The sequence below is a fragment of the Pristiophorus japonicus genome, chromosome 2 (assembly GCF_044704955.1).
Source record: "Pristiophorus japonicus isolate sPriJap1 chromosome 2, sPriJap1.hap1, whole genome shotgun sequence".
In the NCBI taxonomy this organism is placed as follows: domain Eukaryota; kingdom Metazoa; phylum Chordata; class Chondrichthyes; family Pristiophoridae; genus Pristiophorus; species Pristiophorus japonicus.
In genome coordinates this window covers 102,220,109-102,326,770 of record NC_091978.1, presented here as the reverse complement: position 1 = coordinate 102,326,770, position 106,662 = coordinate 102,220,109, and the positions used below count along the sequence as shown (strand labels likewise).

Here is a 106,662-nt window from a genome sequence, read left to right as displayed (position 1 = left end):
GCCACTAATTCAGCCACTTGAGCTGATTGACCCCCTTCTAACCGTCCTTCCCTTTTGACCTGTCTGCTGTTATCTACCATGGCCCATCCCGTCCGTGGTGTCCTGTTGATAAAGTGCCGAGACCCATTGACGTATAGATCCATGTCTGCTTCCTCAAGCATGACTACTTCCCTCATCTTCTCCTGTCGGGCTACACTGATGCTCCTTTCCCTGCGTAATGATCCATCCTGCAGGGTTGTTACAGTTGTCTTTTATTGTTACTGTCCCGTTGCGGGGGGTGGGGGGGTAAGAGCATTGCTTCCCACCCAGCCCTTCGCGCGTTGGATACTGGTTTTAGCCTTCCCGTGTTAAGCAATTCTACAAAGGTATGCTGGGTATGTGTCCCGACATTACTATGCCACTGGCCTATGCCTGTCCCCATGTAATGATCTTTACTGTGGTCGGTATAGATGTGGAAGGGCCTATTCTGATTGGGTAATCCCAGGGCTGGAGCACTTGTGTGAGCTTATTTTAACCTTACAACCACAATTTCCTGATCTCGGCATTTCTGCAGTAGTTGAATAGCCCGAGTACCTGCCTGACTCCTTTCACGGTTCCTGGCCTGGGCATTGATCGAATTGCTTCCTTTCTGTCCTTAGGTATCTGTCTCTTCCCTTTTGATATTATGTATCCCAGATATGTTACTTCGCTCCTTCCCACCTGCACCCGCCTAGGATTTATTTTTAATCCAGTGCTCTGTAGAGCTCCTCGTACTGTAGTTAAAGCTAGTACATATTGTTGTTCTGTGCTGGAGGCAATAAGGATATCATCCACATACTGAAAAAGGTTGCTCCTTTCTTTGCCTGTTGGGGGCCTCGCCTTCCTGCGCCTCCGCCCTTATTGCAGCTAAAACATATCAGGGGAGCTGCGCAGGGGTTGCCTACTCCCCCTTCGTCTCTGCAGCTATTTTTGCTATCCCGCGCTTGAGGAATTTTTTTCCTACGGCTGTGCACTGTACTATCTGTCTTTTATCTCTTCCAGCTTATTTATCCTTATTCTGACTATCCCACCATTTCCTCTGTCTGTCAGGTGAGTCTTCTGGCTGCCATCCTTGCTTTTTCATTTTTTTTATTATGAAATCGAAATTAATAATGTCCAGTATTAAAAAAGCTATCAATGGAAAGAATTAACTCCTTTACAGGTTTGTAAGAAGGCCTGATGTCATTCCGTGACTTCACATGAACATCCGATTTTTTTCCCCAAGTCTTTGTGCCTTCAAAACTTGCTTAGAAATTAGGAATCCATTAAAACAGCAGAAATCATTAGCAAAGCTGTTATTTTGTTTTTTAAAGGTCCCGTTCACTGAGCAAATCTTGTGTTTTATTTCAACATCCCATACTTGAGGAATTTTTGCATTTTTTTTTCCTACGGCTGAGTTTGCATAGCTTAGATCTTTTCCCCTCGTTATTTTCAAAACCCTCCTGCTTGTTTAGACTGTTCGGGACTTTTTCTTGATAAGCACCGTCCATTTTAAAAACATTTTCAAACTGCAGTGAAACTCTCTCGTAATTTAAAATCATTATCAACATAGAGTGTCTTTTATCTCTTTTCCAATATTCACACTTTGAAACAAAGCCGAGATTTCACTGTGGCCATTATAAAAATTCGGCTTTCATTAGTTAATTACCCTCCAATCAAACCAATATCTTTTTCACAGCCAATATCAACTAGTATTAAGTAAGTTACGCCTTTTTCCATTTAAATCTCCTTTGTTCAAATTAGTTTTGTATTTTACACAGAGAGCTTGTGGCTCCGTGAATTTGTTAATTTAAAATCATAAGACAATCGCAAACACTTTTTTTTCCCAAATTCGTTAGATTTGTTTTCCGTTTTAGCAGCTGTAGCTTTCAAGGTTGCATCTTTATATTTTGATAACAACAAGCTGTCTATTGTGATTTCAATGTTTTTTTCCAGCATTTTCACTTAAAGACACATTCACACCAAATACAGCTTATTCTATGTTTTTTAAGCAACTTCAAGGTTGTGTTTTTATCTTTTTTGTCTTTTCCCTGTTAGCATTTATACCAGGGACCCTTTTGGTCCATATTTCAGAGACCCCCTTAGTCTTCATTTTATCCTATTAGCCAGTTTTCCTAAATATCCTGGGGTCCCACCCCCCTTTTTAGGTTGTATTCCTTCTTTTTCAGGCAATACATCTATCTCCAATCTTGGTTTTCGTCCTTCCATGGTTCATTATAACTTTGTTCTACAGATTACTCCATTCTAGTTCTTTATACAGATTACCTCCTTCCCCATCAATGCTACAGCTGCAGGTGGTACAAAAACATATTCACTGCCATTGCTAGCTGTCACATCATGCAGATTGGAGGGTCTGTACCCTGCTCACAGCGCTAAGTGTAGGGATAAAAAGGAGGCTTCCCTCCCTCGGGGCGGACTACCTGATATAGATAATCAACAACTCGCCCTTCACCCTCTACATAACGACCACGGAAGTAAACAAACAAAACCTCAGGTTTACCGACTTTATTTCAAGCAATGCACGGGAAGGTTCAGTCGTGGAACCTCCGAAATACATGAGGTTTTAAGTATAATTTATACAGGCTTTGCAGAGGAGCTACCCTCCTACAAAATCATCGATAGGTCTATTGCTATCAGCGGAGTTACATTGATTTGTCAACTCTTATCAGACTGGCTCTGGGTGGTATATGCAACTGTCCATCTCCCATCATTTGCCTTCTGGCCCAGTCTGCACGTCGCCTAAAGTAACTGTTCCAAAATACTGGCTTTCTTATCTCTTCCTCAGAGACTTCTAATCAAAATTGTAACTGCTGACTTCGGCTGTTTAAGTGTTACTAAGGTTAAGGATACAGTTTTAATGCGTTATAAGTGTGCTATACCTACATAAGCAAGTGTTACTACATAGGCAATTTCTCAGATCTAATACTGATTTGTTCACCACCTTTCTGTCTGCTACAATTTATCCCTTACAGGGGATTAAAACACTGACCTTATTTTTTGAGGGTTTCGAATTCCCACAGGAATTGCATGTATAATTAGAATTGTTACAGTTCATCCCTTTTGAATTTCATTGACACAGTGACTGCTGAGCTAAATGCTATTTCAGCTTTTCTGAGCGTAGGTCCGGTGGAATAAATATCGTGAAACTAACTTACAAGAGATATGTGCTCACTAGCCTACATTGGTTTCCGGTTAAACAACGCATCAATTTCAAAATTCTCACCCTTGTTTTCAAATCCCTCCATGGCCTTGCTCCTCCCTATCTCTGCAATCAGAGATTACCGCTCAAAGTGGAGGAGAAGCATCCGGGAAAGCACCGAACACCTCGAGTCTCTTCGCCAGGAGCAAGCGGAACCCAAGCGCAAACAGCGGAAGGAGCACACAGCAACCCAAGCACCCCACCCACCCGTCCCTCCAACCACCATCTGCGCCACCTGTGACAGAGAATGTAGGTCCCGCATTGGACTTATCAGTCACCGAAGAAATCATATTAGTGTGGTAGCAAGTCATCCTCGACTCCAAGGGACTGCCTAAGGGAGGATCTTCTCCAGCCCCACAATCCCCCCGAGATGTCTGCGCTCCTCTAATTCTGCCCTTTTGAGCATTCCTGATTATAAACACTCAACCAATGTTGGCCGTGCCTTCTGTTGTCTAGACTCTAAGCTCTGGAATTCCCTGCCTAAACCTCTCCGCCTATCTACCACTCTTTCCTCCTTGAAGACGCTCCTTAAAATCAATCTCTTTAACCAAGCTTTTAGTTTCTTCTTATCTGGTTTGGTGCCAATTTTTTAATCTCATAATACTCCTGTGAAGTGTCTTGGCTCATTTCACTACGTTCAAGGTGCTATATAAATACAAGTTGTTGTTGTTACAATGAGCTGTAAACTTTAGTTGCTGTTTACTGTAAGTAACATTGTTAGTTGTTCCAGTAAAACTGATGTTGTTTACGTCAGTTAAGCAATACTTCCGTTAATTATAGCTCTGAGTTTTGTTAATCATCACAGTCTCTTACTCTAAATTATCATTCCCTAGGAGCTCCTTGCCTCCCTTAGTCTTTTCTTACTTCTACAATCTTCAAGCTATTAAATCCAACGCTTGGCATCACTGAATCACTCTTGATTTACCTTGTATTCCCCTACTCTTTATATGGTAATGTCTGCCATGGGTCTTCAACTGGTTTCTCAATTTAAAAAGTCCTACATGCTGAACCATCTGCACAATCCTTTTACTGCAACCTAAACTGCACAATGACTCCAGAGTATCAAAGACTGGTATTTTGCTGTAAAACAAGTTCCCATTTCTCTCTCTTTTTCTTTGGAATTTGCTGGTGGTTTGACCAAAATCCTGGGTCAAGCCTTGGCAGTTGGCCACATTCTGCTTCATGCCGATGCGGTAATCCATGTTCCTCACCAATCACATAGCATTCCAGTTCGAGTTGAGAAGGAATTTCTTCTCCCAGAGGGTTGTGAATCTGTGGAATTCTCTGCCCAGGGAAGCAGTTGAGGCTAGCTCATTGAATGTATTCAAATCACAGATAGATAGATTTTTAACCAATAAGGGAATTAAGGGTTACGGGGAGCGGGCGGGTAAGTGGAACTGAGTCCACGGCCAGATCAGCCATGATCTTGTTGAATGGCGGAGCAGGCTCGAGGGGCTAGATGGCCTAGTCCTGTTTCTAATTCTTATGTTCTTATGTTATGTTCTTATGTTCTTATGTAGTTGCTGCAGTTGGCAAGGATAACACGTGAGAGAAAAATTAGCAAGATTACTTATTCAACCCCTCCCTGTTTTTTTCCATGTTGTGTTTGAGCAAGTAAGGCTTGTTTCTATAGCAAGTTGAGTAAGGTACCACCATCAAACAAAATAGTTGCGGTTGTTTTAAGGTTAATCTGACTGCTGTGGTCCGTTGTATCTGCCCTGCCTCTTTATAAACAGACCAACTTGTATCATGGATGCACCTGGAACCTGGCCTGGGAGAACAGCTTCAGAAGAGAGTGATTATCCAATATAAAGGGGCCAAATATCTCAGCACATGTCACAGAAGGAAATTAATACCTGTTATGTCTCAAATAAAGCAACGTGACTGAGTACTGTAGACTTAAGTGAGTGTGACCTTAGTCTCTTATTCTGACTCCAGAGCGCCAGCACATCATGGGAGGCCTGCTTATATGCAATGCTCCCAAGGGATGCTGGGATCCCTTGGGACACCAACAGATGCACCCTCTGGTGGCGGTAGAATGCTGGTTACAAGGTGCTGTATACATAACATCACTCCCCCACCCTCCCCCCCCCCCCCCCCAAAGTCAATAGTACACTTATTTACAGGGTGAGACGATCTGGGGCTTTCCGCTCCCTAGTCGATCGTCTCGGTACAAACACAGGTGCAGGTGAGTTGGGTTAGGTCTTTGCTGGGTTGCTGCACAGCTGGCCTTGCTGGGCTGCTGAGGAAGATGAGTTCAGCTTCGTGGTCAACTGTGATGTCGGTTGCCACTTGTGTGTGTATCGGAGGGTTGAAGTTAGAGGTGTCCTCTTCAGGTTGCTCGTGACTGTCTGTGAATCGCAGTTTGGTTTGGTCCAAAACCTTTCTGCAAGTTAGTCCATTTGCAAGTTCGACCTGAAACACCCTACTCCCTTCTTTGGCTATGACAGTGCCAGCAAGCCATTTGGGACCATGTCCATAGTTGAGTACAAATACAGGGTCATTGACTTCTATATCACATGACAAATTTGCGCGATCATGGTACATGCTTTGTTGATGCCGTCTGCCCTCGACATGATCATGGAGATCAGGGTGGACTAGAGAGAGCCTTGTTTAGAGCGCCCGTTTCATGAGCAGTTCGGAAGGGGGAACCACGGAGAACGAGTGGGGTCTTGTGCGGTAGCTGAGCAGGACTTGGGACAGGCGGGTCTGCAGGGAGCCTTCCGACATGCGTTTCAAGCTTTTCTTGATGGTTTGGATTGCCCGATCTGCCTGGCCATTAGATGCGGGCTTGAACGGGGCAGATGTGAAGTGCTTGATCCCATTGTGGGTCATGATTTTCTTGAATTCAGCACTGGTGAAGCACAGCGCATTGTCGCTGACAAGGACATCAGGCAGGCCGTGTGTGGCAAACATGGCTCGTAGGCTTTCGATGGTGGCAGTAGACGTGCTTACAGACATTATTACACACTCAATCCATTTTGAATAAGCATCCACAACAACCAAAAACATTTTGCCTAGAAACGGGCCAGTGAAGTCAACGTGGATCCTAGACCACGGTTTCGAAGGCCATGACCACAAACTTAGCGGTGCCTCCCTGGATGCATTGCTCAGTTGAGAGCAAGTGTTGCATTGGCGCACAGAAGAGTCCAAATCTGAGTCGATGCCAGGCCACCACACATGGGATCTGGCTATAGCTTTCATCATTACTATGCCTGGTTGGGTGCGTGTAGGTCGCATATGAACGTTTCCCTGCCTTTCTTAGGCAAAACCACACGATTACCCCACAAAAGACATTCTGCCTATATGGACACTTCGTCTTTGCGCCGCTGGAACAGCTTGATCTCTTCATGCATCTCCGCTGGGACGCTGGACCAGCTCCCATGGAGGACACAGTTTTATACAAGGGACAGTAAAGGATCCTGGTTCGTCCAGGTCCTGATCTGGCGGGCCATAATGGCTGACTTTTCGTTTTCAAACGCATCCATCACCAAGAACAAGTCTGCAGGCTGTTCTCTGTGCCTGGCCTGTGGCGAAGTACATAATTATATTCAGACAGCGTGAGCGCCCATCTTTGGATGCGAGCAGAGGTATTGGTATTAATACCTTTGCTCTCTGAGAATAACGATATGAGCGGCTTATGGTTAGTTTCTAACTCGAATTTAAGCCCAAACAGATATTGGTGCATTTTTTTCCACCCCGTAAACACATGCCAGAGCTTCTTTTTCAATCATGCTGTAGGCCCTTTCGGCCTTGAACAAACTCCTGGATGCATAAGCGACCGGTTGCAATGTTCCCGATTCGTTTGCTTGTTGTAACACACACCCGACCCCATACGAAGACACATCGCAAGCTAGCACTAAACGTTTACATGGGTCATACAGAACAAGCAGTTTGTTGGAACATAACAAATTTCTGGCTTTCTCAAAAGCAGTCTCTTGTGATTTCCCCCATACCCAGCACATACCCAACATATGTAGAGGTTCTACCAAGGTGCTTAACCCAGGTAGGAAATTATCAAAATAATTGAGGAGTCCTAGGCAGCTCCGTCACATTTGTGGTCTCGGCGCATTCTTGATGGCCTCCGTCTTGGCGTTGGTGGGTCTAATGCCATCTGCTGGGAATCTTCTCCCTAAGAACTTGACCTCTGGTGCCAGGAAAACACACTTCAAGAGTTTCAAGCTGAGTCCCACACGATCTAGCCAACTTAGAATCCCTTCCAGGTTTTGCAAGTGTTCGATGGTGTCCCGACCTGTGATCAATATGTCGTCCTGGAAAACTACGGTGCGCGGAACCAACTTTAACTGACTCTCCATGTTCCTTTGAAAAATAATCGTGGCCAATCGAATCCCAAATGGGCATCTATTGTAGATGAGCAGACCTTTGTGCATGTTGATGCAGATGGGGCCTTTCGAAGATTCCGCCAGCTCCTGCATTATGTAGGCAGAGGTCATGTCCAACTTGGTGAACGTCTGCCCTCCTGCCAGTGTTGCAAATAGGTTGTCTGCCTTGGGTAGCGGGTACTAGTCCTGCAGTGAAATACAGTTAATCGTTACTTTATAAGTCCCCACAAATTCTGACCATGCCATCGCCCTTGAGAACCAGTACAATCGGACTGGCCCACTCATTGAACTCAACTGGCACAATGATGCCCTCTTGTTGCAGCATGTCCAGCTCGATCTCCACTTCCTCTCGCATCATGTATGGCACCGCATGTGCCTTGTGGTGGATGGGTTGTGTACCGGGAACCAAGTGGATCTGCACCTTTGCCCCAGAGAAATTTCCGATGCCTGGCTCAAACAACGAGGGGAACTTGCTCAAAACCTGAGCACATGAGGGGTCGTCGATGGACGAAAGCGCTCGGATGTCGTCCCAGTTCCAGCGGGTTTTTCCCAGCCAGCTTCTGCCGAACAGTCCTGGTACAATCCATAGTGGTAGTTTGTGCACCACTCCATCATAGGAGACTTTTACTGCTGCATTTCCAATTACAGGGATCAGCTCTTTAGTGTGAGTTCTCAGCTTGGTATGAATAGGGCTCAGGTTGGTCCTTTGTGCTTTGTTGCACCACAGCCTCTCGAAGGCCTTTTTGCTCATAAGAGACTGACTCGCACCCGTGTCCAATTCCATGGATATTGGAATTCCGTTCAGTTCAACTTTTAACATGATCGGTGGACATTTCATGGTGAAGGTGTGTACTCCGTACACTTCTGCCTCCTCGATTCGAGTCTCTAGTTCAGTTTGATCCACCATGGATCGGTCTTCCTCTGCAACATAGTGGTTTGCAGGGTATGCAGCTCGTCTGCACATTCGCTGGAGGTGTCCCATTGTTCCATGGCTTTTGCACGCATAGTGTTTGAAGCGGCATTGATGGGCTCGATGATCACCTCTGCAGCGCCAACAAGGTGTTAATTGCCTCACATTCACACTTGATGGCAGACTCTGAGTCATCTGAGGTTGTGCAGCTGCAGGTGTGTACGTTCTGCCATATGTATTCCTGCCTGAAACTGACGTTACTTTGTGTACAGTACTACCTGAAACCTCTTTATGCTGCAAAATTTGTTTGGTGTTCTCGCTGGTGGACATAAATGCCTGGGCTATCGTTATGGCTTTGCTCAGATTCGGTGTTTCAACATCATTAGTTTGAGAAGGATAACCTCATGGCCAATGCGAAGCACAAAATAATCTCTTAGCGTGTGCTCCAGAAATCCACCGAATTTGCAATGTCCTGCAAGGCACCTTAGTTCGGCGACATAGCTCGCCACTTCCTGGCCTTCAGACCGTTGACATGTATAAAATTGATACCTTGCCATCAGAACGCTCTCCTTCGGATTTAGGTGCTCCCGGACCAGCGTACACAGTTCTTCGTACGAATTGGTTGTTGGTTTCACCGGAGCAAGAAGATTCTTCATGAGGCCATAGGTTGTTGCCCCGCAGACGGTGAGGAGGATCGCCCTTCGTTTGGCAGCGTTCTCATTCCCTTCCAGCTCATTGGCCATGAAGTATTGGTTGAGTCGCTCCACGAAGGCTTCCCAATAATCACTTCTGAGAATTTCTCCAGGATACCAACAATTGTCTGCATTTTCACATGATGGTTCATTATCTACTACTCGTAGCCAGTTGTTATGTCTCAAATAAAGCAATGTGACTGACTACTGTAGACTTGAGTGAGTGTGACCTTAGTCTCTTTATTCTGACTCCAGAGTGCTGGCACAGCATGGGAGGCCTCCTTATATGCAGTGCTCCCAAGGGATGCTGGGATCCCTTGGGACTCCAACAGATACGCCCTCTGGTGGCGGTAGAATGCTGGTTACAAGGTGTTGCATACATAACAATACCCCCTTGTCACATTTGGGGATTTTGATCATTTTTTTTCCATCACAGAAAAGATTTTGGGATTGAGCTATGTGTAAGTTTAAAACAAAGTGAAGTCACACAGGTTGAAAAAGAAAGACCATAGGCTGCAGACATTGGAGTTTGTGCCATAACTAAATAAGCCAGATTGACCAGGAATGTTAAGCAATTTGTCATCCTCCCTCAGGTGACCCAAAACAAATATTCACAGCCACTGTGATGAGGACAACCCTATTCATGCAGGCGTGGCATGTGATATCTGCGGAGGATATACTCCGATGAGAAGGAGTTGTCTGTTTGGTTGACAGGCCTACTAGTGAATCCCTGTCTGGGAAGGTGCCAGGGTCACTGCCCCTCTGCTTCCTGAAGCCAGAATTAACAGAAAAATGGGACATGTGAACAGGCAAATTTTAAGCAAGAGACTGTGAGACATGGTTTTGGCCTGGAATTGATAGGCTAAAAATGTTGGAATTCGGTTTTTGCACTTCGAGGTAGTATGAAAGAAAGTTAATGCCATAAACAAGTAAGTCAGTCCATGACAGGAACAGGGTGCACAGTTTATTATTTTTTACCATATATTTAAATGTGATTGAGTTACGTATGTGGAATTTGCTTTGATTGTTACTCTGTATGTTCACTTGTTATCTGTGAAAAAAGCAGCTTAACAATTTGTATTTGGCCTCATTTCACCAAATGTTTCTCAATCCACCTTTGAAAAATTTTTCGAGCATTGTACGTGTTGTATATTGCTCTGGTACATTAAATGTATGATAAGTACAATGGTGCACCACAGAGGACGCTATGGTGGGAGACCTGAAAGTACCTGCATGAGGCAGTATAAAAGGCTGCCCACCACACCTGTGGGGCACTCTGGAGCTGTTCAATAAAGGACTAATGTCACAGCAGTTAGATCAACACCAGACCGTGTGGAGTCAGTGATTTATGTGCTACATACACCACATTGGCAACGAGGAAGCGGACGAGCTCCAAGCAACCATAACTGCTCTGGGCTCGCTAAAGGATTTTACCGTGGGAAATGATTGGGAGGCCTTTACGGAAAGGCTCGAGTACAACTTCACAGCAAACGACCTGACGGGGAGCACGGACGCAATGAGAGAAGCGTAAGGCGATATTACTTTCCAGTTGTGGCGATGAGGTTTACTGTCTCGTCAGGGATTTGCTGGCACCCGGGAACGCCAGGGACAAGTCATATGAGGAGCTGGTCGCACTCATTCGTGACCAGTTGAAACTGAAGGAGAGCATCCTCACGGCCAGATACAAATTTTACCATCACTGCAGACCTGAGGGCCATGATGTCACCAAATATGCTGCGGACCTCAGGAGACTCGCGGCGCCGTGTGATTTTGCCGCACACCTTGACGAGGCGTTGCAGGATGTTTTCATTATGGGGATTGGCCACGAGGGCCTCCTTCATAAGCTGCTGGCCACGGAACCCACAGTCACTCTGACAAAGGCCATCGCCATCAGCCGGGCATATATGACCTTGACTTGCAGCACCAAGCAAATGATCCACACAGTCTCGAACCCGGCAGGCACTGTCCACAGGATAGCGCCCACCACGGATAGAACTGTAGAACGTGGCTCTACCCGGGGCAGAGAGCACAGACCTCGGGGTCCTGGAACTCAGAGTCCGCTGAGGGGGGCCAATCAAGCAGCACCATGCTGGTGCTGCGGAGTAAGCCATGGGGCTCACCGGTGCAGGTTTGCGGAGTACACGTGCAATACCTGCCACGTTACAAGGCCACCTTCAGCGTATGTGTAAAAGAAATCTGACTCACCACGTGGCTGAGGAGATGGTGGATGGTCCACTGTTCAGCGAGGAACAGGCAGAAGAAGATGAGGGGTTGGGACTGTATACGTGCAGCGACGATTCGCCCCCAGTGATAATGGAAGTAAAAATTGACGGAGTCCCAGTGAGTATGGCAGTGGACACGGGATCGGGTCCGTCGTTGATGAGTCAGAGAACTTTTGATAAACTGTGGGGTAACCCGGCCGCACGACCCAAACTGGTCCCGGTCACGGCAAAGCTGCGTACCTACACCAAGGAACTGATACCTGTTCTCGGCAGAGCGGATGTGCAGGTATCTCACGGGGGTGAGACGCACGGTTTACCCTTATGGGTCATTGCAGGCGATGGGCCAACGCTCCTCGGCAGAAGATGGATGGGAAAAGTCCGTGGGAGCTGGGAAGACTTCAATCCTCCACAGACTGCTGCTCCCCGGGTTCCCAAAGAGCAGTGCCAACCGAGCTGGAGCTGCAGCCTAAATCCACATACAGGCGACAGCAGTCCAGAACTCCTGACCCCAAGCAATCCTGCAGCCTCAGCCTCCATAGATGAGCAGACCCTGGAAGAACAAAGTTGCAGGTCAGCCTCCACCCTGGAAGAACATGTATTGCTGAGGTGCAGGCCTATTGCTGGCGTGCGGGCCGGCGGGGCGCTGTGGGCGAGAAGCGGGAGGCCCATCAATGGCCAGCGGATTCGGGGGGCCCACACGAAACAGTCGGGCGGTGGCAGCGGCTACGATGGTGGCGGCCACGGCGGCCGCAGGAGAGGCGGCCACGGCGGGAGTGGAGGCTGCGGCGGCAGCGGGCGCGACTCGGAGGGACGTGAGGCAGAGCGGCGGATGTGGCAGCAAGCACGGAGCGACTCGCTGTGACTGATTGAGTCCAGGGAGCCACTGCTGCAAGAGGGATTGATCTGGGCCGTTCCACCGGTACGCTCGCGGCCTTTCACGAGAGGTGGGCGCCGGAGGGACTGGAGTGCATCACACCCCCGGCAACCAAATTTTAATTTGATTTTATGTTTTAAAGTTTAATTTGTTTTAATTGCTGGGGTTTTAGTGTCCCCCTCCACTTTTATAGGGGGCACTTGTAAAATATTGAATTTTAATGCCCTAAAAAAAACCACAAAAAAACCCCTACAAAAATACAAAAAAAACCAACAAAAAAAAGAGGGCAGCTATAAGTGTCTGGAGTGTCCCCCAGATCGGGGGCACTTGATTTCATGTTTATTTTGTCTCCCCCCCCCCCCCCTAAAAGAGTTGTAGAGCTGTAGGTATTCCAATATTTGATCTGGACCGTTTTGCTTTTTCCCTTTCCCTCCCTCTGTGTTCGCCAGCGAGTTCAAGATGGTGGGGAGTCTCGCGGCAATGGAGACAAAGGCCAGCAGAACACCTAAGATGGCGGCGCCCAAAGATGCCTCGTGGGAGCCACAAGTTGGCGTCTTAAAAGGGAAATGCTCCCGGGAGTCTTAAAAGGGCCTTACACCACTGTGGTCCCCACATAAAGACTTTTGGACTTTTGTAAGGCTAGAGCGAGTCTAAGTGTGCTATGTGAATGTAGGATGATGGATTTATGACAAGAATTAATATTTTAATGCTGGGTGGTCACTGTGTTTAAAATAATGGACATGAATTGCGAATTACGATAAGAGTTAATATCTCAATGCTGAATGGTCACTGTGTTTAAATTCAGGGACGTGGATCCGTGCCCAACACTACCAATGGGCTAATGCGTTTTTCGATTTGGGGGATTCAAGCAACGGCTTTTTGAACTGCGGGGGGAAGTGATGTTGTGTATTACTCTGGTACATTAAATGTATGATAAGTACAATGGTGCACCACAGAGGGCGCTGTGGTGGGAGACCTGAAAGTACCTGCATGAAGCAGTATAAAAGGCTGCCCACCACACCTGTGGAGCACTCTGAAGCTGTTCAATAAAGGACTAAGGTCACAGCAGTTAGATCAACACCAGACCGTGTGGAGTCAGTGATTTGTATGTTACATACACCACAGTACGTGAAGGCACGTGTATTAGCTAATTATTAGGCAGTCAGGCATGGCCCTGGATGCAAGATTCTCAGACCATTTATGGGGTGACCAGTGTCCCATGTTCCCAACAGAAATCTAAGGTAGACCCTAGACTTGTAACTGTCCTTTAGAGACAAGCATAAAGGAGGAAAAAACAAACAGTACATTGTCGTCAAACTCCTGGCAGTAAATAAGGTGCAAGCTTCTCCAACTAATCATGACAACTGATTACAAATTCATCACAATCTTTTCAACAGCGGAAGGATTGAAGATTCAATATTCTCACATAAATCCAGTATTTTCAATACTGCAAAGATTTAACAGCCTTTTGACCTTCACATAAAAGCATCTATTTTAAGATTGTATATTTTAGAGCAGTGATCCAGCACCACAGATTTCCAATTATACTGTGGAGCGGTTTTATGAACTGGGGGGATAAAAATATCACCCTTGCCTGTCCGCCTCTTACTTAAAAATAGTTATATTCTCACTTACAAGAACTTCTTCAATTCTTGCCATTGTTAAATTTAACAACGTGGAAAATTAGAACAAAACTGTATGTGTACCAGCATATTTTGCTTCAAGCAAAATGTTTCAATTCCCTTGAAAGTAACTTACTAATGTTATGCCTTAAAGTCATTTACCACATCATCATGTCCTTCAATCATCTCTGCTTGAAGACAAGCATGTCACCACCTTATGGGGCTCAATTATCCCCAGTTATCTGTGCCGTTTTTTTGGCGGCGCCGCTTTTTTTGGCCTAGATTAAAATATCCAAGTTTCCCCAAAGATTGTGCGCCAGCGTTACTCAGTCAGTTAAGTTTTTTTTAAGGTTAGTTTTTTTTTGCGTCATAGGGGGTGTAACCTTATGTCTGCGCCAGTTTTTCACATTTAAGCAAGTTTGGCCAACTTACATTTTTCCTCGGACGGCTTATGTAACTACTCCCAAAACACCTTCTGGGCACTCAACGGAAGCCGAACTGAAGGAATGAGAACCCTTACACTATGCAGCAGCATCAAAAGAAGCCTGGGGGAAGGTGGGTGTTTGCCGAGCCACTGGCGAGGGAGTGATTCTGCCGGACAACCCTCGAGCCTGGTGAGGAGACGTTCGGTCGGTAGTGGGCTGGTACTTTGAAAAAAATCTAAAATTAAAGAATTGCATTAGATTTCGTTGCCCCAAATGTCCTCATTTGAATGCCTAGCTTCCCGTTCTAAGCAAGCCTATTGTGCATGCACAGATCTGGGTGTGGTCCATACTAGGGCGTCGACCTTGGGGAGAGAGAGAACAAAGAAGTTTGTCCTGTTTTTTTGAGCTTCTTGCAAAGGTACGATTTAATCATGGGGCCAATACGGACAATGCCATATCTTGTGCAAGCCTTCTGCATGATGGTGCTGTGGAGGCGACGATGGATTCAACGTCATCACATGAGGAACCTCAGAGCACGTAGGATGATGGGCAGGAGGCCTTACCCATGTCAGGTACATCGAGACAGGTGTTCATACCTGCACCTGAGTGATGCAGACTGTGTCAGAAGGCTGCGTTTCCGCAAAGAAGTTGTAATCGAGATCTGTGAGTTAGTAAAAGCAGACCTGCAGCACCAGGAGGACTGCTTTGTCAGTTGAAGTGAAAGTTACAGCTGCACTTTCATTTTATGCATCTGGATCATTCCAGGCCACAACTGGGGATGTGTGCACCATTTCTCAACTTGCAACACATGCATTCGGCAGGTGACTGCTGCACTATATATCCGGAGGAATTAAGTTCCCCATGACTGCCCAGGCAATGCATGAAAGGGCTGTCGGCTTCTCCAGGATTGCTGGCTTCCCAAAGGTACAGGGTTGCATTGATTGTACCCACATCACCTTGCGAGCACTTTTGGAGGATTTAGAGATGTACAGGAACAGAAAAGGCTTCCACTCCACTAATGTGCAGCTCATGTGTGATGACATGCATCGCATCATGTCAGTTAATGCAAGATACCCTGGGAGCACCCATGATGCGGTCATCCTACGCGCGAGTGCTAGATCTGCCATGTTTCAGCAGCAGCCAAAAGGGTAGAGCTTGCTGCTGGGAGACAAAGGGTACGGCCTCACCACCTGACTCATGACGCCCCTACGCGTAACCCGGACGGAAGCTGACCAGGAATACATGTCGAATTTTGCGACATGCAGCAGAATAGAGAAGACCAATGACATCTTGAAGCAGCATTTCCGATGCCTGGACAATTCCGGAGGCTACTTGCAATACTCCGCTGAGATTGTCGGTCAGTTCATTGTTGTGTGCTGCATGCTGCACAACTTAGCCATCATGAGGCAGCAGCAGCTGGTAGTAGAAGACCCACCTGAGGTGAGAGTGGCTGATGATGAGGAGGAAGATGCAGATGACAAGGAGGAGGAGGACAAGGAAGCCATGCAACTACCGTTGTGCCCCTTTAACGATTGCTCGAGCCTTGCGCCAGCAGCTCATCCGTGAACACTTTGCTGCATGAAGGCTTAACGGCAACTAATCCAAATGGACCATGTTTACTGTTTGGACCTGTTCCGTAATGTGTTATGTTCATGGAACAAATAATGGAAATGATTCTTTTTTACTTCAAAATGTTGTGTGAATAATGGAACAAATAATAGAAGTTATTCAGTTATAATTTAAAATATATTTTATTCAAAAGTTTAACACTTGTTTGTACTTAACTTAATTTTAATAAAAATATTCTTGTATCAAATTTTAAAGTTTTCAGTTAAGACCACTTAAAAACTTTAAGATCACTTACAAACTCTAAGATCACTAAAAAATTTTAAGATCACTAACAAAATTTTAAACTTGTAAATTTACATAACTTACAAATAGCTTTTAATTTGAGAACAGTTACAACAGTAATAACAATAATAATAACAGCAGCAAAGAAAGGCTGCATCTATCTCTCCTTCACCTTATTCTAAGACCGCCCGCTGCGATTGGTCTTGTTGACTCCACCCCTGCCCGCAGGCTGTGGCGCAGCAATTCTCGGATTGGTACCAAGCTTAGTCTTTCAAACATCTCGGGTAATGCGCACTTTTTAATGGGGTGGGGGACAGATGGTAATGTGGAAGGCCCGACTTGAGCCTCTTCAGAGGCTAGTCTGGGGATTGGAGTGGGAGTAGCAGTTGATTCTGTCAATAGGCGCGGGGTCTGGGTGTGTTCCCTTATTGCAGCAGCTAACTCCGATATTTCCTCCCTCATGTGTCCTGACCATGTCTCAACTACCTGTGACATTCCCTCCCTCATGTTCACCAACAGTGTGTCAACTCCCTGCGACATTCCCTCCATCATGTGCCCGGACGTGTTCTCATTTCTTGTGAGAGTGTTGTTACTTCTCCCGACAGTCCCGATACCTCATCACCCACCCCACTGATGGAGTCCAGGAGTGATCGGGTAAGGTCAATGCTCTCCGCACTCATTGCCATCATCTGAACCACATCTGTTAGATCCTGTACCTCGGGAGAGCACTGTTGAGCTCAGTGAGTATGGCTCGCTGCATCCCACTGGGACCTGCAGCCTCGGATGGTGGGGCCCTGCATGTACCTCGCTGCACCTCACTGGAATCCCCAGTCTCGAACTGTGAGAAACCATGGAATGTCCCAACACTCGTACCACTCAGGAAAGGGCCTGCACCTCAATGGACGGCACCTGCACCTCCTCCAGTGTGAGTACAACAGGGTGAGCTTCATCCATCACCTCCCTCTCCCCCTCCCCTTCACCCCCATGCTCTTGGTCTGGAAGGTAGGATTGGAAGATGTTCTTCTCTTCGGGCTCATCCATGTCTGAATCTTCTTCTGCATCGGTTTCAGCCTCGTCAGAGTTGGCCTCAAGTTCTACAAAATATAACAGGACAGACAAATGGTTAGCAGCAGAGGAGGGGGCAGGGTGGCACAGTGCAGGCAGCAGGCTCATTTTAAGGACCACAATGAATGATAAGCACATTGCATCAACCGAAGCGTAGCTGACGGAGACATCCCCAGGAACCGAAGCATGGCTAGCCCATGCAGTACTTAACATTTAACAAAGCCAGATTGTAGAATTTGCAGGACTTACCCTCTCCCTCGAGTGTAGGCCCAGCTTGTGCAGTGGTGGTTGCGTTTCTCCAGGCAGGACCCATCAAAGCAGCGACCCTGTGTTCCAAGGGTGTCAGTGGGTGCAGATTTGCCGGGCCTCCTCCTGTTCAAGTTCTTTCCGTTTTGTTGTGTGCCACCGTCCTCTGCAAAGATAAAAATATAACTTTTTAGAGAGGGTATCTGTTATGTCTCAAATAAAGCAATGTGACTGGATACTGTAGACTTGAATAAGTGTGACCTTAGCCTCTTTATTCTGACTCCAGAGTGCTGGCACAGCATGGAAGGCCTGCTTATATGCAGTGCTCCCACGGGATGCTGGGATCTCTTGGGACTCCAACAGATGCACCCTCTGGTGGCGGTAGAATGCTGGTTACAAGGTGTTGCAAACATAACATCACTCCTCCCCAAAAGTCAATAGTACACTTATTTACAGGGTGAGATGATCTGGGGCTTTCCGCTCCCTAGTCGATCGTCTCGCTACAAACACAGGTGCAGGTGAGTTGGTTGGGCCTTCGCTGGGCTGCTGCACAGCTGGCCTTGCTGGGCTGCTGGGGATGATGAGTTCAGCTTCGTGGTCAACTGTGGATGTCGGTTGCCACTTGTGTGTGTATCGGAGGGTCAAAGTTAGAGGTATCCTCTTCAGGTTGCTCGTGGCTGTCTTGGAATCGTAGTTTGCTTTGGTCCAAATGCTTTCTGAAAGTTAGTCCATTTGCAAGTTTGACCTCAAACACCCTACTCCCTTCTTTGGCTACGACAGTGCCAGCAAGCCATTTGGGACCATGTCCATAATTGAGTACAAATACAGGGCCATTGACTTCAATATCACGTGACAAATTTGCGCGATCATGGTCCATGCTTTGTTGATGCCGCCTGCCCTCGACATGATCATGGAGATCAGGGTGGACTAGAGAGAGCCTTGTTTTGAGTGCCCTTTTCATTAGCAGTTCGGCAGGGGGAACACCTGTGAGCGAGTGGGGTCTTGTGCAGTAGCTGAGCATGACTCGGGACAGGCGGGTCTGCAGGGAGCCTTCCGATACGTGTTTTAAGCTTTGCTTGATAGTTTGGACTGCCCGTTCTGCCTGGCTGTTTGATGCGGGCTTGAATGGGGCAGATGTGACGTGCTTGATCCCATTGCGGGTCATGAATTCCTTGAATTCAGTGCTGGAGAAGCACGGCCCATTGTTGCTGACAAGGACATCAGACAGGCCATGCATAGCAAACATGGCTCATAGGCTTTCGATGGTGGCAGTGGACGTGCTTACAGACATTATTACACACTCAATCCATTTTGAATAAGCATCCACCAACCAAAAACATTTTGCCGAGAAATGGGCCAGTGAAGTCAACGTGGATCCTAGACCACGGTATCGAGGGCCATGACCACAAACTTAGCGGTGCCTCCCTGGGTGTATTGCTCAGTTGAGAGCAAGTGTTGCATTAGCACATGCAAGACTCCAAATCTGAGTCAATGCCAGGCCACCACACATGGGATCTGGCTATAGCTTTCATCATTACTATGCCTGAGTGGGTACTGTGTCGGTCGCGTATGAACGTTTCCCTCCCTTTCTTAGGTAAAACCATGTGATTACCCCACAAGACAGTCTGCCTTTATAGGCATTTCGTCTTTGCGCCACTGGAACAGCTTAATCTCTTCATGCATCTCCGCTGGGACGCTGGACCAGCTCCCATGGAGGACACAGTTTTTTACAAGGGACAGTAAAGGATCCTGGCTGGTCCAGGTCCTGATCTGGTGGGCCGTAACGGGTGACTTTTCATTTTCAAATGTATTCATTACCAAGAGCAAGTCTGCAGGCTGTGCCATTTCCAACCCGGTGGTGGGCAATGGTAACCGACTGAGAGCATCAGCGCAGTTCTCTGTGCCTGGCCTGTGGCGAATTACATACTTATATGCAGGCAGCATGAGCTCCCATCTTTGGATGTGAGCAGAGGCATTGGTATTAATACCTTTGCTCTCTGAGAATAGCGATATGACTGGCTTATGGTCAGTTTCTAACTTGAACTTAAGCCCAAACAGATACTGGTGCATTTTTTTTCACCCTGTAAACGCATGCCAGAGCTTCTTTTTCAATCATGCTGTAGGTCCTTTCAGCCTTGGACAAACTCCTGGACACATAAGCGACCGGTTGCAACACACACCCGACCCCGTACGAAGACGCATCGCAAGTTAGCACTAAACGTTTACATGGGTCATACAGAACAAGCAGTTTGTTGGAACATAACAGATTTCTGGCTTTCTCAAAAGCAATCTCTTGTGATTTCCCCTATACCCAGTACATACCCAACACATATAGAGGTTCTAGCAAGGTCCCGGGTAGGAAATTACCAAAATAATTGAGTCATCCCAGGAACGACCGCAGCTCCGTCATGTTCTGTGGTCTCGGCGCATTCTTGATGGCCTCTGTCTTGGCGTCGGTGCGTCTGATACCGTCTGCCGCGATTCTTCTCCTAAGAACTCGATCTCTGGCGCCAGGAAAACACACTTCGAGCATTTCAACCTAAGTCCCACACGATCTAGCCAACTTAGAACCTCTTCCAGGTTCTGCAAGTGTTCGATGGTGTCCCGACCTGTGATCACTATCTCGTCCTGGAAAACCACGATGTGCAGAACCAACTTTAGCAGACTCTCCATGTTCCTTTGAAAAATAGCCGCGGCCGATCAAATCCCAAACGGGCATCTTTTGTAGATGAACAGAGATTTACATGTGTTGATGCAGGTGAGGCCTTTCGAAGATTCCGCCTGCTCCTGCATCATATAGGCCGAGGTCAGGTCCAACTTGGTGAATGCCTTCCCTCCTGCCAGCATCGCAAATAGGTCATCTGCCTTAGGTAGCAGGTACTGGTCCTGCAGCGAAAAATGGTTAATCGTTACTTTATATTCCTCACAAATTCTGACTGTGCCATCGCCTTGAGAACCGGAATAATCGGACTGGCCCACTCATTGAACTCAACCGGCGCGTTGATGCCCTCTCATTGCAGCCTGTCCAGCTCGATCTCCACTTTCTCTCGCATCATGTATGGCACCGCACGTGTCTTGTGGTGGATGGGTCATGTACCAGGAACCAAGTGGATCTGCACCTTCGCCCCAGAGAAATTTCCGATGCCTGGCTCAAACCACGAGGGGAACTTGCTTAAAACCTGGGCACATGAGGGGTCGTCGATGGACGAAAGCGCACGGATGTTGTCCCAGTTCCAGCGGATTTTTCCCAGCCAGCTTCCACCGAACAGTGTGGGGCCATCTCCTGGTACAATCCATAGTGGTAGTCCGTGCACCGCTCCATCATAGGAGACTTTTACTGCTGCACTGCCAATTACAGGGATCAGCTCTTTAGTGTAAGTTCTCAGTTTGGTATGAATAGGGCTCAGCTTGGGCCTGTGTGCTTTGTTGCACCACAGCCTCTCGAAGGCCTTTTTGCTCATAAGAGACTGACTCGCACCTGTGTTCAATTCTATGAATACTGGAATTCCGTTCAGTTCAAATTTTAACATGATCGGTGGACATTTCATGGTGAAGGTGTGTACTCCGTACACTTCTGCCTCCTTGGTTCAAGTCTCTAGTTCAGTTTGATCCACCATCGATTGGTATTCCTTTGCAACATGGTGGTTTGCAGGGTTTGCAGCTCGTCTGCACATTCGCTGGAGGTGTCCCATTATTCCACAGCCTTTGCACGCATCGTGTTTGAAGCGGCATTGATGGGCTCGATGGTCATCTCAGCAGCGCCAACAAGGTTTTAATTGCCTCACATTCACACTTGATGGTGGACTCTGAGTCATCTGAGGTCGTGCAGCTGCAGGCGTGTACGTTCTGCCATATGCATTCCTGCCTGAAAATGATGTTACTTTGTGTACAGTACTTGCCGATGCATCTTTATACTGCAAAATTTGTTTGGTGTTATCGCTGGTGGACATAAATGCCTGGGCTATCATTATGGCTTTGCTCAAGTTCGGTGTTTCAACAATCAATAGTTTGCGAAGGATAACCTCATGGCCAATGTCAAGCACAAAAAAATCTCTTAGCGTTTGCTCCAGGAATCCACTGAATTCGCAATGTCCTGCAAGGCGCCTTAGTTCGGCGACATAGCTCGCCACTTTCTGGCCTTCAGACCGTAGACATGAATGAAATCACTACCTTGCCATCAGAAAGGTCTCCTTCTGATTTAGGTGCTCCCAGACCAGCATACATAGTTCTTCATACGATTTGGTTGTAGGTTTCACTGGAGCAAGAAGATTCTTCATGAGGCCATAGGTTGTTGCTCCACAGACGGTGAGGAGGATCGCCCTTTGTTTGGCAGCGTTCTTATTCCCTTCCAGGTCGTTGGCCATGAAGTATTGGTTGAGTCACTCCACAAAGGCTTCCCAATCATCACCTTCTGAGAATTTCTCCAGGATACCAACAATTGTCTGCATTTTCGCGTGATGATTCGTTATCTATTACTCGGCGCCAGTTGTTATGTCTCAAATAAAGCAATATGACTGAGTACTGTAGACTTGAGTAAGTGTGACCTTAGTCTCTTTATTCTGACTCCAGAGTGCTGGAACAGCTTGGGAGGCTTATATGTAGTGCTCCCAAGGGATGCTGGGATCCCTTGGGACTCCAACAGATGCGCCCTCTGGTGGGTGTAGAATGCTGGTTACAAGGTGTTGCATACATAACAGTGTCTTTCTGCTGGGTGGGACATATACAGATGGTCACATTTATAATTGCAATTCCATTGAATAAATAAAAATATTATTTACACTAACTGCTTGACCAAAGTCTTGCCACTTCTTTTTACTCTGGCCTCCAGGCCTCGGGATGGTCACCACTGCACAGTAATCTTCTGCAAGTTTGTTCCAGCATTTCTTCATTTCTTTTGGTGAAATTTTTATGTGACCTCTGCTGGTGCCCAGCTTGTGCCATCTGGCCTCAATTACAGTAACTAGTGCCTCCACTTCATCCTGTAAGGAATTCTTGGTCCTTGAGCCGCGTTACTTTGGTTCTGTCTTCACGAAGGAAGACACAAATAACCTTCCGGAAATACGAGGGGACTGAGGTCTAGTGACAAGGAGGAACTGAAGGAAATCCTCAATAGGCGGAAAATTGTGTCAGGGAAATTGATGGGATTGAAGGCTGATAAATCCCCAGGGCCTGATAGTCTGTATCCCAGAGTACTTAAGGAAGTGGCCCTAGAAATAGTGGATGCATTGGTGATCATTTTCCAACAGTCTATTGACTCTGGATCAGTTCCTATGGACTGGAGGGTAGCTAATGTAACACTACTTTTTAAAAGAGGAGGAAGAGAGAAAACAGGGAATTATAGACTGGTTAGCCTGACATCAATAGTAGGGGAAATGTTGGAATCAATTATTAAAGATGAAATAGCAGCGCATTTGGAAAGCAGTGACAGGATCGGTCCAAGTCAGCATGAATTTATGAAAGGGAAATCATGCTTGGCAACTCTTTTAGAATTTTTTGAGGATGTAACTAGTAGAGTGGACAAGGGAGAACCAGTGGATGTGGTGTATTTGGACTTTCAAAAGGATGAGAGGGGATCTCATAGAAACATGTAAAATTCTGACGGGACTGGACAGGTTAGATGCAGGAAGAATGTTCCCGATGTTGGGGAAGTCCAGAACCAGGGGACACAGTCTAAGGATAAGGGGTAAGCCATTTAGGACCGAGATGAGGAGAAACTTCTTCACTCAGAAAGTTGTTGACCTGTGTAATTCCCTGCCGCAGAGAGTTGTTGATGCCAGTTCATTGGATATATTCAAGAGGGAGTGAGATATGGCCCTTACGGCTAAAGAGATCAAGGGGTACGGAGAGAAAGCAGGAAAGGGGTACTGAGGTGAATGATCAACCATGATCTTATTGAATGGTGGTGTAGGCTTGAAGGGCCAAATGGCCTACTCCTGCACCTATTTTCTATGTTTCTATGTTTCTATGTTGCAACTTATATTGGAGCTCCGATTTTTCCACTGAGAATTAAAGTTCTCACACACAACTGCCTCTTTAAACATGGCCGAATGCAGTCCGGGAGCTGTAGCGCACCCATAGCAGATACATCAAAACGTCCTTTTTTTTTCATGCATGTGCAGAATGGGGAGCATAGTTTTTTCGGCGCAGACATTAAGCTCCATCCCCCAAAGCTAAAGGACAGGCTGCACTGCGCCAATTTCAAAAAACAGAAGGTGGAGCTTGCTAGTTATTTTTCTGGAGTAGTCGGGGCCAAGAAAAATGGGCATAACTCTTGCAATATGCCAAAAACGGCATTGGGGCAAATTGAGACCATGATGTTGTTATTTTCCTTAAAGGGGGTAGAATAATAAGAAAAGAAAGACTGCACAATGATAGCAACAGGGACTCAGTGGTGGCCAAATTTTACAAAGGTCTGTAGAATTTCTGTTTATCTGATGTTCGTGATATAAAACAGAAGTTGCCAGTTAACTTGAGCGCATCCAAAATGCTCCTGCCATGTCCTAACTCGCACCAAGTCCCGTTCACCCATCACCCCTGTCACGTATCTTACATTGTTATATATAACTGTATCCTAACATGCTATACATGACTGTAATAAGATATGACCTGTAACCACCAGCATACCTTACCACCAGGGGTGCACTTGCAAGAGACTGGTATATAAGGACAGGTCTCAGGCAAGTGCAGCATTCCAGAGCTGTGAAATAAAGGTGCAGGTCCAGAGTGACCTTGACTTCACTACATGCCTCGTGTGAATCTGTACTGAGGGGACAGGACTTTACAGAGGCGACGAGGATGGGATTACAAAATCCACAGAATGGCGAACAACGGATCAGATGAAAAGTACAATGCGGGAGACAATTGGGAGGACTTTATAGAATGGCTCCTGCAAAGCTTTGTAACCAAAGACTGGTTAGGCGACGATAAGGCAGACAAGAGAAGAGCCCATCTCTTGACCAGCTGTGGCTCGAAAACATAAGCTTTAATGAAGGATTTGTTGGCATCCGAGAAACCAGCAAGCAAGTCGTTTGAAGAATTGATCACACTGGTAAGAGACCACCTGAAGCCAGCGAGCAGCCTACACATGGCCAGACACAGGTTCTACAACTACAGACGTTGTGTGGGCCAGAGCATACCTGACTTCGTGGCGGAACTTCGGAGGTTGGCTAGTTGATGTGAGTTCTCCGATGAACTGAGGAGAGAAATGCTGAGAGACTTTTTCATTGAAGGAATAGGCCACACAGGCATATTCCGAAAGCTCATAGAGACCAAGAACCCTGACCTTAGAGGCAGCAGCACTGGTTGCACAGACATTCTTGGTAGGTGAAGAAGAAACGAGGTTGATTTACAATGCAGGTACGACAACTAACAAAATATTGGAACAAGAAGTTCACAGCACTAAACAAGCTGCTACCCCCACACACCGACAAAACTGGGAGAACAGGCTCTCGACAGCAGGCAGAAGCCATCAAGCTGCTACCCCCACACACAGACAAAACCGGGAGAACAGGCTCTCGATAGCAGGCAGAAGCCATCAAGGGCCACAGGAACGGCCGTTCACACCTCATCAACCCACAATGCGAGCAATCAACTACAAACTGAGAGAAGCTCAAGAGAGATCAGCCAGACGCAGCTCATTCTTTGGAAACACTTTGAACAATGGAACAGGTCTGTGCTGGAGGTGTGGGGGTGGGCACTCGTCAAGGGGATGTCGATTTCAGCAGGCTGTTTGCAGAAATTGTGAATATACAGAGCATTTGGCTCGCATGTGCAAAAAAACGGCAGCTCGGCTGGTATACGAATCAGATGGGTCGGAAAGCGGACCAGAAGATGGTGGTGACAGTACCCGGGACACCGGTGTACAGCGGGTCAACACGATAAAGGGCCGCTGCTCCTACAACAGGACGCCTCCTAGAATGATGAGGGTCCTACTCAACGAGATATCTGTCAACATGGAGCTGGATACGGGAGCGAGTCAATCTCTCATGGGCGCTCAACAATTTGAACAACTGTGGCCGCATAAAAGAGACAGCCCAAAACTCACAAGGGTCGACACCACACTAAGGACCTACACCAAAGAAGTCGTACCAGTCCTCGGCAGCGCCATGCTCTCTGTCACACACAAAGGGACAGTGAACCGATTTCCCCTGTGGATTGTCCCCGGAGACCCCTCAGCACTGCTGGGGAGAAGCTGGCTGGCAAAACTAAACTGGAAATGGGATGATGTCCATGCCATGTCATTAGAGGAACGGACTTCCTGCTCAACAGTTATAAAGCGATTTGAACATCTCTTTCAGCCAGGTCTGGGCGCTTTCAAAGGGGCCAAAGTCAAAATCTACATCACACAGGATGCTAGACCGGTCCATCACAAGGCCAGAGCTGTACCCTGTGTGATGAGGGAAAAGATTGAACACGAACTAGACAGGCTTCTGCGGGAAGGCATTATATCACCTGTGGAATTTAGCGGCTGGGCAAGTCCCATCGTCCCAGTCATGACGCCTGGTGGATCCGTACGAATCTGTGGGGACTACAAATCTACCATAAACAGAGTCTCCCTACAGGACCAGTACCCGCTGCCCAGAGCGGAGGACTTATTTGCCACATTGGCTGGAGGTAAACTTTTCTCAAAATTAGACCTCACATCTGTGTATATGACGCAAGAATTGAACGAGGAATCCAAGCTACTCACCACCATCAACACACATCGAGGCCTTTTCATGTACAATCGATGCCCATTCGGCATCAGGTCGGCAGCTGCCATATTCCATCGCAACATGGAGAGTCTGTTCAAGTCCATCCCGGGGACGGTTGTATTTCAAGATGACATATTTATCACGGGCAGGGACACCGACTCCCATCTCCATAATTTGGAGGAAGTACTAAAGCGGTTGGATTGGGTAGGCTTACGAGTCAAGAAATCCAAGTGCCTGTTTCTCGCACCCGAGGTTGAATTTTTGGGCAGAAGGATTGCCGCTGATGGAATCCGCCCAACAGAGTCCAAAACAGAAGCAATTCGCCTGGCACCCAGGCCCCGGAATGTCTCAGAACTGCGCGCCTTTCTCGGGCTACTCAATTACTTTGGGAACTTTATGCAGAACTTAAGCACGCTGCTGGAGCCTCTCCACGTGCTACTCAGGAAGGGGTGCGATTGGTTTTGGGGGGACGCCCAGGAACGCGCCTTGAATAAGGCACGCAACCTTCTGTGTTCCAACAGTGTTTTGACTTTTTTTGACCCAGGTAAAAAGCTAGTTCTCACTTGCGATGCGTCAGCGTATGGGGTCGGGTGCGTTTTGCAACATGTCAATAGTGCGGGCAAATTACAACCCATAGCTTATGCCTCCAGGTCACTTTCACGGGCAGAGCGCGGGTACGGAATGGTAGAGAAGGAGGTGCTCGCGTGCTTGTACGGTGTCAAAAAGATGCACCAATACCTTTTCGGGGCCAAGTTCGCGTTAGAAACTGACCACAAGCCCCTCACGTCCCTCCTATCCGAGAGCAAGGCAATAAATGCCAACGCCTTGGCGCGAATTCAACGGTGGGCACTCATTTTGGCGTCCTACGACTTTACCATAAGGCACAGACCAGGCACAGACAACTGTGCCGACGCGCTCAGCAGGCTACCCCTGGTGATCACGGAAGGGTCTGACGAACAGGACTGTGAGATAGTCATGGCAATCAATGCCTTTGAGTCCACAGGTTCGCCCATGACGGCTCGTCAAATCAGAGCCTGGACGGCCAGCGACCCCACGTTATCCTTAGTAAAAAGATGTGTCCTAACCGGTGACTGGGCAGAGGCTCGCGATGCCTGCCCCGAGGAATTAAAACCCTTTCACAGGCGCAAGCATGAGCTATCACTACAAGCAGTCTGCCTGATGTGGGGCAGCCGAGTAGTCATGCCTCTGCGAGGCAGAGAGGCATTTGTCCGGGAGCTCTACCGTGAGCACCCGGGGATCGTTCTCATGAAGGCCATAGCCAGATCCCACGTCTGGTGGCCTGGTATTGACGCGGACTTGGAGCTCTGCGTCCGAAGGTGCACGATTTTTGCCCAACTCAGCAATGGCCCCATGGAGGCTCCATTGATCCCTTGGCCCCGGCCTACCAAACCGTGGTCGCTGGTGCACGGACACTATGCGGGCCCATTCATGGGCAAAATGTTCCTCGTAGTTGTAGATGCATTTTTAAAGTGGATCGAATGCACCATTTTAAACTCGAGCACAACCTCCACCACTGTGGAGAGCCTCGCAACCATGTTTGCAATGCACGGAATCCCTGACATATTGGTCAGTGACAATGGTCCGTGCTTCACCAGCGCAGAATTCCAAGACTTTATAATTGCCCACGGCATAAATCACGTCATGACGGCACCGTTCAAGCCGGCCTCCAATGGCCAGGCAGAGAAAGCAGTGCAAATCATTAAATAAAGCATGTTTAAAATCCAAGGTCCCACGCTGCAGGGTCGCCTGTCGCGACTGCTGCTGGCATGCAGATCTCGTCCACACTCATTGACTGGGATCCCCCCCGCGCAACTGTTGATGAAAAGGACTTTAAAAACAAGGCTCTCATTAATCCTCCCAGACATGCACGAAATCGTTGAGGCAAAGCGCCGTAAGCTGACTGAGTACCATGACAGAAATTCGAGGGGGAGATGGAATGAGATAGGGGACAAATGGTTTGTACTAAACTATGGCAGGGGTCCCAAATGGCTTGCAGGGACAGTAACGGGCAAGGAAGGAAATAGGCTACTAGTAGTACAAAGGACAATGGCAAAACCTGCCGGAGGCATGTAGACCAAGTCAAAAGCAGATTTACCAACAACACTGCGGAACCAGAGGCAGACTACAATGTGGAACTCGCACCGCACCTGGTGGACAGACAGAGGGAACAACCTGAGGAAAGGACAATCCCAACAAATAGCCCAGGCGAATCAACAACAATCACACCAATCGAAACAGACAGCCCAGGCGAGATACCAGCAACCACACCCAAAGAAAAACAGACACCAAGGCAAACAACTGAACCACAACTCAGACGCTCCACGCGAGAGCGTAGACCACCTGAGAGACTCAACCTATAAAGACAATAAGTCCTTTGGGGAGGGTGATGTCATGTATCTTACATTATTATATATAACTGTATCCTAACATGCTATACATGACTGTAATAAGATATGACCTGTAACCACCAGCATACCTTACCACCAGGGGTGCACTTGCAAGAGACAGGTATATAAGGACAGGTCTCAGGCAAGTGCAGCATTCCAGAGCTGTGAAATAAAGGTGCAGGTCCAGAGTGACCTTGACTTCACTACATGCCTCGTGTGAATCTGTACTGAGGGGACAGGACTTTACAAGGGCCTTCGATGATTCCTCCTGTTCCTGCGTCATGTAGGCTGAAGTCAGATCCAGCTTGGTGAATGTCTTTCCTCCCGTCAGCTTTGCAAAGAGGTCGCCGGCCTTTGGTAGTGGGTATTGGTCCTGCAGGGAGAAACGATTGATAGTTACTTTGTAATTGCCACAGATTCTGACGGTGCCATCTCCCTTGAGCACTGGGACAATAGGATTGGCCCACTCGCTGAACTCGGAGACCTTTACGGTAGCATTGACAATTACAGGAATCAGTTCTTTTGTGTAAGTTCTTAGTTTTGTGCGAACTGGAGTTAAAACTGGCCTTGAGGCCTTGTTGCACAACAACCTTTCGAAAGTCTTTTTGCCCATGATGGACTGGCTCGCACCCGTGTCCAGCTCTATTGACACCGGGAGTCCATTTAGTTCAGCATTCAGCATTATCGGGGGACAATTCGTGGTGAATGTGTGCACCCCATGTACCTCTGCCTCCTCGATCTGAGGCTCTGGTTCATCGTGATCCTCCGTGGATCTGTCCTCCTCTGAAACATGATGGTTTGCAGGTTTAACAGGCTTTGCAGCTTGCCTGCACAATCGTTGGAGACATCCCATTGTTCCACAGCCCTTGCAGACGTACTCTTTGAATCGGCATGAATGGAAACGATGATCACCCCCGCAGCACCAACAAGGTGTTAATTGCCTTGCATTCCTCACCTTTGATGGTGGACTCTGAGACATCTGCGGACGTGCAGCTGCAGGTATGTGAGACCTGCCCTGTACGTTACGATTCGAAAAAAACATCACTTTGTTCACAGTACTTATAGCAGCACTTGTGTGCTGAGAGATTTGCTTCGTATTGTCACTGGTGGCAATGAACGCCTGGGCTATCTCTATGGCCTTACTCAAGGTTGGGGTCTCTACAGTCAAAAGTTTGTGAAATATGGTTTCATGGCCAATGCCAAGTACGAAAAAGTCTCTGAGCATGTGCTCCAAATGTCCTTGAAATTTGCAATGTCCTGCAAGGCATCTTAGCTCGGCGACATAACTCGCCACTTCCTGGCCTTCAGACCTTTTGTAGGTGTAGAACCGGTACCTCGCCATCAGAATGCTTTCCTTCGCGTTCAAATGCTCTTTGCACAAATCGTTGTACGATTTCTCCGTGGGTTTCGTTGGAGTGAGCAGATTCTTCATGAGGCCATACGTTGGTGCCCCACATATGGTGAGGAGGATCGCCCTTCGTTTGGCAGTGCTGTCTTCCCCATCAGCTCATTGGTCATGAATTATTGGTTGAGTCGCTCCACAAAAGTTTCCCAATCATCTCCCTCCGAAAATTTCTCCAGGATGCCCACTGTTATCTGCATATTTAGGTTCGCTATCTGTATCTCGTCGCCAGTTGTTTTGTATGGAGAGAGCATCAGACTGAACACTGTGAGCTCAAAGTAAAAGGTGACCTTAGTCTTTTATTGCAGATCTCCAGAGTGCCTCTCCAACCTGTGAAGATTCCTTCAATATCTGCACTCCCAAGGGATTATGCGATCCCTTGGGACACCAGGAGAAGAGCCCTCTGGTGGCTGTGCATAGTAAATACAAGTCCACATATATAACACTCCCAGTAGATTCTTTCACTAAAAATGTAAGGACACTGTAATGGCAGATAAAAGCACCGCAGATATAGACAGGCTAAGTGAGTGGGCAAAAATTTGGCAGAAGGAGTATAATGTGGGAAAATGAGAACAATAGTGATGGGTAAATGGGATTTAGTGCAGAACAGGATACATGTGGATTAATAATGGGAAATGTGGAAATGGCTGAGACCTTAAACAATTATTTTGCTTCGGTCTTCACAGTGGAAGACATAAAAACCATGCCAAAAATTGCTGGTCACGGCAATGTGGGAAGGGAGGACCTAGGGGGTAGTGCTGGACAGACTAATGGGACTCAAGGTAGACAAGTCCCCTGGTCCTGATGAAATGCATCCCAGGGTATTAAAAGAGATGGTGGAAGTTATAGCAGATGCATTCGTTATAATCTACTAAAATTCTCTGGACTCTGGGGAGGTACCATCGGATTGGAAAGCAGCTAATGTAACACCTCTGTTTAAAAAAGGGGGCAGACAAAAGACAGGTAACTATAGGCTGGTTAGTTTAACATCTGTAGTGGGGAAAATGCTTGAAGCTATCATTAAGGAAGAAATAGCAGGACATCTAGATAGGAATAGTGCAATCAAGCAGATGCAACATGGATTCATGAAGGGGAAATCGTGTTTAACTAATTTACTGGAATTCTTTGAGAATACAACGAGCATGGTGGATAGAGGTATACTGATGGATGTGGTGTATTTGGATTTCCAAAAGGCATTCGATAAGGTGCCACACAAAAGGTTACTGCAGAAGATAAAGGTACGCGGAGTCAGAGGAAATATATTAGCATGGATAGAGAATTGGCTAACTAACAGAAAGCAGAGAGTCGGGATAAATGGGTCCTTTTCAGGTTGGCAATCGGTGGTTAGTGGTGTGCCACAGGGATCGGTGCTGGGACCACAACTGTTTACAATATACATAGATGACCTGGAAGAGGGGACAGAATGTAGTGCAACAAAATTTGCAGATGACACAAAGATTAGTGGGAAAGCGGGTTGTGTAGAGGACACAGAGAGGCTGCAAAGAGATTTAGACAGGTTAAGCGAATGGTTCGGCAGATGGAATACAATGTCAGAAAATGTGAGGTCATCCACCTTGGAAAAAAAAACAGTAAAAGGGAATATTATTTGAATGGGGAGAAGTTACAACATGCTGCGGTGCAGAGGGACCTGGGGTCCTTGTGCATGAAACTCTTTTTGGAGTTTACCTGCAAAACAAAAACATTAATCGGTGTCACCCGCCCTAGATGACACACCAGACATTTACAAGGCCCTCTTTTTTTTTCCCTTTTTTTGGTTTTTTTTTGGGGCACTAAAATCAAATTTTCCTTTTTCCAGTGCCCCCTATAAAAGGAGAGGGGGACACTAAAAGCACCGGCAATTAAAACAAATTAAACTTTAAAACGTAAAATCCCAAAAAGTTAGTTTGCAGGTGCAGCAGGTAATTAGGAAGGCGAATGGAATGTTGGCCTTTATTGCGAGAGGGATGGAGTACAAAACCAGAGAGGTCCTGCTGCAACTGTACAGGGTATTGGTGAGGCTGCACCTGGAGTACTGCGTGCAGTTTTGGTCACCTTACTTAAGGAAGGATATACTAGCTTTGGAGGGGGTACAGAGACGATTCACTAGGCTGATTCTGGAGATGAGGGGGTTACCTTATGATGATAGATTGAGTAGACTGGGTCTTTACTCGTTGGAGTTCAGAAGGATGAGGGGTGATCTTATAGAAATATTTAAAATAATGAAAGGGATATACAAGATAGAGGCAGAGAGGTTGTTTCCACTGGTCGGGGACACTAGAACTAGGGGGCACAGCCTCAAAATACAGGGGAGCCAATTTAAAACCGAGTTGAGAAGGAATTTCTTCTCCCAGAGGGTTGTGAATCTGCGCCATTCTCTGCCCAAGGAAGCAGTTGAGGCTAGCTCATTGAATGTATTCAAATCACAGATAGATAGATTTTTAACCAATAAGGGAATTAAGGGTTATGGGGAGCGAGCTGGATAAGTGGAGCTGAGTCCACGGCCAGATCAGCCATGATCTTATTTAATGGCGGAGCAGGCTCGAGGGGCTAGATGGCCTATCCTGTTCCTAATTCTTATGTTCTTATGTAAATCTGAGTTCATGAACACTTAACATTTCACCAACATTGACAACTGTGATATTCTTTCATTTCAATTGGTTCAATTTGTGTTCATTTTCTTTTTTTAACAAATCATTTTTTCCAATCATCTAACCTTCCTGTGGATTCAAACCCATGAATGCTGCACAGGATTTGCTGCTTCTTTCAATTTGATCTGACAAGTTGTAATTTAAGTTACTGTGTATTTATTGTCGGCTTTTAATTTGCACAGACTGTCTGTTCGTGTTAGTGATAACTTTCCTCTTGTTGCCTGGAGATGGCACTTATGGTGGCACTGGGCATCACCGATCCCCACTAATTATCAGTCTGTGCAAAACAGGACACTGGGTCCCACCCGTCTGGTTTTGACTCAGATAGGTCATTTTTGAACAGGCTCGTTGGAAATTATTTTAAATGCAAACCAGATGCTGAAAGTTCAGTGTTAAAAGTGAAGTCTATTTTTTAAATTTCTATGGAATTGTACCATCTGTGGTCATGAGGCCATTTTAACACTGCATGAGTACCCATAAGTAGTGGAGGGAACCCAGGGTGTCTGTAGTTTTTTCTCTGATAGATGAGCCAGAATTATGCAAATAGCCTTGTTCATGAAATAACTTGTAATTCTTCAGATTAAAGGGTGTCCTTTCTTTAAATCGGAATACTGCGTTGTATGCTTAATATTGTATAATTTGAGTAATTTGACTTTCTTAATTCTAAAGATGTGCTCTGATACGTCCTTACTACACAGTATAAATGCATACGAGGCCCATGCTTGAGAGGTCAGTCTGTGACCTGTCCTTTATTCCTTAGCACTCAAGTGATGAAGGTGGGTGGAGCTTCCCCTTTTATACCTGAAGGTCCAGGTTAGGAGTGTCTCCCACCTAGTGGTCAGTGTTCTCACGGTGTACAACTTAGGTCAGTTTATACAAAGGTTACAATGCTGGTTGAATACATGACATCACCTCCCCCCGCAAAGTCTTATTGGGATCACAGGTTGAGTCTCTCTGGTGGTTTACGCTCCCTTGTAGAGCGCCTGAGTTGGGGCTCCGGTTGTTGGGCGCTGGCCTGAGTGTCTGCTGTTTGCAGTGCCTCAGGCCTGTCCGGACTGCCCACAGTGACTGGGCTCTCCTCCACTTGGTTCAGGTGTTCGGTCACCTGTGGTGGAGTGAACTCTATATCGTGTTCTTCCTCTGCTTCTTCTATGGGGTTGCTGAACCTCCTTTATGTTTCATCCACGTGTTTGCGGCAGATTTGTCCATTGGTAAGTTTAACTACCAGAATCCTATTTCCCTCTTTGGCAACCGCAGTGCCTGCGAGCCATTTGGGCCCTGCAGCGTAGTTGAGGACAAAAACAGGATCATTTACATCAATACATCGCGCCCTCGCATTCCTGTCATGGTAGTGATATTGTGAGTGGCGCCTGCTCTCGACAATTTCTTTCATGGTGGGGTGTATAAGGGATAATCGGGTTTTGAGCGTCCTTTTCATTAGTAGCTCTGCGGGTGGAACCCCTGTGAGCGAGTGTGGTCGGGATCTATAGGCCAACAGGATGCGTGATAAGCGGGTTTGTAGGGAACCCCCTTGGAATCTGAGCATCCCCTGTTTGATCATCTGCACTGCTCGTTCTGCCTGGCCGTTTGAGGCCGGCTTGAAAGGTGCCGTTCTAACATGGTTAATTCCATTGCCTGCCATGAAGTCCTGGAATTCAGTGCTTGTGAAGCACGGGCCATTGTCGCTGACCAAGATGTCCAGTAGACCGTGGGCGGCGAACATTGCCCGTAGACTTTCTACCGTGGCAGAGGATGTGCTTGAATTTAAAATGTCACACTCGATCCATTTGGAGTAGGCGTCTACTACAACCAAAAACATTTTCCCCATGAAAGGACCTGCGTAGTCCACATGGATGTGTGACCAAGGCTTGGCGGGCCATGGCCAGGGGCTAAGGGGGGCTTCCCTGGGTGCATGGCCCAGCTGGGCACACGTGTTGCACCTGCGAACACAAAGTTCCAGATCTGCGTCTATCCCTGACCACCAAAAGTGTGACCTGGCAATTGCCTTCATCGTGACAATGCCCGGGTGCCCATTGTGGAGTTCTCTGATGAACACCTCTCTGCCCATCTGGGGCATGACTACGCGGTTTCCCCACAGTAGACAATCAGCCTGAATCGAGAGTTCATCCTTGCGCCTGTGAAATGGTTTAAATTTCTCAGGGCATGCCCTGTACGTGGCTGCCCAATCCCCATTCAGGACACATTTCTTGACAAGAGACAATAGCGGGTCTCTATTTGTCCAGACTTTAATCTGACGGGCTGTCACGGGTGAGCCTTCGCTTCCGAAAGCTTCAACAGCCATGACCATCTCAGCACCATGCTCGGTAGTCCCCTTCAGTGGTGGCTAGTGGGAGCCTGCTGAGTGCATCGGCGCAGTTTTCGGTGCCCGGTCTGTGCCGAATTGTGTAGTCATAGGCAGCTAACGTGAGTGCTCACCTCTGTATGCGGGCCGATGCGTTTGCATTTATGGCCTTGTTGTCGGCCAAAAGGGATGTTAGGGGTTTGTGATCTGTATCCAGCTCAAATTTCCTGCCAAACAGGTACTGGTGCATTTTCTTTACCGCATATACACATGCGAGCGCCTCCTTTTCTACCATCCCGTAGCCCCTTTCTGCCTGGGACAGAGACCTGGAGGCATAAGCTACCGGCTGTAACTGACCCTTGGCATTGACATGCTGCAACACACACCTGACACCATAGGACGACGCATCGCACGTTAACACAAGTTTCTTACATGGGTCATATAGCGTTAACAGATTGTTGGAACATAACAAATTGCGTGCTCTATTAAAAGCCCTTTCCTGGCTGTCCCCCCAGACCCATTCGCGACCTTTGCGTAGGAGCACATGTAGCGGCTCTAGCAGCGTGCTCAATTTGGGAAGAAAGTTACCAAAATAGTTCAGGAGCCCCAAGAACGAACGCAGCTCCGTCGTGTTACGGGGTCTGGGTGCTCTCTGGATCGCTTCCGTCTTGGATGCAGTAGGGCTGATCCCGTCTGCTGCTACCCTCATCCCCAGGAATTCTACCTCTGGAGCTAGGAAGACGCACTTCGCCTTTTTCAGTCGCAGACCTACCCGGTCCAGTCTGCGTAGCACCTCCTCCAGGTTGTGGAGGTGTTCTTCAGTATCGTAACCCGTAATGAGGATGTCGTCCTGAAAAACCACCGTCCCTGGAATCGACTTGAGGAGGCTTTCCATATTTCGTTGGAAGATCGCGGCGGCCGAGCGAATCCCGAACGGACATCTGTTGTACTCACACAACCCCTTGTGTGTCTTGATGGTGGTCAGCTTCTTCGACTCACTCGCCAGCTCCTGGGTCATGTAAGCTGAGGTCAGGTCCAATTTTGAAAAAAGTTTGCCACTGGATAGCGTCGCAAAGAGGTCCTCCGCTCTCGGTAGCGGGTACTAGTCTTGGAGTGACACCCGATTGATGATGGCCTTGTAATCGCCACATATTCTGACCGACCCATCCGCCTTGAGCACCGGCACAATCGGGCTCGCCCAGTCACTGAATTCGACTGGCGAGATGATGCCTTCCCTCAACAGGCGGTCCAATTCGCCTTCTATCTTTTCCCGCATCACGTACGGCACCGCCCTGGCCTTGTGGTGTACTGGTCTGGCGTCCGGGTTTATGTGAATCACTATCTTGGCCCCCATGAAAGTGCCAATGCCGGATTGAAATAATGAGTCAAATTTGTCCAGGACCTGTGAGCATGATACTCGCTCCACAGAGAAAATTGCATTGACATCGCCCCATTTCCAGTTCATGACAGCAAGCCAACTCCTCCCCAGTAGTGCGGGACCATCCCCTGGGACAATCCAGAGTGGCAACCTGTTCTCCGAATCTTTGTGGGTCATGACTACCGTGGCGCTGCCTAGCACCGAAATGATCTGCTTTGTGTAAGTCCGTAGCTGTGCGTCAATCGGCGATAATTTTGGCCTCCTGGCCTTGGATGCCCACAACTTTTCGAACTGTTTGATACCCATCAGGGACTGGCTGGCACCCGTGTCTAACTCCATTGATACTGGGATGCCATTGAGGAGCACTTTCATCATTATCGGTGGCGTCCTGGTGTATGAACTGTATACGTGCTCCACATGAACTCGCTGAACTTCAGCTTCCAGCGATTTCCCCCAATGTCCATTTCTGCAATTTCTGCAGGTATTTTGCTCATCTCTGCAAACTCCGGCTGAATGTGTGCCTCCACGCCTCCAGCATGAGTTGCGGTTTGAAACAAAAGGTCTCTTGCCAGTCGATCGTTCCTGACTGCCCCTGTTATTGTCCTTGAGTGCACCATTAACAGGTGTTGATGGCCCCATTACTGGCCGCATTGTCCCTTGCAATGGCGTGAATCGCCGTTCAGCTTGCCATTTTCTCTGTCGAACTCCCCCTCTGGGTTCGACTACATGTTGGGACATGCCTGACTGCCCTTGTCTGCCTGGAGAACTGTGTGCTGCTTTAACAATGTTGAATCTCTGTCCCAACCATTCCTTAACAGTACCTCTTGTCTGTTCTGCTAGTGGCTATGCTCGCGTGGTTTAAATCCCAGTTTCTTGTCGCCATTGATACGTCCTTACTACACAGTATAAATGCTTGAGAGGTCAGTCTGTGACCTGTACTTTCTTCCTTAGCACTCAAGTGATGAAGGTGGGTGGAGCTTCCCCTTTTATACCTGAAGGTCCAGGTTAGGACCTAGTGGTCAGTGTTCTCACGGTGTACAACTTGGGTCAGTTTATACATGGGTTACAATGCTGGTTGAATACATGACATCGTGCTCGTTTTGCTTTTTTTTCCTTTTAATTATCTATGGTTATGTGAGTTGTAATTGGCTTATGCAATTTAAAACTCACATGTTTTGCTGCATAGTGCTGTCAACATTGGGGAAATGTTAAAAGTGACAGTTATGATCAGCGAGGGAGACAGAGATGGAAAAACCCATTATGCAGCCGTGTTTAATCGTGATGTACTTGAAATAGGTCGCATTTTTTAAAGTGAAGTGAATGACACCTGACGTGCCTGTCTGCTTTTCCTGTCATCCTAATTGTGACATTAAAAGAGAGGCTGAAAGTGGGCAATCTGCCTAAGACTCATTTCAGATTTAGAAAAAGGTGGCATTATTGGTAATATGCAGTAAACGCCTTTAAAAATTAAACTAGAGATAACAGTCAGTGCACTGTTTTAAAGAAAATCCATCCTAAACAGCAAAAAGGCAAAAAAAGGCAGAGCAAACACATGAAGAACATAGTTAAAGCTAAAAAAAAATCCGATTATTCAATTAATATAACATGAAACACACAATACAATATCCTGGTGGATTACATAAAGAAAGGAATTATTATCACAAGTTTGAAATAGAAGAGCACCATTTGTCTCATTCCGCTCAAATGTCAAAGAAAAACAATAGCCACCCCTCACCACTGCACACATGTAACTTCCAACTGTTTTTTTAAATGATTCTGGGTAGCCTCCAGTACACTACATCCCAGACATTGATCATAAGGTTGCCAACTCTGATTGGCCTAATTCCTGGAGTGCTCATTGGGTTAGGGGTAATATATTAGCATGGTTAGAGGATTGGTTAATAGACAGAAAACAGAGAGTTGGTATAAATGGGTCATTTTCCAGTTGGCAGGCTGTAACTAGTGGTGTGCCACAATGATCACTGCTTGGGCCTCAGCTATTTGCAATCTATATTAATAACTTAGATTAAGGGACTGAGTGTAATGTATCCAAGTTTGCTGATGATACAAAGCTAGGTGGGGATAGTAAGCTGTGAGGAGGACACAAAGAGCCTGCAAAGGGATATAGGCAGGTTAAGTGAGTGGGCAATAAGGTAGCAGATGGAGATGACGAAGGTTGAACAGGTTCCCACTGGTTCAATCTTCATCGTCTCCAGGCCAGGTCCAAGACCACCCGAACCTCTGTCGTCGAGCTAGAGTATGCAGATGAGGCTGAACTCCAATAGTCAATGTATTTACTGAGGCGTACGAAAGCATGGGCCTTACGCTAAACATCCATAAGACAAAGGTCCTCCACCAACCTGTCCCCGCCGCACAGCATTGCCCCCTAGTCATCAAGATCCACAGCGCGGCCCTGGACAACGTGGAACATTTCCAATACCTCGGTAACCTCTTATCAATAAGAGCAGACATTGACGACGAGATTCAACACCGCCTCCAGTGCGCCAGTGCAGCCTTTGGCCACCTGAGGAAAAGATGTTGGAAGACCAGGCCCTCAAATCTGCCACCAAGTTCATGGTCTACAGGGCTGTAGTAATACCCGCCCTCCTGTATGGCTCAGAGACATGGACTATGTACAGTAGACACCTCAAGTCGCTGGAGAACTACCACCAATGATGTCTCCACAAGATCCTGCAAATTCCCTGGGAGGACAGATGCACCAACGTTAGTATTGTGTTCCTAACACAATGAGGCTGCACACCGGGCGGTTAAAGTAACAGTGACCTCAGTCTTTAATGAGACACTCCAGTGTGAGGAACAGGCCTTCGGGGCCGGCTTATATACAGTGCTCCCAAGGGATGCTGGGATTCCTTGGGACTTCAGGGCATGAGCTCCCTGATGGCGGAACATGGGAATGCATGCTTTACAGATACACAACAGTTAGCATCATCGAGCAGGCCAACATCCCCAGCATTGAAGCACTGACCACACTTGATCAGCTCTGCTGGGCAGGCCACATTGTTCGCATGCCAGACACGAGACTCTCAAAGCAAGCACTCTACTCGGAACTCCTTCACGGCAAATGAGCCAAAGGTGGGCAGAGGAAACGTTACAAGGACACCCTCAAAGCCTCCCTGATAAAGTGCAACATCCCCACCGACACCTGGGAGTTCCTGGCCAAAGACCGCCCTAAGTGGAGGAAGTACATTCGGGAGGGCGCTGAGTACCTCGAGTCTCATCGCCGAGAGCATGCAGAAATCAAGCGCAGGCAGCGGAAAGAGCATGCGGCAAACCAGTCCCACCCACCCTTTCCCTCAACAACTATCTGTCCCACCTATGACAGGGACTGTGGTTCTCGTATTGGACCGTTCAGCCACCTAAGGACTCATTTTTAGAGTGGAAGCAAGTCTTCCTCGATTCCGAGGGACTGCCTATGATGATGATGAGCAAATGGAGTATAATGTGGGAAAATTGAGTTATTCACTTTGGTAGGAATAGAAAAAGAGAATATTTTTTAAATGGTGAGAAACTATTAAATGTTGCGGTTCAGAGAGATTTAGGTGTCCTTGTACAGGAAACACAGAGAGTTAGTATGCAGGTACAGCAATCAATTAGGAATGCAAATGGAATGTTGGCATTTATTGTAAGGGGGTTAGAGTACAAGAGTAAGTACGTCTTATTACAATTGTACAGGGTTTTGGTTCGAACACATCTGGAGTACTTATACAGTTTTGGGGGCCAAATTTGCTCCTTTTTTGTGCCCCGTTAGCGCCTCCAAGAAGCACTAACGGGGCGCAATTTCCTTTTTTATCTGGGGGCAGGCGGCGGTAGCGCCTTGGGCAAAATTGCCCCTGAGATTTTGGGGGTGACTTTGCGGTACCGCTGTGCCCCGCGTTTAGTGCCCCAGGTTGGCGCACAACCGGCAATTACGTCATCGCCGTGTGCGCCTATCCCTTTGGGCCCGTGGTGGAAATTGCCCCGCGGGCCGCGAGGCTGGGGCAGGCCACTGACATCCGCCCAGGGCGCCCTGTAAAGAGGAGGCTGTGTGCGCCCCGGGCTGCCATTTTATTTTGTCTGCCGACTCTTCAGCCAGCCCGACAATGGTGGCCCTCGCCTTGACCCAGTCGCCATCATGCAGCCCAGTACTCCCTTTTAGGTGCCAGGCCACTGGCCCGGTTGAGCGCATCCCTAGTGGCCCAGTGGCGGCCACCAAAGGGCCTGCAGAGTGCACAGCGGCCCTCCCCTTTAACTGAAGTGGAGGGGCGTTGTAGTGCATCAGCGATACGCACTGACCTCTTCAGCACCGGAGCGCCCCTCCAACGAGGCGGAGCGCTGTCTCAAGTGCTCCGCCTCGTTGGAGGGGAGCTCCGGTGCTGAACCTGAGACAGCGCTCCGCCTCATTGGAGGGGGGGCAACGCCCAATTGCATGCCGGGGGCAGGAATTCTGGCCCAGGCAGTAAAAGTCCCGGACCCTGAAGGTTACCTCCCCAAACAGACCATGGGTCTCCTTATCTGAGGGAGGACATACTTGCCTTAGAAGCGTGCAACGAAGGTTCACTAAGATTGATCCCTGGGATAAGAGGGTTGTCCTATAGGAGAGATTGAGTAGATTGCGCTTATAGTCTCTTGGGTTTAGAAGAATGAGAGGTGATCTCATTGAAACATATAAGATTCTGAGGGGGATTGACAGGATAGATGCTGAGAGATTGTTTCCCCTGGCTGGAGAGTCTCGAACTAGGGGGCATAGTCTCAGAATATGGGGCCGGCCATTTAAGACTGAGATGAGGAGGAATTTCTTCACTCAGAGGGTTGTGAATCTTTGGAATTCTCCACCCCAAAGGATTGCGGATGCTGAGTCATTGAGTATATTCAAAGCTGAGATAGATAGATTTTTGGACTTTCGGGGAATCAAGGGATATGTGGATTGGGCAGGAATGTGGAGTTGAGGTTGAAGATCAGCCATAATCTTATTGAATGGTGAAGGGCCGTATGGCCTTGACCTGTTCCTAATTCTTATGTTCTTATGTTCCATCATATGACCTCCCACCTCTAACTGCACAGATCTTTCAAACAGTCTTTTACTCCCATCTCAAATAGTTTTTATAACTAATAAAATAAAAGTGTTGATCAATGCCCCAATGCTTTTCTCTCAGGTTGCTCGCAACAGTGCCCAGGAGGTTAGTCTTTAATTCCTGGAGACTCCAGGACAATCCTATCACTTTTTGTATGTTTCCTGATTATCAGTCTAAGATTTGCCTTGTTTGAATTTGTAATCCTTATCCTATCATTATTCTTTAATTTGCACTAATGTCTGCACTTACCTTTTCTATACAGTTTACCACCTTATATGAACATAAGAACTAGGAGCAGGGGTAGAGCAGTCAGCTCCTCCATTCAATAAGATCATGGTTGATCTTCTGCCGCAATTCCACTTTCAACTCAACTTAACTCCTCCTATCCCCATACCCCTTTATTCCCTTATTGTCCAAAAATCTATCGATCTCAGTCTTAAATATACTCAATGACTGAGCATCCATAGCTCTCTGGGGTAAAGAATTCCAAAGATTCACAACTCTTTGAGTGAAGACATTTCTCCACATCTCAGTCCTAAAAGGGTGATCCCTTAACCTGAAACTATGACCCCGAGTTCTAGACACTCTAGCCAGGGGAAACACTTGTTATATATGTAAACTTGTATTTACTCTGTACAGCCACCAGAGGGCTCATCCCCTGGAGTCCCAATGGATCCCATAATCCCTTGGGAGCACAGGTATTTAAGGAGGCTTCACAGGTTGGAGAGGCACTCTGAAGACCTGCAATAAAAGACTAAGGTCACACTTTACTTTGAGCTCACAGTGTTCAGTCTGACTCTTTCTCCATACACTACAACTGGTGATGAGATACAGATAGCGAACCCAAAGATGCAGAGAACAGTGGGCATCCTGGAGAAATTTTTGGAGGGAGACGATAGGGAAACTTTTTTGGAGTGACTCGACCAATACTTCGTGGCCAATAAGCTAGATGGGGAAGGGAACGCTGCCAAACGAAGGGCGATTCTCCTCACCGTCTGTGGGACACCAACGTATGGCCTCATGAAGAATCTGCTCACTCCAGCAAAACCCACAGAGAAATCATTCGACAATTTGTGCACACTAGTCTGAGAGCATTTGAACCTGAAGGAAAGCGTTCTGATGGTGAGGTATCGGTTCTACACCTACAAAAGGTCTGAAGGCCAGGAAGTGGCGAGTTATGACGCCGAGCTAAGATGCCTTGCAGGACACTGCGAATTTGAAGGACATTTGGAGCACATGCTCAGAGACTTTTTCATACTTGGCATTGGCCACGAAACCATACTTCGCAAACTTTTGACTGTAGAGACCCCAACCTTGAGTAAGACCATAGCGATAGCCCAGGCGTTCATTGCCACCAGTGACAATACGAAGCAAATCTCTCAGCACACAATTGCTGCTACAAGTACTGTGAACAAAGTGATGTTGTTTTCAAATCGTAATGTACAGGGCAGGTCACACATACCTGCAGCTGCACGGCCGCAGGTGTCTCAGAGTCCACCATCAAGGGTGATGAATGCAAGGCCATTAACACCTTGTTGGCGCTGTGATGGTGATCATCGTTTCCATTCATGATGATTCAAAGAGTACGTTTGCAAGGACTGTGGAACAATGGGACACCTCCAACGAGTCTGCAGGCGAGCTGCAAAACCTGTTAAACCTGCAAACCACCATGTTGCAGAGGAGGACAGATCCACAGAGGCTTACGATGAACCAGAGCCTCATATTGAGGAGGCAGAGGTACATGGGGTGCACACATTCACCACGAATTGTCCCCCGATAATGCTGAATGTTGAACTAAATGGACTCCCGGTGTCAATGGAGCTGGACACGTGCACGAGCCAGTCCATCATGGGCAAAAAGACTTTCGAAAGGTTGTGGTGCAACAAGGCCTCAAGGCTAGTCTTAACTCCAGTTCGCACGAAACTAAGGACTTACACAAAAGAACTGATTCCTGTAATCGGCAGTGCTACTGTAAAGGTCTCCTACAATGGAGCGGTGCACAAGCTGCCACTCTGGGTGGTACCGGGCAATGGTCCCACGCTGCCCGGCAGGAGCTGGCTGGGAAAGATACGCTGGAACTGGGACGATGTCCGAGCGCTATTGCCCGCTGAAGACACTTCGTGTGCCCAGGTCTTAAACAAATTTCCTTTGCTGTTTGAACCAGGCATCGGGAAATTCCAAGGAGCAGAGTGCAGATCCACCTAATTCCGGAGGCACAACCCATCCATCACAAGGCGAGAGCAGTATGTACATGATGAAAGGGTAGAGATCAAGCTAGACCGGCTGCAAAGAGAGGGCATTATTTCACCAATCGAGTTCAGCGAGTGGGCCAGTCCTATTGTCCCAGTCCTCAAGGGAGACGGCACCATTAGAATCTGTGGCGATTACAAAGTAACTATCAATCGTTTCTCCCTGCAGGACCAATACCCTCTACAAAAGGCCGACGACCTCTTTGCAACGCTGGCGGGAGGAAAGGCATTCACGAAGCTGGATCTGACTTCAGCCTACATGACGCAGGAACTGGAGGAATCATTAAAGACCCTCACCTGCATCAACATGCATAAAGGTCTTTTAGTTTATAACAGATGCCTGTTTGGAATCCGATCAGCGGCGGCGATATTCGAGAGAAACATGGAAAGTTTACTGAAACATAGAAACATAGAAATTAGATGAAGGAGCAGGCCATTCGGCCCTTCGAGCCTGCACCGCCATTCAATAAGATCATGGCTGATCAGTCAACCTCAGTACCGCTTTCATGCTTTTTCTCCATACCCCTTGATCCCTTTAGTCGTAAGGGCAATATCTAACTCACTTTTGAATATATCTAACGAACTGGCCTCAACAACTTTCTGCGGTAGGTTAACCACTCTTTGAGTGAAGAAGTTTCTCCTCATCTCGATCCTAAATGGCTTACCCCTTATTCTTAGGGGTGACCCCTGGTTCTGGAACTCCCCAGCAACAGGAACATTCTTCCTGCATCTAACCTGTCCAATCCCGTCAGAATTTTATATGTTTCTATGAGATCCCCTCTCATTCTTCTAAACTCCAGTGGATATAAGCCTAGTCGATCCAGTCTTTCTTCAGATGTCAGTCCAGCCATCCCTGGAATCAATCTGGTGAACCTTCGTTGCACTCCCTCTATAGCAAGAACGTCCTTCTTCAGATTAGGAAACCAAAACTGAACACAATATTCTAGGTGTGGCCTCACCAAGGCTCTGTACAACTGCAGTAAGACCTCCCTGCTCCTATACTCAAATCCTCTAGCTATGAAGACCAACATACCATTTGCCTTCTTCACCGCCTGCTGTACCTGCATGCCAAACTTCAATGACTGATGTACCATGACACCCAGGTGAGTGGGAAAATGCATGGCAGATGCAGTATAATGTGGATAAATGTGAGGTTATCCACTTTGATGGCAAAAGCAGGAAGACAAAATATTATCTGAATGGTGACAGATTAGCAAAAGGGGACGTGCACAAGACCTGGGCGTCAGGTGTCCTCCTCAAAGTTCAGACCGCCACCCAGCTTAGTGTCTTCTGCAAACTTGGAGATATTACATTCAATTCCTTCATCTAAATCATTGTATATTATAAATAGCTGGGGTCGCAGCACTGAACCCTACGGCACCCCACTGGTCACTGCCTGCCATTCTGAAAAGGACCCGTTTATTCCGACTCTCTGCTTTCTGTCTGCCAACCAGTTTTCTATCCACATCAATACATTACCCCCAATAGCATTTGCTTTAATTTTGCACACTAATCTCTTGTGTGGGACCTTGTCAAAAATCTTTTGAAAGTCCAAATACACCACATCCACTGGTTCTCCCTTGTCCACTCTGCTAGTTACATCATCAAAAAATTCTAGAAGATTTGTCAACCTTGATTTCCCTTTCATAAATCCATGCTGGCTTGGACTGTCACTGCTTTCCTAATGCACTGCTATTTCATCTTTAATAATTGATTCCAACATTTTCCCCAGTACTGATGTCAGCCTAACCGGTCTATAATTACCCGCCATCTCTTCCTCCTTTTTTAAAAAGTGGTGCTACATTAGCTACCCTCCAATCCATAGCAACTGATCCAGAGTCCATGGAATGTTGGAAAATGATGACCAGTGCATCCACTATTTCTAGGGCCACTTCCTTAAGTACTCTGGGATGCAGCCTATCAGGCCCTGGGGATTAATCAGTCTTCAATCCCATCAATTTCCCTAACACACTTTCCTGACTAATAAGGTCTTCCAGGATGACATCTTGGTCACAGGTCGGAACACAGTCGAGCATCTGCAGAACCTGGAGGAGGTTCTTAGTCGACTCAACCACGTGGGGCTCAGGTTAAAGCGCTCGAAGTGCATTTTCCTGGCACCTGAAATGGAGTTCTTGGGAAGGAGGATTGCGGCAGACGGCATCAGGCCCACCAACGTGAAGACGGAGACAATCGAGAACGCACCGAGGCTGCAGAACGTGATGGAGCTGCGGTCGTTTCTGGGACTCTTGAACTACTTTGGTAACTTCTTAAAAGGATCTCAGCACACTGTTAGAGCCACTATATGTCTTACTGCGAAAAGGGGGCGAATGGGTTTGGGGCAAAAGCCAAGAAAATGCCTTTGTAAAAGCGAGAAAATTGTTATGCTCAAACAAATTGCTTGTGTTGTATGATCCATGTAAGCATTTGGTACTAGCATGTCATGCGTCGTCATATGGCGTCGGCTGTGTATTGAAACAAGCTAATGATTTCGGGAAACGCCAACCGGTTGCTTATGCATCCAGGGGTCTGTCTAAGGCTGAGAGAGCCTACAGCATGATTGAAAAAGAAGCGTTAGCGTGTGTCTATGGAGTAAAGAAAATGCATCAATACCGGTTTGGGCTAACATTCGAATTGGAAACTGACCATAAGCCACTCATATCTCTGTTTTCCGAAAGTAAAGGGATAAATACCTACGCATCGGCCCGCATCCAGAGATGGGCGCTCACGTTGTCCGCATACAACTATGCCATCCGCCATAGGCCAGGCACAGAAAACTGCGCCGATGCTCTCAGTAGGCTGCCATTACCCACCAAAGGGGTAGAGCCCGTAGATCTAGCCACGGTTATGGAAGCATTTGAGAGTGAGCAATCACCCGTCACTGCCCGGCAGATCAAAACCTGGACAAGCCAGGACTCCTTATTATCTCGAGTCAAAAGCTGTATGTTTCACGGGAGCTGGTCCAGTGTCCCAGTGGAAATACAGGAAGAGATAAAGCCGTTCCAGTGGCGCAAAGATGAAATGTCCATATAGGCAGACTGCCTTCTGTGGGGCAATCGAGTAGTGGTCCCCAAGAAGGGCAGAGACACCTTCATCAATGACCTCCACAGTACCCACCCAGGCATCGTAATGATGAAAGCGATAGCCAGACCCCACGTGTGGTGGCCCGGTATCGATGCGGACTTAGAGTCCTGCGTTCACAGATGTAATACATGCTCGCAGTTAAGCAATGTACCCAGGGAGGCGCCGCTAAGTTTATGATCTTGGCCCTCTAAACCGTGGTCTAGGGTACACGTCGATTATGCAGGCCCGTTCTAGAGAAAATGTTCCTTGTGTTTGTAGACGCATACTCCAAGTGGACTGAATGTGAGATAATGTCGGCTAGCATGTCCGCTGCCACTACTGAAAGCCTGCGGACCATGTTTGCCACTCACGGCTTACCCGATGTCCTGGCGAGCGATAACGGGCCATGTTTTACCAGTGCTGAGTTCAAAGAATTCATGACCCGTAACGGGATCAAACATGTCACATCTGCCCCGTTTAAACCAGCATCCAATGGTCAGGCAGAGAGAGCAGTGCAAACCATCAAGCAAGGCTTGAAGAAGTTAACTGAAGGCTCACTGCAGACTCGCCTACCCCGAGTCCTGATTAGCTACCGCACGAGACCCCACTCACTCACTGGGATCCCACCTGCTGAACTGCTCATGAAAAGAGCACTTAAGACAGGCTCTCGTTAGTTCACCCTGATCTACATGATCAGGAAGCGAGCAGGTGGCTTCAACAAAGTGCATACCATGAGAGCGCAAATGTGTCATGCGAGATTGAAATCAATGATCCTGTATTTGTATTAAATTGTGGACAAGGTCCCAAATAGCTTCCCGGCACTGTCGTGGCCAAAGAGGGGAGCAGGGTGTTTTGGGTCAAACTTTCAAATGGACTCATTCACCGGAAACACTTGGACCAAATCAAACATAGATTCACGGAGTATCCTGAGCAACCCACCTTGGAACCTACTTTTTTTGATTCCCCCAACATACACACCAATGGCAACCAGCACCACGGTTGACCACAGCAGCCCAGCAGGGCCCAACACACCAGGCAGCCCAGCAAGGCCAGCTGCACAACAGCCCAGCGAGGGCCCAACAAATGATTCAACAACACCAACTTTAACACCGAGATGATCAGCCAGGGCAAGAAGGGCTCCAGATCGACTCACATTGTAAATAGTTACACTGTTGACTTTGTGGGGGAGTGTTGTTATATATATAAACTTTACTCTGTATAGCCACCAGAGGGCTCATCCTCTGGAGTCCCTTGGGAGCACAGGTATTTAAGGAGGCTTCACAGGTTGAAGAGGGACTCTGGAGACCTGCGATAAAAGACTAAGGTCATACTTTACTTTGAGCTCACAGTGTTCAGTCTGACTCTTTCTCCATACACTACAACACCCTCTCAGCATGTACCCTGTCAATCCCTCTAAGAATTTTATACGTTTCAATGAGATCACCTCTCATTCTTCTAAACTTCAGAGAACGTAGGCCCAATCTACTAAATCTCTCTTCATAGGACAATCCCCCCCAGCCCAGCAATCAATCTCGTGAACCTTTGTTGCACCCCCTCCAAGGCAAGTATATCCTTCCTCGGGTAATGTAAAGCCCTTTGAGACATCCAGTGGTCGTGAAAGGTGCTGTATAAATCCAAGTCTGTCTTTCTTTTTTAAGGAGACCAAAACTCTTTGCAGTTCTCCAGGTTTGGTTGCATCAATGCCTTATATAATTACAGCAAGACTTCCTTACTCTTATAGTCCAATCTCCTTGCAATAAAGGTTAACCTCTGAGACCACTTTCAGTCATTTCTTTTGAAAGCTGAAAAGGCAATGTTTGTTCAATCTTTCTTCCTCAGTCCTCTGATTATAGTTCAATGACTCCCCAACCGTTCATTGTTCTTAGGCTGTACTGCCTCCCGGGTTTGTATCTTGATCAGAACAAAGTGTGGTCTGACCAGCCACTATATACCTCGGGGTCGGGGGGGAGGATTCAGCCAGGTCAAGGCCCAAGGTACAACCAAATTGTGTGGAATTCAGAGTTAGCATTCAGAAATGAGGAACTTTGCATTATCACATTTTTTCCATTGATCTGGTTGGATGTATTCATAGAGGTTTTATCACTGCAAGACCATCAGCAGGCCGGGGCCATAACAGGGAGCAGCGTGCGACGGCTTAACCACTGCAGGGAGCAGCACGTGCTGCTGCAGGAGGGCAATGGCTGCGAAGCCAGATCACTGATTGCAGTGCGGGCAGGCACAGCAGGAGGGACGAAGGAGCGGCAAGAATTTGTAAATGGAAGTGACTGGGGCCCAGGAGAGGCGAGAGTTTGGGGCTCAGAAGAGGTGAGGGTCCAGGGGCAGCACTGGCCAGCTCACACTGCGATACGTGTGCGTGCTAGGTCCATGCAGCTGAGCAGGTCTCCAGTCATCTTGAGTAATCCTTGCTACTGGACCACGACCTAGCTCTGTCAAGCCTGTGTGGTGGCTGGTGTGCAACGGTCACCGCACATTAAAAAAAATCCACGCACAGGCATCTTCCACCCTTCAAGATGTAGTTCGGAATCTGGAATATTAGTTTGGGATCTGGAACAGTGAAACACTTGTGAACTTATCCCTTTTTGGCGTGGAAGCAAGTCATCCTCGCTTCGAGGGACCGCCTATGATGATTGGTGTGCAAAATCAAAGCACATGGTATTGGGGGTAATGTACTGATGTGGATAGAGAACTGATTGGCAGACAGAAAGCAGAGAGTCAGGATAAACAGGTCCTTTTCAGAAAGGCAGGCAGTGACTAGTGGAGTGCCGCAGGGCTCACTGCTGGGACCCTAGCTCTTTACAATATACATCAATGATTTGGATGAAGGAATTGAGTGTAATATCTCCAAGTTTGCAGATGACACTAAACTGGGTGGCGGTGTGAGCTGTGAGGAGGACGCTAAGAGGCTGCAGGGTGACTTGGACAGGTTAGGTGAGTGGGCAAATTCATGGCAGATGCAGTATAATGTGGATAAATGTGAGGTTATCCACTTTGGGGGCAAAAACACGAAGACAGAATATTATCTGAATGGTGGCAGATTAGGAAAAGGGGAGGTGCAACGAGACCTGGGTGTCATGGTTCATCAGTTATTGAAAGTTGGCATACAGGTGCAGCAGGCGGTGAAGAAGGCAAATGGTATGTTGGCCTTCATAGCGAGGGGATTTGAGTATAGGAGTAGTGAGGTCTTACTGCAGTTGTACAGGGCCTTGGTAAGGCCTCACTTGGAATATTGTGTTCAATTTTGGTCTCCTAATCTGAGGAAAGACTTTCTTGCTATCGAGGGAGTGCAGCGAAGGTTCACCAGACTGATTCCCGGGATGGCCGGACTGACATATGAGGAGAGACTGGATCAACTGGGCCTGTATTCACTGGAGTTTAGAAGGATGAGGGGGGATCTCATAGAAACATATAAGATTCTGATGGGACGGGACAGGTTAGATGCGGGTAGATTGTTCCCGATGTTGGAGAAGACCAGAACCAGGGGACACAGTCTTAGGATAAGGGGTAGGCCATTTAGGACTGAGATGAGGAGAAACTTCTTCACTCAGAGTTGTTAACCTGTGGAATTCCCTGCCGCAGAGAGTTGTTGATGCCAGTTCATTGGATATATTCAAGAGAGAGTTAGATATTGTCATGTATTCAACCAGCATTGTAACCCATGTATAATCTGACCCTTGACATTGACATGCTGCAACACACACCCGACACCATAGGATGACGCGTCGCACGTTAACACAAGTTTCTTACATGGGTTGTATAGTGTTAACAGAGTGTTGGAACATAACAAATTGCGTGCTTTATTAAAAGCCCTTTCCTGGCTGTCCCCCCAGACCCATTCGCAACCTTTGCGTAGGAGCACGTGTAGCGGCTCTAGCAGCATGCTCAATTTGGGAAGAAAGTTACCAAAATAGTTCAGGAGCCCCAGGAACGAATGCAGCTCCGTCGTGTTACAGGGTCTGGGTGCTCTCTGGATCGTTTCCGTCTTGGACGCAGTTGGGCTGATCCCGTCTGCTGCTACCCTCATCCCCAGGAATTTCACCTCTGGAGCTAGGAAGACGCATTTCGCCTTTTTCAGTCGCAGCCCTACCCGGTCCAGTCTGCGTAGCACCTCCTCCAGGTTGTGGATATATTCTTCAGTATCGTAACCTATAATGAGGATGTCGTCCTGAAAAACCACTGTCCCTGAAATCGACTTGAGGAGGCTTTCCATATTTCATTGGAAGATCGCAGCAGCCGAGCGAATCCCGAACGGACATCTATTGTACTCAAACAACACCTTGTGTGTCGTGATGGTGGTCAGCTTCTTCGACTCACTCGCCAGCTCCTGGGTCATGTAAGCGGAAGTCAGGTCCAATTTTGAAAAAAGTTTGCCACCGGATAGCATCGCAAAGAGGTCCTCCGCTTTCGGTAGCGGGTACTGGGCTTGGAGTGACACCCGATTGATGGTGGCCTTGTAATCACCACATATCCTGACCGACCCATCCGCCTTGAGCACCGGCACAATCGGGCTCGCCCAGTCACTGAATTCGACTGGCGAGATGATGCCTTCCCTCAGCAGGCGGTCCAATTCGCCTTCTATCTTTTCCCGCATCATGAACGGCACCGCTCTGGCCTTGTGGTGTACTTGCCTGGCGTCCGGGTTTATGTGAATCACTATCTTGGCCCCCATGAAAGTGCTGATGCTGGGTTGAAATAGTGAGTTAAATTTGTCCAGGATCTGTGAGCATGATACTCGCTCCACAGAGAAAATTGCATTGACATTGCCCCATTTCCAGTACATGACAGCAAGCCAACTCCTCCCCAGTAGTGCAGGACTGTCCCCTGGGACAATCCAGAGTGGCAACCTGTTCTCCGAATCTTTGTGGGTCACGACTACCGTGGCGCTGCCTAGCACCGAAATGATCTGCTTTGTGTAAGTCCGTAGCTGTGCGTCAATCGGCGATAATTTTGGCCTCCTGGCCTTGGAAGCGCACAACTTTCCGAACTGTTTGATACCCATCAGAGACTGGCTGGCACCCGTGTCTTGCTCCATTGATACTGGGATGCCATTGAGGAGCACTTTCATCATTATCGGTGGCGTCCTGATGTATGAACTGTATACGTGCTCCACATGAACTCGCTGAACTTCAGCTTCCAGCGATTTCCCCCAGCGTTCATTTCTGCAATTTCTGCAGGTATTTTGCTCATCTCTGCAAACTCCGGCTGAGTGTGTGCCTCCACGCCTCTAACATGAGCTGTTGTTGGAAACAAAAAGTTCCTTGCCAGTCGATCGTCCCTGACTGCCCCTGTTATTTTCCTTGAGTGCGTCATTAACAGGTGTTGATGGCCCCATTACTGGCCGCATTGTCCCTTGCAATGGCGTGAATCGCCATTCAGCTTGCCATTGTCTCTGTCGAACTCCCCATCTGGGTTCGACTACATGTTGGGGCATGCCTGATTGCCCCTGTCTGCCTGGAGAACTGTGTGCTGCTTTAACAATGTTGAATCTCTGTCCCAACCATTCCTTAACACAGTCCCTCTCGTCTGTTCTACTAGTGGCCATGCTCACGTGGTTTAAATCCCAGTTTCTCGTCGCCATTGATAGGTCCTTACTACACAGTATAAATGCACATGAGGCCCATGCTTGAGAGAAGGTCAGTCTGTGACCTATCCTTTATTCCTTGGCACTCCAAGTGATGAAGGTGGGTTGGCGGTGCAGACTCGAAGGGCCGAATGGCCTACCCCTGCACCTATTTTTTCTGTTTCTATGTTTCTATGATGGTGATCACAGGACCACCTGCCCCAACTGCGTGCAGAGCCTTTTTTCCTATCTCCAATAATTTTAGAATTAATAAACGAAAGTGTAAAAAGAAAATGACCAAAAAAAACTTTTTTTAAATGTCCCACTTACTTTTTGTTCTGGATTACTCCAGAAGACGAATCTTTAATTCGTGGAGACTTCAGAACAATCCTGGAGGGTTGGCTAAACGTATTTGTGTTAAAGGAAAACTATAATCAGCAATAAGTACAAGTATGTTTAAAAATATTGGCGATGGTTCAGAAGTGAGTGATTCGGTAGGTCAAGAGTTACGAGATGTGAATTTAAGAAAAAGAGGGGGAGGGGAGTTGTGGTTGCTGCCGGAACCCCTGGCGCCTGCTCTCTGTTGCCTGTCGGAGTAAACCTTTTGCAGCCCGGTGCTGTGGGGGTCCGTGCTTCCTGTCCGCTAGTTGCGGGATTGGAGCCGCCGACATGTTGCGCTTAGTGCTCCGGGGACAGTCCTTACTGCAGGTAACCATGGCAGCGCGGCCGGGCCCGGGCTGTACGCACAGTGAGCTCCCGGGGACGGGGGAACGCCGGAGGTTTGGAGTTTAGCTCGAGCTGTTTCACGTGGCTGCGCCTCTCCCCCCCCCCCCATCATCATCACAGGCCAGTGAATGTGCTGCGGTAAACCGTCAGATCACACGGGAAGATGCAGTCAGGCAGCAGGCTAAATAGGCTTTATCAGTTCGACTTTGTTGAGAAATGAACTTCATTGCACGAGGTGGTGATAGACGAAAGACGGAAATTTCAGTTTATGCCAAGAAAATTACTTCTATTAAAATATGAAATCATAAATGGAGCTAAAACGTTCTGCAAAACAAATACAAAACGCTAAAACTGCATTTTTGCACAATTTCTAAATTATTTCAACCATGTTGTTCACACAAACCCCTGATATTAACTGGAGGAAAAAAGTAGCGTGAATGGTAAACATAGAAACATAGAAAATAGGTGCAGGAGTAGGCCATTCGGCCCTTCTAGCCTGCACCGCCATTCAATGAGTTCATGGCTGAACATTCAACTTCAGTACCCCATTCCTGCTTTCTCGCCATACCCCTTGATTCCCCCTAGTAGTAAGGACCTCATCTAACACCTTTTTGAATATATTTAGTGAATTGGCCTCAACAACTTTCTGTGGTAGAGAATTCCACAGGTTCACCACTCTCTGGGTGAAGAAGTTCCTCCGCATCTCGGTCCTAAATGGCTTGCCCCTTATCCTTAGACTGTGACCTCCTGGTTCTGGTACAATTCTAAAAATGCATTCAGGAGAACTTTAGCCAGTATATAACAAGCCCAACAAGGGAGGGGGCGGTTCTGGACTTGGTTTTAGGGAATGAAGAGGGGCAGGTGGAAGGGGTATCAGTGGGCTTGTGATCATAATTCAGTAAGATTTAGGGTCATTATGGAAAAGGACAACGGTGGACCAGGGGGAAAAAAATCACAATTTGGGTAAAGCCAATTTTGCTGAGCTGAGATGGGATTTGGCCAAGGTGGACTGGCAATGGCTACTTGATGGTGGATCAGTGTCAGAGCAGTAGGAAGCATTCAAGGAGGAGATCCTGAGGGTACATAAGGTATAGTTCCCTGAAAAAAAAGGGTGGGCTTAACAAATCTAGAGCCCCCTGGATGTCAAGGGACACACAGGGTAAGATAAAGAAAAAAAGGGAAGCTTATGACAGATTCCGAGAACTCAATATTGCAGAGACTCTAGAGGAGTGCAGGGGGATGCAATTAGAAAAGGTATCAGGAAAGCAAAGAGAGAGCATGAAATAATGTTGGCAAATAAAATCAGGGAAAACCCAAATAAGTTTTATAAATACATTAAGAACAAAAGGATAACTAGAGCAAGAGTGGTGCCCATTAGTGACCACAAAGAAAATCTGTGTGTGGAGGCAGAAGTTGTGGGTATGATTCTGAATGAACACTTTGCATCTGTTTTCACAAAAGAGAGGGGCGATGCAGACTTTTCAATGAGGGAGGAGGAATGTGAAATATTATATGCGATAAACATAGTGAGAGAGAAAGTATTAAGGGGCTTAGCAGCTTTGAAAGTGGATAAATCCCCAGGCCTGGATTAATGTATCCCAGGCTGTTAAGAGAAGCAAAAGAGGAAATAGCAGAGGCTCTGACCATAATTTTCAAGTCCTCTCTGGCTGCAGGTGTGGTGCCAGAGGACTGGAGGACTGCTAATGTTGTACCTTTGTTTAAAAAGGGAGAAAGGGATAGACCAAGTAATTACATGTCAGTCAGCCTAACCTCAGTGGTGGGAAAATTATTGGAAAAAATCCTGAAGGACAGGATAAATCTACATTTAGAAAGACACAGATTAATCAGGGACAGTCAGCACGGATTTGTTTAGGGAATGTCATGTCTGACTAACTTAATTGAATTTTTCAAGGATGGTTCATGAGGGCAGTGCATATGATATGTATGTGGATTTTGGCAAAGCTTTTGATAAGGTCCCACATGGCAGACTGGTCACAAAAGTAAAAGACCATGGGATCCAGGGCAAAGTGGCAAGTTGGATCCAAAATTGGCTCAAAGACAGGAAGCAAAGGTTCATGGTTGATGGATGTTTTTGTGACTGGAAGGATTTTTCCAGTGGGGTTCCACAGGGCTCAGTACTAGGTCCCTTGCTTTTTGAGATATACACCAATGATCTAGACTTGAATATAGGGGCTATGATTAAGAAGTTTGCAGATGATTCTAAAATCGGCTGTGTGGTTGATAATGAAGAAGAAAGCTGCGGACTGCAGGAAGATATCAATCAACTGGTCAGGTGGGCAGGACAGTGGCAAATGGAATTTAATCTGGCGAAGTGTGAGGTAATGCATTTGGGGAGGGCTAACAAGGAAAGGGAATACACATTAAATGGTCGGACACTGAGAAGTGTAGAGGAACAAAGGGACCTTGGAGTGCATGTCCACAGATCCCTTAAAGTAGCAGACCAGGTGGATAAGGTGGTTAAGAAGGCATACGGAATGCTTGCCTTTATTAGCCGAGGCATAGAATAGAAGAGCAGCGGGGGGTTATGCTTGAACTGTATAAAACACTGGTTAGGCCACAGCTGGAGTACCGTGTGCAGTTCTGGTCACCACAATTACAGGAAGGACGTGATTGCATTGGAGAGTGTACAGAGGAGATTTACGAGGATGTTGTTAGGACTGGAGAATCTTAACTATGAGGACAGATTGGATAGGCTTGGTTTGTTTTCCTTGGAACAGAGGAGGCGAGAGGAGACCTCATTGAAGTGTATAAAATTGAGGGGCCTAGATATAGTGTATACAAAGGGCCTATTTCCCTTAGCAAAGGGGTCAACAACCAGGGGGCATAAATTTAAAGTAATTGTTGGAAGGATTTGAGGGGAAATTTCTTCATGCAGAGGGTTGAGAGGGTCTGGAACTCACTGCCTGAAAGGATGGTAGAGGCAGAAACCTTCACCACATTTAAAAAGTACATGGATATGCACTTGAAGTGCTGTAACTGAAGGGTTACAGACCTAGAGCTGGAACGTGGGCTTAGGCTGGATAGCCTCTTGTTGACTGGCATGGACACGAAGTGCCGAAATGGTCTCCTTCCGTGCTGTAAACTTCTGTGATACTATGAAAGTAAAAGTACATGGGATCCAGGGCAAAGTGGCAAGTTGGATCCAAAATTGTCTCAGAGGCAGGAAGCAAAGGGTAATGATTGATGGGTGTTTTTGTGACTGGAAGGCTGTATCCAGTGGGGTTCCGCAGAGCTCAGTGCTGGGTCCCTTGCTTTTTGTGGTATGTAATAAATGACTTGGACTTGAATGTTGCGGGTATGATTAAGAAGTTTGCAGATGACACCAAAATAGGCTGTGTGGTTGGTTGATGATGAAGAAGAAAGCTGCGGATTGCAAGAAGATATCAATGCACTGGTCAGGTGGGCAGAACAGTGGCAAATGGAATTCAATCTGGATAAGTGTGAGGTAATGCATTTGGGGAGGGCTAAGAAGGCAAGGGAATACACATTAACGGTACTGCACTGAAAAGTATAGAGGAACAAAGGGACCTTGGAGTGCAGGTCCACAGATCCCTAAAGGTAGCAGGCCAGGTAGATAAGGTGGTTAATAAGGCATATGGAATACTTGTCTTTATTAGTCGAGGCATGGAATACAAGAGCAAGGAGGTTATGCTTGAACTGTATAAAACACTGGTTAGGCAGCAGCTGGAGTGCTGTGTGCAGTTCTGGTCACCACATTACAGGAAAGATGAGATTGCACTGGAAAAGGTACAGAGGTAATTTAGAAGAATGTTGCCTGGACTGGAGAATTTTGGCTGTGAGGAAAGATTGGAAATGTTGGGTCTATTTTCTTTGGAATAGAGGAGGCTGAGGGGAGACCTGATTGAGGTGTATAAAATTATGAAGGGCCTGGATAGAGTGGTTAGAAAGGACCTGTTTCTCTTGGCGGAGGGGTCAACAACCAGGGGACATGGATTTAAAATAATTTAGGGGGAAGATTCGAGGAGATATGAGGGGACATTTTTTCACCAGAGGGCGTGGGGGCCTGGAACTCACTGCCTGAAAGGGTGGTAGAGGCAGAAACCCTCACCACATTAAAAAAAAAATACTTGGATGTGCATTTAAAGAGCCGTAACCTACAGGGCGACGGACCAAGAGCTGGAAAGTGGAATTAGGCTGGATAGTTGTTGGTCGGCTGGCCCGGACACGATAGGCCAAAATGGTCTCCTTCCGTGCTGTAAATTTCTATGATGAACAGCTGTTCTTCTGTGACGTTCGTTGCTCATATTGGAGGACTACACAGGATATAGATGGGCCGTTCGGCCCATCGTGTCCGTGTCAGTCGAAAAAGAGCTACCCAGCCTAATCTCACCTTCCAGCACTAGGTCCGTAGCCCTGAGGGTCATGGCTAAGTGCACATTCAAGTACTTTTTAAATGTGATGATGGTTTCTGCTTCTACCACCCTTTCAGGCAGAGAGTTCCAGACTCCCACCACTCTCTGGGTGAATTTTTTTTTCCTCATTTCCCCTCTGATCCTTCGACTAACTACTTTAAATCTATGACCCCTGGTTATTGACCTCTCTGCTAAGGGAAACAGGTCCTTCCTATCCATTCTATCTATGTCCCTCATAATTTTATACACCTCAATTAAATCTCCCCTCAGCCTCCTCTGTTCCGAAGAAAACAACCCTAGCCTATCCAATCTTTGCTCAGCTAAAACTTTCCAGTCCTGGCAACATCCTCGTAAATCTCCTCTGCACCCTCTCTAGTGCAATCACATCTTTCCTGTAATGTGACTAGAACTGTACACAGTACTCAAGCTGTGGCCTAACTAGTGTTGTAAACTGTTTTAGCATGACTTCCATGCTCTTATATTCTACGCATCGGCTAATAAAGGAAAGCATTCCGTATGCCTTTATAACTACCTTATTGACCTGATCTGTGGACGTACACTCCAAGGTCCCTCTGTTCCTCCACACCTCTCAGTAGTCTCCCATTTATTGTGTATTTCCTTGCCTTGTTGCCCCTCCTGAAATGCAATACCTCACACTTTTCCGGATTGAATTCCAATTTCCACTTTTCTGCCCAACTGACCAGTTCATGATATCTTCCTGCAGTCTAAAGCTTTCCTCCTCACTGTCAACCATACGGCCAATTTTTGTATCATCTGCAAATTTCTTTAAGATACCCCATATATTTAATGCTAAATTATTAATATATGGTACAAAAAGCAAAGGACCAAGTACTGAGCTCTGTGGAACCCCACAAGAAACAGCTTTCCAGTCGCAAAAAGCACCAGTCAACCATTACCCTTTGCATCCTGCCACTGAGCGAATTTTAGATCCAATTTGCCACTCTTTCTTGGATCCCATGGGCTTTTACTTTTTTGATCAACCTATCATGCGGAACCTTATCAAAAGCCGAGCTAAAATCCAGGTAGACTACATCAAACTCACTGCCCTCATCTATCCTTCTTGTTACCTCCTCAAAAAATTCAAACAAGTTAGTCAGACATGACCTTTCCTTAACAAATCCATGCTGACTGTCCTTGATTAATCTGTGTCTTTCTAAATGAAGGTTTATACAATCCCTCAGAATTGATTCCAATAATTTGCCCACCACAGAGGTTAAGCTAATTGGCCTGTAATTACTCCACATTATATTCCATTTTCCATATTCTTGTCCATTCATTTAGCCTGTCTACATTCCCTCGAAGCCTCTGCATCCACCTCACAACTTACATTTCCAGCTATATCCCTTCCTCCCTTTTTCAATAAAGTTACAACGTTAGCAGTTCTCCAATCCTCTGGCACCACTCCTGTAGCCAGGAAGGATTGGAAAATAATGGTCAGAGTCTCTGCAATTTCCTCCCCTGCTTTTAATAGCGTAGGATATATTTCATCCGGTCCTGGTAATTTATCTACTTTCAAGGATGCTAAACCCCTTAATACTTCCTCTCTTACTATGTTTATCCCATCCAATATTTCACTCGCTTTCTCCTTAACTTCAATGTCAGCATCGTCTAACTCTTTTGTGAAGACAGCCGCAAAGTATTCATTACCTACATCCTCTGCCTCCACACATAGATAATCATTTTGGTCCATAATAGGCCCTACTCTTTCCTTAGTTATCCCCTTGCTCTTTATGTAATTATAAAACATCTTTTTGGGTTTTCCTTGATTTTACTTGCCAACATTCTTTCATGCCTTCTCTTCGCTTTCCTAATTTCCTTCTGAATTCACCCCAACACTTTCTATACTCTTCCAGGATTTCTGCAGTATTGAGCTCTCGATATATGATATAAGCTTCCCTTTATTGCCTTACCTTATCCTGTATGCACCTTGTCATCCAGAGGAGTCTAAATTTGGCAGCCCTACCCTTTTTCTTTGTGGGAACATGTTTACCCTGAACTCCATGTATCTCCCTCTTGAATGCCTCCCACTGCTCTGACACTGATTTACCTTCAAGTAGCTGTTTCCAGTCCACTTTTGCGAAATCATTTATCAACCATGTAAAATTGGCCTTCCCCCAATTTAGAACCTTTACTACTATATTATCTTTGTCCTTATCCATAATTATGCTAAAACTAACTGAATTATGATCATTACTACAAAAATGCTCTCCCACTGATGCTCCTTCCACCTGCCCAGCTTCATTCGCTGAAACTAAATCCAGAACTGCACCCTCTCCAGTGCCTCTATATCCTTCAAAATATGGCGACCAGAATTGTACACAGTACTCCAAATGTGGTCTAACCAAGGCTTGATACAAGTTTAGCATAACTTCACTACTTTTCAATTCTATCCTTCTAGAAATAAACCCTAGTGCTTGGTTTGCTTTTTTTATGGCCTTGTTAACCTGTGTTGATATTTTTAGTGATTTGTGTATTTGTACTTCTCGATCCCTTTGCTCCTTTACCCCATTTAGATTTTTATATTCTAAGTAATATGTGACCTCCCTATTTTTCAAAATGTAATACCTCACATTTATGTGTTGAATTTCATTTGCCAATTACATGCCCATTCTGCAAGTTTATTAATATCTTCTTGTAATTTGTTGCAGTCCTCCTCAGTATTAACTATACCCTCTCCCAATTTGGTGGTGTCTGTAAATTTAGGCATTATGTTTTTGATTCCAAAGTCTAAATCATTGATATAAATTGTGAACAACAGTGGTCCCAGTACTGATCCTTGTGGAGCACCACTGCCTACCTTCTGCCACTCTGAATAGCTACCCTTTACCCATACTCTGCTTTCTGTCTTGAAGCCAGCTAGCTAAAGAGGACATACGAACATAAGAAATAGGAGTAGGTCATTCAGGCCCTCGAGCCTGCTCCGCCATTCAATAAAATCATGGTTGATCTTCTACCTCAACAACACTTTCCTGCACTATTCCCATAATCCCTTGATTCCCTTAATATCCCAAAATCTATCGATCTCTGTCTTGAATATATGCAACGACTAATCATCACAGCCCTCTGGGGTAGATCATTCCAAACGTTCACCACTCTCTGAGTGAAGAAATTTCTGGCAATCTCAGTCATAAATGGCAACCCCTTATTCTGAGACTGTGACCCCTGGTTCTAAACTCCTCAGCCAGGGGAAACAGCCTCCCTGCATCTACCCTGTCAAGCCCTGTAAGAATTTTGTATGTTTCAATGAGATCACATCTCAGTCTTCTAAACGCTAGAGAATATAGGCCTAGTCTACTCAATCCCTCCTTGTCGGACAATACCTTTGTTGCACTCCCTCTATGGCAAGTATATCCTTCCTTAGGTAAGGAGACCAAAATTGTACACAATACTCCAGATGTGGTCTCACCAAGGCCCAATATAATTGCAGTAAGACATCTTTACTCTTGTACTCAAATCCTCTTGTATTAAAGACCAACATACTATTTGCTTTCTTAATTGCTTGCTGTACCTGCATGTTAACTTTCAGTGACTAGTGTACAAGGGCACACAGGACCCTCTGAACACCAAAATTTCCCAATCTCGCACCGTTTTTTAAAAAAAAACCCTCTGCTTTTCTATTTTTCTAACAAAGTGGATGACTTCACATTTCTCCACATTATATTCCATTTTCCATATTCTTGTCCATTCATTTAGCCTGTCTACATTCCCTCGAAGCCTCTGCATCCACCTCACAACTTACATTTCCAGCTAGCTTTGTATCATGAGCAAACTTAACCGTTAACCAATCCTCAATCCATGCTAATGTACTACCCTCAATCCCATGAGCCCTAATTTTGTTTAATAACCTCTTGGGTGACACCTTATCGAATGCATTCTGAAAGTCCAAATACACCACATCCACTGGTTCACCTTTATCTATTCTCCTAGTTGCAACCTCAAAAAACTCTTAACAGGTTTGTCAAACATGATTTCCCTTTCATAAATCCGTGTTGACTACCCAATCCTATTATTTTCTAAGTGCCATGTTACCATATCCTTAATAATAAATTCTAGCATTTCCTTACTACTGATAACAGGCTAACTGGTCTATAGTTCCCCATTTTCTCTCTCCTTTCTTAAATAGCGGGGTTACATTTGCTATCTTCCAATCTGGGGGAACCTTGCTAGAATCTATGCAATTTTGGAAGATGTCAACCAATGTATCCACTATCTCTATAGCTATCTCTTCCAAACCCATGGATATAGGCCATCAGGTCCAGGGGATTTTTCACCTTTCAGTCCCATTAATTTCTCCAGTACTATATTTTTTACTAATAATAATTTCTTTCAGTTCTTCATTCTCGCTAGACACTTGGTTCTCCACTATTTCCGGGAGGTGTTTTGTGTCAAAAGTATTTGTTGAATTTCTCTGCCATTTCCTTATTCCCCATTATAATTTCTCCTGTCTCCGCCTGTAAGGGATCCACGTTTACTTTCACTTATCTTTTCCTTTATACATACCTATAGAAGCTTTTACAGTTTGTTTTTATGTCTCTCGCCCGTTTACTGTCATATTCTATTTTCCCTTTATCAATTTCTTGGTCCTCCTTTGCTGAATTCTAAAATTCTCCCAATCCACAGGCTTCCTGCTCTTTTTGGCAACATTATAAGCCTCTTTCTTTGAGCTAATACTATCTTTAACTTCTGTTAGCCACAGTTTTCCTGTGAGGTTTTTGTGCCTTTAAGGAATGTATGTTTGTTGTGAATTATGTATTAATTCTTTAAATGCTAGCCATTGCTCGTCTAGCATCATACCGTTTAATGTAGTTGCCCAATCTCCCTTAGCCAACTTGCCCCTCATACCTATTAGTTTGCTTTGTTTCGATTTAAGACACTAGTTTTGGATTTAACTAAATCACTTTCAAACAAAATGTTATATTAAATCATATTATTAATGAGGACGGGGTGGATAGTTTCGTAGGTTGAGATGATGGATGTCAGATGAAATTTACTGTGGAGAAATGTCAGATAGAAATGATTTAGTTTGGGAGGAAGAATAAGGAGAGGACAAGTGCACTAAAAAAGGAGTAGAAGAGCAGAGAGTCTTGGGGATTCAGCCACATAGATTTTTAGTTGGTAAAGCTGCTAAAATAAATGCAATCTTAATTTTTTATAAATGGGGATCTAGAACATGTAAGCAAAGAGGTAATTATGAACCTGGCTAGTCCATAGATGGAATATTCGATCCATTCTTTTTCTGCCCTACCATAAAAGGATGTTGAAACTCTCGGTTCAATTTTGGCCGGGAGTTGCTCCGTTTTTTTTTAAGTAACTTGATTTTTCTGGCACATCTTAAAAATCCCCATTTTGTACATTCAATTTGCACCAGTGTAAGTGAGTTAGTTAGGATGTTTTTAATTTAGTTTTTTTTCTCAAAAGCGGGTGTTACCAGCCACCTACACCAGTTCTGCCCATTTAGGCAACTTTGGCCAGCTAATAGTTACTCCAAATCTACTTAGGCCAACTTATGTGGCCACTTCAGAAAACCCTTGCGGAGAGTTAAAGAAATCAGCGCAGGTAGGTACATCGGAGGCCATTCAGCCAAGGCGAGGATCGGGCAGGAGAACTGATAGAAATCATCCAGGCAGAAGCACTATCAGTTCTCCTACCTGCCCGCCCCTAGCCCTGGCCGAGTGAGTTTCAAATGACTAAAATTTAATTTGGTCACTAATAAAGAAACTTAATGACTAAAAGAATGTGAATAGGATCAAACAGCTATACAGGACATTATATGACAAACTTCACAAAGTTAATTTACTATACAACACAAGCATTCATGGAAGCTTAAACTGCAAAAATAAAAGTGGAAAGGACCTGCATCTAAAGCACCAAGCCTTACAAACCACCAACCAAAAAGTTCTAAGAATTAAATAACATAAAAGATTGAAGTCCTACCTTCATCTTAAAACTCGACCCGAGAAGGCAGCGGGCCGGCCTGTGCGGAAGGCCACTCGACCTGGACTAGGGGCAGGAGCGATCGGCATTGGGATTCAACGCGGCATAAGAACATAAGAATTAGGAACAGGAGTAGGCCATCTAGCCCCTCGAACCTGCTCCGCCATTCAATAAGATCATGGCTGATCTGGCCGTGGACTCAGCTCCACTTACCCACCCTCTCTCCGTAACCCTTAATTCCCTTATTGGTTCCATGGGGAGAAAGAGGCTGGGCTGCAAACGAAGGAGGGGGGGAGGAGGAGAGCGAGTGAACGCGGCATCTTTGGGAAGAGAGAGGGGCTGGGCCGATTGCCAAATTTTGGCACTACTGCGCATGCGTGGACATCGTGACCCGACTCCAATGCGCATGTGCAGACGTCCCGGCACTGTTTTCAGTGCAGGACGCTGGCTCCACCCCCGACTCAACTGGCCAGGCTGCGCAACAACCGGGGAGAGGCCGGACAGCGGCCAAAGTGGGGAGGAATTTTTTCAGTGCATTTCTGAACGGAGAAAAGCGCCGCATCTCCAGTAAGTGCGCCGAAAAAAGGGGTGGGCCAAAATTGAGCCCTCTATGAGGAGAGCCGAGCTAATTGAGTGCTCTTTAGAACAGAGCAGGTTGAGAGATCTGATTCAGTTGATCAGAATATAGCTTATATTGGTCTATTTCAGTGCTGGTAACTCCCACAATGGTGAGAAATATAGGAAAAGAATCACTGTACATATATAAAATGCTTAATGCCCTCTCGAAGCTCATCTCATATACGAAACATACTTCCTGCTCCCTTGCCCCCATTCCACTGAACTCCTAACCACCCAACTTCCTACCCTGGACCTCATGCTACCTGAAATTGTAAAATCTCTCAGTCCCTCAGTCATCACGAACACTACCATCTCTATACTTCCTTTTCTCCTCAAGGCCCTTGACGTATCCCATCTCCATGCACATTTTTCTGAGGCAACCTTTTTAAATCCCTCAAAACTGGCTCCCATCCCTTCCAGAGCACCAAAATAGCTTTAATCAAAGTTATAAATGTTGGTGTTGGTTAATGTTACATCCAGTTCTACCTCTCATCACCCCTTTCACTGCCTTTGTGCTGTCCGATGGCTTGTCTAAAATCTAGTCATCGATAAATCTTAATGCCCTCCAGCTCACTATTGGGGAAAACGGAAGGCATTATGTTTGGTCCCTGCCACAAACTGCTTCCGTGCCACATATTCCATCCTTCTCCCTGACTGTTGTCTCAAGTGGAAGTAGAATACTATCGCCGCCCCCGCCCCGACTGTCACTCCTGCGGCCAACCATCGCCCCGCCCCGACCATCAACTCGCCCCCAACAAGGGCCTACTTCTGACCATCGCTTGCCCCGACCAGGGCCCACCATCGCCTGCCCCTTCCCTGACCATTGCCGGCCCCGACCAAGACCCACCCATCGCCTGTCGCAGCTTACTTATTTCTTTCCCCCAGAATTGTGTAAATTCTGTTTGCGATAAATGTTATTCCAAGTTGCATACACTGATCTCGATAATGAAGGAAAATAATGATAGCAATGTGAAAAAATTATTTGAATGATTTGATTTGAGTTGTGTTACTTGCTGGTTCAGTTGCGGTAGTTTTAAACTAGTATTGAGCATTTGATTGCTTTCCTCATTCGTGGTTTTTGCTATGTTTTAATTGTTCTATTTAGTCCACCTGATGTTTGGTTATTGGAGTCAATCATGATTTTTTGCCCCATGAAGCGTGAACTCTCTGAGGCCGCACTTTTATGTAGACTCGTCACAAGACCTTGAATTATATAAGATTCTAAATCGCCCGTATTTACGAAACATGAGACTCTGTATTTTCTATTAACAATTCTAGGTGAACTGTAATAACATTTCACACACAAAAGTGTACAATTGTGTAATTCATTTATTAAAATATATTAATAATTTGGGCTTTGATGATGCATTTACTTCCCTGCTTGGTTTATGGAAGCAGTTTTGTAGCATGCATGCCCAGTTACAACAACGAGCAGTTTTATATTAAAAATACAACGTTTTTTCATTTTGTAAATAAAAAATCCAAGAAAATGATTGAGGTCTAATAATGTTTGCTTGAACCTCTGTTAAGCTGGAACCAGTACATTGTGCATGCTTAGGTGAATGGTGCAACAATTTTAATATTTTGATGAATGACTAACTTTTCAGGTTATGCCACTGTTGCAGTTGAAACCAAGGCCCCATCCGCCCCCTCGTGTGGATACAAAAGATCCTGTGGCACTATTTCAAAGAAGTTGGGGAGTTCTCTCCTCTGTCCTGGCCAATATTTATCCCTCAATCAACATCACTAAAAAGTAGATTATCTGGTCATTATCACATTGCTGTTTGAGCAGAGCTTGCTGTGCACAAATTGGCTGCCCTGTTTCCTACATTACAACAGTGACTATACTTGAAAAGCACTTAATTGGCTGTAAAACTCTTTGGGATGTCCTGGGTTGCGAAAGGCACTCTATAAATGCAAGTCTTTCTTTCATTGATTGGACTTTTCAGTTTATACTGTGAAAATCTAATTTTCATACCTCATATACGAGTGATGTAATAAGCCAGAGCTGGATTTTATGATGTTGCTTTTTAATACGGAAATGAATGATAAATTCAAGCAAAATTTAAATTAAAAGAGAGGTTTTTGGGCAAAGAAACTGAAACCAAATGAAATAGGATGTATTGCCAAGGTATAACATAACGAAGGTGGTGATGAAGTTGTAACTGGCCTTATAGTAAGGCTGCATCTAGAGCGCCGTGTTCAGTTTTGGACGCTGGAAAAATGTAGAATTATCAGCTGGAGTCCAGAGGAGAGAGACAAGACTAATTTCTGAATGTAGAGTGCCCAATTATGAGGACAGATTACCTACCCCTGGACTTTGTTCTCTGGCGAAGGATGAGGGTCGTGGACTTGACAGGGGTCTTTTAAGATTTTCATAGGTATGGAGAATTTGAATCTAGGAAACTGCTTTTGTTGGTTAGAGGATTCAGGGGGCTAGGTGGACACAGTTTAATTCGGTAACCTTAGCCCATAATTTGCAGTCAGCGGCAAAGCAAGGCACCCTCTGCTGGCCCCGAAGAAAGCTGCCACAGAGATCACGCGATCTCTATGGCGGAAAGTTTACCTTTCTCGACATGCAACTGATTGTAGTGCTGTGTAATGGGAATCCCGAGCATAGTGCTGCAGTATCTGAGCAGCCAATCACATTGACGAATTCCCACAGACAGCAAACCGGGAAGTAAAAAGTAGCTTTTAATCTCGCTTTTTAAAAATATTAGAGAGCGAAATAAAGATTGGTACTTTCACATGGGGATAAGGTATAAGCTAAAATACTGTGAATAAACTTTTTTTTTAAATTGTTTTTTAAAAATTGTAATTTTTATCATAATGGAGAAATTTGACACTTCACAAAAAGAACAATTTGTTTTTCAGGGTCAGAATGGTTGTTTAGCAGTCAATACGCTGTTAAAACCCCAGTTACCCCAATTTCAACAAGGCTTAACATTTAATGGTGTATTTAACATTGATATTAGCACAAGTTTTTGTCAGTTCCACTGAAAAACCCGAATTTTAATTAGTTCCACTGATTTTCATGGATCACCAGCAGTGGGTGGGGAGGGGTCCACGGCACAGAAAACCATGCCAGGTTTTTAAAAAGGACTGGATGAATTCCTGGCTATTCTTTCCAGTATCATGGTAAGGAAAGGATGTATTTAGGAGGGTAGTTCAGACAGACCAATTATCTTTTCTTACCGAAAACATTTAGGGAATGAATTTGCGGTCAGAGGCTTCCGACAGGGAAATGCCTCTAATCCGCAAATAAAGTCCGTGCCTGCCTTCAGCCATGGGATCCATGGAGACTCGCCCTCCTGCGACTCTACAGGAACACCAGAATAAAGGCCCAAGTATCCCAGGGGCGCACGGGGTTCGAAAGCACCCCTGGGATCACGTGGCAGCCCAACCAATAAAAGAAGGGGATTCCCATTCATGCTTATGGGGATTTGTACGGAATCCCCATAAGCATGAATGGGGTTCATATAAAAAACCACATTTACATACCAAATAAATAGTAAGAAGTTACATATTTAAAATTAATTAAAATACAATTTCATTAAATATTTAAAACAAATATTACATTTAAAAAAAATTAATTTAAACATTTTAAAAAGGCTAGAAGTAACCTAAACCTATTTCACAGGTTTTTTTATGTTTCATTTTTAAAAGTTATTTTTATGTTCATTTAAATTCTTATGCTGGTAAAAGTCTGTTTTTTGCGGGAGTAAGAATTTCACGGGCATTCGCCGGGCAGTAGTTGGGCAAATAGCCTAACTCTCTCTTGCCCCCAAATGCCCATTTCCTGGGAATGCGTTGGATCTGTCAAGAAGATTCCTGACATCACAATTGCGGGGTCCTTATGGGCACGAATGCATCCGTAGGTCCTGGAAAATCCAGGCCTTAGTAAATCCCTCCTCCAGTTTTTCTCCTCTGCTACTGGTCTACAGGGCCTGCGCTTGCGATTCATTAGCTCTTGGATCTCCTGGTCATTCTCATCAAACCAGTCCTGATGTTTCCTGGTTGAGTGACCGAGCGTCTCTTCACAAGCATTGGTTATGGTGGCCTGGAGGGCAGACCAAACACACTGGGCATTCTGCATCTCGGGGTCATCAACGGACGCCAGGTTAGCAGTGAGGCACTGGCTGTGTAGGGCTCTCTTAGCTGAGTCTTTGAGTGTCCCGGCATTGACTTTTTTACGGCACTGCTTCCGCTGCCGTTGCCGCTTTGGGGCTATGTTGATGTTGATGATGGAATGGATTAGGCGGTGGTCCATCCAGCAGTCGTCGGCTCCTGTCATGGTGTGGGTGGAGAAATACCACCAACGATGTCTCCGCAAGAATCCTGGGCAAATCCCCTGGGGGGACATCATCATCATAGACGGTCCCTCGAACGAGGATGACTTGCTTCCACGAGAGTTCACAGATGTTTCAATGAAGAACCTGATGTTTCAGTCCTGAACTCCAGTTGAGGGGGTGGAAGATGCCTGTGCGTGAATTTTTTTAACGTGTGGTGACCGTTGCACATCAGCCACCACACGGGCTTGACAGAGCTAGGCCTATATCCAGTGGCAAGGAGTAACCAGGACGACTGGAGACCTGCTCTGCTGCACAGACCTAATGCGCACACATATCGCAGCGTGGGCAGGTCCGTGCTGCCCCTGGGCCCTCAGCTCTTCTGGGCCCCGTACCCTCATTCACCGCACCTCCGCCATGATGTCCCAGGGCCCTGCGCTCCGGCTCCATTTATAGCCCCGACCAGCGGTTGTGTTGTCACACAGGTCGGGGCAGCCCACGATGTTCCAGGGCCCGGCACTTCAGCTCTCTTTATAGCACCAACGTTTGCATCCTCGATCAGGCCAACATCGAAGCACTAACCACACTCGACCAGCTCCGCTGAGCGGGCCACATTGTTCGCATGCCTGACACAAGACTCCCAAAGCAAGCGCTCTACTTGGAACTCCTACACGACAAGCAAGCCCCAGGTGGGTAGAAGAAACGTTTCAAGGACACCCTCAAAGCCTCCTTGATGAAATGCAACATCCCCACCGACTGCCCTAAGTGGAGGAAGTGCATCCAGGAGGGCGCTGAGCCCCTCGAGTCTCATTGCCGAGAGCATGCAGAAAACAAGCGCAGGCAGTGGAAGGAGCGTGCGGCAAACTTGTCCCACCCACCCTTTCCTTCAACGACTGTCTGTTCCACCTGTGACAGAGACTGTAATTCCCGTATTGGACTGTACTGTCACTTAAGAACTCACTTTTAGAGTGGAAGCAAGTCTTTCTCGATTTCGAGGGACTGCCCATGATGATGACTTACAGGCAATCAGGGTCCTCTGGGAATTTGCCCATGTGACCATTCTTCATGAGCAACCTTGAGCAGTGAGTCATTGGACCACTGGGCGTATCTTTGCTCATTTCAACCACGCATTCATCGAGCCTTCATGTGCACTTTCAGAAATTAGAGCAACCCCGGAATGCTGGATGAGTACATAGTTACAATTATTATTGTGTTACCATCAGTGTTGTGGAATCCAGACATGGTGTATAGGGCAAATTCCACAGCTCTGACCAAACAGCATATTCCAGAAGCACCACTTCCGTTGAAAGAGGTTTTGTCTGATGAAGATGGTATCAAGTGTTCGGCAGCACAAAATAAAATGTCCCATTGGTGTAAGTTGAAATGCTAGATATTAAAGTGATGCAACATTAATGAAATCACCACAGCAACAAAAGCATCAGCATGATGCTGCTGAAATTACATCAGCTTTGCTCCACAGCCATGTGGATTTATTTTGTGATAATACTGCTTTCTTTATCTATTTGGATCAATACATAATCTTTCACCTAGAAAGTAAGAGTAGTTGAAGAAAAGAAAAGATAGTGGGGCCAATTAGAGTTGAAAAAGCAAAACTGATACAGGATGAAGGAATAGTGGGGATACTAAATAAGCACTTTGCCTCACTTTCCATGGAAGAGTAGTAATTTGCGTAATAAAAGTATTGAAAGCGTGCAAGAGGAGAAGGTGGAGCAATTAGATGGAATAACTAAGGGTAAGAAACTAATGCTGAAAAAAATTGATGCAACCCAAAAGTGGCAAAGGCACGAGGCCCTGAATGTTCAGGTGAGTAAACAAGCTCTGAACACAATCTTTCAAAGTTGTGCTGAAGAACTGGAGGGTTGACTGTATCATGCCTCTGATCAAAAGGGGGAGAAAGGAATAAACCAGGTACCCACAGACCAGTCAACTTAAATTTGGTAATGAGTAAGCTTCTGGATGCTATAATACAGGATAAAATTAAGTTTTACTTAAAAAGATGGGAGGATAAGGCTGTTTTTTTTTTAAATATAGAAATTACATATGAAATCCTAGGTTTTATAAATAGGACACAGAGTACAAAAGGAAAGCAGTAATACTAATTCTCTACAAATTATTGATAAGGCGGTAATTTGAATATTGTACCCTGTTTCAGCACTGTCACATTTTTGAGTTTGATATTTTCTTGGGTACAGAGTTACTGACCAGTGCAGTAAGTGTACCTCAAGTCCCCTAATATCTGGACTGGGCTCTTTGCTGTACAATATCTGGGTAAATGATGGCACAATCCAGGGGTCCTGTTTTACTAATTTAGATGCCTTCTGTGGTTCAGTGGCATCAGTCACTCCCATGTGTGGATGCTACAACCATCGCTTATCAGGGTAGACTCTCACCAGCCAATATCTAACTTACACAAGAGTGTAAAACGGGTGTAACAGTCGTACGCCCTAGTGATCTGAACTGAATATTTGTGTCTTTTACATACGGCCCCGTCTGCCTTTCCAAACATTTTGAAAACGGACCAAGACATCTGGTAAGATAAGGCCAGATACAGATAGTTACATTGTTTTATTTCACAGCAAGTTGACTTATATAGCCAGCATTACGATTCGATTCACTTCCTTTTAATCAGTACATCTTGCCTTTGTGTAATAATATAATATAAAATAATGAATGTGCTACCCTTCCCCACGTCATTGGGTACCTGACTGAACTTAAACAAGATAACCTAAACTAATTTCCTGCAAATTGCCTAGTGAAATCTTGCCCTTGCAGCTTTCTGTTTTCAAACAACAACAACTTGTATTTATATAGAGCCTTTAACGTAGTGAAACGTCCCAAGGCGCTTCACGGGAGTATTATGAGATAAAACAATTTGGCACCGAATCACATAAGTAAAATTTAGCTCAGGTGACCAAAAGCTTGGTCAAAGAGGTAGGTTTTAAGGAGTGTCTTGAAGGAGGAATGAGAGGTAGAGAGGCGAAGAGGTTTAGGCAGGGAGTTCCAGAGCCTGGGGCCTAGGCAACAGAAGACATGGCCACCAAGGTAGAGCGATTATAATCAGGGATGCTCAAGAGGGTAGAATTAGAGGAGCGCAGATATCTCGGGAGATTGTGGGGCTAAAGGAGATTAGAGATAGGGAGAGCGAGGCCATGGAGGCATTTGAAAATAAGGATGAGAATTTTGAAATCCAGGCGTTCCTTAACCGGAAGCAAATGTCGGTCAGCAAGCACAGGGGTGATGGGTGAGTAGGACTTAGTGCGAGTTAGGATATGGGCAGCCGAGTTTTGGATCTCCTCTAGTTTACGTAGGATAGAATGTGGGAGGCCAGCCAGGAGTGGGTTGGAATAGTCTCGAGGTAACAAATGTATGGATGAGGGCTTCAGCAGCAGACGAGCTGAGGTAAGGGTGGAGACATTTCAGGGTCAAATGTGACACCAAGGTTGCGAACAGACTGGTTCAGCCTCAGGCTGAAGTCAATGGCTAGGGAACGGAGATTGGAAAAAATTTCTGTTCATCCAGAACTGAATGTCGGACAAGCAGTCTGACAATTTAGAGACCGTGGAGGGGTCGAGAGAAGTGGTAGTGAGATAGAGCTGGGTGTCATCAGTGTACATGTGGAAACTGACGCTGTGTTTTCAGATGATGTCGCCAAGGGGCAACGTGTAGATGAGAAATAGGAGTGAACCAAGGATAGATCATTGGGCGACACCAGAGCTAATGATGCAGGTGGGGGGGGGCGGGGATGGGGAACGAGAAGCCGTTGCAGGTGATTCTCTGGCTATGATTAGATAGATAAGAATAGAACCAGGCGAGTGGAGTCCCATCCAGCTGGACGACGGTGGAGAGACATTGGAGAAGGATAGAGTGATGAACCGTGTCAAAGGCTGTAGACCAGTCAAGAAGGATGAGGAGGGATAGTTTGCCTTTTTCACAGTCACACAGGATGTCATTTGTGACTTTGATGAGAGCTGTTTCGGGACTGTGGCAGGCACAGAATCTGCATTGGAGGGATTTAAACATGGAATTGCGGGAAAGATGGGCGCGGATACGGGAGGTGACAACACGTTCAAGGACTTTGGAGAGGAAAGGGGGGTTGGAGATGCAAGGACAGAGGGGTCGAGGGTTGGTTTTTGAGGAGAGGGGTACAATATCGGAGGAGAGAGAACCGTTAATGTCAGCTAACATGGGAACCAGAAAAGGAAGTTGGGTGGTCAGCAGTTTGGTGGGAATAGGGTCAAGGGAACAGGAAGTAGGTCGCATGGACAGGATGAGCTTGGGAAGGTCATGAGGGGAGATCGGAGAGAAACTGGAGAAAGATGTGAGGTCAGGGTTAAGGCAGGAGGGATCCTTAGAAGAAGTGAGTTATGGGAAGGAAGGGAAGAGGAGAGGCGCCCGAATGGATGGTCTCAATCTTAGAGACAAAGAAGTCCATGAGCTCCTCACACCTATTGTCGGAGGTGAGGGTGGAGAATGGGGAGAGGGGTTTAAAAAGCCGTGACTAACTTTGCAACTGTTGCTGGATCTGACTGTCGGTGAGTTTTCCTGTCTCTGTTTTGCGTCCATGTTCACAGCCAGTAGGGAAGGCTTGCTAGACCACCCTGCCGAGAACCTGGGACCAGAGACTTCCCAATACAATGGCCGGAATCTTCCCTGCCCTGCGAGTGGGGGTTTGGAGGCGGGCCTGCTGTCAGAACGGCTCTGATTGACAGCGGGTTGGGATCTCGTTCTAAACCGCCTCTGTGTGAATTTCTCAGCTGTCAGTACTGCGTGTTGATCACATACCCGGGGTCAGGTGGTGAACCAGTTCATTAACATACTTAACAGGTAGTTTATTGATATTTAAGATGGTTAAAAGCAGGCACTTACAATTTTACCTCCTTTTTGTCGGGTTTCCCATCCCTCTTGGAACTCGCCAGGTCGGTGGAGTCGGGTTCAGTGATTTTCTACTGCTTTGGCAAGTTGACAAGTGATATAAAAGCTACCATTTGACAGCTGTTCACTTTCCAATGTCAGAAGCTGAAGCCTTCAGGATTTGGAAGGATATTTTAAGCTGTATGCAAGTTGGAAGTCTTTGCAGTGAACTGTCTAATCACTGTCACCTCCTTGGAGCAACTCTCTCATAAATGACAGATCGCTTCTGTCATTTCAACCTCAGTTGCCTTCTATTCCAGCTACATTGGTGCCCTGAAAAAGGACTCATCTTGGTCCTTATAATCCCACCACGATCAGCCCCATCACCAACATCACCAGGCACACCAGCATCACCAACAACAACACCAACCTTCTCCGCAGTCACCTGATGCTGCACAGGTAATTGGCCGGGAAACCCACAGGGCGGGATTAACAAGCCCCAGCCATGGAAGATTGCTGTTGGAGGACGGGCTGCAGCTGGGAGAGCATTCCCCACACATCACCAATCGCACCCGTTGGTGAAATCGCGGCCAGTGCGTGTGAGGTGTTTACCGATTTATTGAAGCAGAACATGAATTGCTTATTGTTTACATTCTTTGTGGAAATAACATCAAAACTTAGTTCAGTAGCATTTTAAACACTTTTCATCCCATATTTTTGTTTTTTAAAAACCTAACATTTCAATGAAATGCTCTTTCCAAATCCTTTCTGTGAACAAATAGTCAAAAAAACAGATTGTAACGGAGAAGCCTTGTTTTGTACACTGCCTGCTGGAATGCTATGTATGGTGCCACGTGATTCTCTTCTCTTCAGTATGCTCTTGACAAATTGAACCAATAAGCGATTTTATTTACATACGGCAGTGGAATAAACAGTAAATAATTAAACCTGAAATACACATCATTCTATCCTTGTTGATGCATAAAATAATAAAGATGCTGCTTTCTCTAAACCTGGACAATAAAATGTAGATTCACTTCTTACCCTGTAGATCAAACTACTGTTTGAAATCTAGCTCAACTTGTATGCTGTAACAAAAACAGAAAATGCTGGATATACCTCATAGGTCAGGCAGCATCTGTGCAGAGAGAAACAGAGTGAACATTTCAGGTCGATGATCTTTCTGTCCGAAGATTGCAACTCTTCAATTACCTTGTCCCCTTCTCAGTTCTCGGACACCGTTGTCAATCACGTCCACTATCTCAGAATGGTGCCTGATTGTTTGATCTGTGCCAACATGACGTTAGATCACCTCTGCAGTTATATTGAGACAAAAGTAGTCAGCAGCTGATGTCTCATAGAAAGATAGAAAATAGGTGCAGGAGTAGGCCATTCAGCCCTTCGAGCCTGCACCACCATTCAATGAGTTCATGGCTGATCATGCAACTTCAGCACCCCATTCCTGCTTTCTCTCCATACCCCTTGATCCCTTCAGCCACAAGGGCCACATCTAACTCCTTTTTGAATATATCTAACGAACTGGCCTCAAAAACTTTATGGTAGAGAATTCCACTGGTTCGCAATTCTCTGAGTGAAGAAGTTTCTCCTCATCTCGGTCCTAAATGGCTTACCCCTTATCCTTAGACTGTGACCCCTGGTTCTGGACTTCCCCAACATCGGGACCATTCTTCCTGCATCTAACCTGTCCAATCCCGTAAGAATTTTACATGTTTCTATGTGATCCCCTCTCATTCTTCTAAATTCCAGTGAATATTAGCCTAGTCGATCCAGTCTTTCTTTATATGTCAGTCCAGCCATCCCTGGAATCAGTCTGGTGAACCTTCGTTGCACTCCCTCTATAGCAAGAACGTCCTTCCTCAGATTAGGAGACCAAAACTGTACACAATATTCAAGGTGTGGCCTCACCAAGGCCCTGTAAAGCTGCAGTAAGACCTCCCTGCTCCTGTACTCAATTCTTCTCGCTATGAAGGCCAAGATGCCATTTGCCTTCTTCACCGTCTGCTGTTCCTGTATGCTAACTTTCAATGATTGATGTACCATGACACCCAGGTACACTCATAATTGCAAACAGCCATTCATCAATATCAAATGGATATCCAACCTTTGACTATCTCAAAAATATTTGTTGCATGTAACCAATTAAAAATTGATACCTCAAACAAAGCATTGTGTTGGTCATAAAAATCTGCACCTTTTTTGGAACCCTCTCCACAGCTTGTCTAGATTGAGCTGATGTTTTTTATTGTTGAAAAATGTATTTTTGTGATCTTGAATGTGAACTGCTTACATTATGTTTCTAACCATACAGAATATAAAGAATATAAGTTAACAGCATCAGAGACGAACAGTACATTTTTGTCACGGGCACCTTTTTATTTAGGCGATCGTGCCAAAGCCATGGAGAGAGTGCAAAAGAGATTCACTAAAGTATGAGGGATGGGGAGGAGGGTCTTTAATTATGAGGAGAAAATAGAGAAACCGGGGTTCTTTTGTATAAAGGCTGAGTCATTTTGATCAGATCAATGGAGAAAATATTTCCACTGGTCGGTGAATTGGTAACTTGATGGCATATTTTGTGGCATAACTTCAGGATTACCAAAAGAATGAAGGGAAAAGTCAGGAAAATTTTGTTTTACACAGAGGGTTCTTGGGACGTAGAATGCAGAAACAGCAATGGAAGCAGAAATTATAACAGCTTTTAAAAGGAAGTGGATAAATACTTGAAAAAATAAAAACTTAAAAGGCTTGTGGGGAGAGGGCAGGCAATACTAAAGTGTAGACGTGTTTCAGAGGGCTCGCTCAGACATATTGGGCTGAATGGCTTCCTTGTGTGCTGTGATTTTATGATAAATTACTATGGATGATATCAGCAGGAAAACATTTAATGTGTTTGTGCAATATTGCTCCGGCCGCTATTATAACGTAAATGTTGCCCCATTTACTTTTAATGGGTTAATGACCCTGCTATAATAATAAAGTAATGTAATATAGACGGACTAAGTATTCACCTGCTGTTACTGGCAACAGAAATGTTTAGGCTATTTTATCTCAATATGTGATAGTTTGTAAATTGTAAGTGAAGTTACAACAAAATTGATAAATCAACTGGAAATTTTAGTACTTGGGTAAATTGTAATCAATTAGTATGACTAGTGGAAGAGTTCAATGTAATATTTTTTTTAATATAATCTTGCTCTAGATCTGTATAGCAATATTTAAACCTTCTGACTTGAGGTAGCCTCGTAATTACAGTGCTTGTTCCTTGTCGTCTTAGACTGGGCAGTTGGGGTGGAAGAGAGGAAAACTCACTTGCCAAAAGATCTCTTTAAGCTGCCCCCAGTTCTTTGTGCCTCCTGCTGGATCAGCAGAGTGGCAGCACTGAATTCAGCATCCAGACAGATTGTGTTGATGTGGATTAGGGAGGAGCGTCATAGAAGGAAAAAACTGTTATTTTGAGATAGGAGCATTACTAGCAACAGTGAGTTACCAGACTTCCAGTTTAGCTATGTATGGCTCAGTGGGTAGCACTCTCGCCTCTGAGTCAGAACGTTGTGGGTTCAAGTCCCACTCCAGGGACTTGAGCACAAAAAAATCTAGGCTGACACTCCAGTGCAATGCTGAGGCAGTGCTGCACTGTCGGAGATGCTGTCTTTCAGATGAGACATTAAACTGAGGCCATGTCTGCTCTCTCAAGTGGATGTAAGAGATCTCATGGCACTACAGGGTATTTCAAAGAAGAGCATGGGAATATACCCGGTGTCCTGGTCAATATTTATTCCTCAATCAACATTAAAAAAAGATGATCTGATCATTATCACATTTCTGTTTGTGGGAGCTTGCTTGTGTGCAAATTGGTGACCACGTATCCTACATTAGAACAGTGACTACACTCCAAAAGTACTTCATTGGCTGTAAAGTGCTTTGAGATGTCTGGTGGTCATGAAAGGCACTATATAAATCCAAGTCTTTCTTTCATAAATTTTCACCAGTGATTTTTTTTTCGGTAGTTTTTATTGTGTAAAATAAATGAGATAAGCAATTACTAGGAGTTTTGTGGAATATTGCATGCTTTGTGCAAATGTTTGACGGTTTCTTAATTTCAGTCACTTTTTTGAGTCAGCTGCGAAATGACAGCCAGGTCCTTTCCTATGTGAGGATGTGAAAATCAATATAAAAATCACCAACAGATGCCCAGTTACTGGCCAGCATTGGCAGAGGCCACAGATACTAAAATGCTCAGCTTTGTCTGTCTGCGCTTTGGCAGTTCCCCACCAGTAGAAGGAAATAAATCTGGTTCCAGAATTTTATCATGGCCACAAAATGTGTTCACGTCATTTAAAAAGAAAAGAAGCAGATTGTTTTATCATCCTGGCTGTAGGACAGCAAGAAAGTATAGGCTGTAAGTACAGTATAGAAAACCTAGAAAATAGGTGCAGGAGTAGGCCATTCGGCCCTTCGAGCCTGCACCACCATTTAATAAGATCATGGCTGACCAAGCTCTGATGCACAGACCTAGTGCGCACACATGATCCTACTATCCATAGATCGCAGTGTGGGCTGGCACATGCTGCCCCTGGGCCCTCGCCTCTTCTGGACCCCGAACCCTCACCTCTCCTCCTGGGCCCCGATCACGACCCTCCTGGGCCCCGATCTCTCACTGCTCCTCCGCCTCGATCAAAAGTGGAGCAGTCAGAAACAGGACATCAATTAGTCTCCTCTTATCTTGGAGACATCAAATATCAACACTGTTATTTGAAATATCAAAATATTTAAAACTCCAGACTAGTTGAAGGGTTATTAACATCAACAGAAACAAACGCCAACTAACAGAATGAACACAGTTCAGTAGAATGTGAATAACAGCAGCAATAACAGCAGAATCCAAACCCTGCAATCACTTGTGAACTCGCTGGTGTGCCAGCAAGTTGGATGACCAAGTGAATCCATTCCCACACTCAGAGCAGGTGAACAGTCTCTCCCCAGTGTGAAACATAGAAACATAGAAAATAGGTGCAGGAGTAGGCCATTCGGCCCTTCGAGCCTGCACCACCATTTAATAAGATCATGGCTGATCATTTATCTCAGTACCCCTTTCCTGCTTTCTCTCCATACCGCTTGATCCCTTTAGCCATAAGAGCCATATCTAATTCCCTCTTGAATATATCCAATGAACTGGCATCAACAACTCTCTGCGGTAGGGAATTCCACAGGTTAACAACTCTCTGAGTGATGAAGTTTCTCCTCATCTCAGTCCTAAATGGCTTACCCGCTATCCTTAGACTGTGTCCCCTGGTTCTGGACTTCCCCAACATCGGGAACATTCTTCCTGCATCTAACCTGTCCAGTCCCATCAGAATTTTATGTTTCTATGAGTTCCCCTCTCATCCTTCTAAACTCCAGTGAATAAAGGCCCAGTCGATCCAGTCTCTCCTCATAGGTAATATTACTGAGAAAAATAACTTCTAAAGCTCTGATGAGTTGTGATAGTGCCACATTGATGATTCTAAATATGATTTCATAAAAATGTTGCTTTAATGTCTTGTGTTATAACTGCCTTTTACAAGTTGTTAATTTGATGACACTGGTGCCTTGGAACATTGTATTTTGTAATGCATACAGAAGATAAAATGTGAGTTAGAGAGAAGAAAAGTTGATCATAGTTTCCATCTGTGGAAAGTGCGCTTTTGTGTACTGCAGCTGAGGAAATGTTTGGGCTTGCTGTGGTAAACTCCAGAGTAAGTACACTGTTGATGTACCAAAACCAGGCTTGCAGGTGAAGAATGATCACTTCAGCAAGGTATTCAAGGCCTGAACGGCCTACCTCAGCATGAGTTGCAACTGAAAGGAGAGAATGGAAATTGAAGGGGGCGGGCGGGGGGCGGGGGGGTGGGTGATATTATTGTATCTTGTTTTTTATATTTCATTTGTTTTGGAAAGTTTTTTTGGTTTATTTTATGGTATAGGAAGGGAATAATACTATTGTATAAAGTGTCTTTCCAAATTACCATCAACAATTGATCAGAAGAAGCAAACAACTTTGAATTTGGCAGAACTGTTCCCTTCAGTACCCTGATGGTTTGCCAAATAAGGATACTATGTATTGAAGTACTAATCCATACAGATCAGAAAGGTCTCGAGTCCAAGTCATAACCCCAACTGAATTTGTTGGTTTCAACCAATGCAGTAGTTGTAATGCTGCAAATTGGCTTCAGCAACACTGGAAAAATCAGCGAGGTTCCCTGATCCTGATTATTGTACAGTGACCCCTGATATTTGTACATGTGTATAAATATCAGTTAACAATAAAATCAGCTTGGCTGCTGTGGAGGCCCCACAGTCAAATAAAATGTTTGCCAACACACTGTTCAGGATCGTATCAGAAGAATGGCCACTTAGGCGAGGTAATGAAGGGATTATAGATGCTCACTGTGGTCTATTGCTGCTTGAGTTGGTGTGTTTAGAACAAAATTAGGGAGAAGTCTTGTTTTATGTGACTGTTGCTCATTTTCTATTTTAATTTTTACTCCAGCATTCTCGGAGAGGAATACCACAGGCGTGGTTAGTAACAACACAACACCGATGGGCATCGAGCCTACCCATGAACACACTTGTGCTGTTTGTCCCACAGCAGGAAGCATGGGTGGTAGAACGAATGGGTCGTTTTCACAGAATACTAGATCCAGTAAGTAGTACCATTTATTGATTAAAGCTGATAATGTAAAGAGGGTGTTTCACTATCATGGGCCTTATAAATTATTATGATTAACTCTTAATATCGGCTTTTTTATTGTCTTTCTAGTTTAGTTTTGAAAATAGTTATTAACTGAAAGCATTTCAATGATCATATAATGTTAAATGTATCTGTTAACGAAGTGCCTTCAGTCATGGCAATTGCTCCAAGTCACTTGCCTCAATTTAGGTGATGTAGGTTAAAGGCCCGTTTGTTAGAGGTGCTTGGGTTGTCGTGTGCTCCTTCTGCTGTTTGCGCTTGGTCTCCACTTGCACCCGCTGAAGAGACTCAAGTTGTTCGGCGCCTTCCCGGATTCTTCTCTTCTGCTTTGAGCGGTCTTGGGCCAGGGATTCCCAGGTGTCGGTTGGGATGTTTCATTTTTCAAGGAGACTTTGGGGCTGTCCTTCAAGCGTTTCCTCTGCCCACCTTGGGTTCGCTTGCCGTGTCGGAGCTCCAAGTGGAGCACTTGTTTTGGAAGCCTCGTATCGGGCATGTGGACGATGTGACCCGTCCATTGGAGCTGATCGAGCGTGGGCAATGCTTCGATGCTGCGGATGTTTGCCTCAGTGGTTTGTAACAGACATGATACTTTGGAGCTCCCTGTCCCTAGAAGACACAGTATCAGCTGGGCACTGCCGCACACTGAGCCGCAAATCAGCTTTCCATGGGCAGCTTCTAAACTATTCCAACCTACTGGCCAATATTACAGAGAATGGGATGTTAAAAAAACACCCATCACTATTTTTTACTATGCAGAAAGCCTGGGAGGGACAGAGATTCTTAATGATGTGAGGCAAAAATGTATGTATTTGTTAACTATTATTAAATATTTGTTAACATTGTTTTCCGATAGGGCTGCAGGAATACTTTGAACAGAAATTACTTCCCCTAGACTTCCTAAAATATTATGAGCCCTATTTAATAGCTTCCATTTCTTGGCGATCTGCATTTGACGATTAGTTTGTTGTAAGATTTGAGACATGGGTAAGATTTTTTTTAAATTATTATAAATTAACTCTCATGATGACTCACAAGCATTGAGCTCACTTTTGAGTTATGGTTATTTTTGTGTTTTGAATTTGAGTCATCTCCTGTGAATCTACCATGTGTTCTGATTATGGCATGAGTCAGGGAAATAGAATTATAAGAATTGGGCTAAATTGATTGCTTTAAATGTGGACTGGCTGCTGATTGCGGCCTGTTCTGTAACATCACTGTAAGCTGTTCTCTCTCGAGTGCTGTTTGTTCTATATTATACAATGATTGACATGAGTGAAAATAACTTGACCTTCAAAACATCTTTGTTTCTTAGGGCCCAATTTTGGCCATGACTTGCTCCAATTTTTTTGGAGTAAGTTGGTTTTTCTGGCGTAAGTTTAAAAAATGCCATTTTCCCCAATAAACTTGCTCCAGAGTAACTCAGTTAGGTACGATTTATTTTAGTTGAGTTTTTTTTTCAAAAGGAGGCGTTCCCAGCCAGTTTTGGCCATTTATGCCAATTTGGCCAGCTCAAAACTTACTCCAAATCGACTGAGGTCAGCGTATGTGGCCAGCTCTGGAAAAACATTGCGGGCAGTTAAGAATTCGTCGAGGATTAGTACATTTAAAGCACCAAGACTTACAAAGCACTAAACAAAGCCCAAAAATAAGCATTCAATAACACATAAAAAATACAAGGAAGCTGAGAGGATCTGCACCAAGACTTACAAAGCACTAAACAAAGGCCAAAAAGCAATAAGCAATAGATAGAGAACTGGTTGGCAGACAGGAAGCAGAGAGTCGGGATTAACGGGTCCTTTTCAGAATGGCAGGCAGTGACGAGTGGAGTGCTGCAGGGCTCAGTGCTGGGACCCCAGCTCTTTACAATATACATCAATGATTTAGATGATGGAATTGAGTGTAATATTTCCAAGTTTGCAGATGACACTAAACTGGGTGGCGGTGTGAGCTGTGAGGAGGACGCTAAGAGGCTGCAGGGTGACTTGGACAGGTTAGATGAGTGGGCAAATACATGGCAGATGCAGTATAATGTGGATAAATGTGAGGTTATCCACTTTGGGGGCAAAAACACGGGCAGAATATTATCTGAATGGCGGCAGATTAGGAAAAGGGGAGGTGCAGCGAGACCTGGGTGTCATGATTTATCAGTTATTGAAGGTTGGCTTGCAGGTACAGCAGGCGGTAAAGAAGGCAAATGGTATGTTGGCCTTCATAGTAAGGGGATTTGAGCATCGGAGCTGGGAAGTCTTACTGCAGTTGTACAGGGCCTTGGTGAGGCCCCACCTGGAATATTGTGTTCAGTTTTGGTCTCCTAATCTGAGGAAGGACGTTCTTGCTATTGAGGGAGTGCAGCGGAGGTTCACCAGACTGATTCCTGGGATGGCAGGACTGACGTATGAGGAGAGACTGGATCGACTGGGCTTGTATTCACTGGAGTTCAGAAGGATGAGAGGGGATCTCATAGAAACATATAAAATTCTGACGGGACTGGACAGGTTAGATGCAGGAAGAATGTTCCCGATGTTGGGGAAGTCCAGAACCAGGGGACACAGTCTTAGGATAAGGGGTAAGCCATTTAGGACTGAGATGAGGAGGAACTTCTTTACTCAGAGTTGTTAACCAATGGAATTCCCTACCGCAGAGAGTTGTTGATGCCAGTTCATTGGATATATTCAAGAGGGAGTTAGATATGTCCCTTGCGGCTAAAGCGATCAAGCGGTATGGAGAGAAAGCAGGAAAGGGGTACTGAAGGAATGATCAGCCATGATCTTATTGAATGGTGGTGCAGGCTCGAAGGGCCGGGTGGCCTACTCCTGCACCTATTTTCGATGTTTCTATGTTAACAAATAAAAAATAGAAGGAAGCTGAGGACCTGCACCAAGACTTACATCATCATCGTAGGCAGTCCCTCAAAGCGAGGATGATTTGCTTCCACGCCAAAAAGGGATGAATTCACAGGTGTTTCCATGAAGGACCTAATATTCCAGATCCCGAACTATATCATGGAAGATGCCTGTGCTTGGAGTTTTTAAATGTGTGGTGGCCGTTGCACACCAGCCACCACACGGGCTTGACAGAGCTAGGTGTTAGATCTCTTAATTTTCAATGAAATGCGAACTCCGGTTGTAGTTTTAACATAACTTTTATTCTGGTAGCTGCAACAAGCTCTTGGCTTTAAGCCAGGCCTTTGTCCTACTGAGACCACATGGCCAAAATGGCTGTTCATATACCTGATCAGTTTACAGAAAAGAACGCGCCTTCTTTGACCTTATTAGCTCAATTAATATACTGTTAACCTTTAATTGGCTCGCTACCAAAGGTCCTGAGATGTCAGGTTGATTGATGACTTAATGCAACATGCTCCCACTCACGTAGCAGCTCTGACTTGGGGTCTGTGAATTCTCACAGCCTGTCTGAATGCAGCCTGTTTGAATTCTCTATCACTAAGTCTTGGTCCAGTGGCAAGGATTACCCAAGACTAACTGGAGACCAGCTCTGCTGCACAGACTGAGTGCGCACACATATCGCAGTGTGGGCTGACCCATGCTGCCCCTGGGCCCTCGCCTCTTCTGGGCCTCAGATTCACGCCTTTCCTGGGCCCCAGGTGGTCACTTCCCTCTACGGACTCTTGCCGCTCCTTCGCCCCTTAGCTATGCCTGCCCGCACTGCAGTTAGCGACCTGGCTTTGTAGCCATCACCCTCCTGCAGCAGCACGCGCTGCTCCCTGCTCCCTGTAATGGCCCCGGCCTGCTGATGGTCTTGCAGGCCGGGACCGTGCTGATTTCCGGGCCAGGCCGCCGCAAGTTGGAGGGACCAAGATTTACAAAGCACAAAACATAATAAGCAATCAATCAATTACAAATAAAAAATAAAAGTCCTAACTTTATGGCAGAAACAATTTTTTTTAAGTTCCCCCCCCAACTGTTAGTACCGCCCCCCCCTCCCCCCGCATCTAAACTCTCCTCACTAAACAAAGCACAACCACCAATAAATAAATAAATAAAACTCAAGTCCTACCTCGGCCCGGGAAGTCAGTGGGCTGGCCGGCCGGTGCGGGAGTCCACTCGGCCGGGGATGGGGCTGCGAGCATCGGGTCCTGCTCACAGCCCGCAGGATACGCTGGGTGAGCAAGGAGCATGTACGCAGCCTCCACTGCGCATGCGCGCAGCTGCTGGCAGTGTTTTCTGTGCTGCGCTGTTGCTTCACCCCCCCACACTGCACTAGCTACGCCACGCTGGGACACGGGAGACTTGGCAGAGCGGGCAGGATGGGGCCACTTTTTATCGGCGCCGCTTCCAGCGCACAAAGTCGGCGCATTTAGGGTAAATGAGCCGAAGAAAGGGATTGGGGAAAATTGGGCCCTTACTCCCTTAACTTGACTACAGGAGGCGCACTGCCTCTCTTTGCATTGCCAGGCTGTGGTCTTTGTCAGGGTTTATAAAAAGATGCTTATCTTAAGTAAGGCTCAAAGACCTTCCTTCTAATAAGTGAAATCTTTCTCTCATGTTTTGGTACAGTGGGTGCTTCTCTGCCTGCGTTGTCTGCTGCATTTAGTAACCCTTTCTTACCATGTCACCTGTTAACTTTTCTCATTAGCAAGTGCTTACTTCCTAAGCTGCTGGTTCTGTAAGGTTTAGTCTCAGTTCAAAAGTTCAGTGGGCACTAGCTTAGAATTGCTGTACACTTGTAGTTATTTTAATATGTTACAATTTAACAAACAAAGACTAAAAACTAACATTATTGCAATATAAAGACAAATCAACAGTGGTATTATATGCAAATTAGACTGATTAAATATTTCCTTACATCACCTGTTATGTGGAATACATGGGAACGAACAACGTGAAGAACAGTTTGTATTTACATAAATGCCTTTAACATACAACATGCCCCATTTTACAGAGATTGAATTTGTTGGGGGACAGGGAGCCAGTGTAGGTCAATGAGGACAAGAGTGTGGGAGGGGATGCAGGCAGCTGCTTTTTGAACATGTTGGATTTTATGGAGGGTGAATATTCAAAACTTCTCGGCCTTTTGGCTAAGATCATGCGTAACTGACCTGACAGAGGAGTAACCATGACTAGAAAGTGGTTCTCCCTGGATCAGGAAGGTGGTTCTCCTATGCTTTTTGGAAATAGGAGGTGGGTGGGGGGCTATGCTTTTTGGAAATAGGAGGTGGGTGCGGGGCTTGCCCCGTCCACCTCCATGGAGCTGGGTGGGGGACGCCCCATCCAACTCCATGCACGAACCTGGTATTGCAGTACTTCCAGGAACGGTGCAGCTTTGGCTCTAGGCCTTTTGGCTAAGAGCAAAATCATTGGCGCAGAGTGATCTTTGTTTGGGCGCAAGGTGACCTTTGGCGTTTATGATCTGACAAGTTGATCTGACAAAGAATTGGAAAGATTGGCAACGAATAAAATATTAAAAAAAACAAGTGGAACCCTGAATTTGAAGGTGACAAAAATGTGGATACGATTTCAGCAGTGGTGCAAAAGTAAAAATAAGATGACATATGAAAGTAGGAATTGGTGGACTAAAAATGACCAAGGACGACCTAGTTCAACATTTACCAACCTGGCAGTGGCATGATACAACAATAATGGAGTTGTTGGCTAATCATGATAATCATTCTCTATCAGTCTACAACAAATTCAAACATGAGGGAAGGAATACGCTCAGTGATGGAGTGGATATAGAGTATGTAGTTCAGCGTAGGATCAAACCAGACACTGGGATTACACGCAGTGTTGTTTAACGTAAACAAGTGGCTGAGGAAAGGAATCATCATAACTTTTATTTATATAGCGCCTTTAACATAGTAAAACATCCCAAGACACTTCACAACACAAGACAAAACAGATAAATTTGACAACAAGCGACAAAAGAAGAAATTAAGGCAGATAGATGACTTAAAGCTTGGTTAAAGCTGGGAGATCTAGTGTCGTAGAAACATAGAAACATAGAAAATAGGTGCAGGAGTAGGCCATTCAATCCTTCGAGCCTGCACCACCATTCAATATGATCATGGCTGATCATGTAACTTCAGTACCCCACTCTTGCCTTCACTCGATATCCCCTAATCCCTTTAGCGGTAAGGGCCACACCTAACTCCCTTTTGAATATATCCAACGAACTGGACTCAACAACTTTCTGTGGTACAGAATTCCACAGGTACACAATTCTCTGGGTGAAAAAGTTTCTCCTCATCTCGGTCCTATATGCCTTACCCCTTATCCTTAGACTGTGACCCCTGGTTCTGGACTTCCCCAACATCGGGAACATTCTTCCTGCATCTAACCTGTCCAATCCCTTAAGAATTGTATATGCTTCTATGAGATCCCCTCTCATTCTTCTAAATTCCAGTGAATATAAGCCTAGTCGATCCAGTCTTTCTTCATATGTCAGTCCTGCCATCTGGGAATCAGTCTGGCTGCACTCCCTCAATAGCAAGAATGCCCTTCCTCAGATTAGAAGACCAAAACTGTACACATTATTCAAGGGGTGGCCTCACCAAGGCCCTGTACAGCTGCAGTATGACCTCCCTGTTCCTATAATCAAATCCTCTAGCTATGAAGGCCAACATGCCATTTGCCTCCTTCACTGCCTGCTGTACCTGCATGCCAAACTTCAATGACTGATGTACCATGACACCCAGGTCTCGTTGCACCTCCCCTTTTCCTAATCTGTCACCATTCAGATATTCTGACTTCCCCAACATCGGGAACATGCTTCCTGCATCTAACCTGTCCAGTCCCATCAGTATTTTATGTTTCTATGAGATCCCCTCCCATTCTTCTAAATTCCAGTGAATTCAGGCCCAGTTGATCCAGTCTCTCCTCATATGTCAGTCCTGCCATCCCGGGAATCAGTCTGGTGAACCTTCGCTGCACTCCTTCAATAGCAAGAACTGAACACAGTATTCCAGGTGAGGCCTCATCAAGGCCCTGTACAACTGCAGTAAGACCTCCCTGCTCCTATACTCAAATCTCCGAGCTATGAAGGCCAACATGCCATTTGCTGCCTTCACCGCCTGCTGTACCTGCATGCCAACTTTCAATGACTGATGTACCATGACACCCAGGTCTCGTTGCACCTCCCCTTTTCCTAATATGCCATTCAGATAATATTCTGCCTTCGTATTTTTGCCACCAAAGTGGATAACCTCACATTTATCCACATTATACTCATCTGCCATGCATTTGCCCACTCACCTAACCTGTCCAAGTCACTCTGCAGCCTCTTAGCATCCTCCTCGCAGCTCACACCACCACCCAGCTTAGTGTCATCTGCAAACTTGGAGATATTCCACTCAATTTCTTCATCTAACTCATTGATGTATATTGTAAATAGCTGGGGTCCCATCACTGAGCCCTGCGGCACCCCACTAGTCACTGCCTACCATTCTGAAAAAGACCCGTTTATCCCGACTCTCTGCTTCCTGTCTGCCAACCAGTTCTCTATCCACATCAATACATTACCCCCAATACCATGTGCTTTAATTTTGCACACCAATCCCTTGTCTGGGACCTTGTCTGGGCCTTTTGAAAGTCCAAATACACCACATCTGCTGGTTCTCCCCTGTCCATTCTGCTAGTTACATCCTCAAAAAATTCTAGAAGATTTGTCAAGCATGATTTCCCTTTCATTTAATCCATACTGACTTGGACCGATCCTGTCACTGCTTTCCAAATGCACTGTTATTTCATCTTTAGTAATTGATTCCAACATTTTCCCCACCACTGATGTCAGGCTAACTGGTCTATAATTACCCGTTTTCTCTCTCCCTCTTTTTTTAAAAAGTGGTGTTACGTTAGCTACCTTCCAGTCAGGAACTGATCCAGAGTCGATAGACTGCTGGAAAATGATCACCAATGCATCCACTATTTCTGGAGCCACTTCTTTAAGTACTGTGGGATGCAGACTATCATGCCCTGGGGTTTTATTGGCCTTCAATCCCATCAGTTTCCCTAACACAATTTCCTGACCAATAAGGATTTCCTTCAGTTCCTCCTTCTTCCTAGACCCTCTGTCCCCTAGTATTTCCGGAAGGTTATTTGTGTCTTCCTTCGTGAAGATAGAACCAAAGTATTTGTTCAATTGGTCTGCCATTTCTTTGTTCCCCATTATAAATTCACCTGAATCTGACTGCAAGGGACCTACATTTGTCTTCACTAATCTTTTTCTCTTCACATATCTATAGAAGCTTTTGCAGTCAGTTTTTATGTTCCCAGCAAGCTTCTTCTCATACTCTATTTTTTCCATCTCTGCTGATGTGGGACTAAGCACAACTGATCTTGCAAAAAGCCAGCACAGGCACGATGGGCCGAATAGCCTCCTTCTTTAAGTTTCTGTGATTTTATTATTGAGATGCTGACCCCATGCCTACAGGTGATGTCGCCAAGGGGCAGCATAGAATAAAAATAAGGAATAGAAGGGACCATGGATAGATTCTTGAGGGACTCTGTAGATGATAGAGCAGAGGGACAGGAAGAAAGAGAGGAGCTATTGCTCGAATTGTGCTGGGTTCATCCAGTCAGATAGGAATTGAACTATGCAAGGGCAATCCCTCAGAGCTGGATATCTGAGGAGAGCCAATAAAGAACAATGGAATGGTCAAATGGAGAGTTTGAGGAGGGCAAGGAGAGGCCAAACATCAGAGTCACAGATAGAATCATAGAAATTTACAGCACAGAAGGAGGCCATTCGGCCTATGATGTAATTGGTTCTGTGTAATACAGTTTCAGATATAATCTTCAAATTTGTTTAATTAGCTGTTACTGTGCACTAAATTTTTCTTTCTCTCATCCCTGGGGTCTTTATAACATTCAAAGCCACATATTGCATACCTTTTTCTCAAATTAATTTTTTTGTCTTTACACAGGGCTTGAATTTCTTGATTCCAATTGTAGATCGGATAAGATATGTACAGAGTTTAAAGGAAATTGTTATTGATATTCCAGAGCAATCTGCTGTGTCATTAGGTAAGTACTATAATAAGTTATCATCATGTGCTTGTGATAAACTTTCTGCAATATATAGAACATGCAGCATTCACATAGCATGAAATACTTGGAGCATTTATTTTGCATAACCCACTGTCAACATGCTCATACATCACAGGTTAATCCTTCTGGGTGAGGCTGCTATGGCAGTTGATTGTCTGGATGCTCTGGTTCCTTTCATGAAAGCTCAGTGCTCAATCTGATGAGAACCCCCTCGGAGAGATCTTCACATCTAGGGTGTATTACTACTGTATTACTAGACCAAACCTTCTTAGAAGGTTCCACAATTATCAATGACAGAGTGTTTTAAAATTATTTGTGTACTGGGAGATATGGGCTCAACTAATTACATTCTTGCTTCTCCGGGTAATAAGTTGGCAATCGTGGCTATTTACTCAGGAACAGCATCAAATACAAGGAGTTAAATCTTGCTGTACGAATTGATCTTGCATTTTGACAATTCCTGGCTGACCACGGAACCGCATTGGTAAGCCACGATGGCCTTATTTGTCTGCTGACAATCTTGGTACATAGCATCACTGGGGGGCTGAGGAGAATCAAAGCTGTTCCTCAGCAGGAGGAAAAGTAAATGGGAAGCCAGTCAACACACAGAATCTTCCAGCACGTCTGTGCCGGCTCTTTGAAAGAGCTGTCGAATTTAGCCCCACACACACCAGCTTTTTCCCCGTAACCCTGAAAATTAGTTCTCTTCAAATACATGTCCAAGTGCCTTTTAAAAGTTCCTATGGAATCTGATTCCACCACCCTTTCAGATAGTGCATTCTAGATCTTAACAACTATATGTTAAAAAAATTCTCAGAATTTCCTCTCCAGTTCTTTTGCCCGTTCTTTTCAATCTATGACTTCTGGTTACTGATCCACTTGCTAGAGTTTCCTCCCTACTTGCTCTATCAAAATTCCTCATCATTTTGAATACCTCTATTAGGTCTCCCCTTAACCTTCCCAAGTCCAAGGCATTTATATATAACAAGGAAAGCAATGGTCCTAATACCGACCCCTGGAGGACCCCACTGCATATTTTTCTCCAGTCAGAAAAACATCCGTTCATCACTACTCTCTGCCTCCTATCCCTTAGTCAATTACATACCCAAGTTACCACCGTCCCTTTAATACCATGGGGTGGAAATTCGGTCGCGCCTCAATTGGGGCGGTGTCCTGGGCGAAGAGGTAAATTTCGCACCGGTGAATGGTTTGTGTCTGCCACTGCAAAATTCATCAGCTTGGCCCAGAATTTGGAGCGGGGTGCTAAAAGGGACGTTGCATGCCTCTTTTTTAGGGTGCATGGTCAGCTGAGCAAAGGGAAAATCCTGAGCTAAAGAGCCAGCCTCGGAGCACCATAACAGAGGCCTGTGTGAGAGGGGGGGGAATAAAAACCTGGGGAAAAAACCCACCAAAAACATTCCGAATTCATAGCTTACAGCACCACAACATAAATCGCAAAAAAAAATTTAAAGAAACAATCACATTTACCTCAGATCAGTGTTATTTACCTCACTGCAGCCGCTACCGCTTGGAGCACCAGCTTTCACAGGCGTTCCCACCAGGGTGCTCTACGGAGCGCTGCGGGTGAGGCGGCAACCATAAATCGAGCTGGTGTTGCAACCAGGGGTGTTGCACTCCAGCTTGCCTCTCCTGGGGCGGTACTGCTCCGCCGCCCCCCCACCCCACCGTCGATACCGGCACCGATTGTCCCGGCGGGGCACGAGAAACTGGTCGCCCGGGTGCAAGTGCTTTCTGCCGCCATTGCTGCCTCTCCGGGGTGCTAAGAGGGGCAGCAGAAGACCGAATTTCCAGCCCCATGTGCTTCTATTTTCCACGATTTTCTGTGTGCCTCTATTATGTGGTACTTTATCAAATGCCTTTGAAAGTCCATATATACATCGACTGCACTACCTTCATCAACCCTCTCTGTTACTTCATCAAATAACTCAATTGGGTTAGTTTGACAGGATTTGCCTTTAACAAATCCCTGCAAGCTATAACCCATGCTTCTCCAAGTGAGAATTAATTTTGTCCTTGACAATGGTCACTAGTATTTTCCCCACCACTGACATTAGACTGATTGGCCTGTAGTTACCAGGTTTATCCCTCTCACCTTTTTTGAACCTGGTGTAACATTTGCAGAGGTATAACACGAGCACTATTGTGCAACTCGTAGTTTTGAGTAGGACTGAAAAAATTTCAAATTGGGTTTCGGAAGTATTGTACCTTTAACCAGGGAGTCTTTGTTTGTGTTTTTATAAGCAATGGAATTAAAGAAATAGAATAGGTTTCAAACTAATAGATTTTAATTTTTTAAGATTTTTGGCTTGTTTTATAAATTCATTCGCAATCCTTTAATTTTATGCATTCACAGTTTAATTGTTATGAAATGGCCAGATTTGGTGTTGGTTACAAATAAGTTGGTGTTAAATACTGTTAGGTTCATTACCAAATGAATTGCACGCATGAAATTTAATTGAATGTTGATCAGTATGTGTAAAATTCACAAATTTTCATATACTCTTCTAGATAACGTGACTTTACAGATAGATGGTGTACTATATTTACGAATAATGGATCCATACAAGGTAATTCAAATGATGTTTGTAATTTTTTCCCATTTCCTGCTTTTAGTAAAATACTACCACCTCAAGCCTTTGTGAACTGTTGTAGAACTAGAAAGCTACCTGTTTCAAGCATCCCTGATTATAATCGCTCAACCATTGGTGGTCCTGCCTTCTGTTGCCTCGGCCCTAAGCTCTGGAATTCCCTGCATAAACCTCTCCGTCTCTCTCCCTCTCTTTCCTCCTTTAAGACGCTCCTTAAAACCTACCTTTTTGACCAAGCTTGTGGTCACCTGCCCTAATTTCTTCTTATGTGGCTCGGCGTCAAGTATTTTGTCTCATAATACTCCTGTGAACCGCCTTGGGACATTTTACTATAAAGGTGCTATATAAATACATGTTGTTGTCGTTTTGCGATAAATTTAGCGGTTTTAGACATTTCAGCATTCCTGCAAGTTTGTATCATGAAAGTAACTAGTTTTTATAGTATTCAAATATAAAGTGAATTATTACTATTGTACCATCGTTGCTAATTTCTAATCCAATCACACGCTTAATAGTAAAGTCTGAGAGAAACGTAGGCGCTGATGATTATTTCTGTCTCTCCCCATCCCCTGGAATCCCAATGTTGCTGAACATTCATTTCGGTTTCTCCACTCCCCGACATTTAAAGAAGTGGGGGGTTCGTGCAGTCCGCTTGGCGATCGGGATGGAAGGATCGTGTGTTGAGGGGAGGTGGTGGTTGGCATGGCAATCGGGAAGGAAAGATCACCTATTGAAGGGGGAAAACGGAGTGCCGGCCCAGCAATCAGGATGGAAAGATCGCTCGTTGTTGGGGGTGGGGGTCAGTTTGGGAGGGAGGGAATGCTCATGAGTTAAAGGGGGTCATCATATTGCGGGACAGGAGGCTTGAGATCACGGTTTGAACAGTGGGGGAGTCGGCAGATCATGGCAGCAAATGGAGTTCACGATCGGAATCTGGTTTGCTTGAAGGGCTGGAGGGAGCACTTCTGCTCCTCCTGGCTCACAAGCAGTGCTCTAAAAAGCACTTTCCTTCTGCAGCTGGCAGCTCCTGTCTCCGTTTAGCTGCCCGGTTTCCCGAGCCCTGGGAAACCTGGCCGGCAACCGTTAAATTTAAATCAGCCTTTCAACTGTACTGAGGAAGCCTGATTTAAATATTATAATGAAGAATCCCACACCTCCAAGATGAGGAACAGGCTCGCCCTGCAACCCGCTATTGTAAAAATAGCAGTAGGCGCATATGTGACAGGTCGGGGTCGAGTTTTGCAATTTTAAATTTTGAACCCTCTCCTGTCTGTGTGGGGGTTAACAGTGGCCCCATTACTTTTTAATAAATAGTCAGGTAGTAATGGATTAATTTTTTTTCTCTTCCATTTTCAGTCAAGTTATGGGGTTGAAGATCCTGAGTATGCTGTTACTCAGCTGGCCCAAACAACCATGAGATCTGAACTTGGGAAGCTCACATTGGACAGTGTTTTTAGGGTAAAATAATTTTTACTTTCGCGCCACCAATGCTTTTTTATGGTTGTATGTTTGCTGTTTTGGACAGTTCATTGTTACTGTTAACATATCTGGCTCTAAAGAGAAGGGTGAAGTGCTACCAGTTGGAACACTGAATGGAAAGATCCATGATATATGTCCAAGTCAAGATGGTGTGTGACTTGGAGGGAAAGTTGGAGTTGATGGTGTACCAACGATATTGCTGCTCTTGACGTTCTCAGTGAGAGTTACAGGGAAGAGAGGTACTGTCAGGATAGAACAATACATATTGCAGCCAAAGTGCATCAGTGAAGGAGAGAATGGATATTGAGTCTAGTGACCGGTGCATCAATCAAGTGAACTACCCTGTTCTGAATTGTTTTGAGCTCCTTCAGCTATGTTACGCCTAGACCCTCCAGGTGAATATTCCATCACACCTCTGATTTGAGAATTGCGGATGGTAAACAGGATTTGAGGGGTCAGAAGGTGCGTCATCTTTCTATTGGGCACTCAATTTCAGATCATAACCTCTGCCCCAATTATTTCAGATGGCAGGTGTTGCTGATGATTCTGATATTCCCATTTACACCTCCTCTAGAACCATCTCTAGACTTGAATATAGGGGGTATGATTAAGAAGTTTGCAGATGATACAAAAATAGGCTGTTGTGGTTGATAATGAAGAAGAAAGCTGCGGACTGCAGGAAGATATCAATCAACTGGTCAGGTGGGCAGAACAGTAGCAAATGGAATTTAATCCAGAGAAGTGTGAGGTAATGCATTTGGGGAGGGCTAACAAGGAAAGAAAATACACATTAAATGGTTGGACATTGAGAAGTGTAGAGGAACAAAGGGACCTGGAGTGCATGTCCACAGATCCCTGAAGGTAGCAGGCCAGGTGGTTAAGAAGGCATACGGAATGCTTGTCTTTATTAGATGAGGCATAGAATATAAGAGCAGGTGGGTTATGCTTGAACTGTATAAAATACTGGTTAGGACACAGCTGGAGTACTGCGTGCAGTTCTGGTCACCGCATTAGAGGAAGGACGTGATTGCACTGGAGAGGGTACACGGGAGATTTACAAGGATGTTGCCTGGACTGGAGAATCTTGCCGATGAGGACAGGCTTGGTTTGTTTTCCTTGGAACAGAGGAGGCTGAGGGGAGACCTCATTGAGGTGTATAAAATTGAGGGGCCTAGATATAGTGGATAGAAAGGGCCTATTTCCCTTAGCAGAGGGGTCAACAACCAGGGGGTATAAATTTAAAGTAATTGGTAGAAGTTTTTGAGGGAAAATTTCTTCGCGCAGAGGGTTGTGGGGGTCTGGAACTCACTGCCTGAAAGGGTGGTAGAGGCAGAAACCCTCACCACATTTAAAAAGTACTTGGATATGCACTTGAAGTGCCGTAAACTGCAGAGTTACGGACCAAGAGCTGGAAAGTGGGATTAGGCTGGATAGCCTCTTGTTGGCTGGCGCAGACACAATAGGCCAAAATGGCCTCCTTCCGTGCTGTAAACTTCTATGATGTCTTGTTTCTTTACTTGTCCTATTACCATCTCCTTTCTCCTTGCACCATCATATCTTTTGTCATTTAATCTCTCCTGCCTTCCACCCTGTCACAGGTCTTCCCCTTTGTTCTTTCTTCCCCTCCTGCCTTTCCCTGCTTCTGTACTCGCTTAAAACTGGATGCATCTCTAACCTTTTCTCATTCTGATGAAAGATTATTGGCCTGAAACGTCAACTCTGTTTCTCTCTTCCCAGATGCTGCCTGACCTGCTGAGTATTTCCAGCATTTTTTGTTTTTATTCCCTTTTCTAATCCTGGTGCTAGAATTTATGTTGCATTGACCATCCTAAGAAAATGCATCGACTGGACCTTGGCTGCTGATTTATTTTTTGTGTCTCATTATTACATTCTGCAATAATCATTGTAGGGCACAGCTCATTACATCCTGCAAAATTCTTGATTCTCAGGCTGTATTATTATATTGAGGATAATATCCTCTCTCAATTTAACTTGATGATCAGCTTTGATTTTTTGACAGAGAGAGTGGTGTTGACTCATCTCCATGTTACATTTTGAAGACTGAAAATCTCCACTGTCTCTCTCATTGCTCTACAGGAAAGAGAAGTGTTGAATATGAATATGGTCACTCAAATAAACCAAGCGGCAGATACGTGGGGAATCCGCTGCCTGAGATACGAGATCAAGGATATCCATGTTCCACCTAAAGTAAAGGAAGCCATGCAAATGCAAGTACGTGTGAACTGTGAAGTTCTCTTCAAGGAAAACAATTTTTGGTTTGCTTTGACTGGGAAGTGTTATATTTGTCAGGAATATACATAGGAGGGTACAACCACAGTAGATCTCATTTTAGAATATTGAGCTGTTCATTCATTTCCTTTATTTATTCTATTTGTCACAAAAAAAATTTGAAATTTGCCTTCTACAGCTTAAATATTGGAAGACCTGATGTTCCTGTTTATTATGAAATACATTTATGAAAGTTTTGTTTAAAACAATTCAGCAATTTTCTTCATTCTCCAAAATTATTCCGTAACTGAGAAGGAAGCCAAGTGACCTACCCCCATGACCACTGATAATACACCCACCCGCAGACCAACCAGGAGCACATGCATGAGAACTAGGGTGACACGCCTGCCAAAGCTTTCCTTCCTCCCTGATGAGGAAGCATCCGCAATTGGTGCCTTCCTTCATGGTCTTGACTTAACTGCTTTGGTCTATGATGATCACACATGCATTCTGCATTCCTGATCACCATGCCAGATATCCATACAGTTTATCACTGTTGCATATAACAGATTATAATCGATGTGCCTTGTGTATATATATAGAATAATTTTAGAATAGATTGATTTTGTTGTGCTGTACAATTGATGATCTTCATAGCAATATTTAAAGGTCCCGATCGACCTTTCTGTTTGATGGCACAAAGAGACTGTGGTTTGTTCATTGGGTTACATTGTTTCAGGTTGAGGCTGAAAGAAGAAAGCGTGCCACTGTGCTGGAATCGGAAGGGACCAGAGAAGCTGAAATCAATATAGCTGAAGGGAAGAAGCAATCTCAAATTCTGGCTTCTGAGGCATTAAAAGCGGAAAAAATCAACCAAGCTGCAGGTTGGCTCTTCACTGCTGAGGCTACACTTTTTTTTCCCCTTTTGCTCAAATAGGTTTCACACAAGCTTTACAAATTACTTCATTTCTTTTCCCATAGTAAATTTCAGATTCTAATTAGGTGACTAAACATATCTGAAATATTTTGAAGAATAATTGGTAAACATTTTTAGCGTGATACATAATAATGCTCAATCTTACACTCCAGGTGTTCATGGGTCAGAATCTCTCAGCTGTATGACTCAACTGTGGTGATTTTTTTTTGTGTGTTTGGCTGCTACAGAGCAGTGACAAAAATGACGTTTTTCTGTCTAAATTTGTTATGGTAGTTGATCCTTTAAGTTCAGACACAATGCATAAGGAGCAAAATTTCCTCTAAGCTGTGCTTTGTTGTGCACGACCTATTTATTTCAATGCGCGGTCCCTTTAAATTTCTGCACATGCACGGTATTTCCAATGGAAAATCTTGCAGATGACTTCACAGCCGCACCGCACGGAGCTTAGAAGGGAACATTGATGAGGGGTTAAAATGCCAGTTGCACATAAAATCTTGTACCAAGCTTAATTGGATAATAATATTTCAAGTTTAATTTGGTTGTGTGTAAAAATTGAAGAAGGGGCCAAGCCACTTTTGAACAGTGATAGTCATTTACATAAGCACATAAGAAATAGGAACAGGAGTAGGCCATATGGCCCTTCGAGCCTGCTCCGCGATTCAATAAGATCATGGCTGATCTGATCATGGACTCAGCTCCACTTCCCTGCCCGCTCTCCATAACCCCTTATCCCCTTATCGTTCAAGAAACTGTCTATTTCTGTCTTAAATTTATTCAATGTCCCAGCTTCTACAGTTCTCTGAGGCAGCGAATTCCACAGATTTACAACCCCCTGAGAGAATTTCTCCTCCTCTCTTTTAAATGGGCGGCCCCTTATTCTAAGATCATGCCCTCTAGTTCTAGTCTCCCCCATCAGTGGAAACATCCTCTCTGCATCCACCTTGTCAAGCCCCCTCATAATTTTATACGTTTCGATAAGATCACCTTTCATTCTTCTGAATTCCAATGAGTAGAGGCCCAACCTACTCAACCTTTCCTCATAAGTCAACCCCCTCATCCTCGGAATCAACCTAGTGAACCTTCTCTGAACTTCCTCCAAAGCAAGTATATCCTTTCATAAATATGGAAACCAAAACTGCGCGCAGTATTCCAGGTGTGGCCTCACCAATACCCTGCATAGCTGTAGCAAGTCTTCCCTGCTTTTATACTCGATCCCCTTTGCAATAAAGGCCAAGATATCATTGGCCTTCCTGATCACTTGCTGTACCTGCACACTATCCTTTTGTGTTTCATGCACAAGTACCCCCAGGTCCCGCTGTACTGCGGCACTTTGCAATCCTTCTCCATTTAAATAATAACTTGCTCGTTGATTTTTTTTTTCTGCCAAAGTGCATGACCTCACACTTTCCAACATTATACTCCATCTGCCAAATTTTTGCCCAGTTACATGTAGGATTGGCAGTTATTTGCAAATGTGGGAGTTATTGAAAATTGTGGATGTCTCTGTTAACTGACTTTGGCAACATTCAATGATATGTAGCTGTTTGAAGTGTCTATTGGAGTTCTTCTAAATCGAGCAGATACTACAGTGATGGTGAGCCCCGCACGTGAGTGTAAGAGGCAATGTTGAAATTTTTGCAGATATCTTCAGCCAAATGTGCCAATTGGATGATCCCAAACAGGTCCACCTGCCAAGGTCCTCACAGATACCAGTGTCCAGGCAGTTTGTTTCTCTTCACGTAGCATTAAGACACGGTTGAGTGCGTGGCTATGAGCCCTAACAACATCCTGGCCGTAATACCGAAGAACTCTGTACCAGAACTAGCCGTCCCCTTGCTAAATTGTTCCCAGTAAAGCAAGACACTGACAATATGGAAAATCGTCCAGTTATGTTCTAGCCACAAAAAAAATACAAATCTAACTTGGCCAATTACCACCCGATGAGCCTTCTTCCATTCATTACTTAAGTGATGGAAGAAGTCATCAATAGTGACATCCGCTCACCAATAACTGGCTTACCAACGCCAGAACAGTTCAGTACCTACCTCATCACAGCCTTGATCCAGGCCTGGATCCAAGAGCTGAAGATGAGAGGACAGTGAAAGTAGCTGCCCTTGGAGGAGTTTTACCATAAGTATGTGTGTTATGTCACTGTTAGTTATTTGCTTCATCTTGTTTAAAATAAACTCATTAATTTAAACTTAAAACAAGATCTGAAGTAATGATGCTGTGTCACTTTTCAAAGATGGGAGCGAGATCCTCTGGAGACAGAGTTAACGTTTCAGGTCGATGACCCTCAAAACTGTTCTGACGAAGGGTCATCGACTTGAAACATTAACTCTGTTTCTCTCTCCACAGGTGCTGCCTGAACTGCTGAGTATTTCCAGCATTTTCTGTTTTTATTCCTCTGGAAACAAGATAGTTCCAGTAGCTAAAAATAATCGAGAGACAGAGTGTTGCTGAAAGCTTACTTGGATATCCAGACTAGTAAAGGTACTCTTGAAAAGTTGATAAGGGATGCTTGAAAGTGAGCAAAGTAGGACAGAAAGGGGGGAAAAAATCTTCAAAAGGAAAAAAAAGATTTTGAGGCGGGCATTGGAGTACAGTGGAGTGGAAGGTTGTAGATTTGATATCCCAACTCCACTGCGATCCCAAAATCGCTGCCTTGTTGGGAGATAGTAAAAGCTTTTACAGATATATAAAACGGAAAAGAGTGACTAAAGTAAATGCTGGTAGCTTAGAAGATGAGAAGGGGGATTTAATAATGGAAAATGTGGAAATGGCTGAGACCTTAAACAATTATTTTGCTTCGGTCTTCACAGTGGAAGACACAAAAACCATGCCAAAAATTGCTGGTCACAGGAATGTGGGAAGGGAGGACCTTGAGACAATCACTATCACTAGGGGGGTAGTGCTGGACAGGCTAATGGGACTCAAGGCAGACAAGTTCCCTGGTCCTGATGAAATGCATCTTAGGGTATTAAAAGAGATGGCGGAAGTTATAGCAGATGCATTCGTTATAATCTACCAAAATTCTCTGGACTCTGGGGAGGTACCAGCGGATTGGAAAGCAGCTAATGTAATGCCTCTGTTTAAAAAAAGGGGGCAGACAAAAGGCAGGTAATTATAGGCCGGTTAGTTTAACATCTGTAGTGGGGAAAATGCTTGAAGCTATCATTAAGGAAGAAATAGCGGAACATCTAGATAGGAATAGTGCAATCAAGCAGACGCAACATGGATTCATGAAGGGGAAATCATGTTTAACTAATTTACTGGAATTCTTTGAGGATATAACGAGCATGGTGGATAGAGGTGTACCGATGGATGTGGTGTATTTAGATTTCCAAAAGGCATTCGATAAGGTGCCACACAAAAGATTACTGCAGAAGATAAAGGTACGCGGAGTCAGAGGAAATGTATTAGCATAGATAGAGAATTGGCTGGCTAACAGAAAGCAGAGAGTCGGGATAAATGGGTCCTTTTCGGGTTGGAAATCGGTGGTTAGTGGTGTGCCACAGGGATCGGTGCTGGGACCACAACTGTTTACAATATACATAGATGACCTGGAAGAGGTGACAGAGTGTAGTGTAACAAAATTTGCAGATGACACAAAGATTAGTGGGAAAGCGCGTTGTGTAGAGGACACCGAGAGGCTGCAAAGAGATTTGGATAGGTTAAGCGAATGGGCTAAGGTTTGGCAGATGGAATACAATGTCGGAAAGTGTGAGGTCATCCACCTTGGAAAACAAAACAGTAAAAGGGAATATTATTTGAACGGGTAGAAATTACAACATGCTGTGGTGCAGAGGGACCTGGGGGTCCTTGTGCATGAATCCCAACAAGTTAGTTTGCAGGTGCAGCAGGTAATCAGGAAGGCAAATGGAATGTTGGCCTTCATTGCGAGAGGGATGGAGTACAAAAGCAGGGAGATCCTGCTGCATATTGGTGAGGCCGCATCTGGAGTACTGCGTGCAGTTTTGGTCACCTTACTTAAGGAAGGATATACTAGCTTTGGAGGGGGTACAGAGACGATTCATTAGGCTGATTCCGGAGATGAGGGGGTTACCTTATGATGATAGATTGAGTAGACTGGGTCTTTACTCGTTGAAGTTCAGAAGGATAAGGGGTGATCTTATAGAAACATTTAAAATAATGAAAGGGATAGACAAGATAGAGGCAGAGTGGTTGTTTCCACTGGTCGGGGAGACTAGAACTAGGGGGCACAGCCTCAAAATACGGGGGAGCCAATTTAAAACCGAGTTGAGAAGGAATTTCTTCTCCCAGAGGGTTGTGAATCTGTGGAATTCTCTGCCCAGGGAAGCAGTTGAGGCTAGCTCATTGAATGTATTCAAATCACAGATCGATAGATTTTTAACCAATAAGGGAATTAAGGGTTATGGGGAGCGGGCGGGTAAGTGGAGCTGAGTCCACGGCCAGATCAGCCATGATCTTGTTGAATGGCGGAGCAGGCTCGAGGGGCTAGATGGCCTACTCCTGTTCCTAATTCTTATGTTATTATGAGAGACAAACATCTCCTAAGAGGGAAGAGAAATTCACCAAGTTGTTTCCATTAACCCGCTCTCCTGGACATCCTGACAGCTGATGAAAAGCAGCTTTTGGGCAGCATATTGTGTCGAAGTGTTTCATATCAACTATGGCAAAGATAGCAGATTGGGTTCATGCACCTCAAGCTTCCATCTATATCATTCTGAGCTAACTTCCTGGCTTTGAGTTATTCAAAAGCAATCAGGAAATGCTTTGTCTTGCCTCTAGAGGTTTTTCATGTGTCCACATAGCAGTTCTCCCACAGCAATGCAGCTGTCATTGGTAATCCAGCAGTGTTGAGGTTTGTAGCTACAGATCTACATTCTACTTTTTATGCCTCTAATATATAAGTTTCTTGAGGGATTTTGCATTGGTTAGTATTACTAGATTTTACATTGCAGCTGATGAGTTGATTAGATTTCACAAGATAGGTTTGTATGAAGAAGGTCCTTCAGCCCATTTTTCTCATTCTTCCACAATAATAGTCTCTGTGTTCCCAATACAACATCTAGTTATTTCAGAAATAAGTTCATTGTACTGGGAAAATGTACCAGAATAAACAATAGTGATGATAACTGTCTTTCAGAGTTCTTTAATCTTTCATAATGTATTTATGATTTAGACTGATAATCTGTGGAATTATGCTATTTTGTTTGGTAACTGGTTTCACAATCCACCAATATTTGTCAAATCAATCTTATTTGTTGGTAAAAAAATGTTCTTGCAAAAATGGAGCTGGATTGTTTTCTGCATATGTGTTGTTTCTGACTTAAATGTCTCATGCTTACCTTTTAATATTTCACTTACCTAACTGTTAATAGGTGAAGCTAATGCAGTCATAGCAAAAGCAAAGGCAAAAGCAGAAGCTATTCAAATGCTTTCTGAAGTCCTTAGTCATCAGGTATGAAAAATAGAATCTACAGAGTTGAAATTACATTAAAATCTGCTTTGGTTTTTAAATAGAATGAAGCAAGACTAAGAATTGACATTTTGCTTTTTCCCTTCATGTGATTAACAGTGTGGAAGTCAAGCAGCCTCGTTGAGTGTAGCTGAGCAGTATGTGTCTGCCTTTGGTAACCTGGCCAAACAGACCAATACAATTCTTCTTCCTTCAAATACAGGTGATATCAGTAGCATGGTGACACAGGTAAGGTGGATATCCTAATATTTTTAGATTTAAGATGATTGGCCTTGTAGCAATCCAGTTAAGGATTTGGAACCCAAAACACACAACCAGTCTGGGCACAAACTTGAGGATGTCTTAATTTTTTGCTATTTTATTCATAAAAATGCAATTTTCTTTTCTTTTGAAAAAAAAAATATTTTCTGAACAATCTTGAAAATATCCTTTTATGTTGAGTTTGATTTGATTGGCAATGGCTTCTTACATGACTGAGTTTGGTACAACTCGTGAGAGTGATAAATTGGAGCTCTGTCTTATTTTGAATCATACCATTCATCAAATCATGTACTTATTCTATTCCTTATGGGATTTTGGTAGTTACTGCAGCTTTTAATTTCATAACCTCTTTCTGGAAATAGGCTGCCTGTGTGTCCCTGAAACACATTTTTAAAATGTGCCAAAGCTATTTCCAAGGGCAGATGAGCATCCTCTATCCAGGTGGACTGCTTAATGTGTTACCCTGTCAAGTCCACATCGGTAACATAAATAATTAATACTTGGTTGTGAGAAGGACACAGTTAATCATTCTGAAGAAATAGTTCTGGGTAACAAAGCAGGAAATAATCTGAGGGCAGAACACTTGGGAAGTAATGACTATAACCTAATTGAGTTCATATTTGAAATCGGTAAAGACAAACGAATAACAGGACTGGGAAGTAACTAATTTCCATGGCCTAGCTAGAGGTTAATTGTTTGGAAAAATAGCACATTTAAATATTAGATAGAACATCACAGGTTAAATACATTGCATTGAGGAGTAAAGAGGTACATCAAAAGCAGGAGTTCGATAGATAAATAAACTGGCAATAGCAAAAATGAGATTTAAAAAGAGGCACATGTTAAATATAAAGGGGATAATACAAAATAAAACAATTATAAAAGTTATAGAAAGGAAGCAAAAAGTGATTGAAAAAAGCTAATGTAGTATGAAAGCAGACTGTCAATTAATATAAAGGGAAATAGCAAAGACATTTATAAAGCCACAAATAAAAAGATGGGACTAATTGAGAGTGAGGGAATGGAAGAGACGCTCACCATCATAGGCAGTCCCTCCGAATCGAGGAAGACTTGCTTCCACTCTTAAAATGAGTCCTTAGGTCACTGAACAGTCCAATACGAGAGCCACAGTCCGTCACAGGTGAGACAGATAGTCGTTGAGGGTAAGGAAGGGTGGGACAGATTTGCCGCACGCTCTTTCCGCTGCCTGCACTTGGTTTCTGCATGCCCTTGGCAATGAGACTCGAGGTGCTCAGCGCCCTCCCGGATGCATTTCCTCCACTTAGGGCAGTCTTTGGCTAGGGACGCCCAGGTGTCGGTGGGGATGTTGCACTTTATCAGGGAGGCTTTGAGGGTGTCCTTGTAATGTTTCCTCTGCCCACCTTTGGCTCGTTTGCCGTGAAGGAGTTCTGAGCGCTTGCTTTGGGGGTTTCATGTCTGGCATGCAAATCATGTGGCCTGCCCAACGGAGCTGATCAAGTGTGGTCACTGCTTCAATGCTGGGGATGTTGGCCTGGTCGAAGACGCTAATGTTGGTGTGTCTGTCCTCCCAGGGGATTTGTAGGATATTGCGGAGACATCGTTGGTGGTATTTCTCCAGCTTGAGGTGTCTACTGTACATGGTCCATGGCTCTGAACCATACAGGAGAGCGGGTATTACTACAGCCCTGTAGACCATGAGCTTGATGGCAGATTTGAGGGCCTGGTCTTCAAACACACTTTTCCTCAGGCGGCCGAAGGCTGCACTGGCGCACTGGAGGCGATGTTGAATCTCGTCATCAATGTCTGCTCTTGTTGATAAGAGGCTCCCGAGGTATGGGAAATGGTCCACGTTGTCCAGGGCCGCGCCATGGATCTTGATGACTGGGAGGCAGTACTGTGCGGTGAGGACAGGCTGGTGGAGGGCCTTTGTCTTACGAATGTTTAGCGTAAGACGCCTCGGGAAATACGTCGTCTATGTCCTGGAGTTCAGCCTCGAGATGTGTGCAGATGCAGGCGTCGTCCATGAATTGTAGCTCGACAACAGAGGTTACGGTGGCCTTGGACCTGGCCTGGTGACGGCGAAGGTTGAACTGGTTCTGTAGTTTAGTTCCACTCCAGCAGGGAGCTTGTTGACTGTGAGGTGGATCATGGCAGCGAAGAGGGTTGGGGCGATGACGCAGCCCTGTTTGACCCCAGTCCGGACGTGGATTGGGTCTGTAATGGATCCATTGGTAAGGATCACGGTCTGCATGTCGTCGTGGAGCAGGCGGAGGATGTTGACCAACTTTTGGGGGCATCCGAAATGGAGGAGGACGCTCCATAGACCCTTGCAGTTGACGGTGTCAAAGGCCTTTGTAAGGTCGAAGAAGGCCATGTATAAGGGCTGGCGCTGTTCCCTGCGTTTTTCCTGCAGCTGTCGCGCTGCAAAAATCATGTCCGTTGTGCCCCGTAGGGGACGAAATCTGCACTGTGACTCCGGGAGGAGCTCCTCAGCCACAGGGAGAAGACAGTTGAGAAGGACTCTAGCTGACAACTCTCCCAGTGGCTGATAGCAGGGAGATTCCTCTGTAGTTGCTGCAATTGGACTTGTCCCCTTTTTTAAAGATAGTCACAATCACTGCATCTCTGAATCTCCCGACATGCTCTCCTTCCTCCAGATGAGAGAGATGAGGTCATGTATTTGCGCCAACAGTGCCTCTCCGCCATACTTTAGTCCTTCATCTATCATACTATAGGACGGTGAAAGTAGAGTTGCTGGGGATGAGGAAGATCTGAGAGCACTACTGGTGATGAGTATTCAAAAGCATTTGCTAACTCAACACACCAGAGATCAAACCTGGAAATATTTTCTGGTCTGTATAACTCAGAACCACACTGAGCAATTAATAGACCTGAAAGTTATTTTTAAAGTGATGTACCTGCCCCTAGATTCTGTGCCTCGTTTGAAAACTTTATTTAAAAAGAGCACATCCATGAAGCCTGGATGATATATTTTTTTCCTGCAGAAAGCATTCATGAGGAAATGGTCTGGTTATCAGCTACTCTGATGTACATCTATTTGATAACTTTTTCTATTTGGAAATTTACAGACTTCAATGCTATGCCTTTCTTGATATTATCTGATACTTCCTCCTCCTCCTCCTCCTGCAGCTAACAGATATTTTCTGTCAAGCAGTCTGTGAAAGAGGGGAAGATTAAAATGGAATAGGAATGTGCTGATATGTTGAGCAGGCCCACATTCAAAATGTGATATCCTTTACTAGAAATGTTCTATCATTTTCTTTTAATTGCTGTTATTTAGTAGAATTTCAGTGTTGATGATTCTGTCACCACCCATGTGAATTAAAGAAGTTTGGCTCCTTTCTGAAAATTAGGTATTGCATTTAATGTATTTTTGTAGTTTTCTGGTTACAGTGTGTTCTTTGTTAAAATGAATGCTCTATGTGCAGTTATTGCTTTGGCTGTTTCTATTGCTAGGTGTTGAATACTAATCGATCTGCATTTTGTATGTCACAGGCCATGGGAATTTATAACACCCTTACTAAACCAGCAGCAACAAAAGAAATACCTACAATGGATGCTTCTCATTCTGAAAAATCACCTCTAGTTCGTGGGAGTCAAACATTCCCTTTGGAGACAAAATGGCCTGAAATTTCTTCAAAATGACAGTGAAAATTGCAACTGCAGAATGTGCCAGATTCTGACTGTTTTGAAATTTGAGATGAACATGTCTCCTGCTCATAATACACCACTTTTATACTCTTGGAAGAATTGATTTGATTTTGTTGGGTATCTGTAGCTTATTTTCCACCTGTACAACTGCATCATGGATATAGGAAAAGTATTTCTGAATTGATGAGATCAATATGTTAAATTTCCTGAAAGAGAAAATAAATGTTTTAATTATTTTTTTCTCCTCCACCCCCCAAAAAAAAGTTTCATTGTTTGAATGTTCTTTTTTGCTATATAAATATTCATATTGCTTGCAATTGGTAAAACCTAAAATGAACAAGTTAATCTGTTTGGAGTGACCACAACACGAGATCTTGACCTTAGCAGCAAAAGAAGGATCGTGTCTGTGGAAAGCGAAGCAGGTTAGAAAAAGGCAAATGTTAAACAGAGACTGCTAGTAACAAACGTAAATATTCCGATTAGGATGATCTAATTGTGGCAAAAAGTTTGCAATTAAAAGACAAAACAAAAAATTTGATGTGCTGTATTACAAAGACATTTTGGAACCCATACACTTGTATCCTGCTTTTTTAAAAAAAAAGGAAATGAATAATATTTCAGAAACGATTCAAATGTGTTAATTCAAGCAATATTTCACAATGCTTTCGATTTATGCTGACAATTTAAGATAATTTAAACCAGTCTTATCTTCCAAATTTTACAACTGTGTATTTCCACTTTGGAAATAAACTTGCTGTTCGATGGTACCACACAGAGGTAGGATCTGTCTTGAATCACGATCTAGCAAGTTTCTAATTTCTCTTGCTTTATTGGAGAATAACTTTCTCCTGGGGGATATGGATCAATAGTAGCCTGCAAATAGACCTTCTGCCCACTTTTGTGGCTGGAAAGTGAACAGGAGCAAGGAGGAATTTTGTCAGCAGGAGAGAGAAAAATGTCTTTTAATTCTAACTGAAGCTAGAAAATTATTGCTCCAAATATTAGTATTCCAGATGTTCTGCTGTTCATGGTTATTACAATACTATTTAAGATGTAATTGGTTTTATAAATTCTGTATTACAATATTCATGATTGACATTTAGGGAGGGAAAATGCAAATTTGCATTTATACAAACACTGGGATTAATACACTGACAAGAAT

At 45.2% G+C, this 106,662-nt stretch overlaps 1 protein-coding gene and 1 pseudogene across 1 annotated transcript; both read left to right on the top strand.

Annotated features, from left to right (window-relative positions):
• The first annotated feature begins 52,858 nt into the window (after nt 1-52,858).
• Nucleotides 52,859-106,105, top strand: stoml2 (stomatin (EPB72)-like 2). Its single transcript, XM_070862508.1, has 10 exons — nt 52,859-52,965; nt 79,662-79,814; nt 88,744-88,843; nt 91,397-91,455; nt 92,833-92,934; nt 95,053-95,187; nt 95,924-96,068; nt 101,488-101,567; nt 101,685-101,813; nt 105,345-106,105. Exons 1-10 carry the CDS (start codon nt 52,927-52,929, stop codon nt 105,492-105,494), a joined length of 1,092 nt encoding a protein of 363 aa, XP_070718609.1. The 5' UTR covers nt 52,859-52,926; the 3' UTR covers nt 105,495-106,105.
• LOC139251714 (U2 spliceosomal RNA) lies at nt 84,881-85,148 on the top strand (annotated as a pseudogene).
• Nucleotides 106,106-106,662: the final 557 nt, after the last annotated feature.

Coding starts and splice junctions, on each gene's coding strand:
- stoml2 (XM_070862508.1), top strand. CDS start 52,927: ATGTTGCGCTTAGTGCTCCGGGGACAGTCCTTACTGCAG. Junction 52,966..79,661: donor GGGGACAGTCCTTACTGCAG/GTAACCATGGCA, acceptor TTTTTACTCCAG/CATTCTCGGAGAGGAATACC. Junction 92,935..95,052: donor CATTGGACAGTGTTTTTAGG/GTAAAATAATTT, acceptor ATTGCTCTACAG/GAAAGAGAAGTGTTGAATAT.